This window comes from Camellia sinensis, chromosome 1, assembly GCF_055761805.1.
Source record: "Camellia sinensis isolate YWXY chromosome 1, ASM5576180v1, whole genome shotgun sequence".
NCBI classification, from domain to species: domain Eukaryota; kingdom Viridiplantae; phylum Streptophyta; class Magnoliopsida; order Ericales; family Theaceae; genus Camellia; species Camellia sinensis.
Genome location: NC_138961.1, coordinates 197,691,248 through 197,801,169, shown reverse-complemented (window position 1 = coordinate 197,801,169; position 109,922 = coordinate 197,691,248). Strand labels below are relative to the sequence as shown.

The following is a 109,922-nucleotide window of genomic DNA, read 5'->3' as shown; positions in this document are numbered from 1 at the left end:
TTCAAAGCACTGTCTCCATTTTCATATTTCAACCAGCAAAATTTGAAACAAACCCAACTCTAAATCCAAGTCAAAGCACTAAAATTCTGAATATCAAAAACATATGTGCCGGCAAACCCAAAAATAAAATCTAGTCAAACTTAAATTAAATAAAAACATAGCTTCAAAGCTAAATAAAAACAATTAATTCCCTTTTTCAAGGATTTGCATCTAACGTTGGCGAATATATTGTGCTTGCAATGGAGGCATAATGCTCATATCCATTGACATGATTCTCTCTTCCTCTCTCCTTTCCTCCAATGCAAGCCTTCGTTCCTCTCTCTTTTCCTCATTTTCAATCCTCCATTCCTCTTGAAGATAAGATTTCTCAAATATCTCTATTTTCTTCTCATTTGTTATGTCATTCTTTACCTTTATCTCTTCTAAGAGCTTCACAAAAGGCGACTCTGTAACATTATTTCCAAGATCTTTAGCTTTGTTTTTCTTTGCAGCCTTCCTTCCTATTGGTCTCTCCACAACATCATAGTTATCATTATTCTCTAAGTTTACTGAATCTGGTGTACAAGGGGTTGACGTTGCCGGAGATGCATTTTTTGTGTTTTTTTGCTTCTTTGTTGTTGTATCTTCCATCCACTTTGGTTGGGATCTCAATTCATTCCAACAATGCTCAAAGGGAAAGTTCGAGTGATACAAGTCTTTGTACAATTTTTTCGCATCCTGAATCTGAAAAATAGATTAAAGAATAATCACTATCACGCAATGAATAATATATATTCATTACAGGTACAAAATTAAATTGTAGTAATACCTTGTCTTTTTCAGTCGAACCACTTCGATTTAACCGTTCAACTTGAGCAAAACATCCACAAAATTTATTTGTGGCAAGTTGAATCGTCGACCACCGATTCATTAGAGAAGTTTGAGTTCTTTCAGAATCGAAGGTTTTGTACATGTTGTAGTTCTCCCACACTCTTAACCAATATGCCTTTGACTTTTGCTCATTTTCTCTAATTGGATCTAAGCTAATGTTAAGCCATGAAGATATGAGCATCATGTCTTCCTCTTCGGTGAAATTCCCTTTGCGTTGTGATATCTTTGTAGTTTGAGTAATAATTTCAGGAGAGAATGATAAAGATTGACTCTCTTGTTGAGGAGATTCAATGGTAAAATCATGGTCAACGTCAAACTCGTTCATTAGGTTGCTAAAATACGCATTTCCTTGATATTCCATCTAAATCACAATTGTTCATACCACACAAAAAGAAAATAAAAAAAAAGTATCAATTCATGGCCTAATTCCAAAAATAATGAATTAGGGAATGGTGGACATAATTGGAACAAAGTAATTTAAAATTGGAACAAATCTAATTCATAATGGACATAAACATCTTTGAAAGTAATTTAAAATTGGAACAAATTTGATTCATAATGGACATAATTGAACATCTTTGAAAGTAATTTAAAATTGGACATAATTGGACATTAATGGACAAATCTGATTCATAATGGAACAAAGTAATTTATAATTGGACATAATTGGACATCTTTGAAAGTAATTTAAAAGTTTCCTGATTCACAGATGGAACAAATCTGATTCATAATGCATAGAAAGTAATTTGATCCCATCTAAAATTTCCCTAATGCATGGGAACTAATCTGATTCACAATTATAAAACATAGACAAACTATAATTTCTTCAAACATGCTATCCTATGAAGCACACCAATGTATTTGCATCTATATTGATATATATATATATATATAAACATCTATACTGATACACTTTGAAATCTGTTTTGAATAGTTTTAACATTTTTGACATAGTACACTTTAAGTTATACTTCCACATAATATATGAGATCCCATACATAAGAATGAAGTGATTTTGTATTTGAGATACTGATTGATGATTATTGGAGGTTTAAGGTCTGTATTAATAGGTATATATTTCTACTTGCAAGTTGTGCTGAAATTTTTTAATGACAGATTCTGAGTTTGTGAACTCTGTTCAAGAATAATGTCATGTGATAATGGATGGGTTAGATATGCTTGTAGCTTTGTTTAGATAATCCTTTGTGTATCTTAGTTTCACAATTATGATTCATAGTTCTAATCTGATTCACACTTCTAAAATTAAAATGTGATGCACTAACAAATTGTGATGCACTAACAAATTGTGATGCATTAACAAATTAAAATGTTCTAATTGTTCATTAATTTATAATTCCAAATTTTACAATCTACTAAAACTAATTTCTTACCTTCATATGCAGAAAAGTGTTTAATTTTTTCAAGAAATAATTTCGTTCACAATTCAACTCATGCATCACATGTGCATTTCGAAAATCTACCTCATCCACCTAACCAAACGAAGATCAAGGAAGCATAAAACAAAAAATTTGCCAAGGAAAGACAATAGAAGTGAAAAACAAAAAAACACATAAAAAAAGTCCTACAAAAGAATAAAATCAAGTTTCCATGAACAAAGACAAGTCCTAATATGATAATATTTTGAGAACCTAATTTATGATCGGTCTTTTCTACCTCTGTAACTTTAACCAAACGAAGATTGAGGAAGCATAAAACAAAAAAAATTAAACAAAACAAAACAAAAAAAAACTAAATTTCCATGAACAAGGGCACCAATTTCAGTACACAAACCCAACTTTTGCAAATGGATTGCCCTAAATCATGTATTCCTTTGCAGATAGATGATGGGGAAGAACAGGGAAGTGGAGAAAGAGAAAGAGAAAGAGAGCCTGTAGACGTCCCCGAACGCCCCGGGAGGGTGAGTCCCGTTCTGTTCATTTGTGGGGTCTCTACAGCTCGGACTCTCAAATTGTCACGGTTCTTAATCTAAACCAAAGAGTCCAAATCCGGCAAATCGTTTTGAGAAATAGATTTTTGAAAAGAAGTGCCAAACATGGACTGCTTTGCCAGATACAGAGTCGCCACCTAAATATTTTTTATGGGGGAATTTAGGAAACCCTGACTCGGTGCCGAAGGCCACATGTCTGTCATCACCGGAGTTTCTCGGCTCGGGAGCTAGGGTACGATTGGGGAAGGTCAGCTATGAGCACCCCCTCTCGCCCGATCCGAAGATCGACCTCTACTAACCGTGATATCCGTTTTTAAAGACATTATGTGTTCTTATTCCAATTGTTAGCCTAGAATTACTATGTTATGCGCACAGCAAACAAGTATAGACTAGATTGCCTAATTTGGAAAGAAACATTGCATATCCGTTTGTCTTTAAAAAAAAGTACTTTGGAATTTGCTACTCGCAAGTAGGCTAAAATACGGATTTCAACGAATTTTTCCAACTCAAACAATCCAACCTTCACCCACAGGCATTCAAACAATTTATAACACATAAGCATCTAGCCACATGGTAAGCATGCTATCAGGTTAACATTCACACGCATGCGAGATGTTAAAGCATAAATACTTACATCGTACTCCGTGCCAAAACAATAAACTAGTTAGCAAACATGCGTGATCCTAGTTCATGTGAAGTTGACTAATGCAGCACATGCAAGATGCAATTAGAGTAGGCTCGGTTAACCTAAACATGGCATGTGAAATGCAACCAATTAATGCACGTATTCAATTTGGGATTGAAATACAAATGCAGTTAGAATGATGTACTGAGCCCGGTGCATGCAAAACAAATGTATGGATGCACGCATGCATAGCATAAGGTATGCTAATTTAAACATGCCCTAATCTACCACCATAAGCAGGTAAATAAAAGGGAAGAAAGAAGTGGGGGTTGGAAGACTTTCACACACTCACCCACACTTATTACAGAATTGCCCTCACTCGGAGGGTCCAAATAAATATTACAGTCCGAATAAATAATACTAAATTAATTATTACAAAATTTCTTATCTAATTAATGTAGACGTCCCCCGAACGCCCCGGGAGGGTGAGTCCCGTTCTGTTCATTTGTGGGGTCACTACAGCTCGGACTCTCAAACTGTCACGGTTCTTAATCTGAACCAAAGAGTCCAAATCTGGCAAATCGTTTTGAGAAAACAGATTTTTAAAAGAAGTGCCAAACATGGACTGCTTTGCCAGATACAGAGTCGCCACCTAAATATTTTAAAATGGGAGAATTTAGGAAACCCTGACTCGGTGCCGAAGGCCACATGTCCGTCATCACCAGAGTTGTCTCGGCTCGGGAGCTAGGGTACGATTGGGGAAGGTCAGCTATGAGCACCCCCTCTCGCCCGGTCCGAAGACCGGCCTCTACTAACCGTGATATCCGTTTTTGAAAACATTATGTGTTCTTATCCTGGTTATTAGCCTAGAATTACTATGTTGTGCACACAGCAAACAAGTATAGACCAAATCGCCTAAATTGGAACAAAACATTTCATGCTCGTTTTGAAAATGGTTTGCTACTTGCAAGTAGGCTAAAATGTAGGTTTTGCCACCCTCGAGTGGGCTTTTAGAAAAGATGGTTTTGCCACTATCTAATGGGCTTAAAACTCACAGTTTTAATGAACTATCCCAATTTAAGCAATTCGACCTTCATCCACAGGCATTCAAATAGTTTATCACGTAAGCATCTAGCCACATGGTAAGCATGCTGTCATGATAGCGTTCACACGCATGCGGTATGCTAAAGCAAAAATACTTACATCGTACTCCATGCCAAAACAATAAACTAGTTAGCAAACATGCATGTCCTAGCTCATGTTAATTTGCCTAATGCAACACACACAGGATGCAATCGAAGTAGGCTCGGCTAACCTAAGCATGGCATGTGAAATACGGTCAATTGATGCACGTATTCAATTTGGAATTGAAGTTCGAATGCAGTTAGCATGATGTACCGAGCCCGGTGCATGCAATACGAATGCATGAATGCACACATGCATAGCATGAGGTATGCTAATTCGAAAAATGCCCTAATCTACCATTATAAGCAGGTAAATAAAAGGGAAGAAAGACGTGAGGTTGGAAGACATACACACACTCACGCACACTTATTACATAACCGCCCTCACTCGGAGGGACCAAATAAATATTACAGTCCGAATGATAAGCAAATAAAATTATTACAGAATTTCTAATTTACTTAGCAGAATGAATGTAAACAAAAGGGAAGGTGGCCACAGCCCCCGCCTCGGGATGCGCGAATGATACATACTCGAATCCGTCTTGCCCGGAAAGCCCGCACCATACCATTGCTGCCTCTGTTTTACTGCCTTGCTTTTCTGAAAAATGCCAAAATTCTGGGACAGATTCCTTGCACACTGCAGAATACCACGGGCTGGGGGAAATTCCCACCGGCAGTGTATAATTCCCATCGGCTGCTGATTTAGTCACCGGCTATTCACTAACGGCCGGTCGGCAATGTATTATGCCGGCCGGCAGAAATTTCCTGCAGGAGACAGTTTTGACAGCAACAGAGGACAGACAGCATATGGCATGGGATTTCAAGCACATATATGCATGGACACACTCCCTATCATGTAATGGACTCAATGGAGCATGGCCCTCGACCCTCGGGCCACCAATCACGCATTTCGATACATGATGGCCAAAGAGTCAAGTGTGCATTTCAATGTCAAATGCAATGCACACAAAACATACAAGGGACCCAACCTCAATCATGGTTGGTCAAGAGGCGAGGCAATGCATAACAATGCACATGCGACCTAAGCATGCAAGCAAACATACAAACATGCAATATAACTACATGGCACACACAATGCTAACAACATAACATGCACAACGCATTGAAACATGGCATACACAATGCAAGATGGACTTACACCAATGTGAGTGGACCTCAGCCGCACCCACATCAGTGGCCATCAGATGAAAACAAGACAACTCGAAATGCGTGCACGCGTGCACGCAAATCGAGGACTGACCCTCAGGCACCAAAATGCCACTCTAATGAGACATGGCAAAGACATGGAATATGATATGCAAACATGCAAAAATCAGTAGCAAAATGAGGGGCAAAACAGCCCCGAAACGAGGCGAAATGACACCCGATGCATGGAATTTCTCCCGAAATGCAAAACTAAGTACATGAAATGGCTTACAGCTATACAAAGCATGCATAATTGGTACATGGAACGAAAAGACAGAAGTAAGGCAGCCCCAAAATAAGCATTTTTACAGTTCAAAGCATGGCCAAACAGCAAACACAAATAGGGCAAAACTAGCATGCAAAAATGGCCCTAAGTGTGAGATAATGAAGCAACTCACAGCTGCTGACCCCAAACAGGTTAGGGCCCTTCAACAACATTGAAGAGGGGCCCTAAATATGACATTTTAAAGCACTGTAAAAACCCCAAAAACAAACATAGGTATAGCTAAGCTCTTATGCAAGAATTGGACCGAAAGATGGACAAAGAAGTAAGTGGTAAATACAAAGCCCAAACAGAAAAAGACTGTTCTACAACACTGAAGAGGGGCCAAAAATATGACTACTTACAGTTTATGGAAGCCCCAAAAACAGTATATAAATACACTCAAAATGTCATGCAAGATGAGGCTCAAAAGAGGCTATAACACAAAGTATACAAAATATTCAACAAACAGCCAAAGACCCTTAATGAAACATGACAAGGGGGGAAAAATATGGCTGTTTTTAGTTCGGACCAAAGTCCAAAAACAGCAACATCAGGGGCTGCCAAGGCATGCAAAAATGGGACCAAAAAGAGAATATAAAGGCAAGTATAACATGGAGGTCCCAAATAGTATTGAGCCCTTCTTCAATGTTGAAGAGGGGCTCAAAATAAGTCTATTTTCAGTTTACATCAGGCTCTAAAACAGATCATACATAGGCCAAAAAATACATGCAAGATTATGGCATTTAAGAAGAACAATGAAGCAAGTGCAAGAGGGGGGGGCTCAAACAGTGTTGAGCCCTTAATGAAACATGAAAAATGGCTCAAAATGAGCTTAACTTCAGTTAGGGTCGGAGCCCAAAACAGTAAGAAAATATGGCTAAGAAATGATACAAGAAAAAGCTCAAAAGAGAGGGAATGCTACTCACCCTTGAAGACCAAACTTTGATGGCTTCTTGGCTTGAGTTTGTGGCTCCTTAGGCTTTGAAGAACAGCCTCCAGCTGCTGGAAATGGAAGTGGTGGTGTGGTGCTATGGGGTGTAGTGCAAATGGAGCAAGGATTTTAGGGTTTGGAGGCTTGGATGAGATATATGGAGGATTGTATATAATGCTCCAGCTGGTTTTTTTTCTAACCTAGTATAAGGAAGAGGAGAGCTTCCTTTATAGAGCCAAGAGACTAAAGCTTCTCTTAGAAGCTTCAAACTAAGAGCAAAGATCCTCCATACACGTGTATGGAGGATCCATTATGTGCCCTCCAGCTGGCACAGCTGGCATCCACTCAATCTGTAGAAAACTCCGGAAGGTCGTCGGCCAGCAAAAATGGCCTGTCAGCACAATAAAGTGCCGGTCGGCACAATAAATTGCCGGCCGGATAAATAGATTTCCGATAGATTCTTCCAAGGTCAAAAAATGGCCGGTTGGTGTCCAAATTGAAGCCCCGGAAGTTAGCTTTCCAATGGCGCAAACCTTGCATTAAAATTCCTTCTGTGAAAAAAGTTATGCCCTTTTTCGTGAAGCCGCGCAGATTCGATCCAACCGGGATGATGCCCGACTTCAACTGATCATATCTCCCCCACCCGGACTTGGCTCTAGGAGATTCTTGAGTGCAAAATGAAGCCCCAAAAGTAAGCTTTCCAACGGTGGTAGCCTCATAGCTAAAATCCAAGTATGCAGATTAATAAGCCCGATTCAGCGAGGACTGCTTGACTCCCTTCTACCCGGATTCATGCCCGTCTTCTCCTCCAACTTGGTTTCTTCTCTCTTCCCCTCCTTTCTTCAACTTCGAACCCCTAAGCAAGGTGTTTTGAAAGGTTTTTCAAAGATTTCATCTCTCTTTCATTCATTTCCACTTTGTCTTTGCTCGGTTTATCGAAAAGCGCATTTTTTGACAAAATGCGAGCCTCGGAACAACGTAGAAACTTTATTTCAAAAATGTTTTGAAATAGAGGGTTTTAAGGTCTAAAAACCGTTCAAAATAGCTTTGGTCCAAAATGGGGTGTGAAGTTGGGATTTGACGCTCTCATTGCCGAAGAAATTGAACCTTTGCCCTGCACACCTTTCATCACCAAGTAAACCATCAGTAACGCCCAAGTCTTATGGGCTGTCAAAAATGGGGTGTCTACAATTAACAAATTAAATGCAAAGAGAGGATGGTCGTAGCCCCCGCCTCGGGATGCGTGAATAATGCATGCTCGGATTTATCTTTCCCCAAAAGCCCGGAAACCCATACCATGCCATTGCTGCCTCTGTTAATGCTGCCATGCTCCTCTGAAAATTGCCAAAGTCTCAGGGTATCTTCAATGAGAACTGCATAACACCACCGGCTAAGTGAAATGACCACCGGCCATGGGAAATTTTCATCGGCTGCTTTCAAGTTCATCGGCCTCATATCCTTTGCCGGTCGGCATTCTTTAGTGCCGGTCGGCAGAAACTTCCTGCAGAAGCTGGTTTTTGACAGCAACAAGGACAGACAGTGCATGGCATAGAATTTCAAGCACATGTATGCGCGGGCACACTCCCTATCATGCAAGGGACTCAAGGGAGCATGACCCTCGACCCTCGGGCCATCAATTACGCATGATGGCCTAAGAGGCCAAGTTTTGCAACTTTGATATCAAATGAAATACAAGCACAAAACACATCAAAGGGCCCCAACCCCTATCATGATTGATCAAGAGGCAAGGGATGCATGCTCAATGAAATGCAACCTAGGCGTGGAGGCTAAGTATGCAACATGAACATGCAAATGAGCAATGTATACTAGGCGCGCAACCTAAACATGTAAGTAAACATGGCATGCAACAACATGCGATGATGGACTAAAACTAACATGGATAGCTTGCAAGCATGCCAAAATTGGTGACCATTAGATGAAAATGAGACTCTCGAAACGCGTGCACGCATGCACGCGAACCGAGGACCAAACCTAAGGCATAGTATGAAACTCTAACAAGGCATGGCGAGGCATGAAATATGGCATACAAGCATGTAATTTCAGCACTGAAATGTGGTATAAAACAACCCCGAATCACGGCAAAATAGCACCCGATGCATGAAATGAAACCGAAATGCAAAACTAGGCCCATGCATTGGCCTATAGCTATATAAAACATGCATTATTCGATTATGACATGTGAAGACAGATTCTAGGAAGCCCCAAAACAAGCATTTTTTCAGTTTTAAACAAGGCCAAACAGCAAACACACATAGGGCAAAACTAGCATGCAAAAATGGCCCTAAATGTGAGATAAAGAAGCAACTCACAGCTGCTGACCCCAAACAGATTAGGGCCCTTCAACAATGTTGAAGAGGGGCCCAAAATATGACCTTTTACAGTTGATGGCCAAGCCCAAAACAGTATACAAGTATGCTCAAAATACTATGCAAGATTAAGGCCAAAAAAAGAGCTACAACATAAAGTATACAAAGGGCGTCTCAAACAGCCATGGACCCTTAATGAAACATGAAGAGGGGGTCAAAATAGGGCCATTTTCAGTTCTGACCGAAGTCCAAAAACAGAGACACAATAGGCTAATAAATCATGCAAAAATGGGGACCAAAGAGGGGTATAATGACAAGTGGTACATGGAGGTCCCAAAAAGTGATGAGCCTTTTTTCAATGTTGAAGAAGGGCTCAAAATAAGCCTATCTACAGTTTATATCATGCTCCAAAACAGATCACACATAGGCCAAAAATACTATGCAAGATTATGGCATACAAAGGGGTAATGAAGCAAGTGCAAGATGGGGGTCCCAAACAGGGTAAGACCCTTAATGAAACAGAAAAATGAGCTCAAAAAAATGATATTTCCAGTTATGGTCAGAGCTCAAAACTGCAAGCAAAAAGGGCTAAGAAAACTTGCAAAAATGAGCTAGAAAGAGGGAGAAATCAACTCACCCTTGAAGACCAATCCTTTGCTACCTCTTGGACCAAGAAAAGCTACCTCCTAGCCTCTGAGAAGGCCCTCCAAGCTGCTGGAATGGAGTGGTGGTGTGGTGCTACAGGGTGTAGTGCAAATAGGCCAAGAACAAGGGTCTTTGAACACTCTAACACACCCAAATGTAGAGAGAGGGGGAGATATAGAGAGAGAGGGTGATATATATGTTATATGTATGTATTAGGTCTGATTTTTCTGAACCAAAACAATGGAGGAGGATGGGTTTCTTTTATAGAGCAAGGAAATGGCATAAAGCTTCTCAAAGAAGCTATACAAAAGGGTCAAAGGGACCAAGCTTCTAAGAGAAGCTAATGCAAAGGTGCAAGCTTCTTGAGGAAGCCAAGACAAGGGGTCAAAGCTTTCTCAAGAAGCCTTGAGCAAAGGGTGCAAAAAAAGGGGTCAAAAGGGGTGCAAAGGGTGCAAAACAGCCACACACGTGCATGGGGAGCAGAGTCTGTGCATTCCAGCTGCCACAGCTGGCATCCATTCAATCTGTAGAATACTCCGGAAGGTCATCGGCTAGCAAACTTGGTCGGTCAGCCATCTTTTCTGGCCGGTCGGCCATCTATTTGGTCGGTCGGCCATTTGTTTTGGCCGGTTGGCAGGAAAAATCTGCTCTGCAGGTCCAACTTCAAACGGGCATAACTTCTTCATATGAACTCCTTTTCAGGTCATTCTTGTGTCAAAATTGAAGCCCCGGAAATAAGATTTCCAATGGCACCAGCCTTGCATCAAAATTCCAACTTTGAAAAAAGTTATGCCTTTTTTAGTGAAGGCTGCTCAGTTTCGGTCCAACCGGGATGATGCCCAACTTCAACCAATCATATCTCTGCCCTCCGGTCTCGGATTTAAGAGATTCTTGAATGAAAAATGAAGCCCCGAAAGTCTTCTTTCCAACGGTGGTGGCCTCATACCTTAACTCAAAGTGTATAGACAAATAAGCTTGATTTAGCGAGGACTGCTCGTCCCTCTCTTAGCAATTCTTGCCTATCTTCTTCTCCAACTTGGCTTCTCCCCTCTTCTCCTCTTTTCTTCAACTTCAAACCCCTAAGAAAGGTGTTTTGAAATATTTTTCAAAGATTTCGTCTTTCTTTCATTCATTTCCACTTTATCCTTGCTCGGTTTAGCGAAAAGCACATTTTTTGACCAAATGTGAGCCTCGGAACATCGTAGAAACTTTATTTCAAAAATGTTTTGAAAGAGAGGGTTTTAAGGTCTAAAAACCATTCAAAATAGCTTTGGTCCAAAATGGGGTGTGAAGTTGGGATTTGACCCTCTCATTGCCGAAGAAATTGAACCTTTGCCCTGCACACCTTTCATCATCGAGCAAACCATCAGTAGCGCCCAAGTCTTAAGGGCGGTCAAAAATGGGGTGTCTACAGAGCCATACCTGTGATCATCAATGGGCTGGAACAGAGATGGAACAAGCAGCGATGGAGGCCAACACAATGGCGGGAAGAGTGCTTTGCCTAGCAATGGATGCTGGCTACCTGTGGAGAGCCAAAACGAGAATTGGCAAAATGCCTCCTTAGATGCAGAGCACGTTGGAGCTTCAAAATCCGACTTCAATAGACAAAATGCCTAATTCTCCCCTTTTGGCTCTTGCATTGGAGATGCTCTAAGTTGTCCAAATTATACATAAATTTTAGTGTTTTTTTTAATTCTTTTTGTGTACAGCTAAATTACTAATTTATTAAAATTAGATTCTATTTATATTTTTTTAGAAAATCATTAATAATATCAAAATAAATAAATTATATATTGTCCAAATTGTACATAAATTATATATTCAATATGATTTAATAATCTAAATTACTTTAATATAATGTAATGGCTAATAATTTATGTATATAATTAATATTTTTTATATATCTATATGTATAATTAGGGTTTTGAGTTTCGGATTATTTGATATCTTTGCCTATTGCCCACTAAATTTAATTCAAACTTTTAAATTTTTGTTGAAATTCGTACCAAATTTAAAAATATTTTATCCAAGCTTTAAAAAAATTAGACTAGACTCAGATTACTCGGGTTGAGCTCGCTCAAGTTCCACTTCTAATATTTAGTTAGGGCCCAGTATAATTTTGGATGTGGCAGACTTATTAGGCCCAAAAGTTGATGGATGTTTTACGTAGGCATGGGTCAATAATTCCCCATTAGTCCATGTCGTTGTCTTTGTGTATATGTATAGAGAAAAAAAAATCAAATTTTTTTTTATTAAAATTGCTATATATTATCCTTAGACATCTTACTTTTAGGGCTTGTTTAATTGGGATATGAAAAATAATATAGAATGAGGAGGAAATACGTGCAGCTCATCATATTGGTAATCAAATGTCAAATTATGGGATAAGGATGAAGGGATTGAAGGCAGAAACATGTTGGTTTCATTGGATAATCTAATCCGGTGTTTCTTTTGTTTGGTACTAAATTTTGAATAATTTTAGTATTAGTATACAAGATTAAATATAAAAAAATGAGGTCTGGTGGAGGAAGCTGCCCATTCCCCAGCCGAGGAACCAGGGTCGATTCCTGGGAGGGGCATTTGAGATCACTCCCTGTGAGCAATGCCTTTACTCCCCTCGGTTCCTGGCCTCTGCTGCGGCTTGGGGTTGCCCTCCATTGGTGCCCTGGTGGTGGGTCCCTCACTTGGTGGGGGTTAATTCCTAGCTGGCAACCGGTTACCCCGGGGCTAAGGCCCAACGGGGCTGTGATGACACCACAGAGCCCTTTTTTTCCCGATCAAAAAAAAAATTAATAAAAAAAAAATAAAATAATGAGAGACTTATTTATAAGTCCTTTTTCAGACACTTATGGTAGGTTAAGTCCTGTGTAATTTCTTATAGAGTCTCAAATCCTATTTAGATAGGAATGTATTCCACAAGATCCTACATAAACGTAACGAGATGTGACACTTACATAAACGTAACGTAACGTGACACCTACCTAAACGTAATGTAACGTAACATGACACCTATATAAATGTAACGTGACACCTACATAAACGCACGTTACGTTTCACAAACTTAATGAATTTTTATTTTTTAAAATTTTGAATGTGAAAATGTTGCTGGTTTATGTTGGTGTCACATTACGTTTCATATAAATATGATCTATGGCAACATTCAATTTCCTGAATGTTGCATTAAATCATAGGTGTCACGTTACGTTTGTGTAGGTGCCACGTTACGTTACGTTACGTTTACGTAGATATGATCTATGGCAATATTCAATTTCCTATACATAGGTGTCACATTACGTTTATATAGGTGTCACGTTACGTTGCGTTTATGTAGATATGATCTATGGTAACATGCAATTTCCTATATAAGAATAGGAAATTACATATTACCATAGATCATAGGTGTCACGTTACGTTTATGTAGGTGTCACGTTACGTATAGGTGTCACGTTACGTTTATGTAGGTGCCACGTTATGTTTATGTAAGTGTCACGTTACGTTACGTTATGTTTATATAGATATGATCTATGATAACATTCAATTTCCTATATATGGTTTTACTATTATTTATGATATTAACAACTAATATTGAGAGTAAATGTGTCAACAAACTTCCCACAAAACTTATGGAACATAAGTTTTTTAGTAGGACCATATGTAGCATAAGTCTCCCTAATAAGACTTATAAATAATTTTCCCTTAAATAATATTGTAGATAGTATGGTGTTAGAAGAGTTATGCCTCCTCGGTGTTTTTTTTTTCTTTTTCTTTTTTCATCCAATGATTAAAAAAATTATATATTTTTATTTCAATCTAATAAAATATAATACATCACTCTTTCTATCCAGCTATTTATTCCATCTATAATGTTTTAAGAACACCCGTTAATATTTGTCATCTTTAAACTATGATGAATCCTATATATACATATAATTTTTATTACATGCTTATAAGCATTAAGTAAAATAAAATAGCGATATAAATTTACTTCAAATAGTATTTCTTCTTTTTTATTTTATATTTGAAATATTCTACTAGAATAATGTGATATTTAAAATAAAATATTTGAATATGGGCATTTTTATTTTAAGATAATATATATAAATTTAACTACCTCGTTTTTGTATTACTTATCCCTATCATTTTATAATTTTGTGCCTTATTTATCACTGTCTCTTATATGAGCAATGTTAAAAATCTCAAATAAATTATTAAATATTCTACCAAATATAGATGATGTATGTGGATCCTATGTAATGTAGGTCACACACACCCATGTAAGTATGTAGTAGGATATTTAGTAATTCATTAGGGATCTCTAACATTTTTAAATTATTAACATTTATAAAATTTAGGAATATTTACTAATAAATCTTACCTCACAAACTATTATATCAATCAATCTCAACTTTATACTTTTGTTCTGATAAGTCCTACTGGTGGGGAGATTTGTTCCGTTTTGATCCTTTTTTTTCCATTTTTGGCTTTACTAAGTGAACAATTGTACCCCTTTTATTTATTTATTTATTGGAAACGTGTTTTGCTCACATTTGATAGTTTGAATGGAATGTTCACATATATGTCAGCCATCATGGGTAGGGTTTTGTGTCATCTGAGTTGGGGTGTCTGTGACAGCTGTTTGGCAGATTGATAGAGATCTCATTTCCGTCGTCAGAACATCGTTGTGACGAAGGTATGTTCTATTATGTGTCCAGATATTGTTCAATTACATATTTATGTCACATTGCACTTCGTTAATCTTATTGTTTTGCATCATTGGAGGTTTTGTATGTATTAGTGTGGGGTGGGTCTAAACAATGTCACAAAATGGGTTTTGTATGTATTAGTGTGGGGTGGGTTTGAACAATGTCACAAAATGGGTTGTTCTGTGTTGTATTGGTGGGGTTGTTTTGTGTGCTATTGTGGGTGGTATGGTCTTTATAAGGGGTGTGGTTAGTTTTCAAGGTGGCCTAGGTTGTAGAGGGGAGCCAACGGGATGTCCCAATGACAGAGGGGATATATTTGATGTTTTGGGCATCAATAGCATTGTGTGTGGTGTATGTCATTTTATGTTGTTTTCAGTTTTTGTGGTCCTGATAAAGCACGTCTTGATCTTGTCAGGGTGATAGACACACAAATTATGTTAATTTGTTGTTACGAAAATATGAATGTCATAATTAATTTCCAAGTTCTGTTTTGGTTTCACGATATAGTCAATCGTGCGTGTGGGAAGTTTGCTGGGTTAACACCTTCCGATGTGTGTTTGTTCTTCAAGATGCCAGGTTACAATATTTTCACTTTGCAGAACGATGTCAATGTGGAAAATATGGTATCTCTTACACGGTCTTTCCGTTTGCAATGCGTCGATGTCATCATTTAGTTACATGATTCACCTGATGATGATAATCTTGACAGCCCATTTCACAGTGCACAAATCGTGCCTTGTCACATGGCACAATTATTTGGCGAATCGGCAACAGATGACAAACATGATTTATTGGCAAAATACTGTCCTCATGTTGAAAAAGTGTTTTTGTCCGCTTCATGGGTTAACGACATTCGACATATTAGTCAAAGTTTCGAGGGTGGAGCATTTGAATTTCGTAATATTCTTCGCAAGTATGCAGTTGAGTGTGGTTTTCGCTTTAAATATGTGAAGACTGATTCTGTTCAAATCACAGCTATATGCACGATAAGAGAATCGAAAGGATACATGTGGTCAGTACATGCACGTGCCTTGAATGCCAATGGTTTTTTTTACCTTCGGAGGTGGAATAGCGAGCACATTTGTGGTGTTGCTATGCGGACTCCCAAAAACCCAAGGGCTGGTTCTGACCTAGTTTCTGATGTTATTTCTAAACGGATACGTGACAAACCTCTCACATGGCCTACAGATATTGTGTATAACTAGAAAAAAGATTACGGATTGGAGGTTAGTTACTAGGTTGCATGGCTAGGGGTTGAAAGAGCTCGGGGGAAGATGTTTGGTGCACACTCCATTTCATTTGACCAACTGCGATGATATAGTACTGTAGTCATGGAAAACAACCTAGGGAGCTATATCATCATTGAATATGATGAACAAAACAACTGTTTCATACGTTATTTTATTTCATTCAAAGCATGTATTGAAGGGTTCAACCATTGCTGCCCATTGCTTTTTTTGGACGAGACTTTCGTTGAAGGGAAATTCAAAGGGAACTTGCTCGCTGCTACATCAAAAGATAGCAACCAAGGTATTATTATTTCTTGTTATTCACACATAACATTTATGTAATAAAACAGTAATTATATTGTTACAAGTAATGACACCTTTGTACTGACATTGGCTTCATCATCATACTATTTTTTTATAAATATTTTTCAAACACAACGATTGTTTACTCCATTAATAACAACAAATTGAAAGTTTATTCCCTTTGGCCATTGCAATTGTTGATTCAGAAAACACCACAAACTGGGCTTGGATTTTGGGACATCTTGCAAATGTGGTAAACGGACAGAGGACACTTACGTTTGTCTCGGACCGACATGCAGGCTTACTTGAATCAATACCTATCATATTTCTCATAGCCCATCATGCGTTCTGCTTACAATATCTGCAACGTAACTTGCAAGATAAGTTGCGCTACATTAATAGTTCATATCGAGCTAGGATGTTGACTAAATTTCGTGCTTGTGCTTCTGCACCGACTATGGCTGTATTCAACCACAGTCTGGAAAAGTTCACAAAATGTGGACGTATGGTTGTCCCAGTTTTCTTGAAAGATTTACGCCCTCAATACTGGGCGAATGCTTATTTTTGGTACATATATTTTCACATTTTGTTTTCCATACCCATTGTCTTTCTATTCTGTCTTACATTCTGTGGCATGCGCGCATGTGTTGGCTGTTTGTATTCTAACATATTTCTTACTTATTTCACATCAGTGGTTCACGAGATGGCGAGATGAGTTCGAACGCCATTGAATCATTCAACTCGTAGATATAAGAAGCACGCCACCTACCAATAACTCAAATGATTGACAGTATTTGGGCAAAGATTATGCGCCAGATGTCCAAACGCCGATGTAAAGCACAATCATGGGCTGGTGCTATTTGTCCTAAGATAGAAGCTCAGTTGGTTAAAGCGTACAACAAAGGTAGATCGTGGCTTGTAAGCCAATCCAACAATGAGGTGTACAAGGATCACTCATTCTCATCTGTCATGGTCGACGTTGGCAGGCGTACATGTTCTTGTTTCCAGCGGCAAATCAATGGACTCCCGTGCGCTCACGCAGTTGTCGCAATACGAAACAGTGGCTTAGACGTGTACGAATTAGTTGCTCCGTACTACCATGTGGCTAAGTACTGAAATTCATACGCACACAACATGACCCCATTCCAACTGTCGCTAAACCACCATTTACCGCTGCAGATTTTGTCATACAACTATCCGCTGTCAAACGTCCACCGGGAAGGCCCAAGAAGAAACAGATGCTTTCTAAAAGGGAACAAGTGCAACAAATTCGTTGCTGTCGTTGTCAACGCATGGGTAACCACAACAGGAAGATGTGTAAAGAATCAATTTAGATTCCAACCTACAGTACTGGTTTTATAGTTTTAAATGCAACTGTTCCATTTTTATTACTTAAATAAGTGGCAAAAACGTTCCATTAATAAGTTCAGCTTCCAAGCCACATTTGTCTTATGACATATTTTACCACTTTAACATAGGTGTTACATTTCAATTTTCATCATGCTATTATTATAGCCACTCCGACATACTTGAATGTTTACTTGTACCATGTGATCGTCATGCAGACAACCCTACCGCTATATATTAAGACATAACACACGCAACAGCTATAATACACCATCAACACATGTTGCCAACCATTAATACACTACAATCCATGCAAACGTATAACTAAAATGTGCATACGTTTTTATCATTTTTGAATGTGTTGCAGTTTCCAATCTTCACCAAATTTTAGAAAATTCCATGTACAAAATACGTATACATATACATTATTAGCATTTTATTATTTTCGTTGCACAAATTTTCATTGCCACATGGGCGCCAACGCAACATACTGCGATTCAAAACAAAAGATCACATCATAGTCACATAATGCAGCAGTTTCCATTCCACACTACCAATAACACTACCAATAAAATACATTCAACACTACCGCATTCATATTGCAAAACAAACCTTATTTCCGTTCATATTGTGCGGTCCCCTTTCAAAACCAATTATTCCGCAACACAAATAATTAATATTTTCACACAAAACCAAAACCAGACTTCCAAATTACTAGTTAAAACTAAGCGTCATATGGATAAAAAAAAAAAGAAAAAAAAGAGCATAAACCACATTCATATTCAAACACTGCTGAGTACAAGTTTCGCCCCAACCAATGGTTACAACCAAATATATCTAATCCTTCAACCCTTGTACCGGATCGTTGATGAACGACTTGACCATATTTGCTCGCAACACACTGCAATTAGTCCATTGTAATGAACGACCCACATCGCTACGAAACACGTACGGTCGCATCACAGCACACAATAAATTTTTACGCACAATCAGCCACATATATGAAGATTTCGCTTTTACAATTACGGTTACTTGTCATTCAGTAAATATTTTTCATTTACGTATTCGATTTTTGTTGTGGACAATTCGTTATAGATTCCAACGGGTGCCTGAAATTTTCGTCAATGCTCTGCTCATCTAGGCTGAATTTACGTAACGATTGCTTCATAACATTCAACACGTGTTCTTTCTGCAACACTAAAAAAACAAAACAAAAACCATAAAACTTAAAATCACAATAACACAACCCTCATTCACAGTACCATTAGCCAATCACACAACAAAACAGAACAGCCCACATCTTACCAGCATGACAGCTTGTGTATAGAGCACATCTGTCATATCCCCACATTGCCTCATCGGGTTGAAATGCTTTCAATTCCCATCTTCAGTATCATGCACCACAAGCATCCAATGCGCAAGGTGACACATTGGAAAATGAATGTACCGAAACTCGCTTGCTGCAGACACAATCTTGCGGATGAACAACTCCATCGAACAAACATCATTGTTCTTCACAATGTCCTGTAAATGCATGTCACACTACGCAAGTGTCACCAACACACAACAACAACAACCAACATACAAAACGTAACAACAACTCACCAGGCACACACTACTAAAAAAATAAGACTTGTCTGCCAAATCATCACCTCCATACATCCTCAATTGCTCGATTTTTAGCAACTCCGCATACGCATTGTCACCTACCAAAACCATAACCAATTTCAACACAACATTATTAAAAAAAAAAAAAACCCCTTTGTCATCCAGCAACCAAATACTAAATACTTAACCAAAAGTATATGTATGAAACAAAAAAAATTAAATGAATTATATTTTGAAATCTCATATTGCCACGCATGCAACTTTGCCGGATCAGATTCTTCATATCACTGAAATACACCACTACACCATTCGTAACGTCCTCCCACATCACCGCCCTACACACAATGTCGTTCTCATTTTGTTACAAATTTATAATGAACGCAAACCAACATAAATAAAAATTTACCTACCCATCACCGTGCTTCTAGTACGCTGTGGTAATCCTTGTCTTCTCCTCCATTGTTATCATTTTCCAAACTCCAAATCGGTTCTTAATCTCAAAACCGGACCGTTTTTTCCGAGGTAACATTATTTTATCCATATCAATAACATTCTCATGTATGCCACATTCGCTCTCTTTTACCACACCATCAATATTCACTACTGTTTTCTTAGTACGCCCAACCAACAGTGGGTAATCGAACTTTGTTCTTAATGTTACGGACAAGTGAATTTTTTCCACCTAAACTCGCCACACATTCAACTACATCTGGTAAAGCTTGCACTTCAAAATCCGAAATATTGATAGCGTAGTCACCACGTGTCATTCCTGTCCTGCAGTCCGTCATCTCGTCCACAGGAATGTCACCACTACTACCACTTTGACGCGCTATCGCCTGCAACAACAACACATCACACACCACCAAACCCAACTTCCCTCACACCAATGCGACTACTGTTACCACCATCCGACACGTCACGAAATGCCTGCGTCACAACATGCACCTCCTGGTCTTCAACTTGATCCTCAAGCAATGTAACTCTACTTCTCAATGCCTCATTCTCTTTCTTTAACCTACCTAACTCATCATCTTTCACTTTTAGTACACACTCGAACCCCCCTACTATGTTCACTGCTTGCAACTCCAACTTCTTATTTAACCTAGCCACATTTTCTTCAAGCAACAATACCATATCCTCTTTTTTTTTGTTTTGCAACTGAAGGTCTGCGATTGTACTCATTGCTTCTTTCAATTTACAATTACTCAATCCGTCATGGCCCTATATGCTCGTTGCCACCTCGAGATTCAACATTCCTGCCATGCACCACCTCATTAGTAGCTATAACTTCTACCCTCCTCTCGTCCACCAAATGGTCATCACCATCGGTACATTCCACACTTCTACCAACGACGTTTGCAACAACTTCTTCCACCACCACATCTGCTGCTCCTATAACTTCACGTTCATAATCAAGCGATCTCAAACGGTCAATTTTCACCTGTGCACATTAAAAAATAAACACCATTAATAATCACATATGTCATAACAGCACACATTATTCACCACATCCAATCAGAAAACTTAAAAAAAACCTGAAAATCAATGGGCCCAGCCAAACTCAACACTTTAACTTTTTTTAGCAACACCCCAATATCCGATTTGAGGAATCTAGGGAACATGTTGTCCGTTTGAGGCTTAACTATGTTCGAATGCTCACAAAACCAATACTACATTACCAACATAACGACACACAAACAATTAACCAATTATGCAAACAAATATAATCAAAACAAACATATGAAACCACTATATACATGTCACATTAAGCATACCATTAATGCCACTACGAACCCCGTCACCTTCCCCGAAGTTCGATGAAACTCCTTGATTGAACCAACCAATGTTTTCAGTATTGCCCCAGTCCAATCATATATTCTAACGCTGTTCAGGTTATTTAGGTATCGAACAAAAGCCCAACTTATTGTTTTCCCCGAGTTAGAGAAAAAAAAGCTTGCCACACACATACACAATGCTAACAACTTTGCCGTGTCTTCCTCATCCTGTTTGGTTTGGCCATTGGCAGCATCTAAGAATAATGTTTTTACCAGTTTTGATGTTATGCGCGACGTGTCCCAACACCTACGTTGGATGAAGTTTGACACTGGCCGTTGACCGAGTGACACATCTAAATGTCTCTTACCGCATTGCAATCTGAATATTAACCTAATGTCACTGCTTCCAAGTTTTACGCTCACACCTCCAATGTCGAATGCATTATCCCGCTCATTGTATGCCCTTATAATTTTAGAAATTAGCTCATCACATTTTCTAAACTCGTTGTGGTTCAAATTATTCATGTGTATTGCTTCGATTATAATCCAGAATGGCATCTTTCTTAACTGTTTCATATGTGCCTTCCTCAAATTTGCCGAACTCACAAGCCTAACTATCCCAGCAACATTTGAACGATAATTCAACCTCGTATGTATCGCATGTTGTGGAGCTTTCCCAACCTTACTCACACTTCATTCCACCGCATTGCTCACAACTTTAGACTACTTGAATAGAATGCGCCCCCTCATTTTAACTCCCAGTCTATTGACTTCGAACCACATGCATCCTCGACCCGTCTTTGTTCACATGAATGAGTCCACAGACTATAAGTTCTTTTGCAATCTACAAATCACATTACAAATACAACAACAAACACCAACAAATGAAAAACACACACCATACAACATTACCAGACAATCACAACCCTAACAACAGACTACACACATACACGCCCCTACCATATCACAAAACGTCCACAAACCGCATAGAGCCTACCTACTACCAAATGCATAAAACCAACAACAATAACCTATTCGGCAACACAACCAACATTCCCAATCGCCTTCTTACAAATTCAAACCAACAAACAAATACACAACAAAATCCACTGTCAAACAGCACAACAGACACACACACCTACCCCCACGACCCCTTTACATCCCACCATCTTTACAACACACCAACCAAATTACATTTCCCAATTCGCGCACCAATTCCCTTACAACTTTTCAATTACAACAAATTTGTATTATAACAGAACTGTATTTGATCTTCCTACTCACATTCTACAAATAAATACGACAACCATACAAAACTCGACGTACCACATTACACTGTCACCACACACAAAAAAAAAAACACCTAAATCAAATTCCATTACTCATGCCTCAAACCCAACAATAATGGGTTAACAAAAAAATAACCATCATCAACACACTTATAACCCAACCACAGTGCATCACATAAATACCACAAATACCCTCACAAAAGAACAAAAAAAAACCCCCCACAAACCCAACCCCACAACACAACATACTTTTCTATTAGTGTGGTCCCAACATATATTCCGTCCCACATGCAGTTTATTTGTCACAAAAAAATAGCAAACCCAAAACAACCCACCACTAAAATAATCATCGTCACAGTGACAACCCACACACACCAAAACCACATATGTGTTATACACACACAAACAACCACACATTCAACACACAAAAAAACACAAATAACAATCACCCTCGCATATACACCCCAATACCCCACATCCACAACTAGACAACCCAACAAAATCCACAATACCCACACATTCAAACCCAATAACTATATCAAAAGACACCAAATAACACAATAACACACAACACCTTAACCCTAGCATTTACAAACAACACGACACAAACAGGGGTAACATAAATAAACGACAAATACACACAAACCACATTGTCATTCAAGCAACACAACACCAAATCTATGGAACATACCATTTTCGGCCATTGCTCCAAGCCCACAACCAAGGAAGACGGAATAGGAATAGTAGGGTTTTGTCGTCGTCCACGATTTGCCCTATCACAACTTCGATCGGCCGCAGTACCACACCAACATCCAAGATGATCCACTAAATCTCTACTATTGGTCACCACTTCACCCTCGAATCACACAACGATATTCATGGTCAATCAACAGTTTCAAATTTTTGAGACACAAAATTAGAGTTTCTTACGTTACTCAATCTTCGATTACAATGGGTGTGAGGACGTAGATAACAATTTTAGTTTAACTTAAGCACCTCATTTTAGATTTTATGAATCAACTAAGTGTTCAATTCTCAAATCCGAAAGGAATGAATTTCAATTCCCATTGATTTTCTGCATATTTCTCATTATTTTTTCTCTTCTACCTCTTAAGAAGAAAGTTTCTCTCTAACCTCCTTGGTCCTTCTCCATCCTTCTCTCTTCTGTTCTAGGAACAAATTATCTAAGGCCATGAATTGTTTCATTCGCTTAATTGGCCAAGTTTAACTCAAACTAATCTTGCTTAACCCCTAAGAAACAGAATTTACTGAGTAATATTAAATTAAGGATATTAGTTTGACTCAAGCACCTCATTTTAGGTATTCTAAACTGACTAAGTGTTCAATTCTCAAATCCAAAAAGATGAATTTGAATTCCCTTCGATTTTCTTCCTATTTCTCATTCTTTCCTTTAACTTTCTATTCTAGCTCTCAAGACGAAACTTTCTCTCTAAACTTCTCCATCCTTCCCCCATCCTTCTCTCTTTGCTCAAGGAATTTAGCTTAGGCCACTAATTATTTCATTTGCTTAATTCCCCAAGTTTAACTGAAACTAATATTGCTTAGCCTCTAAGAAACATAATTTATAGAGTAGTTACAGCTTAACGATATTAACTTAAGCACCTCATTTTAGGTTTTCTAAATCAAACTAAGTATTCAATTCTCAAATCCCAACGGATGAATTTGAATTCCCTTCGATTTTCTTCCTATTTATCATTCTTTTCTTTTTCTATTCTAGCTCTCAAGACGAAACTTTCTCTCTAAACTTCTCCGTCCTTCCCCATCCTTCTCTCTTTGTTCTAGGAACTTTAGCTTAGGCTATTAATTGTTTCATTTGCTTAATTGCCCAAGTTTAACTAAAACTAATATCGCTTAGTCTCTAAGAAATAGAAATATCTGAGTAGTTGTAGTTTAAAGATATTAACTTGGGCACCTTATTTTAAGTTTTCTAAATCAACTTAGTGTTCACTTCTTACTCCAAAAGGATAAATTTGAATTCCCCTTGATTTTCTTCCGATTTCTTAATCTTCTTTCTCTTCTAGCTTAGAAGAAGAAAGTTTCTCTCTTACCTTCTCTATCCTTCTCCATCCTTATCTATTTTGTTCTAGGAATGAATTAGCTTAAGCCAATGATTGTTTCATTCACTTAATTGGCCTCGTTTAACTCAAACTAATCTTGTTTAGCCTCTAAGAAAGAGAATTTACTGTGTAATTGTAGCTTAACCTCATTTTAGGTTTCTAAATCAACCAAGTGTTCAATTCCCAAATCCAAAAGGTTGAAATTGAATTCCCTTTGATTTTCTTCCTATTTATCATATTTTTTTTTATTTTTTATTTTTTCTGTTCTTGCTCTGAAGATGAAAGTTTCTCTCTAGCCTACTCCGTCCATCTCCATTCTTCTCTCTTTAGTTCTTGGAACTAACTAGCCTAGGCCACTAATTTTTTCATTAGCTAAATTGGGCCTTTTTTAACTCAAACTAATCATGCTTAGCCTGTAAGAAAGAGAATGCACTGTGTAATTGTAGCTTAACGATATCGGTTTAACCTAAGCACCTCATTTTAGGTTTTCTACATCAATTCAGTGTTCAATTCTCAAATCCGAAAGGTTGAATTTGAATTCCTTTCGATTTTCTCCCAATTTCTCGTTCTTTTTTCTCTTCTAGCTCTCAAGAAGAAAGTTTCTCTCAAACCTTCTATGTCCTTCTCCATCTTTCTCTTTTTTTCTTGGAACTAACTAGCTTAGCCCACTGATTGTTTCATTAGCTAAATTGGCTAAGTTGAACACAAACTAACATTGCTTAGCGTCTGAGAAAGAGAATTTCCTGAGTAATTGTAGCTTAATGATGTTAGTCTAAGTTAAGCACCTCATTAACTAAATCAACTAAGTGTTCAATTCTCAAATCCAAAAGGATGAATTTGAATTCCCTTTGATTTTCTACATATTTCTCATTCTTTTTTCTCTTCTAGGTCTTAAGAAGAAAGTTTCTATCTTACCTTCTCCATTCTTCTCTCTTTTGTTCTAGGAACTAATTAGCTTAGGCCATTGATTGTTTCATTAGCTTAATTGGCCATGTTTAACTCAAACTAATCTTGCTTAGCCTCTAAGAAAGAGAATTTACTGAGTAATTGTAGTTTAACGATATTAGTTTAACTTAAGCACCTCATTTTAGATTTTCTGAATCAACTAAGCGTTCAATTCTCAAATCCAAAAGGAATGAATTTCAATTCCCATTGATTTTCTGCATATTTCTCATTATTTTTTCTCTTCTACCTCTTAAGAAGAAAGTTTATCTCTAACCTTCTCCGTCCTTTTCCATCCTTCTCTCTTCTGTTCTAGGAACAAATTATCTAAGGCCATGAATTGTTTCATTCGCTTAATTGGCCAAGTTTAACTCAAACTAATCTTGCTTAACCTCTAAGAAACAGAATTTACTGAGTAATATTAAATTAACGATATTAGTTTGACTCAAGCACCTCATTTTAGGTATTCTAAACTAACTAAGTGTTCAATTCTCAAATCTAAAAGAATGAATTTGAATTCCTGACTTACATCATTATGCCAATTTTTTGCTATTATGTGACAATGAAAACTCTTCAAAATTGAAGGATCATCTAGCCCTTCAGGAAAAGGTCCAGTAAGATCTTCATTAACTTTTTCAGTTGTATCTGTTGGTCAGTCTTCGTAGTCACCCATATCTGTTGGTTTATCACCCGGATCATTACCTATGTTTGTTGGTTCATCATCTGGATCATCACCCATATCTATTGGTTCAGCACCTAATTCATCACCCATGTCACTGACATTCAATTGATTGCCCCCATCGTTTTCAACCTCAATCATTTTTGCTAGAGCAACACCTATGTCATTCATGTTCTATTCATTAACTCCACTACCTTGATCCTTAGTGTTACGAGTGTGTCGAGGTCTCTTAGCTGCTTTTTGAGAAAGTATAGCATTATGTCTCCTAGACGTTGTTGGGCGATCTCCAGCAGTTTCCACCATAGTTGTCCGCCAAATACAATTAGATGTTAGTCAATGATAATGTAAGCAAATATGTAAGGCAATTTAAGAAAATAGAATAAACCATAAGACAAAGGCTAAAACTAATAAATATAATTCAATTGACTAAGTACTAAATCAACAATATTCTACAAATTAAACAACCAAAATTGTATCCCACATAATACCAAAAGACTTCTACTCTTAATTAGTGTATAGACATTCTATACTCTTATTGGCATTTTTATAATTTATTTTAGAGTTCTTTTATAAGGTGTGGAATTTCAAAATACTTATTTTTCTTTCTCCGCTGGCAGCAGAAAGCAACTGCGTGTTTGGAAGCAATTGTGTGAGTGAAAAGCAGAGGCATGCTTAGCATAGCCATCTACACTGATTCATTTGATTTGGTTCAAGCTTTTTGTAATAGATCCAATGTCAATTGGCAGATAGCTTCCATAGTAAAAGATATTTGGTCAATTACTAGGTCCTTTAACTTTATAAGTGTACTAAAATTGATAGGTCTGTGGTTAAGCCAACGCATATTCTCGCTCATCGTGTAAACAATATTTCATAATTTTATATATGTTTTTGCTTACTTGCTTGTCCTCAGAAAAAAAGAAAAAAGAAAAAAAATTCACTTTGAAATTTCTCAATGTGATAATTTCTCTTAAATTTCTCTTTGATTCCCAACAATAATTAATAAACAAAACCGGTGGATGACAATCAAAGAAACTTCTATAACCCGATGATGAGCACTAGGTTGCGTGCTTTGCACACAGCCGATCTCACCAGTATATTATAATGGAAATCAGAAAAACAAAACACAAACAAAACATGTCCCAGTAATCCAAATGAATTTTATGAAAACAAAAAACAAAAACAGGCCCTAATAATGCAAGAAAGACAAAAGGTTCAGTTTTCACAAATAGTCAACCAAACAAATTTTCTAAAAGACAAAAGATTCTAATATTTTTATTTTATTTTATTTTTAGTTGGTATGTAGACTTCTGTTACATTATAATATTCAAGCAATTCATTAGATTATAATATTTAGACTTCTATTACCTAAAAAAATTGAATTTTATGTGGAATCATGCCATCCATTACATTATAATATTCTTTCACAATTAAGGTTTTGTGTGGTTGTGGTTTTGGTTAGCAAAGGGTTTTTGTTTGTGTAGTCACAGTTAATTGTAGAGAAGAGAGAAGCAAATGATACCTTTGATTCTTAAGAAAAAAAAAGTCTATAGTTTTGTTGTGTGTGGCTCCACCACCAGCTACGTTGTGTGTGGCTTCACCATCAGCAAGAGACTGGTGTTCTTCAACAGCAAGAGACGTTCTCGGGAAAAAAAAAAACGGCAATGAAACAGCAAGATTGGGTCGATGCAGAGAAAACGAAACAAAGGAGACGAACACTCAAGTAACAGGGAAGGAGAGGGTATGAAATATTGGGTGAGTGTGCATTTGATTGTAAAAATATTATGAATATAGATAGATTTGGTAATAAGTGAGGGTGTCCAAAAAAATATTATTAAAATTTAGGATTTCAAGTAGAGATTCAAAAAAATAGGGGATCTAAAGAATTTTGACAGGTACTAATAATAACACTCCTTATCTATCCGTTACATGCATTTTGTTTAACAATAGTGGTATATAAATTAATAGTTTTTTTTTATATTTTAAACCAAACTTATTAGAATAATCTAATAGAAAATACTTTGTAACTTTTAGTTAGTTGATAACATTTCCTTTGTTGGTATAATTTATTTTTACCATCTAAAAAAAAGGTAATTTTTTTTTTAAAGGTACGATTTCTTTGAAATTTTAAGTCTAATACAAAAGTAATGCATGCATGAACTATGTGGCAAAAATTAGACCAATTTTTCAAGTCTAATAACGTAATAATTAATTAAAATATTTAAGATAATATTTTTTTTAGAAAAATTTATCTATAAATTCCATCTTGAGGAATAGTGATCTATTTAGTCTTAAAATTTTTTTTATAGATCAATTAGTCCCATTGATTTTGAAAAGAGAGATTTAATATATTATTTAACAATTAGATTTACAGTTATACTCTTGTTTCTATTATGTTCATTCTCTTTTCTTTTTTTTTTATCTCTTTTTTGCTAGAAAGATAGGTACACAGTATATGAGAATCAAATTTGGGATGAATTTTTATGTAAAAATCTTTTTTACGTGGAAAACATTTCAAAAGGAATATAAAAATGACTTAAAATATGAGATTATTCAAACATTCCAAAAGGATATGAGATTTTTTAAATATTACAAAAAGAGTACAAAAATTACTTGATAAGTTTTAGCCAAATGTATAATTTCAAATTGTAATACTCTAATGTAACACTAAAAATTAAAAATAAAAAGAAAAAAAATCTTAGTGTAATACCATAATGTAACACATAAAAAAATTCCTTAGTATACTTTTTCCAAACATAACACTCTAAAAAAATTTTTAGTATAACGCTGTAATACACACAAAAATTCCTTATTATAACATTCTAGCATAACACACAAAAATTCCTTATTGTAACATTCTAGTATAACACACAAAAAAAACTCTTTAGTATACTTTTTCCAAACATAACACTCTAAAAAAAATTTTAGTATAACGCTCTAATGTAATACACACAAAAATTCCTTATTGTAACATTCTAACATAACACACAAAAAATCCTTATTGTAACATTCTAGCATAACACACAAAAAAAACTCTTTAGGCTTGGTTTGGGAAGTGGGTTGGCTTTTTGGCTTTTTGGCTTTTTTGGCTATTTTAGCCTGGGCTTAAAAGCTTGGTTTGGGAAGAGCTTTTTGGCTTTTTGGCTTTTTTGAGTTTTTTTGTGAGAGAAGAATGTAATGATTATGGGTTGGATGTGATGTTTTGTTTGTTATGGCTAAAATAGCCTATTTTGTTTTTTGTGGCTAAAATAGCCAAAAAAGCCTCCAACCTCACTTGCCAAACAGAGGCTTAGTATATTTTTTCTAAACGTAACACTCTAATATAACACTCCAAAAAAACTCTGTAGTGTAACATTCTAATGTAACACACAATTTCTTAGTGTAACACTCTAATATAACACGAAAAAAAAATTTCTTAGTGTACTTTTCCCAAATGCAACACTTTAATATAATATTCTAAAAAAACTCATGTGTAACATTATAATATAACACAAAAAAACTCATCAGTGTATCATTATAATGTAACACACAAAAAAACTTTTTAGCGTATTTTTTTCAAATGTAACATTTCAATATAACACTCCAAAAAAATTCTTTAACTTAACACTTTAATGTAACATACAAAAAACTCTTTGGTGTATTTTTTTCAAACTTAACTCTCAAATGTAATTAAAAAAAAAAAAACCATAGTATGCTTTTTTTCTAAACGTAACACTTCAGTGTAACACTAAAAAAAAAGTAAGATTCTTCAAATCATTCTAAAATGAGTACAAATATTCCTTAGTAAATTTTGGACAAATGTATAATTTCAAACTGAGTGTTACGTTTGGAAAAAGTATACTAAAGAATTTTTTTAGTGTTTTTGTATGTTACATTGGAGTGTTACATTTGGGATTACATTGATTGAAATGTTACGTTTGAGAATAGTACGCTAAGAATTTTTTTTTTATTGTGTTACGTTGGAACGTTACATTTAGGAAAAACACACCAAAGAATTTTTTTTGAGTGTTATGTTGTTACATTTGAAAAAGTACACTAATGAGTTTTTTAGTGTATTACATTGAATTGTTACGTTATTGAAATGTTACATTAAAGTGTTAGGTTTTTGTTCATAATGTGGGATATGTTCTAGGATAAGGAAAGATCCAAAACTTCTATAGTACAAATTGCCAAAATGTATATTTTTATGTTTTGAGAAATTCTCTTTTATTCTTAAAAAATTAAATTCAAATGTGAAAGTGACTACCCTTTATGTAATTTTCATTTTAATAAGACCTTTGAGTTTATAAAAAAAAAAAAAGAATGACTAAACAGTTCACAAAATCACATTTTAAGATTTATTAATATTTTATTTTTTTTTATTTTTTTTATAATTATCAACTAATCATATTATTTACATATTATTAAATTTAAAAAATAAATTTATTTATACATATATCATTTTGGGAAATTTACCAATAAATCCCATTTCACAAACTATTAAACCAATTAGTCCCAACTTTATTCTTTTGTTCGGATAAGTCCTATCAGTGGGGAAGTTTATTTCTTGTTAATCCTATTTTTCATATTTAGTGTAACTGTGTGGACGATTTTACCCATTATTGTTTTGTTTCCATATACTGTTGGTGCACCCTCACTTCACCATCACTTCACCATCTCAACACTGAACATCATCGCCAAACTCTCTCTCTCTCTCTCCTCCTTTTCCTCTTCATCTTCTTAGGAGTCCCTCTCCTCTGTCCACCGCATCTCCTCTAACGACGGCACTCCTCAGTTCACTGCCTCCTCCTCACCTACTTCAAGATCCACCACCAGAACCATTGCCCCTCTCTCTCTCAGATCGTGAAACCCTAGGCGGCGATCCATCCATCGCACTATTAGGTCCTACTCCGTAACCGCCTCTGTTACTCCTCCTCCCTTGCCGTTGTCGGAGACAAGGATTGGCGATGGAGGAGATGAATCGAGATCGGAACACGAGGTTGTGATCGATTTACGCGCGGATTTGAAGGGAATTTTGAGATTGAATGCTTGTGTGTAGGGTTTTGAATAAGATTGCTTCGTAATGGTGGAGTTTGAAGCGTGTAATCGAGTGTATATAGGTCTGTGTGTATGTATATATATATATATCTATTGTGTGTGTGTGTCTGCCCCTTGTAATGTTTGTGTGTATCTGTGTGTGTGTGTATCTGTGTGTGTGTGTATGTATTTGTGTGTGTATCTGTGTGTGTGTATCTCTGTGTGTGTGTGTATCTGTGTATGTGTGTATCTCTGTGTGTGTGTATCTGTGTGTGTGTATGTATCTGTGTGTGTATCTGTGTATTTGTGAGCAACGGTTAGATGAGGGTAATTACGTCCCTCACAATTAAATGGGACTAAACAGTTTACTAGAATAAAAATGGGACCAATTGGTTCATAAATTTACATTTTAAAATTTATTGGTAAATCTCCCTATCATTTTCCGTGATGGTGACATGGGCTGCCAAAACATAAAGTAATAATAATGATGAAGAAATCAAATAAACAATAATGATGAGGAAGAATGTAAACCACCCTGTTTAATGCAATTACTCATGCAACCCCGCAATAAAAAATTTTTTTAAAAAAAGTATATAAAATGAAACACTCATACATTTTTATTTTTATTTTTATTTTTGAACAAAAATGAAACGCTACATTTAAAAACACTTTTTTTTTTTTTTAATAAAAAACAAACTCTGACTGGCAAATGTTTTCATGAAGGGAAAGTAGCACCCTTTGGCCCGTTTGTTTGGGGTTATAGAGAGGGGATTGAGTTTAGGCCTAGTTTGGGATCTACTATATAATCTATCTTTTTATCTTTTTATCTTTTTTCCATCACATCACCTCTCTACTTTTCTACATATCTTTTCGTAAAAAGACAAAAAGTGCACTTTTTTAGGACACCCCAAACCAACCCTTAGTAGTGAGGAGGGGATTGAGAATATGGTGTTTGTTTTGAGAGATAGGGAGGGAATTAGTAATCCCTTGGTATTAGGAAGAAGGAGAAAGGGAGATTAGTAAAGAGAAGATAGAGATAGTATTAGAAAAATAGTGAGGGAATTAGAAATTTTTTTATTTTTTTTATTTTTTATATATTGGGAATTTTTTTTGAATATAATATTTAATTTTTTATATTATTTATTTATTTTATTATTTTATATAAAAATAATTTAACAATTTCTCACTATTAATCCCCTCAATATAAATTTCCTCCGCTCTATCTTTGAAAACAAACGCATGTGCTTTCAATTTAAGTGGAGTGGGACACCCATTGACGAGGCAGAAACAAATGGCATCAGATCTTTTTTTTGTTTGTTTGTTTCTGTTCGTATATAGAGTATGATTTTATTTTTATATATTTTAATTAATTTAAAATAATAAAATATAATTTTATGCAGAGTTAATATTCTTTTTGAATGTATCTACAGTTCTAAACTAATCAAATTTTATGCTGCGTAACATGTCAACATATTATAGACATTGAGATAGGATTCAATTGTCCTGTAACTATACCTTAGGGTTGGTGAGTGGAACGTCAAGAGTTTAAATTGATAGAGCAGTAACAGACTCTTCAATTGTAATCTAATTATATTAACATAATAATACTATCTTTGACTCAAAAAAATGTGTCAACATCTCTCAGAATCTAAAAACAACGTAGAACAATACACCAAATAGATTAGAAAGTGAGGCATATGATTCTAAAATAAACAGTATATGTTTAACTTGTTAAAATTTGATTCGAAATTAATTTATTAGATAAATGAATTTTTTTAATTCATTAAGTTAGACTCAAAACATACCGTTTGGAAAATTGGCTATTAAAATGAAATGATTATATAATTGATATGATATTTTGTTTTATTAGTTACTTTAGACTATTTTACCTTTTAATACTATTTTAACTCTAAAAATCAAAAAAACTTCTTCCCCAACACCCCCATAAACAAATATATATATATATATATATAAACTTAACTTGGTTTAATTAAGATCCTTTTTAAAATTAACTTTAATGATAATCAAGTCAATTTTAAACCTATTTTGAAAATTGGAAATTAATCGAGCAATCATTTCCTAAAGTACGTGTTTTGTCAATTTAGTCTTTTATGAATAATTTTAAGTACCCACTCTTAATTCTTCCGAATGAGATTTTGTAGTTGTAAATGAATTAAATTTGTGTGATATGAGATTTATATATACAATAAATCTAAATCATAAAATAAATTTTTTGAATAATTTATGTGTTGATAATAGTGAGTTCGCAATATTACTCGTCTTTAATTTGTTATGAAACTTGTTATTTCCCTAGGATACAACTGTTTTCAAACTTTTTAAAATTGTGCCACTCGTTAACAAATTTATTTTTTTCATTAGATCCTTAGACTTCAAAATGTGTGGTCCCCAGCCAGCCAAACCGGGTTCAAAATTAAATTTTTTTACCTGATTAAAAAATTCAACCTTGAATTATTTCATTTCAAATCTATTCATGCAAATTCAGACTTATAATTTGCTTTTAATAAGCATTATGGTTCAAAATTAATTTGCTTACCTGTTATAAAATTCAACTCTAAATTCTTTAATTTTAAATCTACTCATTCAAATTAAGCTTTAAATTCAGACATTAATTTGCTTAGTAGACACTAGTTTATCACCCGTACTATGCACGGAATAATTATAGATATTTATATTTGTTTTAGATTTTTTTTAATAGATAAATTATGCTTTTAAGATTTTTTACAAAAATAATTTAACAATTTTATCTGTAATCATAGTGTATGGAAAAAGTTGAATAAGGTACTGCAGTAACTATACACAGATTATATCTATAATTATTTGTATGAGAAAATTTTAAATGCTGATTAGGAGATTGTATCAATAAATGCAGACATGTGAAAAGACATATGGATTGAAAAAAGTTAATAAATGTTGATCAAGAGATTTTGACCAAATCAATAAATGTTGAGTTTTTTTTTTAATAAAAAATTTAGAAAATTCAGATTGAGATATTAAAACTCCCACAGGTCTTGGGGGTTAAAAACCCTCATTTGCTTAATATACAGTATAGATATAGATAGATAGATATAAATATAGATAATATAATATAGATAGATAGATCTGTTGAAATTTTTTAAGAATTTTGTTTATGCTGGTCTTTAATGCATTAAAGTTTAATTATGGGGAGATTTTGACCAAATCTCTCAAAAGACATGGAGATTGGGAGAAATTAATAAATGCTAAAGTTTTTTTTTAAATTAAAAAATTAGAAAATTAGGATTGAGATATTGGAGCTCCCACAAGCCTTGGAGGTTAAAAATCTCATTTTGCTTAATATATAGTATAGATTACCTGTGAAGGCTAGTTTTAAAAATTCATATCTTGTGTTAGAGTAATGTTTAAATGTTAGGGATCATAAAAAAAATATTATGAAGATAATCATGAAAGATTTTCTACATTTAGATTACACATACAATAAAACATCACACACTAACAAATAATGAAAAATCTTCATGATGCATTTCATATTTTTTTCATGATCCCTAGTATAATTCCTTGTGTTAATTTTCAAACTTAAAAAATGTTTTTGAATGTTTTTTTTTTTTGGGTATTATTTTGTATCTTTAGTAAACTATTTTATTTCAAATCTATTCATGCAAATTGAGCCTTAAATTCAGACTTTAAGAGGCTCACATATAATTTGCTTATGGTTCAAAATTAATTTGCTTACCTGTTATAAAATTCAACTCTAAATTCTTTAATTTTAAATCTACACATTCAAATTGAGTTTTAAATTCAGACTTTAAAAGGCTTATCAATAATTTGCTTAGAGTTCGTTTGGCATTGACTTTTTTAATCAATTTTTTTGTAAAAACCTTTTTAGCTTGGCTTTTTTAGTCTCGTTTGATTTTTATTTTGAGATTTTTTTAACTTTTGTGAAAGAAAAATGTAATGATTATGGGTAAAAAGTAATATTCTGTCTTATTAACTTATATAGCCTATTTTATCTTTTTATACTTTTTTTAGCCCCAATGAGAAAATCAAACAAGGACTTAATAGACATTACCCGTGAAGACTAGTTTTGAAAATTCATATCTTGTGTTAATTTTCAAACTTAAAATTTTTTTTTGAATTTTTTTTTTTTTTGTATTATTTTGCATCTTTAGTAAACTATTTTTATATTGGATAAATTACACCATTAGTCCTATTTTTAAGGTGAAGTTTCACTTTGATTTTCATAATTTTAATTTAAACAATTTGAGTCTCACATTTTTAATTTTAAAATAATTGTGTTATACATGAGAATCTTTTAAATGCACAGAAAAGATTTGTACGTATTACACCATCATAAAAAAAAATGAGATTATTTTATTATTATTTAACTGATTTATAATTTTTCAAAAAAAAAAATACCAGCCCTACATTTTCTTATCAGATATTTTATGTATTAATATTGAGCAGAATATGAGGTGATTTTTTTTTTTTTTTTTTTAAGATGGTGGAAGGTGATTTATACTGCAGAGTTATCCTGAAATGCTCTGCGATCTAGTAGTCGTTTTTTTTTTAATTAAATAGCATTCCATTGTCACAGATTCCTAAGAAAGGAATGCAATTAGGAGAAAAAAATTAAATTCCGAATCCCCAGATCCAAATCTTGCCAACTCAGTTGTTTTTACTGTAATATTACCTATATCAATTAATATATTAATTAGTGTATTAATAAATATTATAATATTATTATTAATCATACTTATCATATAAATTACAAGTATTAAAAATCTCTAAAATCATATTATGTTATTTATTAATACACTAATTAATATATCAATTAATACCTATAGTATTATTGGTTGTTTTATGGGTACATAAAGACTACAACAGATAACATGGCCACTGGAGTTCAAAAAAAAAGATAACAAGACCACCATTAGATAAAACGGCACCGCTTTAGTCTCTTTCTTTCCCATAGACCAAGTATGGGCAAACTAGTAATTCTCGTCTTGTCAATATCACTTTCCAATTTGATGTTTAATAAAAACAGATATTACTTACCAAATTTCACGCTAATAACCAGTTAGAATGGGAAAGATAAACATGAAAAATAGATTGAGATTTTCAAAATTTAAAAAATTAACTTAAATTTAAAAAAGCTCACTAAATATAAAGTTTTTTTTAAAAAAAAGAAAATTAGCCAAGTTAAATTTTTTTTTTATCTTTAGTAAAATTCTTATAATTTGATATTTACAAAATAAAAATAAAATTAGGGTATTTTAGCTTAAAAGGACCTAAAAAGTAAACATTTTAAATATACAAAAAATTAATTTTTTTTGTTGAAAATAGCGAAGATATATTAAAAAAAATGTGTTTGGTAATTTTTTTCATTTCATGACAAAATTTTAAAATTTTAGAGTCTTTTTAGAAGAACTTAAAAAGTAATTTTAAAAAAAGAAAATTAAATAAAGGCAAAGAAGACATGTAAAAAGTTGGCTTAAGAACCTTTTCCAAATGAAACGGCTTCTTATTTATGGGTTTTAGTTCTCATGCTTAATAAAATTAAAATTGATTTCATGTTGGTTTTCATTTTCCTATGAATTTTAATATTTTTAAAATCTAATAAAATTTATTTTTTAAAAAAAAATTATTTTAGGAAATTTTCTCGAAATATTATTGAGTATACATGCTTCAAGATGAGTAAGCCTCCGTTTGGGAAGTGGGTTGGCTTTTTGGCTTTTTGAATTTTTTAGCTATTTTAGCCTGGGCTTAAAAGCTTGGTTTGGGAAGGGCTTTTTGACTTTTTGGCTTTTTTGAGTTTTTTTGTGAGAGAAGAATGTAATGATTATGGATTGGATGTGATGTTTTGTTTGTTATGACTAAAATAGCCTATTTTGTTTTTTGTGTCTAAAATAGTCAAAAAAGCCCAAACCATGACTTCCCAAACGAAGCCTAAGTAATGCTATAAATTCACACTTTTAATCCAAAAATCTATTCACAATGATGTGACAAGAGGGTGGTGCCTTATATTATTAGATGTATAAGATCATCTCCAATAATTATTTAGTTTGTCATCAAATTTGAATTTGGTGAAAAATGACTATTTTTTCTGCTTCAACGATTTCATCAAATAAGTATTAAATTCAGAATTTCACTTTTCTTTCATCAAACTAAGAACTCATGTGACTTTTATCATATCACTGTTCATAGTCGTTTGATTTTCACCATTGGATGTCCTCCCGGATGTCTTTCAGCATGACCAACTCAAGGCAAAAATTTGTGAAAAAATTGCATTGGCCGGTCATCCCCTCGGTCGACCATCTCAAGGCCAAAAAAAAAAAAAAAAAAAAAAAAAAATTACACTGGCCGATCAACTGGCTAGACATCCGCTCAGTCGATTAATGTTTCTGATGAAGCTCCAAAATCCTTTGTTAGAACACTTGATATCAAATGAAATTTTTATTCAAATTTAATTAAAAAATTGATGCACCGTTGGAGATACTCTAACAAATCAAAAGTTGATACATGTCATATCACACCATTATGAGTACAATTGTGATTATTTTATTTTATTTTATTTTTTTGAATCTTAAACATTTTCTGTTTTTAAATTGTTTAAGGTTTTTAATTTTCAAAAACGATAATTCAAACCCAAAAAACAATAATGTGGGTTGTTTTGGGAAGTTGGTAAAAAGCTGGCTTTTGGCTTTTTACCAGGCTTTTTGGCTTTTTTGGAAGTGATTTGGGAAGTTGGTAAAAAGCTGACTTTTTGCTTTTTAGTTTAATATTTATTTATGGTGTCAAATCAAATTAAAATGACCAAAATACCCTTACCCAACATAAGAGAGTTATTTTTTTATTTATTTTTCATAGGCCCTAATTTGTAATTTTAGGGCTGCGTTTTTAGCACTTGCCAAATGGCTTTTTTGGCGTTTTTGGCAGCCACGTTTTTTGACATTTTGTCCAAAAACGTGACTTTTTACCATGTTCCCAAAATGGCACATGTGTGGTTTAGATTCAACATTTATTTATAGCCACTCACACTTAAAGCTCATTTGGAAATTGCAGTGTATTTGATTTGAGTTTTTTGAATTAAGTTTTTTGAAAAATGAGTTTTTTGATTTTTATGTTTTTTTTTTAATTTTTAGTGAATATTTTTAAATTTTTTAATTTTTTTTTTACTTTTTTAGATGCACCTTATTTAGATGTATCTAAAAAGTAAAAAATTTGTGAAAAAATATTTTAAAAAATTAATAAATACATAAAAATACAAAAAATGTACTGAATTCTTATATTTTTTATATTTTTGGTATTTAATGAATTTTTAAAAGATTTTTTTACAATTTTTTTACTTTTTAGGTGTATTTATGTTAGGTGTGTCTAAAAAGTAAACAAATTGCTTAAAATATTAAAAAAATTCAGCAAAAACAAAAAACCTCGGAAAATAAGAAAGTAAAATTAAAAAAAATATATTTCTAGAAAAATAAAATCAAGCAAGCAAGCATGATTTTTTTTTTTTTTTTTTTTTTTTGTCTTTTTAACTATATTAACCACGCCCCAAACAAGGCTTTAAAATGAATCTTATCTCTGTGTCTAAATTATTAATATATAACTCAAATTATTAGTCACACCTCTTTTTCTCCTCTCTGCTATTTATTTTAATAATAATTCTAAATACATAAATGTGTTACACAAAATGAAATACATCTCATATAATATGGGATCTACATATGAGACCCATCATTTTATTTTACCTATAAAAAAAAATATATATATATATATATATATTTTGATAACCAATTGTCCGGGCCATCATTATTTCGGAATGTCGCACCTCGACTAATTTCGGGATCTTGAGCTGATCGGCTAGACAAAGACGCAGTGGCCCACTAATAGCCAGTTAGGATTGAGATTTGAACCTGAGACTTAGAGAGAAGTATACTCCTAGATCTCTGGTTCTTTATCCTCAAACCACCGAGTTATCCTTAGGGGTTTACCTATGAAATAATTATGTACTCTTACCACTCTATGTATTTATTTTGGCCTATTTTAAAAGGTAAGTTTATTTATTTATTAAATAGTGTTTTGAGAAGTAAATAAAATGTCATTTTTTTTTTGATTTTTTTAGTTTTTTTTTAAATATTTAAAAAATAAAGAAGTAATATGATTCAAAAATTTTTTTTAAAAATTAACTTTTAATTTAATTACCAAAATATGCCTTTGTTTCTTACAAAAACATAAAATAAACACAGTAATATTTTCCAGCCGTTTAGCCTTCCTTTCTAATGCGTAACGTATTCCTTGGCAATATCACTAATTGATGGCCCATCACGCATTTGAAACAATTTTACCATTAACAACACCGTCACGCCCGTTGAAACTTGGAGTTACCAAAATACCCTCCCCAACTCCCACCATTTCAAGCTCGCTTTCCGTAAGGCACTCCACTATTTTCAGACTGCTAGTAGTACATATATTAATTAATATATATATTAATATGTATTATATTATTATTATTAATCTCACATATTATATAAATTATAAATATTTAAAATTTTTAAAATTATATTATATCATCTATTAATATTTAATACATTAATTAATATATATAATATTATTTTTTGCGACCAAACAAGACTGCAACATTTGTCCTCCTGCTTTTGCATGGTACGTGTTAAATTACAGAAACACCCTCGGGGGCATTTTGGTCATCCGATTTCTAATATAAAAATGTAGGCTCTCTGCCCAACAACACACCCATTGTCTCTGACTCCACCTCTCTCCAAAGTGTTGCTGTGTTGTTCCTCTCTCCTTCCCCCACCACCAGGACACCACCATATCTCTCTCTATACACTTCTAGAGAGAGAAGGAAAGAGATACATATACATATATAGAGATAGAGAGAGTGGAGTTTCTTCAGGCAAGGCAAAAGTGTAGAGGGGTTTGAAGTTTTCCAAGTACCAGAACAGAAGAAGCGAAGTTTGGTTATGAATGAATGTGACTTTACACCATTTCTACTACTGTACTCTATCTCCCTCTTTCTCTTGATGAAAACTTCAGAGGCTGAGGACATGCGTGTTGATCATCTGTCAAAGTAAGGAAAAAACAAAAACCAAAACACAGAACTTTTTTTTTTCTTTTGTTTTTCTTTTTTGTTGGGGCTATTGAATCCATTGATATATATCTAAAAGAAACAAAACAAAAGCCAGAAAAAAGCACAGCAGATGGGCCTTGGTTGCAAATCTGGGAAAGAGAGAGTTTTTTTTTAGAGAGAGAGAGAGAGAGAGAGAGAGAGAAGGAAAAGAAGAGAGATGGGTTGCTGTTATTCAAGAGTAGAGAGAGAGGAGATGGTTTCAAGATGCAAAGCTAGGAGGAGATACATGAAACAGTTTGTGAAAGCCAGACAAGCCTTCTCTGCTTCACACAGTATGTATATGAGGTCCCTCAAAAATACCGGCTCGGCTCTTCATCAATTCGCCGCCGCCGAATCCAATCACCACCACCATCAGCTCCCTCCTCTCCCCGCTTCACCACTGCCGCCGCCGCAAACCCCCACTCCTCCTCCTCCTCCGCCTCCGCCTCCCCCGATGAGCTCGTTGTCCTACACCTGGACCACCTCAACGACCCCCTCCACCGCCCTGCCGCCGCCACCACCCCCCCCGCAGGCATCGGGTTGGGATTTCTGGGAACCGTTTATGCCGGAGGAGGAATGGGAAGCAGCGACGATGACGACCACCACGTCGGGGTCGGAGGTGGCCGTGACCAACGCCACCACCACCACCACCACCGTTGCGAATGAGGCGCCGTCGGTGGTGAGTGGGTTATCGAAGGAGAGCGAGCTAGCCATTGTGGTATCGAGTAAAGGCAAAGATCTTGTTGAGATCATCAAAGAGCTCGATGAGTATTTCCTCAAAGCGGCTGAGGCTGGTGCCCAACTCTCTTCCCTTTTAGAAGTCCCTACTTATGGTTTTCCTGATCAGAGGTCTCCAGGTAAAAATCATACATATATACATCCAGATTCATGAGCAAGGATCCTCTATTTTTTTCTAAAATTTTCTAGAGTGTTCTAGAAAATTTTAAGAAAATTTCACTCTAGAATCCTTGGTGCAGATTCATACGTATGTATTTATTTTATTTTTATTTTTATTTTTATTTTTATTTTGATTTTTCTGGGTAATGTCATAAATTTCATTGTTCATTATTTTATGTTCGTGTTTGTGGTACATTATTTAGCATTACCATTACCATTACATCCTATAGGAATATAAATTTAATAGAATCTCTTCATCATAGATATGCATTATAAATCTTGAGCATTCCTATTCAAGATATACCCAATTTTCAAGTTATTTGATGTGATTTTTATTTTCGTTTCCAGAAATTAGTCATAGTCACCATGGTCTACCCACAATATCAGTGGGCCCCACCCCTATTTGGTGACGTGGGTCCCACTCTCATTTGGCTAGCTAAGTGATTGAGTTTGAAGTGTAACTAAGCCATCGTTTGAAAAAAAGTTGGTATTTTTGGTTAAAATAATTTTTAAAAAATAAAATAGACTAAAAAGCTAATAAGATAATGTCACATTTAAATTATAATCATCATATTTTTTTCTTATAAAAATAAAAAAGCCCGTCTTGTTTGACTTTTTAGTTCATGTCTAAAATAGTCAAAGTTAAAAAGTCAACTCACATCCAAATGAATCCTAATTAAATTTGAAATTAAATGGTACATTTTATTTTTTAGCTATTTTTTGAGTAACTTTGTTGTTCCCCCCCAAACCGCTTATTTGCTTATATGTGACTGGTTGCAGCAAAGGTTTACGGGTACGGGAAGAACTTGAGTCCATTGATGTGGACATGGGGTTCATGTCAAAAATTGGATGGGTTTGGGAAGTTGTGTGAAGAAGTGAATGTGGGTGGAGAAGGTGGTGGTGGTGATAGCACTACTGGGAGTCACTGTTCTACTGTGGAGAGGCTATATGCTTGGGAGAAGAAATTATATTTGGAGGTCAAGGTATTCCCAATTTCCACACTGTTTATAAATTACTATTATTTTTTCATGTATATAAAATATTTTCACATTTGTGATCTGAGTTTGGCCATTTGGGTTTTCATGGCACAGGATTCTCTGTCCTTAAATTCATATATTTTCTTTGTCTCAAAAATACTTGCAATAGTTGCTTATGTCTTGGAAATGTTTGTATGAAGAGATTTGGGGATCTCTTTGCCTTTTGATGAGTTCACCTTTTTGAACAAATTGCAAGTAGAAAACAAACCATCCATATTTAATTAGAGACATGAATTAATGAGCACATGTAATTGTGCTTTTGTCAGTATCATATTCTAAACACTTTGATTCCTATGCAATTTTTATTACTTTATGGGCTCAATGACGTCATTCTAACTCTGGACTCCTTATTATCATAAGTTATTAGAAAGTGCTTCCTTAATAAATGAAAACTGACCAAGTATCAAACGATTGATAAGACAATAGATTCATTCATATAATTTTTATTTTTTATTTTTTGAAGAATGCGCAAACATTAAAGATGGAGCACGAGAAGAAGACAGAGCAGCTGAGGAAGATGGAACTGAATAGAGCAGAATATGTGAAAATGGAGAAAACAAAGAAAGAGGTAGAGAAATTGGAATCAAGACTGATGGTTGCTTCACAGGCCATTGAGACTACCTCTACTGAAATTATCAAATTGAGGGAATCAGAACTCTATCCTCAACTTGTTGAGCTTGTCAAAGGGTTAGTCCTTTAGTCACTCTAGCTTTTCTCTCTATTGTTTTCTTTTCCGAATTCAGACCCTCTAAAATTGAATTGTGTGTGCAGCATTTTATTTAACTGTGGTTTACATAACTGTTTAAACAATAATTCAGTGCAAGTGTCTATACCTATGTATTTCCTTCTGATTTTTTTTTTTTTTTTTGTTCCTCCATGAAAGTTGAGTATTACGATTCTTGTAGTTGACCCTGCTTGAAGCGGGACATGAAACTTGGTTTAGTCTGGTTTACAAAATTTGAACATTGAGCATGAGCTTATATGCAAGAATGCTATTTACCTACAAAAAATATCGAAAAAAGTGTCCACATATTTCGGATTTTGGTCACTTTTTTGGGTGCATAGAATTGCTGGCCTACATTGTACCAAAAATAACAAAATAATAATATGGTGGGCCTACATACCCTTGAAAATTCATGTGACTCATTGACTCGCATGGCTTAGTTGCCACCCCCACATAATTAATGAAAAAGGAGATCCTTGGGGGGCCATAGGTTGGAGCTCCAGAGAACATGAGCTTCTCACATTGGCTGTTACCACCCCATCACTATTCTTTATTTTTTTAAGTCTCTAGAGTGTGAAGAATCTAAAGTATCAAACACACCTTTACAATATCATGGGACATTAAATTAATTAGGTGCCTTTACAATATTATTATGGGGCAGTAAATTAATTAGGTGTCTCTCTTTGAAAATTGATAGGGTAGGGAATCAAGCATCTAAGTTGATGCCACTTAGAAACGGCCATCATAGGACAGATTTTGGCCAAATTTAGTTAGGCAAAAATTAAAATAAAGTAAAAATGCCCCTCAAGATCTATTTCGTGCCTGGTTTGGAGGTAATTTTAATCCTTTCACACTTTTTTGCTCCACACTTCTGCCTCTAGTTACATAGTTCAATCCCAAAAAAACTACTCAGAATATTTTTATTGGTGTGGATCTTTTTTTTGGACCTTTTTTGCTCTTGAGGGCCACCCCAAATATTTGATTGGAAGACTCTTTTGGTCAACTCTAATATTTTGGGGCAGAAGATATGACAACAGTAGTACACTGCAGAAAATTGTGCTGGGCTGCTTTTGCTTTTTGATGTCATGAAATCATGTCCTTTGTTTGTGTTTGTTGCAAGAATTTTTATTTCAGTTGGTGCAGTACATTAACCAATGACGAGTGGAATCTCTCCTTACAACTAGGAACTTTTTTTTGTGTTTGGATCTTAGATTTGTAAAAAGATTAACGAGGGAGTGTGTTTGGCTGTGTTTTCGATTTCGGTTTTCATTTTTTTGAAAACACAGCTTCTATTTCATTTTGATTTCCTTTTTTTACATTCACAAGTTTTTTCACAAATCCAAAATTAAAACACAGCCTATGTTAGAGTGTATATATATTTATTTATTTACCAACAAAGTGAATAGAAATCTAGGCAAAGTGAAATGAGTTATCATTATGAAAGTGGAATACAAGTGTTGTATCTTATACTCTTTTCTTTTTTTGTCGTTTCCCTTTTGCTGAAGTGAATAGTTTGTTGACATAAAACTACTCAGGACTTGCTGTTATACTAACTAATGAATTACTCATTAGCTAATTCTAATTCCACTGTTGAATCAGAATTATGTCCTCCATATTGACAAAAAAATGATTATGAAATTTGCATGATTGGTGTATTTGTTGTTTTATGTTTTTAAAGCATAAAAATCAGAATGTGATACAGAAAACTAGTTTGGCAAACTGTTTCTAAAAAATGTTGTCGGTTTTAGAAAACACTTTCAAACTATTGATTTTTGAAATCTATCTTCGCATAAAAATAAAACTGATGCGTGTTCTGAACTTTTCATTGTTTTTTGTTTATGAAAACATGAATAATGGAAATGAAAATTTTGTTTCTAATTTTCTGGTTTTACAGATTGATGGGGATGTGGAGAAGCCTATACGAGTGCCACCAGGTCCAGACACACATAGTTAAGCAGCTCAAGTACCTCAACACCATTCCATCAACTGACCCAACGTCTGAAATTCATCGGCAATCGACTCTGCAACTTGAGCTCGAAGTCCATCAATGGCACCTCGCCTTCTGCAACCTCATGAAGTCTCAACGTGACTACATCCAATCTCTCACAGGTTGGCTCCGCCTTAGCCTCTTCCAGTTTGGCACCAACCCGCTTGCCAAGACTCACCAAGATTCCTCAATTTACTCTCTGTGCGAAGAATGGCATCTTGCGGTGGATCGTGTTCCCGACAAAGTGGCTTCCGAAGGGATTAACAGCTTCTTAACTGTAATCCATGCCATCGTCATTCAACAAGCAGGAGAGCAGAAGCAGAAGAAGAGGTCAGAATTGGCGTTTAAAGAGCTCGAGAAGAAAGTGAGTGAGCTTAGATCGCTTGAGTGCAAACACGGTCCGTTCTCAATGGCCGATGGGTCTAGAAACAAGGATCCAGTTGCAGTGAAGAGAGCAAAGGTGGAGACTTTGAGGGCCAAGGCAGAGGAAGAGAAGGCGAAGCATGAAAAGGCGGTGAGCGTGACAAGGGCGATGACAATGAACAATTTGCAGATGGGATTGCCGCATGTGTTTGAGGCAGTGACGGGTTTTGCTAATGTGTGTATACATGCATTTGAGTCTGTATACAATCAGGCCAAAAGTACTGATGAACAGGTCCATGATGTGAAGAGGTTACTACTCCCTTGAGAGATTGGGCAGCTAAATTTTGAAAATACCCGTATGGACAGTTGGGATGTGTGTACAGAGATGTGTGTGGATACACCATTTGGTATGAGCTGTTTGAACCCAGAAAATCTTGAAGCAGCACTGGTTGGTGGTGGTTCAATTGATCTAGTCTGGTACAGTGGTAGTTGCAAATGCTAGATAGGCCTAAGGAAATAGGAGTGTTTTTTTTTTCCCTTTTGGGTATGGGTTTATACTTTTTGCCTTCTTGTTGCCTTTGTGAGAGTGTTTTGAATGTTTTCTTGTTCAGTGAAATTTTATGGGAATGAGTTTTGGAGGTTTAGTGTCTATTTTTATGCAGTTTGCTATTAATATTATCAAGATTTTGTTAGCGTGTAACACATGTTAAGAAAGATTATACATTTTTTATTGCACTCACTTCCATTTATAATCTTTTTAAATTTCTTAAAATGTGTTTTAAGGATTCAAAACCATTGGAATCAGGACCATTGGCTGTCTTCATACTTATCTCCTCAATTATAAAATCGTATAAACCTTTCAGCTACCAAACTATACTCTTCCGTAGATGAAAGTCCTACAATATTATAATTGAGAGATCGAAATGTACAATTTTATATTCATGGCAAGAACTTGTCCACAACTGTATCTTTTTAAGAGGAGAGTAGAAAGGTAATATGGAGCAAAACATATCATTGACAATCTAGGCTAGAAAATATACAAGTTTGTTCCACTGTTCCCCGTTGCCATTCACATAAAATAGACATAATCACTAAACACTTTGGATTTACTTCCTTTGTCAACCTATGAACTAGAGAGAGAAGAACACTTGCTACACAACCAAGTCAATCGCTTGTCGACTTTGAGCGACAAAAATGTTTCCCTTGCTTTAGGATTGTTGAAAAGATCCAGAGCAGCAAAATAAACTCGTTCATCAACACCTTGCATTTCATCCAATACTTTCACACAATCTGTTATTGAAAATCTGTCATTAACTTGCTGTATAGCAGCTGCCCTCAGCTTTGAAGCCGACGCCATCTCCAGTATGGCGTTTGCAATAGCATCATCAACCCCCTTACGCCCTCTCTTGCGACCGACAGTACTACCTGAAGGGGTCATAGATTGAAATTTATCATTCTCATCTTCCATGTCAGCCGCATCCTCTGACGAGGGCTCCTCCTGGAACATGGTCAAGGGTTTTGGACAAGGGATCTCTTGTTCAGCTGACCCATTGTATTCCCCATTTGTACCTGGTTCAGAGAATAATGTGCACAGCTGTCTGTAGATTGGGCAGCCAGCAGTTTTCACAGTCTCAGCGTCAGGATGTTCCTGATTAATACAAACCACAGCGAGTTCGTGATGGATACTTAATAAAGCATATAATCTCCTCCTACCTAGGGGTGTGCAAATAAACCACCAACTGAAGCCAACCTAAATTGACCCATACCAATCCATGCATTTTCAAAAGGTGAGCAAGTTGAGTTGGGAGGGGTAGATGGTAAAAATTGGTGGTGGGTCAGTTGCCCTACAGGTTACAATTTGTCATCCCGCCAACAAACCAATCCAACCTGCCTATATATATAGGCAAATTCCCTTTCACTTGCCCACATACAATGGAATAAATTGTTCTAAATAATAATTCCCTTGTAGTACTAAAGAATCCCTATAGATTCCTTGACAAAGAAAGTTATCCTTACAGCATCCAAAAAAGTCTGCTGCCATATCGTAGGCTAATGAGGTTCCTCTAATTCAGTAATAAACATTAGGTGTAACAATGATACCACGTGACTATATTACCAACCAATGAGCAATCTTAATATGTGGTTGAGAGCACTACCTGGTTGGGTTAGCGGGAGATGAGATGTCCACTTAATCCTATTTGCAGTATTTTTTTGGCCGGTGACACCACATAGGATGGTGTTACTGTTACACTCAATATTTACTTTACTCCTAATTCAGGCAGGTGTAGACTTTGTTTGTAAGTGTTGACGAGAACAGAGGACAGGAACATACCTTAATGAACTTGTCCCAGACTTCATCCTCAGCCATGATGGTGCCTGTGGTTTCATCCCATTTGAAATCACTTTGATCAAGAAGCAACTTTACAATACTATACTGTCTCCTTAATACAGCGTATCGGTTCTTCAGCTGCTCTTTATCCCATTTAAGACCAGTTTTCTTGTGGAAGTCATCACTTGTACACTTCCATGCTTTCTTGCCAAAAGAATGGTTTTGTCTATTCCCCTTGTGAATCTGGTCAACCATCAAGTCCACTAGTATCTTAGTCAGGGGTGCTGTCCACTTGGCCCTTGACTGTTGTTCTGGCTGTTGCCTGGGTGGTGGCCTCCTCGACCGGGTAGACCGGCTAGCCATCTGTGTGTTCACCACAAAAATTGATAAGGAAAGAAATGCAAAACCCATAATAACCATCAAACAAGAAAGAATTTGAAAGGACATAAAAACTGACTAATGAAGAATGAGCAGCGTCACCAAAATTCCAAAATCATTATAATGGCCCCTGACTTAAAAATGTAAATAGTGAGCAGACTTGTGGATATTAAAAAGAAAACAAAGTTCCAATCTAACCTCCCTCAGAGGTCTAAAGAAAAACTTGCTTAAAACATTACTGTAATCACCAAGCAGATTATTCTAACTATATCTGGCTGTTTGTGTTGACATGAGAGTAAGTAAGAATTCAATAGTTCATGAGAAGAGTTGCAGCATATTAAAAGGGAAAATTATCAATTTTATTTGGGATTCTTTAACTCTACTCTTTTTCTCTCTCTCTCTCTCCCCCACCCCCCCCCCCCCCCCCCCTTCCTCTTCCATTAAAATTGTAGTTTGCTATTTCATAAATGTTAACAATTCACAGCCCAAAGGAGCCTCATTAGATCCCCAAAACTCTACTTATCACAACCCTATACCCAAAAAAAAAAAAAAAACTACTTTTGGCCATAATTCAACACCTAAAGTCCTGAAATACTTACTGGTCGGCATCTCTACCAACCCTAGTTCTAAAATTCCGACAACCTCCTTTAAAAGTAGAAAAATCCCATACTCATTCTTTATACCCACCACAAAACTAGCCATTCCGGGTTTTAAAGTGCCTCCTTTTATCAGTTCTCTTGTCACACATAATGATTGATTATCAACACAAGACACAAGTGCATTTTGTACCCCAGAGCAAGGGTGATTTCAAAAGTTATGTTTCATCAACAAAATGTTAGAAACTAGCCCAAGATTGCTTGGAGGGTTTAGATAAAAATAAATATTAACATTCAACAAATAAATAAATAAATAAAAATTCCACAGTAAAAATATATTTGTGATCGAAGCCCTAAAAATTCATGAAACGTTCTGAGAGCCAAACATGAACAATGATTATGAAACCTTATAACAGAATAAAAAACCCTAAACTTGCATAGATCATTATGATCAACAAGAGCATTGGTGTTTGGAATGAATCAAGAAACAATCAAATTACCTCTGAGAGAGAAGCGCTTAACTCTCTGTAGAATCCTGGTCGGTGTCTCCGTAAGCCATTGACAAGATTATTTATGGGAACAGCTTCACTGCTTCTTCTCTCACCCCCAACGTCTCGGCTCCTCCTCTTCTCTTCGTTTCGAGTTTTTTCCATTCAAGACTTCATATTCGCTCACCTGCCCCTAAATTCTACACTAATTTAAACTTCTCATTCCTTAAATTTTATATTTTCGTTTTTTACCCTCTTTTGAAGATTTTGTTTCAAAGACACCCCTGCAAGTGAGGATGTTGGTTAGGCTTCTTTTCAAACATGAGATTTGAACTCTAATCTTTTTAAATCATTCCTTAAAAATTAATTTGATTACATTAGCAATATATTTGTCCAATGACATCTATGATTTCAAAAAAACATTAGTCCATCCTATCTACAAAAAAAAAAAAAAAAAAAAAAAAAATACATTTCTTATTCTTTAAGGCAAATATAATTTAATCATGTAATTATTAATATCTAAACAATTTATTTAGCTAGCCTTACACGAAATTAATTGTTCAGATTACTGAGATTGGCCACGACACTCTTAACTAGACCAGTTAGCCAATTAATATACTTGAAGAAAGCCAAGTCCTGTACTAGGATATGAATAATAATTAGAGCAAACCTTACTTTACCTTCTGAGAGGGTAATTTTTGGTAAAAAATGGGCCGAGCTATGAGATGGGCTTTGTGGCCCAAAGTACCAAAGACATGGTGGAAAGGCCGCAATGTTACTCCGGCCCAGGAAAGGTCGCAATGTTACTCCGGCCCAGGAAAGGCCGCAATGTTACTCCGGCCCAGGAGAGGCAAGGCTACTCCGGCCTAAGAGAGACAAAGTTACTTCGGCACAGTGACTGTAAAAGATACTTCGGTCCGAAGGCAACTTGGAGTTATACCGGTATTGGGGCTAGACCGGCCGAAAGTCGTTGGTTCGGTCTAAGACCGTACCATGGGTTCTACATGGAAAGCTGAGATAAGAAAGGGAAAAAACAAGAACCGAACTAAGGATGAGTTCGGTTTACTCAGTGGCTCTGCATAGCCAAGCTTATTTCGGTCATATAGTAGTTCGGCCAAAGTAAAAACCATCCCACTTGGTTTAAGCAGTGGGGGAGGGTGTAAAAGGATAAGCATTATCCTTAGGAGTATGAATCCTAGGAGGACTCTGTATGGAGGAATAAAAGTCCTACTAGGATTGTGCCACTGGAAACTTATAAAAGCTCACAAACATCACCTTGGAGGAGGTAACAGAACACAATTTTTCTGAGAACATAGAGTTTTGTCTATTTGTCAAGTTTTCTGACTTAGGCATCGGAGAGGTTTCCGGCACACACCCGCCGGCTAGCTCACATTTGTGTTTTCAAGTGACAAAGCGACGTCGTACGGAGGAGCGTGGACTTGGTCAACAGGATTATACGAAGAGAATTATTTCTTTCCCGTACAATTGGCGCCGTCTGTGGGAACAAACAGACAAGAACAAAAACCTCTTGACTAAGCTTCTCATTTTTTCAATCAATGGCACACATTGAAGAACTACCGCAGTCCGCCGTCGACGGGCTAACTCCAGACGGGGGCGCAAGGCGAGAAGGATTACCCTCTGTCCCTCCTATGGCAGATCTGGAGCCCCAACAACATAACTCCAGGAGGAGTGGCAGGGGAAGGCGGAATAACAGCCCTCGTCACTCTCAAAGTCCTGACAGGCAAAGGAGGAGGATTGATCCTCAAGCCCTGGAAGATCGCGTAAAGGAGCAAGATGAACTAATTCGGAAGATGGCGGCGGACATGGAGGCTTTGAAACGCCAGATGAAGACTAAAGATGTGGCGGCAGGAGAGGGGCGCAAGCACAAGACGCCCCCTCGCCACTCAGGGAATCGTAGTAGGAATACTACACCCTCCCAAGGAGAGAGCAGAAGCCTCAGGACAGGCGACACTCATTCCTTATCTTCCAGAACTCGTCACTCCAGGTCTGAGAGGACGAGATCCGAAAGATCATACACTGAAGGAAGCACGTATTGGCCTTCGCACTCACACCAAATCAGATCTAGACAGACAGAGCTGCCCAAGTCATCCGACTTACGAACCGTGCTCGAAGAAAAAGCACGATGCAAGGAGGATACCAGGGCAAGGGATCCACACCGAGTTTCTGCCTTACAGCGGTTGGCTCCTCGGACGCATGGAAGCGTCGAGGTTGGAATGCCAATATCGCGCCCTGCCTACGAACCAACGGACAAAGCCTTAGCAAGACTACAGACTTCGCCGTTTGTTCCAGCAATCGAGAACGCTCCCCTACCATCAGGCTTCCTTCAGCCGAAATTCACTACATATGAAGGGAAGACGGACCCGTACTCACACTTGAGCCACTTCCGCCAAGTCATGGCTGTATACAGACGAAACGAGGCCTTAATGTGCATACTCTTCCCATCAAGTCTTGGCGACCTAGGCTTGACTTGGTTTGAAAAGCTCCCAGAGGGCAGCATAGCCTCCTGGGCTCAACTGGCAGAAGCATTTGTAACAAGGTTTCGAACAAACACTAAAACGCCGGTGGAGATAGACCAGTTACTCTCCATCGACATGGGGGATAAAGAGACCCTTAGATCCTACAACAGTCGCTACTGGGAAACATTCAATCAGATTGGGGACTGCCCCACCAATCTTGCCATTGCGCAGTATAAAAGAGGCCTTCCAATAGGGAACAGTCTAAGGGATTCGATAACCATGACGCCACCCCTCACCATGGAGGCCCTGATGGAAAGAGTGCATCAGCACATCAGGGTAGAAGAGGATGGCGCACGTGCCAAAGCAAAATCTAGTGCAACCGCAGTACCAGAAAAGAAGACCTCAGCAAAGGTCAATGCAGTAGATCGGCAGAATAAAAATGGGCGTGGCAGACGAGATAACGGAGAAGACCCGAACAAAAGATGGTTGAGAATCCGCACTGCCATAACAACGGTGTTCAAAAAACCAATATATCGGATTCTGAGCGAAATAAGAGATGAGCCTTTTGTCAAGTGGCCAGCCAAGCTAGGGGAAGCTCAGAAAGACTATGACGACAGATCACGGTGCACCTTCCACAAAGAAAAGGGACACCGAACTGAGAATTGCACACCGTTAAGACAACACTTGGAAGAGTTGATGGCAGCAGGCCACTTGGACAAATATATTGAAGGAGGGACGCAACCAGCCCTCCAAGATCATAATAACCATCCCAACGGAATGCTAATCGACGCACCGCCTCAAGGTATTATCAATGTCATACATGGAGTTTTTGAACCTGAGCGCGTATGCGAGCTCAAAGGATCAATCAAAAAGGCTGAGCACTTTAGAGAAGTGCTAGGTGCCCAACCTGCCACCAAGAAAGGGAAGACAGAGGCAACAAACGTCATGTCTTTTTCGGATAAAGACCTGGATCGAATATACTGTCCTCACAATGATGCTCTGGTTGTCACTCTCCGAGTCAAAGATTTTGACGTCAAGCGGATTCTGATTAACCAGGGTAGTTTATGTGAGATCATGTACTACGAAACATTCAAACAGTTAAAGCTGCAAGACAAAGACTTGGCGCCTGCAGTTTCTCCCCTAATTGGATTTAACTCTATGCCAGAGTGGCCTGTCGGCAAGATAATATTTCCAGTCAGAGCAGGAAGCGTGACAAAACAAGTGGAGTTCTGGGTATTAAAAGTCCCCTCCACTTACAACATCATCCTGGGCAGAACATGGCTGCATGCCATGCGATCGGTGGCCTCATCCTACCACCAAGTGATGAGGTTCCCAAACGACACTGGTATAATTGAAGAAGTTTATGGAGATCAGATCATGTCGAAGCAATGTTTCGCCACGGTAAATGGCAGCTGCGCTGCCAAAGGATATGTTCATTCGGTGGAAGAACCAGAAAGTAATGAACTATTCGCGGACGTCGGTAAAGAGGCTGATCAGAAAGCGGTGGAGGACTTGGTGGAGGTAAAAATAGATAAGAAGAACCCGGATAAGTTCTTCTTGCTTGGCTCATCGTTGTCCAGCACTGAGAGATTAGAGGTCTTGGAATTCTTGACCTCTAACATCGAAGTGTTTGCCTGGACGCCCTACGACATGCCAGGTATTGATCCAAACTTCATCAGTCACCAACTCAATGTCCACCCATCCGCTAGACCAGTCATTCAACGCACACGCAAATCGGCACTCCACCACGCCGAAATAGTGGCAGAAGAGGTAGGCAACCTGCTGGAGGCAGGAGCAATAAGAGAAGTACACTACCCAAGATGGATCTCCAACACAGTCGTAGTGCCAAAAAAGAATGGTAAATGGCGTGTCTGCGTCGACTACAAAACGGTCAACAAGGCCTGCCCAAAAGATAGCTTTCCTCTACCAAGGATAGATCAACTGGTGGACCTAACGGCAGGGCATAACCGACTTAGCTTTCTGGATGCATATAGAGGCTACCACCAGATCGCCATGCATGAGCCAGACCAGGAGGTCACATCCTTCACAACACCAAGGGGATTATATTGCTACAAGGTCATGCCCTTTGGCCTAAAGAACGCAGGGGCGACATTCCAACGGATGGTCACCAAGATGTTCGAACCATTGTTAGGCAGAACAATGGAGGCTTACATCGACGACATGGTGGTCAAAAGCAAGGATGAGAATGACCATCTTAAAGACATAGGCGAGATGTTCCAGATCCTGAAGAAACACAAGTTGCGCCTCAATGCGTCCAAATGCGCATTCGGAGTTGGATCTGGCAAATTCTTGGGCTTCTTTGTGACCAACCGGGGTATAGAAGCAGACCCATCTCAGATTAAAGCAATCCAGGAACTGGAGAGACCAAAATCAGTCAAAGAAGTGCAGCATCTCACTGGTATGGCGGCTGCGCTCAACCGGTTCATAAGCAGGTCATCAGACAGACTACAACCATTCTTCCAAGCTTTAAAAGCCAAGTTTGAGTGGGATGAAGAATGCGACCAAGCTCTGGAAAGCTTGAAGGAGTACATGTCTTCCCCACCACTACTTGTTACTCCAGTACCTGGTGAAGAACTCTTTTTGTACCTGGCCGTCTCTCAGTACGCAGTTAGCGCAGTGTTGGTTCGTGCAGAAGGAATACAACACTTACCCATCTTTTATGTCAGCAAGACATTGTTGGGAGCCGAAACAAGGTACTTGCCCTTAGAGAAACTAGCATTAGCATTAATGATGGCATCCAGAAAATTGGCACACTACTTTCATGCCCACACCATAGTCGTCCTCATAGCTTTTCCACTAAAAGCTTTGTTTGAAAGGGCGAACTTTTCTGGGCGAATCTTAAAGTGGGCAGTAGAGTTGGGACAATTCGACATCAAGTTCCAACCCAAGACAGCAATAAAAGCCCAATCTTTGGCAGACTTCGTCGCAGAGTTTACTCCTGGAAGTCATCATATCTGCCCAGTCGACCTAACTGACACAACCGAACTAGGGACAGAAGTTGACGCCGGAATAGCGCAACCCCTAGTAGAGGGTAGTCAATCAAGCACCAAGGCAGACCATAATAAGGACAACAAGGAAGAGACAAACAAAGGCTCACCAACAGTTCAATCAGAGGACGTAGGGCAGACAGCCAACATGGACCTTGAAGAAAACACCATCCTTGACCACACAACATCATCTGACCCCTCCACTTGCTGGAAGCTATTCGTTGGAGAGATGTGGAAGCTCTTTGTGGATGGAGCATCCAACCGGCATGGTGCAGGGCTTGGCATAGTCCTCATCTCCCCAGATGGCCTGGTTGTAGAGCAAGCAATCAACCTTGGCTTCCCAGCATCCAACAATGAAGCAGAGTATGAGGCGCTTCTCGCAGGACTCAAGTCAGCTTACTACATGAAGGCCACCGAACTAATGGTGTACAGTGACTCCCTACTGGTAGCAAATCAAATCTCTGGCGACTACGAAGCAAAGGATGATAGAATGGCCAAGTACCAAGAATTAGTCAGAATAGAGATCAAGAAGTTTGATGTAGTAAGGATAGAACAAATTGGCAGGGAGGAAAACAGCCGAGCGGACGAACTAGCAGGCCTTGCCTCAATGGCAGATACATCAAACCCTCATCCATTACTCATCGACTTCTTACCAAGACCAAGCATAGAAGACCCCGAAGCAGAAGAAGTATGTTGAACAGAATTAGGCCCCTCATGGATGGATCCCATCATCCTGTTCCTAAAAGACGGCATCGTACCAGAAGAAAAAAAAGAAGCCAACAGAATAAGGGCAAAGTCACAGCGATTTTGGCTATCTCCATCTTTGGCATTATACAAGAAGTCATTCTCTGGGCCTTACCTCAAGTGCGTTCATCCCAGCAAAGTAGAAGCATTCTTGTTCGAAATACACGAAGGGGTGTGTGGAAGCCATCAAGGAGGAAGGTCACTAGCCTACAGGGCCATTTCGCAAGGTTATTGGTGGCCATACATGCAAGCAGACTCAGAGAAATACGTAAAGAAGTGTGAAAAATGCCAGAAATTCGCACATCAAATACATCAACCAGCCAGAGAACTCCTACCATTGACCAGCCCATGGCCTTTCGCAATATGGGGCTTAGACATAGTAGGACCACTTCCAATAGCATCCAGCGGCAGGAAATTCTTTATCGCAGCAACAGACTACTTCACCAAATGGGTGGAAGCGGAAGCATTGGCATCAATCAAAGAAAAAGATGTGAAGAAATTCATTTGGCAAAATATTATCACTCGGTTTGGCATACCAAAAGCACTGATCTCAGACAATGGTACTCAGTTCGACGGCAGAATCTTCAGAAGCTTTTGTGAAGAGTACAAAATAGAGTTCTACAATTCTACACCAGTATATCCTCAAGCAAATGGCCAAGCAGAAGCAACAAATAAAGTCGTCTTGGATGGACTAAAGAAAAGACTAGAGAAGGCAAAAGGCAAGTGGGCAGACGAACTTCCTTATGTTTTATGGGCATACCGCACCACACCTCGGCGATCGACAGGAGAAACACCATTCTCCTTAGCTTACGGAATGGAAGCAGTAATCCCACTAGAAGTTGGCCTCCCCACAATTCGAAGCGAAAATTTTGATCCAGACTTAAATGGAGAAGTCATAGCTTTAGAACTCGACCTCACAGAAGAAAGAAGAGAAAGAGCACTAGTTCACATCGCCGCATATCAACGAGAGCTAATCAGAAAATACAACAAAAAGGTGCATCCAAGACAATTCAAGATCGGCGATTGGGTACTGCGCAAAGTAATGGGAAACACTTTGATCCCAGGAGATGGAAAGTTAGGGCCAAACTGGGAAGGTCCTTACAAGGTGGTTGGGTTAGCAGGCAAAGGGGCATACCACCTAGAAGACAAGGATGGCAAGGCAATCCCTAGGCCATGGAATACGGCCAATCTCAAGTTATTTTACTTTTAGCTTTTTCAAACATATGTAATTTTTTCTTTCTTCAATAAAACAAACAATTCTTTTCAGCACAAGTTGTTCTTTGTAAAAGTAAAGATTAGGTATATTGCTAGCATTCTATTCTAAGTTGGCTGGATGAAACCAACACCCTTCCTAAGCCCAGGATAAGGATCCAGGCTGCAGGACGTTTGGTCGGAATAACCAAACATTGTTCTAAGTTAGCGGAAAAAACTAACTTAGAGGTTGGCTGGATTAAACCAACACCCTTCCTAAGCCCAGGATAAGGATCCAGGCTGCATGACGTTTTGGTCGGAATAACCAAACATTGTTCTAAGTTAGCTGGAAAAACTAACTTAGAGGTTGGCTGGAATAAACCAACTCTTGTTACTCTTCAGCCGAAGTAAGGGTATGGCTGAAGAGTGGTTGGCTGGAATAAACCAACACTTGTTTCTTTTCAGCCGAAGTAAGGGTATGGCTGAAGAATGGTTGGCTGAATAAACCAACACTTGTTACTCTTCAGCCGAAGTAAGGGCATGGCTAAAGAATGGTTGGCCGGAATAAACCAACACTTGTTACTCTTCAGTCGAAGTAAGGGTATGGCTGAAGAGTGGTTGGCTGGAATAAACCAACACTTGTTTCTTTTCAGCCAACCTAAGGGTATGGCTGAAGAATGGTTGGCTGGAATAAACCAACTCCTGTTGCTCTTCAGCCGAAGTAAGGGTATGGCTGAAGAATGGTTGGCTGGAATAAACCAACACTTATTACTCTTCAGCCGAAGTAAGTGCAAGGCTGAAGAGTGGTTGGCTGGAATAAACCAACTCTTGTTACTCTTCAGCCGAAGTAAGTGCAAGGCTGAAGAGTGGTTGGCTGGAATAAACCAACCTGTTACTCTTCAGCCGAAGTAAGTGCAAGGCTAAAGAGTGGTTGGCTGGAATAAACCAACTCTTGTTACTCTTCAGCCGAAGTAAGTGCAAGGCTGAAGAGTGGTTGGCTGGAATAAACCAACTCTTGTTACTCTTCAGCCGAAGTAAGTGCAAGGCTGAAGAGTGGTTGGCTGGAATAAACCAACCTGTTACTCTTCAGCCGAAGTAAGTGCAAGGCTAAAGAGTGGTTGGCTGGAATAAACCAACTCTTGTTACTCTTCAGCCGAAGTAAGTGCAAGGCTGAAGAGTGGTTGGCTGGAATAAACCAACTTTTGTTACTCTTCAACCAAAGTAAGGGTATGGCTGAAATTGGATTGACTGGATTAAACACTTTGTACTCCTCAGCCGAAGTAAATATATCGGCTAAGGAGTGGTTGGCTTGTAAGCATAGTACAGGCATACATATCAGAACCGGAACAAGAGTTCAACAAAATTTTCATTCATTGAAAAGCAAGTACAAGAGGAACATAGCCCGGTTACAAAGAAAAGGTAACAAAAAAGGAGAAAAAATTAGGAAAAAAGCTCTTCAATTTCGGCGTCAAAAGCCGCATCACCATTAACTTGGAGACCGGTTTCAAGCGGAAGTTCACTCTCGGTGGCCAGGATGGTTTCGGCTGGAACCACGGTATCACTTGGTTGATCAATAGGTGGGTCCTCTACCATGGGCTCCAACCGAAGTGATGGGTCTGCACTAACAACCGGAATGTCTTCAGGAGCAGAGGAGTCATCAGAATCTGAGTCTTCCAGAAACTCTTGTTGCAAGGCATCCGCATACTCCGCAAGGGACTTCGGTATAAAGTAAGTTGGAGGGTCGAAGACCTCGGTCTGTTGATCATGATCGAGCTTCTCAACAGCCGCCCTCCAGCCGCACTTGAAGAACAGCTCCTTGGCAGCGTCGCACTATTTGACATAGGCATCTTCTGCCTTCTTGTAACCCTGCTTGTACCCCTCATTTTCAGCTTCCTCCGCGCTCTTTTTTAGTTGAGTTATTTCGGTGTCTTTTCTCTTCTCAAACTTCACCAACTCCCGCAGATACTTGTCTTTCATAGCGATGGCGGCTTTCTGCTTCTCCGCTTCAGCCGAATTAACCAGATCGGCAAGTCGGCCATTCTCTGCTTGCATCTCGGCCAGTTTCTTTTCAGCTTCTTCTAGCTCGGCCACCTTTGCCTCGGCTTCCGCCATTGCCTGCCTTGTGGTTTTTCTAAGCTCTTGGACCTTCTTGTACGTAATGTTATTTTTTTGTAAGGCCTGACAGAACGAAGACTTTCCTTAAGCCGAAGTAAAAGTTTGAAAATTTAGACAGAAGAAACGGACAGAGCTACTTACCAAAATCATGGACTTCGATGTAGACCGGATTGACTTCATTTCGGTGTTTAATTGCTTTAGGTGGTGCTCCATGTCCTTGGGGAGGCACACACTTTTGGCCAGGTTAAAGGCCAATTGATGATCTTTTTCAGCCACAACCGAATCATAATCTTTGATATCTCGGTCGTTGAAGGTTAGTTTCGGAGCCCAATTGGAAGATTCAGCTCGGTCGGTTTGCTCCGGTTGGAGGATAGGTTGAGGACTTTGGGGGATGGATTCAACCTCATCAACAAGTTGCTGTTCGGTCGATGTAGATCGGGTGCGTTTGGAAGAGCGAGATGAAGAAGGCCGTTGAGAAGGGAGGGCCACAACGGCGGGCTGCGTTTCAATAGTTGGTGGTACTTCGGCCCTGGTTGTGGTGGTTAGAAGGGCCCTAACTCTGCTTTTCTTTGCCATCTCTTCTTCAGCGGTTAATGGGACAAGTCGTATTTCGGGCAAGGTTGGGTCCGGTTCAGGTACTTCTTCAAGAAGGAAATCAGTCACTCGGGCTTTTCGACGATCGCTATATCTGTAGGTCGGCTCAAAGTTTAGAAGTTTAGTCCAACTTCTTTCCTTAATCCGTAGTGCGGCTCGAAGTATGTTCAGATTTGGGTAGCTATAATGGGATGCAAGATGAGCTGAGTCTGCAAAAAAATATATAACTGTTGGATCGGTCATGACGCCTGAAACCGAAGTAAAAGAAAAACATGCCTAAAACCGAAGTAACTTTACCAGGTTCTCCTTTCTTCCAGTTAATACTTCGGCCTGGGATTTGGGCTTGGTGATCCTCAAAATTGCCCGATACCCAGAAGAAGTCATCGTCATTAACATCCTTATCCGGTGTATCTTTTATTATCTTTTCTCTACGTCGGCGTATCCTAAGGTAATAAACCCAGCCATCATCTTTGGAACCTATGGAGTACTGGTGGAAGATTTCGACTAAACCGAGGTTCAGGCCTGTTTGGCGGTTTAGCTCGGCAATACCCATTATTATCCGGTATGTATTGGTGGATAGCTGGGTTGGGCACAGTCTGGTTTGCCTAAGAAATTCACAAATTAAAGGCTGGACCGGGAACCTTAGTCCGGTTTCTATAATGGATAAAATAGTAAAGGGGACGAAGCCTTGGTTATTCCACGGAATGGTTTCCTTCTTGGCTAGGGTAAGGTGTACATCGTCTGGAATACCATAATCCCTTCAGAATTCGGCCATACCACCAGGGGTCTCTACCAAGTACCTATACTTACCCATTTGTAAAATTTACAAATAAGTTATATCGGTGCAAAAATTGTGCCCAGTAGCTCGGTTGAGTGTACGCAGGAGTGCCTGGGTAACCTAAGTCTGCAAAGTAGAAAACAGAGGGGTTAAGCACAGATCATTGGACTGTGCTACAAATTAAAAGCAAGGTAAATGAGCCCTATTTCGGCTGTGTGGGCTGGTTCTGTTTCGGTTCTCCACAATACTCGATAGTTCGGTTTGAACCTATTGTGCGCAAGATCGGTTTTCCTTTAAGGATTTGTTATCTCGGTTTGAACAGTGGGTTTTTTGCTTCGGTTAAGCCACTAGGGGCAGCTTTCTGTGTTTGGTTTAGAAACTAAGAAAGCTGGCTTAGCCCCAAAGGCTTAGCTCGGTTGAAAATCGCGGTTCCTAGCCTGGTTTGTTCAAACTTTGTTCGGTAATTTTATTTCGGCTACAGTGAATCAGGAGTGGGTGATTTGTTAAGACTTCTACAAGTTCTAGTTCGGTTATTGTCTAAAGTGATCTACCAATATTGGACAAACAGTTTCCTAGTTCGGTTGCTATGTGATTTTGGATCTAAGACTAATTTTCTACATAATAGTTCATACACACATGAAGTTCTACTGGTTTTTTCATAAAAATACAGAAGCAAAGCAGAAATGGAAGAGCATGTTCTGCAAAAGTACAGTAAACCAAATGCATAAAACAAATATGAAAGCAAAAAACATGAAAGGAAACAGAATGAGTTTGCTTACCAAGATTGAAGGAAAAGAGGACTGGAGACGAAAACAGCAACGGCAAATAAAAACAAGCTTGGTAGTTGGAAAAGCAGAGGCACGAAGAGAGAAGATGAATAGAATGAGTGAATGATCCAAAACAGGAGGAGTTATTTTGTGAAAAAGGAGAGAGGGGAAAGAAGCGGGAACTGTTCAAAAATTGTGAAACACGAAGACGGCGTTGACAGCTGCCTTCTACGAATAGGAGCGTGCCACGTGTATACGGAAAGCGAAGCGTTACAGTCGTGATTGAAGAGACGTTTTGACCGGACAAAGTGAAGCCCGAAGTAAAATTAGCTCGGCTGGAGAGGCTAAAGGGTTTTTAGCTCGGCTGGAAAGGCTTAATAACTTCAGCTCGATTGGACTGGTAATCTCAATCATGCTGTGCAGATAGAATTAAGGGGCAATTGAGAGGGTAATTTTTGGTAAAAATTGGGCCGAGCTATGAGATGGGCTTTGTGGCCCAAAGTGCCAAAGACTTGGTGGAAAGGCCGCAATGTTACTCCGGCCCAGGAAAGGCCGCAATGTTACTCCGGCCCAGGAGAGGCAAGGCTACTCCGGCCTAAGAGAGACAAAGTTACTTCGGCACAGTGACTGTAAAAGATACTTCGGTCCGAAGGCAACTTGGAGTTATACCGGTATTGGGGCTAGACCGGCCGAAAGTCGTTGGTTCGGTCTAAGACCGTACCATGGGTTCTACATGGAAAGCTGAGATAAGAAAGGGAAAAAACAAGAACCGAACTAAGGATGAGTTCGGTTTACTCAGTGGCTCTGCATAGCCAAGCTTATTTCGGTCATATAGTAGTTCGGCCAAAGTAAAAACCATCCCACTTGGTTTAAGCAGTGGGGGAGGGTGTAAAAGGATAAGCATTATCCTTAGAAGTATGAATCCTAGGAGGACTCTGCATAGAGGAATAAAAGTCCTACTAGGATTGTGCCACTGGAAACTTATAAAAGCTCACAAACATCACCTTGGAGGAGGTAACAGAACACAATTTTTCTGAGAACATAGAGCTTTGTCTATTTGTCAAGTTTTCTGACTTAGGCATCGGAGAGGTTTCCGGCACACACCCGCCGGCTAGCTCACGTTTGTGTTTTCAGGTGACAAAGCGACGTCGTACGGAGGAGCATGGACTTGGTCAACAGGATTATACGAGAAGAATTATTTCTTCCCCGTACTTGAAGAAAGCTAAGTCCTGTACTAGGATATGAATAATAATTAGAGCAAACCTTACTTTACCTTCTATGGTTTAATCCATGTGTGGATTACCCCATTGACTTTCGAATATCACCACATAATCCCCTGTGGTTGATCAAGTAACGTTCACCGTTAGTTTTTCTGTGTATTCTAATCGGCTGTGCAGTGCATGCGAGCGTGGTGCAAGTGGGCATGAACTGATGATGTTCCCTCACAATGAAAAGACCAAAATGCCTTTATCTTCATCATCAATTTCCAAAGAATACCCTCATATTATTTTCTTCATCATCAAATCTGGAAATGTAATGATTTTGATTTTGTTCTAGGGCTGGTATTAAAAAATAAAAATAAAATGATTTTTATTTTGATTTCAAAATCATCACATATCTCCGTTAATGGTTTTGATTTTGATTTTCTTTACCTTCATTATCCTCTCTTGTGATGCTTTTATCTTTATATTCATCAAATAAAGAAATCATAAAATTTAGATCAAAACCCAAACCCCAAATGAGCAATTCAATTTTATTTCAAAACCTAAACTACAATCATAATTCATGAACACCAAAAAATAAAAAGAGCTTTTACTGGGTTTCATCACTTCCTCACCCTCTTTATCTTGTTACTGGGTTTCATCTTCAATTGAAGAAAATGAGAAGTCGACGGCGACGGCGACAACACCGGTGGCGGTGGTGGCGCATGGAAGAAGTAAGTTTGCTGGATCTTCATTGAAATCAAAGAAGATTATATATATACATATATGCATATGAGAGGAGGACCTTTGTTTGATGATTTTGCTCTCTTTATATATATATATATATATATACATATATACATATGAGATAATTTTCCTTCTTTTCTCTATTTCTTCCTTCTTTTTTCTAGATCTTTCTCTATCTTTCTTAGTTTCTCTTTCTTTGCTATCTTTTTATATATATACATATGAGATGATTTTCCTTCTTTTCTCCATTTCTTCCTCTCTTTTTTTCTTCTCTCTTTCTTTGTTTCTTTCTTTGCTCTCTTTTTATATATATATATATATATATACATATGAGATGATTTTCCTTCTTTTCTTCATTTCTTCCTTATTTTTTCCTAGATCTTGCTCTCTCTTTCTTTGTTTCTCTCTCTAGAATGATGATTTTGTGTAAATTGATGTGATGATTTTTAGGAGGACTTTTGTGATCAAAAAGCAGAATGATTTCACTATAAAGGTTATATATACAAGGGTAAATTGGTCTTTTTACGTCTGTCATTAATGGTGTTAATGGTGCACTTTACTCCATCAACCCCAGGGAGGTTATGTGGTAATATTCGAAAGTCAGTGGGTAATCCGCACATGGCCTAAACCATAGGGGGTAAAGTGAAATTTGCCTTAATAAATAAGACCAAGTTATTTTATACTAAAAGCATGAAATAAAAAACCATAATATTTTGCGATACTTTTATTCATGTATTTGCATTTTAAAGTTTTCTAAGGCCTCGTTTGGGAATAGACTGTTTTAATAATTTTTTATTTTTTGACTAAAATATGAGATAAAAAAATTAATATATTTGAAATAACTTTTTAGTTTTTTACGAGAAGACGTACAAAAAAGCAGAAAAAAAAAATTATTTAAACTTTTAGTATAGGTTATAAACTTTTTAATTTTTTAATAACTTTTTGACTTTTAAACTAAAACATGCCCATGCCAAACGAGGCCTAAGCATTGATAATGATGATACTACTTGTCCCAAAGGGACGGGTCGGGTTGATCCATGTCTCTCACACCGTTGTCCAATCGATGGATCCACAGAGAAACCTGCACAAGAAGCCAACGGGAAACGGGAGCCCTCCAGCGAACCCTCCAACAAGCAAGTTAGAAAAGAGAGATTAATGGAATATAGTGATAGGATGATGATAAAGAACTTAACTTTCTTTTTGTCTTAGAAACCTGCTTATATCCTTTGTTCATTGTTTCTTTGTCCACTCCAACCTGTCATGTTGGCCGAAAGTCTATGTTCTAGCCTGCCTTGTTCATAATGAGGCTGTTCAATTCTGATGTGAAGGGGTTATCGCATTAAATGCTGCAGGGAACCTCATTAATGGCTAATGTGTGGTGTAATAACCCTACAGGATCTTTGTCTGCTTGTGTGACTGGTTCTTCTCTTGACAAGTGTTTAAATGTCATTGGTTCTTGGTGCAACGTTAGGCTCTAATAATGTTGGGCTCTAGTGTTTGAATTATGTATTAGGTTTTAAGTGGTGTGCCAAAAACCCCTATGGGCCCACCTATGTTAGTAATCCTCTATTCCCGAGTGCAGCTTCAGTCCAACGAAAGGAATAAGGAAGAAGACGGGGGTTATGGCTGGTTGAGTGAGAGAAGACTGATTGGAAGGAGGGCCGACCGCAAAGGATGACCAAGTGAGAAGGCTGACTGGAAGGTGGGCTGACCGCGAAGGGTGACTGAAAGAGGGGGCCACCGTGAGGTGGGCCGACCGCAAAGGGTGACTGAGAGGGGGGCCAACCGTGAGGTGGGTTGACTGTGAGGGGTGATCGAGAGGAAGGGCCGACCACGAAGTGGGCCGACCGCGAAGGGTGACCGAGAGGAAGGGCCGACCGTGAGGTGGGCCGACCGCGAAGGGTGACCGAGAAGGGGGCTGACCGTAAGGTGGGCCGACCGCGAAGGGTGACCGAGTGATAAGAAGGAATGGCGGCGCGCAGGGATCGAGAAGTGGCAGGACACGTGGTGATGTGAAGTGAAATAGACAGGAAAGGGAAAGAAAGTAGTGGATCATGGTCGTACACGTGGCATAATCCCGTAATAAAGGAGTTGATGCATTAGCAGGAAGCGAAGGGATAGGCTAATAAAGGGTGTTGAAAAGGCGGGGGCAGAAGTTTTCGAAAATTTTCAAACTGGCAAAATTTAATCTCAACCTTTGGAGTATAGGCAAACTGTGGGCATTTGGAGTTATTCGCTTTACTTACCTTATCGCACAAAACCAGCATATCCTAGAGGTGAACTCGTTTGTTTCGTGAGACACGCCTCTACAACACTTTGCGAACTTTTTTGTGCCAGCGTCCGAAGCGATACGCAGTCCGAAGCGATACACAGACACGTTGGAGGAATGGCTCGAGATGGAGTGCCAGCTGTGAGGCTAGACTCATTGGGAGAAGATGACACAGTGGAGTTGGCGAAACAGTACCGAGCAGAATGAAGGGAGGAGAGGAGAGCTGGGCAAGTGGCGCGGGCTCGCCCGACGATGATGATCGTAGCCGCTAGGCCAATTAGCCAAGTGGAGCTGGACCACTGACACAACAAGGCCGATAAGTCTACATTTACGGAGGAAGAGTTGAAGGAGGTATGAAGGAAGTACCAAATTCCAGCGAAGGTCGAGCTGAGGCTGCCCACATCTAAAGAGAGAGTGTCGGACGCACAACCAGCAGAGTTCACGCTGTATGAGGAGGCACTGCAAGATGGCTGAGGTTACCACTCCCCCAAATAGTGGTGGACGTACTTAACAAGCTGGAAGTGGCGCTAGGGCAGCTGATGCCCAATGCAGGGAAGATATTGATGGCTTGCGCAATTTCATAGCCACGGGCGACCAGGGGGGCGGCTATGACGGTGGAGGAATTATTCTCCAGCTACAAGGCCTTCGGTCAACAAGAAACGTGGGTGACTTTGCAGGCAGTGGCGGGCCGGGGTCTGGTGGCAGGCTTGCTATCTTCGGTGAAAGGGTGGAGGCCGAAATGGTTTTATGTATCAGCGAATGGTGGGGGAGGAGTTCGCACAACGTGGAAAGTCCCCACAAAGTTGGTGGAGCCGAGGTTGGATGCGAAGGCTGAGAACAGGGTGAAGAGGGTGAAGGAGTAGAGGGAGAAGGAGGGGGTGAAGTGGGATGACCTGATCCTACCTTCAACCCTATTTTCCCTGAGGCTAGGGCCACAGCCGACGAGCGGTGATCCGGCGAGGGATGAGCTGGAGGCGCGGAGGAAGGCGGAGGAAGCGGAAGAGCGGAGGGTGTTTGCCAAGGCGGAGAAGTATAAGGAGACACAATTGGGGCCTACACCTAAACTGGTGATGAGGGAGCGGGTCCGACCGCGTCCCAAACCGCTGGGAGACAAAGACCTAACGAACTTTGCCCCACTGCCGCCCCCAGTGGACCCGCTGAAGAAGAGGGACAAACAAAAGGTGGAGGCAGTGTTAAAGAAATGAAGAAGAAAAGGGTGGCGGCAGAGGGGAGTAAGCACGCCCTTGTTGCGAAGAAGATAAAGGATGAGAGAGTGGAGGAGGCTCCAAAAAAGTAGATTGCCCAAGTGGCGAAAGAAGACATGGGCGCGAGTGGCCAAATGCTGAAAGAAGACATGGGCGCGAGTGGCCAAACGGTGGTAGCAGTGGGGTCTGTGGTAGAAGTGTCGCCCAGTCCTGGTGAAGGGAAGTCTGGGGTTAGCAGATCGAAGGCGAGTGTCGCGTTGAAGACCGCCATGTATCATGCGCACGCTCTAGCAGGCCGCTCGGCAGAAGAATGGAGGAAAGCCAGGGTCGCAGCCGATCGCCTTGTTGGGGTGGTGGAGGATACAGCCGTGCAGTCGATGGTGCGGTTGACGAAGGCCGACCTTCTGAGAGGGTTTTGCTCAGCCCGGATGGAGGCAACGACCCTGGTGACTGCCCTGATGAACAAAGCAGCGTACTTGAAGATGGAGGTAGAACCACTGAAGGCCCAACTGGAAAGGGCGAAGATGCAGCTGCAGAACCTAAGGGTTGAGACAACGGTATCGCTAGAGTTCGAGTTGGCAGGCGAGAAGAGGAAGCTAGAGCATGTCTAACAAGCCTGCACCACCGCCAATGAGAGGTGGGAGGAGGCCCTGACCAACAACGAAGAACTGCGAGACCAGCCGATCAAAGATAAAAAAGAGGCAGATGGTCGGATCGCAGAGTTAGAGAAGGCCTTGGCAGAGGAGAGGGCCAAATTGGCATCTGAAAGGGTGGCGTACCCCGACTTATATATGGAGACCATAGAGAAGTTCAAGGGGTCCGCCAACTTCTAGATGGCCAGTGACGCCATTGTCGCCAGTGGCTTGGCGAAGGAGGAAGATGAGGGGGCTGGGCCATCAGGAGCGGCCACTGGAGGTAGAAGTGAAGAGGAAGTGATCCAAAGCTTCCAGCAGTCTGACTTCTACAAGCACGAGATGAGCCAGTTCTGGGACAGCGGTTGGATGACTTTTAAGTATAAGGTGCAAGAGTTGTTCCCGGATGTGGACTTCAGCTTCGTGAAGGTAGGAAAAGATGACGTCGCGCAGACCCCCCTAGATGAGGGGGTTGAAGAGGAAGATCTCGCGTCGAGCGAGGAAGATTAACTATATAAAACTATTTGTTTTTGTATTTGTTGTTTTGTTTTGTTTTTTTTTTTTTTTTTTTTTTTTTTTTTTTTGTAATAGAAATAGTTTTTGTAATAAATTTGTGTAAAAAATGCAAGTTTGTTAATAAAACAGCAAGTTTTCTTATGTATTGTTGTTGTCGTTACTGCTCTAATTGGTAAATTTGGGATGATAAAAATAGCTGAGCGGAATTCAATCAAAAAGTAGGTGTAAAAATGAAACTTGTGCGTGAATTATGAAACTTGTAAGTAAATTGTTATATAAAAATGGTCAAAACGGGTAATCAGGCTGACTTGCATGGATGACTAGTGAAAATGTTAAAAATGGGCAAACCATGATGTAATATGAAATTTCGTAACAGCTGAGTAATATGAAATTTCGTAAGTTAACCATGATGTAAAAATAGGCAAACAGGCTAACTTGTAGGACTAGTGAAAATGGATGGTCATGAACTTGGATTTTAACTAAGTATGGCAATAGCTGAGACTAGCTTTGATTCAGACCGGCCGAGTGCTTCATGTGAGTTCTGACGAAGACTTTGAGGGCTCTGTCGCGCTGAGGCTTAAGTTAACTCGGTCTAGCTGAGCTCTTCGTGCTCAGTCTGGCTAAGGCTTTAGTTAACTCAGTCTGGCTGAGCTCTTCGTGCTCAGTCTGGCCGAGACTTTTAGTTAACTTAGTCTGGCTGAGCTCTTCGTGCTCAGTCTGGCTGAGCTCTTTATGCTCAGTCTGGCTAAGGCTTTAGTTGACTCAGTCTGGCTAAGCTCTTCGTGCTCAATCTGGTTGAGGCTTTAATTAACTCAGTCTGGTTGAGCTCTTCGTGTTCAGTCTGGCTAAGGCTTTAGTTAATAAGTTGTTATTGAGACACGACGCAAATAATGGAGATATAAAGTCATTGTCATTTAAGGCACAACCTGTTGATCACAAGTTTACATCAATAGAATGGTACAAAAAGGAACATACAACAATGGAATGGTACAAAAACAGGAGACACCATTTCACTGGAAATAACGCTTCAAGTGTTCGGCGTTCCATGGATGGGGGAAGTCTCTGTCTTCCATGTCTTTTAGTCGGTAAGTGCCTGGGCGAGGTCTGGCCTTAACAACGTAAGGTCCTTCCCATTTGGCTGCTAGCTTGCCCTTGGCGGGATTTTTGGTGGTAAGATTTGCTTCGTGCAAGACTAGGTCCCCCACTGCGAACTCTCTTGGTCGAACTTTGCAGTTGTAGTGTGTTCTCATTTTCTACTGATATGAGGCCCGTCTGATAGCAGTGGTCTCTCGGAGCTCTTCAATCAGGTCCAAGTCAACCCGACGCAATTCTTCGATTAGTTCTGGATCCGGGTGCAAAACCCTCGGGGTCGGGAGGCCGATTTCCACTAGGATGACCGCCTCAGCGCTGTATGTTAAGCGGAAAGGGGTCTCCCCAGTAGGGGTTCGGGCAGTAGTTCAATAAGCCCATAGTACATTTGGTAGTTCCTCAGCCCACAGTCTCTTAGCGGCTTCCAACTTAGTTTTGATGATCTTCAGGAGAGAGCGATTGGTGACTTCGACTTGCCCATTGGCTTGGGGATGACCTGGGGAAGAGAAACATGGCTTAATGTGGAGCTCGGCACAGAATTTCCTGAATTTGGCATTATCGAATTGTTTGCTGTTGTCTGAGACGATGGTTTGAGAGATTCCAAATCGGCATACGATCGACTGCCAGATGCATCTGGTTGTGTTCCGTTCAATAATTGTGGCGAGGGGTTCAGCTTCCACCCATTTGGTGAAGTATTCAATGGCAACTACAATAAATTTGGTTTGGCCCCTACTGGTGGGCAATGGACCAACTAAGTTGATGCTCCACTTGGCGAATAGGTAGGGACTGCAGAGTGTAATCAGTTCTGTAGGTGGAGCATGTGAGATGTTGGCAAAGCACTAGCATTTATCACACTTAAGCACAAATTCAGTGACATCTTGGTTGAGAGTATGCCAGAAGTAGCCAGTGCGAAGGATTTTATGGGCCAGTGACCTGGCACCCAAATGATTACCACATACGCCCTCGTGGACTTCCCTTATCACATAGGTCGCTTAAGCAGGACTGAGACATTTGAGGTATGGGCATAAAAATTCACGTTTATACGGCAGGCCGCTAATAAGGATGTAATTGGACGACCGGACTCTGACTTTGGTGGCCTGCTGTTTATCGTCTAGCAACTCCCCACTTGTCAAAAACAGAAGGATGTCTGCAACCCATGGGATAAGTTCGTTTTGGAGGAAGTGAACCTCCTGCTAGATTGGCGAAGTAGCTGGGTAGGCCAGGTATTCAAGACGGACGCCGTGGCTGAGGTCTGACTGGTCGGCCAAGGCTAATTGGGCCATTTCATCTATCTTGGAGTTTTATGACCGAGGGATGTGTTTGATATGGAAAGTATTGAAAAGCCGAACAAGAGGGAATGCAATATCCCTATAGGCTCGTATCGTGTCTTCCTTCGCGTCGAATTCCCCCGTTAATCTGCCCAACGATCAATTGGGAGTCACTGAACACTTGGATATGGCTTACACCAATGTCTCTAGCTAGGCAAAAATCTGCTATCAATGCCTCATATTCGGCTTCATTATTGTTGGCGTCGAACAGGAAACGGAGGGCACACTTGAAATAACCGCCGTCAGGAGCGGTGAGGATGAGACCAGCCCCACTACCTTCTTTGCGGGATGATCCATCGACATTGAGGGTCCAGGAGTGGGGATCTTCTGGTTCAGTGTTGAATTGCCTTGGCGGAGGGGGCGTGGTTGGAGTGGGATTGGTGAATTCCAAGATGAAATCAGCGACAGCCAGTCCTTTAATAGCTATTCGAGGTCAGTAAGAGATTTCAAATTGGCTAAGCTCGACAGACCATTACATAAGTCTGCCGGACAGCTCTGGTTGTTGCATTACCTTCTTCAAAGGTTGATCAGTGAGAACCACTATAGAGTGAGCTTGGAAATAAGGTCGAAGTCGTCTTGAGGCTATGACCAAGACGAGGGTCATTTTTTCCAGTAGAGGGTAGTTTTGTTCTGCCCCCCTGAGAGCTCGGCTAATGTAATAAACCGGAAGCTGGACTGAGTTATTCTCCTTGATAAGGGTTGTACTGACTGCGGTGTTTGATACGGCTAAGTAGAGAAAGAGGCTCTCGCCAGAGAGCGCCTGAGAGAGTAAGGGGGGTTGGCCATGCACTTTTTCAATTGTTGAAAGGCCTCTTCGGATTCAATGGTCCACTCAAAGGCCTGTCGAAGGACTTTGAAAAAGGGAGGCCACTTGTCTGTTGCGCGGGAAATAAAACAGTTGAGGGCAGTGACTCTGCCGGTAAACCGTTGAACCTTTTTGACTGTCCTGGGAGACTGTATTTCTATCAGGGCCTTGATCTTTTCGGGGTTGGCCTCGATGCCCTGCTGACTGACCATAAAACCCAGGAATTTCCCAGATCCTACGTCGAAGGCGCACTTCTTCGGATTCAGTTTCATTTGATACTTGCGTCGGGTTTCGAAGGTCTCTCGCAGGTCTGTCAGATGATCAGAGAAGAGTTTGCTCTTGACAAGCATGTCATCGACGTAGACTTCCATGTTCTGACCTATCTGATGGTGAAAGACGGCATTGACCAACCGTTAGTAAGTTCATCCGGCATTTTTCAACCCGAATGGCATAACATTATAGTGGTAAGTTCCTCTATCTGTGATGAAGGAGGCGTGTTCCTGGTTAGCTGAGTGCATCAGAATTTGATTGTAGCCAGAGAAGGCATCCATGAAACTGAGCATCTGATGTCCGGCAGTGGCATCGACAAACATATCTATGCGAGGGAGAGGATAACTATCTTTGAGGCGAGCTCGATTAAGGTCGGAGTAGTCGACGTAGAGTCGCCATTTACCATTGTTTTTACGGACCAGGACCACATTTGACAGCCATCTGGGGTAGTCTATGTTCTTAACGAACCGTGCTTCTAGTAGTTTGTCTACCTCAGAAGCAATAAGGGCATTGTGTTCCGGCGAAAGACACACTGCTTCTGGCGGAAGGGTCGGAAGTGGGGCTCGATGCTGAGACGATGAGTGATAAAGGAGGAATCGATACCTGACATGTCGGAATGGGTCCAGGCAAATACATCATTGTGCTCGGTCAGGAGGGCTGTAAGGTCGGCCTTGGCTTGGGAGGATAATTGGCTGCCGATCTTGGCTGTTTTTGCTAGGTTGGCAAGGTTGATGGGGACTTGAACAAGTTCTTCCACTGGTTCCCTCTAACTAACTTGTCTTCGTCTTTGATGTCGAGTCCTTCGATGATCATGGCTTCCTTCAGCTTGACCTTTTTGAGTTTCTGGCCACCGTCTACTCTCTCCTTACGGTGCCAACCCCGAGGTTGATAGGAAATTTCACGGCCACATGGTATGTGGATGTGACAGCTTAAAAAGCGTTAAGGGCTGTGCGGCTGAGGATGATGTTATAAGTGTTACCCAAAAAGCAACCTAAGAGGGGGGTAAATTAGGTTTCTACAAATTAAAATTAATAATACCCCCAATAAAATTAACAACTAGTACAATAAATTATTAACAAGTACAATGATGAACTTAGCAGTAAATGATCAAGCAAAATAACAATAAAGTATAACTAACATACAAGGTAAATCAAATGATTAGTACATGAATATTAGATAGATATAGTAATAGTAGGAAAGTAAAGAGATTAGGGAAGATGAGACAAACAGATTTATAGTGGTTCGGCTTCAACCAAGCCTACATCCACTCCTCATGCTTCACTTGAGATTTTTCACTATCTTCTAACTTCACAGGGTGCTAGCAACCTTTTCACAGATGGAGCAATCCTCTATAGATTTTACACAGACTTTCTAAGTCAAGAACATTGAGTGTACTACACTCTTAAAAGGTTGAAAAGAATGTGTTTTTGCTTTCACAGAAAGCTATAATAATTATCTCTCAAAGATAGATATAAAAATGAAGCTCTGGTTTTTCTGTAAACCTCACACAGGAAAGATGAGATTAATGTTATAAGGCTTAGTGTATAATTTCTGAGAGAGGATGTAAACAAAAATTGAAGAACACTTCTTAAAAAAAATTTCAAAGAATAGATGTGAGTAATTATAGATCAAAGAATATTTTCTAGTTTTTTAAGTAACTTGTTTACATTAAAGGCTTTGGTATATATAATGAAATTTATAGCCATTTATAGCCGTTGTATTCATTTGAATTTATAGCTGTTTATAGCCGTTGTATTCATTTGAATTTATAGCCGTTGTACTTCCATCATTACTAATTTGAATATCTTCCACTCTATCATTACAAATTTGAATATCTTTCACTTGAACCTTTTGAACTGTTGTTGTGCTGAGCTGTTTGAAACTCTGTTTTGGGCTGTTTGAACTCCTGATTTAATCAAATATTAAATACATTCTAACAACATTTAGGATAAAGGTTTAGGTGAGAAATAATGGAACAAAATAAATTTTGATTCTATTTTTCTTTTTCAAATAAATTAAAATATAATCATCAAAATAAATTTTGGATTCTATTTTTCTCTTTCAAATAAATTAAAACATAATTAAATAAATCATCAAAATAAATAAGTCTAACAATAAGGAGAGGGACAGTCGACGACAAGGAAAGTGAGTAACTTGGTGGTCTGCCGTAGATACTCTCCGATGGTGATGGGAAGATCGATGGAGCCTATAGAGGTCACCCGATCCCCCGTGAAGCCGACTAGTGGGGTTTGGAGAGGGGACAATCTTTCTTTCTCGACCTTGAGCTGGCGATAGGCGTTCAGGAAGATGATATTTGAAAAGCTGCCGTTGTCGACAAGCACTCGTCTGACTTTGTAATTGGACAGGAGAGCATATATGACGATGGGGTCGTCGTGAGGATAACAGATGCTTGAGCAATCGGCCTCCGTAAAGGTGATGGGCTTCATCCACTGTTTGGGGTGTTTTAAGGGGCGATCCAATGTCACAACTTCTTTGTGGGAGCCCTGCCTAATTTTTCTAAGTTCGGCTCGCTGGGTCGAACGGGATGGTCCTCCGCTCACAAGTTCGCCGGCAATGACTCTAATCTCTCCAACCGGGGGAGTAGGGTTGCCTTGTGCTCGGGGTTGTGGCGGGGGCCGATCATTGCCTTGGTTAGGTTGTGCTGGTTGTCGGGGAGGGGTGTGTCGGCGGTTGCCCCTAGTAGGTTTGGTCCTTGGCCGTTACTGGGGACGGGCTACCGTGAATCGACTGAGGCACCCCTGGCGTATCAAGCTCTCTACCTGGTCTTTAAGGTTAACACATTCCTCGGTATTGTGGCCGTGGTCCTAATAGAAATGACAATATTTAGATTGGTCTCGCCGGTTGGAAGGAGACCATGAGGGTTATGGCCATTTCAAGTTGTAATCTCGTTGGATCTGGTTCAAGACTTGTTCCATGGGGGAATTGAGAGGTGTGTACCATTCAAACCAACTGTAGACACCCCATTTTTGACCGTCCTCAAGACTTGGACGTCACCATTGGAACATTCGGTGATCCTCTTTGTTTGTGTTTCGTCTTGAGTTCCCGAAAGTCTCGGCTACGCGCCTTGCCTCAGGATCTCCGAACTCGACTATTTAGTGTCTGGTTTTACACCAAACACTTGTGTTTTGCCTTGGAGGGGCAGGGAATACCTTGTGAGGCATCCCCACACATCACCGGCCATGGCCAGAGGCCACCGACTGGTGTTTTGTTGCCATCGGCAATGTATATTGCCGGTCGGCACTCCATTTTGTCAAAATGGCAATTTTGAGCAGCCGACTACTGTTCATCTGCTTTTGCAGATATTTTAATACAGTTGTCTTGCATTTGGCTCCCCTCCATACACGTGTATGGATGGATCTCTCTCTTTAGAAGCTTGTCTTGTAAGCTTTACAAGACAAAAAGCTCTATAAAGAGAGGTCTTCTCTCTTGTTGAAAGGGTTAGACATTTTAGACAGTCATTTTAGGGTTTGAGTTCTAGGGTTAGGTTTTGTCTATATCCTAGCTCTATATCTCTCTTCCTCTTGTGTTTAGTGTGTGTGTTTAGGCTCACTATTGCACACAAACACATAGTGTTACACCTTTTCTTGGTTCTGAAGGACCAGAGGTCTGTTCTTGGAGTTTTGGGGCTGGTTTAAGCTCAAGGAAGCAGTTGGTCCACCATTTGTGAAGAAGGTCTTCAAGGGTAAGAAGTTTGTCCCTTTATTCCCCATTTTTGCATTGTATTTTTACCTACCTTGCAACTGTTTTTCGGCTTTGCATATAACACATAAAAGTTCTGTTTTTAGGCCCTCTAAATAGTTTGTTTAGAGTGTTTTGTGGTTTGAGGTTGTTTGACCCCTCTTAAGCCTTGTAAGGCTCCATTTTGTGCCATTTTGTGTGAGCTCCGAGACCTTGGTGTTTGGGCCTCCTCACCACTGAAATCTTGAGGGATTTCAGAGGTGAGGATGGTGCCTTGAGGTCCCAAGAAGGAGAGGGCCACCCCCTCTCCTTGTTGTCCTTGAAAAGGACCATTTTTGGCCTCTTGAGGGAGCACCTAGCTTAGGCTCTTGTTGACCATGCCTTAGCTGATTTTTGTGCTTATTATGTCATAATATGCCTCTGTTTTTAGTTGGTTTTGGTACACCATGCTTGCTTAGCATACATGCCTTGTAATGACACTTTGTTGCCTTAACATGCCTTAGGTTGTAAACCATTGTTCTAGCATGTTTTAGGCTTGGCTTTGTGAAGTTTTTGTGCTTATTTTGCTATGTCTGAGGTCTGCCCTTAGTTGTTTGGGTCGACTTTGGCATGCTTAATATAGCCCCTTTGCATTTTTGGTTTGTTGGCCTTAAGTGTGTGAATGTATAGCATACATCCTTGCCTTAATTTAGTGGGTTGGGACCATTTGCCATGTTATTTTAGTCCCTTTAACATTCTTGTATGCTTGCCTTGGATGCCTCTTTGAAGCTTGAAAGCTTGTCTTGCATGCTCCATGTTTTGGTCATTGTGCATGCTTTTGAATTTGAGCCACTTAGATGCCATCTAGGTGTCCCTTGGGTGTTGTTTAGGTTCGCATTAGACCTATTTTAAGTCCTCTTAGCCTTGTGAGGCTTGGTTGACTTAGTCTTGGTTTAAGCCTCTTGGCTTGTCTTGGGTTTTTGGCTTTGTTTGCATGTCTTGTTTACCTTGTTTAATTGGCTTAGCACCTTTTGTAACATGATTTTCAATGCTTACCTTGCATGCCATTAGTCCATGTTATGCCTCTTTCAAGTGTGCTTGAGAGTTGGCCTTTTGTGCTTGAGTATTAGCCCTTTAACATGTGCATGCGTGTATGTGTGTTTAGTCCTCATTTCATAGCACTTATAGCCACTGTTTTGGGCCTAATTAGAGCTGCCTAAATCATGCTTAAGTCCATCCTTTGCTTGCTTGCATGCTTATCTTGCATGTTTGTTTGCATGCTTGCATGTACATCTTGCATTCCCATGTTGCATCCTTAGCTTGCATGCCTAGGTTGCATTGCATCTAGCATGCATGTCTTGTTCCTTGATCTAGTGATAAGAATTGGGCTTTGGTTTGTTGGTTTGCATTGCATTTGACATCAAAATGTGCACACTTGGTCCCTTGGGCCATCACGTATGGAAATGCGCAATTGATGGTCCGAGAACCAAGGAGCATGTCCCTTTGACTCACTCACATGATAAGGGACATGATTGGTGCACATATGGCTTGAATTACATTGCCATGCAAATTTCTGTCCTCTGCTGCTGTCAAACAAGTTCTGCAGGAACTTCTTGCCGATCGACTGCATAGAGTGCCGACCGGCAATAAATCGGTGGCCGATGGATTCATTGTGTGCCGATAGACACCAAATCACAACCGGTGATGATTCCCTCTAGCCGGTGGCACTCCTCAACATCCAGTAAGCACATCCTGAGACTTTGGCAGTCTTCAGAGGAGTATAGCAGGGAAAACAGAGGCAGCTTGCGCATAGCAGTGTACTTCCGAGCAGAACCGAGCATGCATTGCATTGGGCTCTCTTCCCGAGGCGGTTTATCTGTTTTCCCTAGATTAGTTAATTTGCTTAGCTAATTAGATGGCCTGTAATATTTAATTAGCTTGTAGGTTAATCATCTGTAATATTTATTTGGTCCCTCCGGGCAAGGGCGAATATGTAATAAGTGTGGGTGCGTGTGTGTGCATGTCTTCCAATCCCCACTTCTTTCTTCCCTTTTATTTACCTGCTTATGAAGATAGATTAGGGCATGTTTAAATTAGCATACCTTATGCTATGCATGCGTGCATTCATACATTTGTCTTGCATGCACCGGGCTCGGCGCATCATGCTAACTGCATTGGTATTTCAAATCTAACTTGAATACATGCTACTTGTGCATTTTCACATGTCATTCATAGAATAGTCGAGCCTACTCTAGTGACATTCCGTATGCGTTGCATTAGACATTTAAACATGGACTTGGATCATGCATTGATTGCTAACGAGTTCTTTGTTTTGGCACGGAGTACGATGTAAGTATTTATGCTTTAGCATCCTTGCATGTGTGTGGGTGTTGCCATGATAGCATGATTACCATGAGGCTAACTGCCTATGTGATATAACTGCTTGAATGCCTGTAGGTGAAGGTTGGATTGTCTGAGTTGGAATAGCTCATTGAAATCAGTGTTTTAGCCTACTTGCGAGTAGCAAATTCCAAAACATTTTTTTTCAAAACAAATCGGATATGCAATGCTTATTCCCAAATTAGGCAATCTAGTCTATACTTGTTTGCCGTGCGCATAACATAGTAATTCTAGGCTAATAACCGGAATAAGAACACATAACGTTTTCAAAAACGGATATCATGGTTAGTAGAGGCAGATCTTCAGATCGGGCGAGAGGGGGGTGCTCATAGCTGACCTTCCCCAATCGTACCCAAGTTCCCGAGCCGAGGCAACTTTGGTGATGACGGACACGTGGCCTTTGGCACCGAGTCAGGGTTTCCTAAATTCTCCAAAATAAAATATTTAGGTGGCGACTCTGTATCTAGAAAAGCAGTCCATGTTTGGCACTTCTTTTCAAAAATCTATTTCTCAAAACGATTTGCCGGATTTGGACTCTTTGGTTCAGATTAAGAACCGTGACATAAATCGAGTCCGAACTGTAGTGAGGCCCACAGGCGCATCTACACCAACTAGGCGGTCGAGTAGGTGCCGATCGGTCGGCTTGAGCAGTTCAGTTGGTATACTGAAGTGTTTGTTGAGTGTATTGGGTGGTTCTGGTTTCAGATTCCTTTCTCTTCTCTCTGAGGATTGGGTTTTTGGTTGTGAAATCTTGGCTGGCGGCCGAAAAATCTTCGGTGTTCATGTATTTTTGGGCTTTAGAAAGGAGGGTTGCCATGGAGGTTGGAGGGTTTTTGGAGAGGGAGAAAAGGAAGTCAGATGACCGTAAACCAGCCATGAAAGCCGTGAGAATAACCTTGTCGTCATTTTCCGCCACCTGTAAGGCTTCGGTGTTGAAACAGGTGACGAAGCTACATAGCGACTCCCCCTCCGTCTAACGAATGTTAAGGTGTTGGGTCGCCGGACGCCGCTAGCGCTAGGCACCAATGAAATGGCTAAGAAAGGAATTGCTTAGGTGCTGGAAAGTAAAGACAGAGTCCGTCGGCAGCTGACTAAACCACAGTCGAGCCGACCCCTTAAACGTTATGGGAAAAGCCCGATACATGATCTCATCATGGAATGCATGGAGGACCATTAGGGTCCTGTAAGTCTCCAAGTGGACGACTGGGTCCGTTGTGCCGTTGAAAGAGTCGATCGAAGGCATTTTGAACTTAGGAGGTAGAGGTTTGTCTCTGATGGAGGCGACAAACGGTGAGTTGGCTGTTATGGATGGTTTATTCTGCATGACTCCTTGAAGCTGGAGTTTTATGGCTCGAAGTTCCACATCCCATATGGGAACGTTGTCACCACCAGAATGCAATGGAGGCTGAACACTACTGGCCTCTCCCTCGGGAGGCAGGTGTTTGGGCTGATGGATGTAGACCCTGAGGTGGCGGGTTCATGTCTTAGGGAGGGGGTCGCAAACCCTCCAAGTTGGAGGGGTGGGCTTGTTGGAAGGCATGGCTCGGGGTTCGTTCTCGGTTAGGTGGGATATCTTGTGGTGGTGGAGGAGGCACGGGAAGGTCTCGCTGAAGCAAAACATTGATCAAAGCTTGGTTTTGTTCGGTTAGGCGGTTGATGCTGTTAGTGAGTTCGGTGAAATACTGAGGTGGGTTGTTTGGGTTAGGAAGGTCAGCAACGTTGTGTTGAGAAGCCATGGATCTCGTTGTGACCATTCACCTTGGTGGGTGGTAGGGAGGGATTATTGGGAATGGGCCTCTGGCAACAATGAGTACAATTGTCACACGGAGTGAAAAGTTCCCACAGACGGCGCCAACTGATGATACTACTTGTCCCAGAGGGACGGGTCGGGCTAATCCACGTCTCCCACACCGTTGTCTGATGGCTGGATCCACAGAGAAATCTGCACAAGAGTCCAACGAGGAACAGGAGTCCCCCAGCAAACCCTCCGACGAGCAAGTTAGAAAAGAGAGATAAATGGAATATAGAGATAGGATGATGATAAAGAACTTAACCTTCTCTTTATCTTAGAAACCTTTTTATATCCTTTGTTCATCATTTTTTTGTCCACTCCGACCTGTCATGTTGGCTGAAAGTCTATGTTCAAGCCTGCCTTATTCATGGTGAGGCTATTCTGTTCCGACGTGAAGGGGTTATCGCATTAAATGCTGCAAGGAACCTCATTAATGGCTGATGTGTGGTTTAATAACTCTGTAGGATCTTTGTTTGCTTATGTGGCTGTTCTTCTCTTGACAAGTGTTTAGATGTCATTAGTTCTTGGTGCAACGTTGGGCTTCAATAATGTTGGGCTTTAGTGTTTAAATCATGTATTGGGTTTTAAGTAGTGGGCCAAAAACCCCTATAGGCCCACCTATGTTAGATAATATTTACCATATTTGTTAATGTTATAGATTTCTCCAATTTATTCAAATCGACATTTGATATTTTTGCCATAAATCTGTCAATATATCCATCTTTGTAGGTTTGCAATATATTCTTGTCACCAATGCTTGGCTAAAAGTACCCTGCTTAGGTTATTTTACATGGTAACTATCTCACTGATAAATTTTCTTAGCCAAAAATTACAAAATCATAGACTTAAACCACCGAAGCAAGTAATAATATTCTGCCAAAAATGAGCAAAACTTTTTGGAAATCATAAATCATATAGCAATATATTTAACTAAATTTAGACTTCCTAAAATATGCCAGTCCAGACAAAAAGAACACACTATTTTACAAGGCCCAGAACTGAAGAAAGCAACTATAAATTTTAAATTTGAGAATGGCATTGCACTTGGACATTCCAAAAAAATATGGAATTGAAAGCCATAACGTCTGACAACCATTTTACTAGCCAAAAAACAAAATCACCATTTTACAAAATTTACATATGAGAAATCCAGATCTCATCCCAAATTTCCTAGATCATTTGCTAGGACTCACCAATCTTCTATTTCATCATCGGTAGTTTCATTAACTTTGTTGTCCAAGCTAGTGCCATCAAAGCTGTCATCATTCAACATGTTATCCTTTGTTGATGCAAGTTGAGCCTCTCGACCTTCAGATTTTCTAAATCCAAGCCATTTAAGGACGGGTTTAAACTCGGTAGCAACAACCGACAAGTCAGATAAGCTCAGGCCATCATAAGCAACACATCTTTGGCTTACCATATTCAACTGAAATTAAATTAGGTAAAACCATATGTAAGGAAACCGACATGACAAAAGAAAGTAACCAGAATGGCCACTTCGATTCAGTTTGCAACCCACTAGGTAAACTATAAAGCCAGATCATGATGCGTTTTGTCATAATTGCTGAGCCCTTAGCAAGGACCAGATTAATTTATTTTTCTTTTCTTTTTTTCTTTGTTTTTTGAGGGGGAAAAAGTTGTGAAAATAGGAAAAACTTGACAATTCTATGATGATAAAGTATGTCTGTATTAGTAATTGCAAGAACAGCAGATAAGAAACTCCAACAAGCATATATCCAAACTAACCTTATTGTGCCGTAATGATTGCTCAACCTGCCAGAGCCTTGGACGTCGAATTGCATGCCACCTGCATGGTCACAAGAATTCATGTTATTCTCAACTTATAGAAATCATTGTTGGAACTTGATAATAATAATATTAATCCATACAAAAATACCTGGAAGGTGATGGATGAAAATTTCCAAATAGCACACCTCGCACAGAAACTGAAGCAGCAGAAGATTGTACAATATTCTCTGCCTCATAATTTCTGCTTCGCATTCCACTTAGTGAAGCAAGAAGGAAATCAGCATCACTCAAGTATGAAGTCACAACCCATGCATCATCCATAGCTTCCTCACTCAGGAAATCTAGAACTGCAAGAAAAGTTGAACATAAACAACCACAAAAGTTACCATAGATTTTGTTGCTTATCATGCAAAAATCCTACAATCAAATTAGTTAAGATTGTAATTCTTTTTTCTTTTATGTTTTTGAACTATTTTTTCCCATTAGTCTTTTACTTCTCATTTCCTATTCCCAGATCTATTTCCAATAGCTGAAATATGATTTTGATCTGGTAGCATGAAGACTCTTTAAGAACTAGAAATATATGAGGATTCCATTTCAACCTTGGCAGTCACAAAACAATCGATCAGCAACACATTCACACAGCGAGCGAGTTCATCAATGTTCCCATTAACTTTTTGGGCTTCCAGCCGGATTCACTCTATGCATTTTACATCTAAAACTCATCAGACTCAGTCCAACACAACAATGTATACTTGGGACACATCGAAGACTAGGGGGAAAATTCTAACAATTTACTACTGCTATTATTCATAATGCTTTGGGTTAATTTTTTTAAAAAAAACCCAAGGTTTTACGCATTTTTCACTTTAAACCCCAGTGTTTCAATTTTGACAAATTAAACATTGGAGCTCCATCCGTGTTTTAATTTGCCCTCTCCGTCCATCTCCGTCTGTGTAAGGTAACAGAGGAAGTTTAAAGTGAAAAACACTGGGGTTTAAAATGAAAATTGCGTGAAATCTTGGGATTTTTCGTGTAATTAACCATTTTTTTAAATAAAAATCACCAAAAACAAAAAAGGGTTAATTACAAAATAAATCTCAAGGTTTCACGTGTTTTTCTTTTTAAACCCCTTCTATTACCTTAGACAAACAGAGACGGATGGATGGGGCAAATTGAAACACGGATGGAACTTCAGGATTTAATTTGTTAAAATTGAAACACTGGGTTTAAAATGAAAAATGTGTGAAACCATAGGAGTTTTTTTTGTAATTAACCCTAATACTTTTTAAAAAGGTTCTACCATATTACTAAGAATAATGCTGCAGCAATGTCATCATTTTATTGAAGATAATGTGAAACACAAGTTCAACCCAAATCTATGAACCTGTCCTAAATGGAGGTGCTTTCACTATTTTGCTAAGGAAACCCAACAATCAGAGGCCTCATCTGAAAGTTTAAATGAATTGACATATTTTTTGATCACTTCAACAATATCGGATCATATTAAAATCAAGTTGACCCTCTGACTACCAGCAATGATAACAAAAACACACACGAAAAGGCACTTGGAATTAAAAAAAAAAATTTTTTTACCATTTTCATGTAGAAAATCAGCGACAGGCCTTGCTTGCCCATGTGATTTACAAAGAACTTTTTCTGGAGCATCCATTTTCAATGGAAGTCTAGCAAATCTCTCCTTCAAAAGAAATGCATTGTGGTCTACAACAGAATAGAATGAGCTTAGGAAAGAGATTAAAGCAAGAGTAAATACCAAAAATTCAATAAAGAACAAGAACTGTATATCTAAAACTGTCTCATGGCAATAAACTTGGTCTTTCTATATAAGCATGAGGAAGGGGCATATAAATTTGTTAGAGTGGACCTTTATCATAGATTCAAATATCAATCAATTCACCACAACTGCAATATATGTAAGCATCATTGTCATTTGATTTTCTAACCTTCATTAAAAAGTGGGGCAAATTACACCAATAGTTCCTATAATTTGCCCCTTTGTGTCAATTTGGTTCCCGTAGTTTCAATTGCATCAATTTTGCCTTTAATTTTTCACAATGTGCTAATTTGATCCAATCCAGTTGATTAAGGCTTAATAAGAGATTGGTCAAAAATCAAGGGAAAAATAGTCCATTCACCATTTTTCTCTTTCCCATTCATCTTCCCCACACCACCACTTCCCTCCACCACGTACCACCCCCCACCTCGACCACTGGCAAAATACACCCCCACCACCATCAAACCCACCATCCCCCTCAGCCATACCATCTCAAACTCTATGCCATCAGTAAAATCCAGCAGCACCACATAGAACTACCAGAAAATTATAGTTAGATCTGATCAAATCCTCTACTCTCAAGCGATGGACATGTACCCCCCAAGTGTTGGAAGCATGTCTGGCTCTAACAAAATTTAGAAAAAAAAATAGGACACATTTAAATGTGTTAGACGAATGTTAGTGTCCAACACGTACACACCACCTTAGAATTGTCCATGTTTCTTAGGTTCTATATATATATTAAAAAAAACTTTTAACAGATCCGGTTAAGTTTTCAACACCCTGTAGTGGTACCAGCACCACTGGGTAGTAGAATACATATTCAAATGTCCTAAAACAGGAATGACTAAGTCCCTCATCATTGATTTTTTTATTTTTTTTATCACCTACAATCTACAAATATAAATTCTGCCAGAACTTACCCAATGAAATTGAACTTTCTGTCTCTCTTTTGTTATGAAGAAATTTTCCCAGGGCATGAAAGAGGGAAAGAGTTTCATCTCTACCTAATGGTAAAGAAAATCCATCATCTAAACGATTGATCTCATCCGATCTTTCTTTCAAATAAGTGGGAGTACCACTGGAAAATGTTAAAGAACGCCTCAGGTGCGGTTTCACGCAGAAGTACTGTAAAGATGTAATCGCATGTCTGATATCACCTCCACTCGCTCTTGCTATTAGATCTACCTGTTCAGTATCCACATTACAGTGCTCTTCTCTGCATAATCTAGAAAGCGTCTTCTTAATGGAATTTACTGTAATAGGATTGAAAGCCACCTGAAAGATTCCCAGAAGAAATTTGAAACTAGCATTCAGTAAACCAAACATATCAACTTCAAACCAAGGAGATTAAAAATCGCAACCTTACAAGCACCAGCTCTCTGAAGAGACAACTGAAGCTCTTCCCAGTTCCGTGGGCTGTGGTCTGAAGAGTCATCCTTACCACATTCGGTGATCAATATAACTGTTGGAATTAGAGCAGATTGCACGAGGAGATGCAAACACCTGTTTAGTCTTTCATAAGCAACTTTCCCATTTGCCAGGGGAAGATCATCAATTAAGAGTATGTTTGATGTTTGTGATCCTCCATTGAAGGACGAGGGAATTAATCCATACTTCCTTATCCTCTCAACAAAATTTTCAAACTCATCCAACTTCGATGTGTAGTGCATCCCTAATTGATTATTTAATGTCAAAACAGGCATACAATGAAAAAAAATTAAATAATGAAGTATAAGTCATCTACAGCAATTAATAAGCAGGACAAGGTTATTCCGATTTCTAACCCATAATCTGAAAAGGAAGTCAACTAATAGAACTTTGCCAGCATGTTTTAACAGTGGATACCAGAAGAGATTACAATCTATTAGGATAACTCTCACTATGTTAAAGATTTTTCACAACCTTATTTCTCTAAGTTAGTAAGTTGTAACTGCTTATCCTTGAAGGTCCACCATGCAGACATGCAAAAAAAGGATAATTTACTTTGTAGTATGAATATTCAATAATGACGGCAAAACAGTTGAGAGATGAAAACCAGAACTGAGATAATTCTTGCCATCAAATGGAATGTAGCTTTGCTGCCAATCCATTGTTTGATGAATGGCACTGAGGTATTCCAAATTGAGCAGAATAAAAAGCCAGATCCAAGAGGAGATATAGGTCAGCCTATTCAGATCAAAATGGACTGACTTGACATCCAAAAATAAAAAAGTAAGAAAGGATTAGAAAACCCCTTCAATAACTTTCCATCATAAATTGACACATAAAAAGGATCAAATACCATAAATTCAGTGATTCAACCAAGAACAATCAACTTTTCAACATTGGTGTATCTTAACCCTTCCACTTTGTTCCCCTTCTCAGCTGAGGACCGATCTGAGTATGTGTGTGTGCACAAATGTGAGCAGGGTAGGAGTAGGGTGGTAAGCAACCTGACCTACACATACATGCAACACAACCCATTTTATGAAATTGTGCTCACTTAAGGCCCCTCTGGTTTTTCAAAAAATGTGAATTGGGCCATGCCAGAATTGGTTAACTTATAAATCAGATAACAAGATATGTTTGGCTATAAAAACAAAACAACTCAAGAATCTATAAATTCATTTCTTTATAAAAAATTAAATTTATTTATTTTTTCAAAACATGAAATTACCTAATCTAAAATTAGGGAATTCAATATCTATTCTACCAAACTCATACACAAATTTTAAATTAGCTAATTATGAAATAATGAATTTTGATAATTTGATTTGCGCAACCAAACGGGCCCCTTGGGTTATGATAGAAGTGGGAACCAATATTTGTTATTTCCTGCTGCAAGCCAACAAAAAAAAAATAAAAGTTCTTGATGTACCTGAATTGGAGTTATGCAAATGTTCCTGCCAAATTGTTGGAATGGGTGTCTCCCATTCACATACTGTGGCTCCAAGATGAGATGCAATCACATGGACAGTCGCCTACAAGATGATAAAGCATCCAATAATCATTAGTAATGTGGAGCTCCCACGTCCTGCAATCCATGATTCAAAAAAAAAAAAAAAAAAAAGCCTATAGATACTATATAAGATGAAAGCCTAAACATATGGAAGAATAATAATGACAACATACAGATTTTCCGACTCCAGCTTGTCCAGTGATGAGAAGGACATTATTACAAAATTCCTCCTACAATAAATTAAGAAACAAGTTGAGTATCCACAATGAAAATAAAACACGTACAGTAAATAACTAATGCATATAGCACACATACAGGACCTTATGTGCACTTCCATATTACAATTTTACACTTCACAGTACAAATTCTCAGCATTATAGTTGTAACTGAGAAATGTTGATCATGATTCATATCACACATTAATTTATATTGCAGAAGAAAATTGAAAGAGTGAGAAAGACCTAAAAATTAACCACTAATATTTTCAAGCGCCATATTCATAAAAGAGACGGAGAAAGCCATCCCATTTTCCCCCATTTTTTGGACAAGTGAGCTTACCTCTCTCTCTCTCTCTCTCTCTCTCTCTCTCTCATGAACACATGAGACTTTAAGCCCCTGACTTAAAGGTTAAAAATTCATCTAAGTACAGTGCACCAGGGCTTATAATGCCAATGGTCATCACATTCACTCTGTTTCGTTTTGAATTTTCAAATACAGCCTTTTGTTTTTTGTATTTTTGTGTCTTTTAGAAAACTTTTTTTATATTTAAATCATTTTTTTTTTAATTTTTAGCCGCACCTAACTTAAATACACCTCAAAAGTAAAATATTTGTGTAAAATCTTTCTAAAAAAATCACTAAATACAAAAAATTAAGGCCAAGTTTGGGAAGACTAAATAAGTGCACTTTTTGTCTTTTTAGACTAAAAAGTTGAGGTTGAAAATATGAATGTTTGGGTTAACTTTTTGACTTTTTATGGAAAAATGTGTAATAAAAAATTGTAAAAATTAGTTTGTAGGGGAAAATTAGAATTGAGAATTGTGCAGCCGTAATTATTGACTTTTGGTGAATAGTAATGACTTTTTAACTTTTTGAGTAACTTTTTGGCTTTTTGACTTTTTTTAAACTACCCAAACTTGGCCTAAGTCAATGGGCCAAAACATTAGAAGGCTGCAACATGGATACTTTAAAAAAATATTAGAGGACAAAGCTGTGTGAGCAGCAGAAAATATCTTGTGTTAAAATCTACCTACTCCACTAAACCTTCACCCACTTAAACCTACTCCACTAAACCTAACCCACTACACCACTACCACCTCACCTACTCCACTAAACCTAACCCACTACACCACTACCACCTCCACTTCACCTACTCCTTACCTACTACACACTCACCCTCTTCTATATATAGGAATCATGAATCATTGTAATGTACATCAATATATATCAATCAATAATACATACAATTTATTCTCTCCTTTCTCTATATCAATATATTTTTTACATGGTATCAGAGCAGGTTTAGAACCTAGTATTTTTCGCTTCACCGGCGGGCGGCAACCTCACCTTAGCCGTCCGCCGGACCTCAATCTATTCCGCTTATTTTCTACACATACCTTCCACTCTCCACAGCCGTAACTCTGCAAGAAGAGATCTCTAAGCTCTCTCTCCTTTCTCTCGAGAGCTTGTTTTTACCGCTGCTGTACATTGGATTGATGCAAGAACACTATGTCAGGCAAGGAGGAAGATGTCAAAGAGCATGAAGGTGTGGATGAAGATGTCCCAGAGGACTCTGAAAAGGCCATGCCATCACCCCAACAGGAGGAGGAAGCTGTTAAGAGCAAGTATGGGCCCAAGAAACCACCACTTATTTGTAAGGACCATGAACGTGCTTACTTTGACTCTGCTGATTGGGCTCTGGGGAAGCAAGGTGGAGAGAAGCCCAAAAGACCACTCAAGGCACTTCAACCTAAACTGCAGCCAACACAACAGCAAACCCGATACCGGAAATCGCCTTGTGGTCCGTCAGATGGTGAAGGAGAGAACACTCCATCAGAGGATGCAGCTGCAAATGAATGAGAGGCCACTGTTGGTCTTTTGATGTTGTGAGAACTAGTGGTTCGTATTCTAATATCTGAATAGGCGACCACTAAATTTCTGCACTCTCTTTCCACGCAGTTCCCAAACACATCCACTACCTCACCTTTATTTCCATTATTATAAATGACACCCACCAATTTGTCAACTTTCCCACCATTTCGTATGATGACAGGAGGAGACAGCACATGGAGGGGACACACACAGCAGCACATAGTCCAAACCCATTTTCTTTTCTTCTTTTCTTTCTTTATTTATTTCTTTCTTTTCATTCCTTTATTACATCTATACCCATATCCATCATCACCCTCTTTCTTTATTTATTTCTTTTAATCACCTTTTGCACTCCACTTTCCTTTTATTTATTTTATTTTATCTTCCTTTTTCCGTAATCAAAAAAAAAAAAAAAAAAACATCCACCCACATGGCATGTCCCTCAACCTTTTGACAAGTTATTTTTCTTTTTCTTCTTATCCCCGTATTTATCATTTTCGTTTTTTCCTATATATATATATTAACAAAAAAAAAACAAAAAAACAAAAAAAAACAAAAAAAACCAACAATACAGATTTGCACAACAACTTTGTTTTATTTATATTAGGGATCAACCCCGATCACAATTTTACACCAAAAAAAAAAAAAAACCAACAACAACAACAACAAACCAAAACACAACACCAAGACGGCCACCCACCGACCTCACTTCTTCGCCTATTCCGCCGGTCTTTTCTTCTTGCCTCCGTCCTGGGCGGCCCTTGACGGTGTTGCCTCCGTGTTTCCCACTCCACTGGGCACGATCACTATTCCCTGCTCCTCCACTGCAGCATATGGCGGACCTCCGAATCGGAACATCACGGTGGCCTTCCGCTTCAGCTCCTTGTTTTCTGCCTTCAGCACACTTATCTCTGCTCGCACATCCTTATACATGCGTTGGAGAAGAGCCAGCTGGGAGTTTAACTGTTGCACCTCATTTGTCCTGCTCTGCAGCCGGTGCGACAAGTTTGTGACCGCAGTCATGGTTTCCACACATGACTTCAGAGTATACTGATTGGCCTCAATATCAGTTTGCACCGCCATTTTATGCTCCACCGACCGCATCGGAAAGTTCAACGGAGCAAACACAGAGGTGTTTGGTTGAGGTTCACTGGCCACCGCACCAGTTCTCTCTCTTGTTGACTCATTGAGGTCGGGAAAGAGAGTGAGTAGACCACGGGATGAAGAGGCCATATTCTGGGTAGCTGAACGGGAAGAAGAGGCCATGTTTTTTGGGTTGCTAAGTGTTTCCGATAAGGGTTGGATACAGAGTATTTACAGATTGTTTCAGAATAACAAGTTCAGAGGTTTCAGTCTGGTTTGGTTTCCTCCGCCTCCGCATTGGTTTATATTGACACAGACGATGCGGCCGACATGCCGCTCTGTCGCTCACGTGCCTCGCCGCGTCTCCGGCTCACCTTTTGATGGCTCGACGCTTTCTGTCGGGTACGACTTTTGATGAAGTGGGCGCGCCTTTTGAGGGCGCAACTTTTGATGGCACGCCTTTTTATGGATTGGGCACGCCTTTTGATGGCACGCCTTTTGAAAGATTGGGCACACCTTTTGAGGGTGCGACTCCTTTATGGGTCCGACAAGACTCTGTAAACTGTCCCGACATTGATTCCGGTTAGCTCCTTCATGGGTCCGACAAGACTCAGTAAACTGTCCCGACATTGATTCCGGTTAGCTCCTTCATGGGTCCGACAAGACTCTGTAAACTGTCCCGACATTGATTCCGGTTAGTTTCTACAAGGGTCCAGCAAGACTCCGTAAACTGTCACAACATTGTCTGCTACAACGGTCCGACATGACCCCATAAACTGTCTTCTACATCGGTCTGACACCGCCATCCAGTGTCCTCTACACCGTTATGACACCACCATACAGTGTCCTCTACAACGTTATGACACCCCCATACAGTGTCCTCTACAACGTTATGACACCACCATCCAGTGTCTTCACCAATGGTCTGACACGACCATACAGTGTCTCCTATCCTCTTTTATTTTTATGTATTTTCTTGTTTTGTTACTCTCTCCAAACTCAAGTTGGTTAGTTCCTATCCCCCTTGAGTTTGCGGGGGCTGTTAAAATCTACCTACTCCACTAAACCTTCACCCACTTAAACCTACTCCACTAAACCTAACCCACTACACCACTACCACCTCACCTACTCCACTAAACCTAACCCACTACACCACTACCACCTCCACTTCACCTACTCCTTACCTACTACACACTCACCCTCTTCTATATATAGGAATCATGAATCATTGTAATGTACATCAATATATATCAATCAATAATACATACAATTTATTCTCTCCTTTCTCTATATCAATATATTTTTTACATCTTGAAACCACCACCACCTCTCCCCAACATGGATCCTCATAATCAAAATTTAAATTATTCAAAGTAATAGAAGGCTGCAACATGGATCCTTCCCACCACTTTAAAAAGTGATAGAAGTTCACAACATTGCAAATATTTTGAAACTAGTACCAAAACGCAAAGTGCTTATACTAGCATAGTTATACAATCACAAAGACTTCCAAAAAGCTACGCCTAAACAATGTCACAAAAAACAAAAACAGACAGAAGGCCAGAGTTTCATACGTACACTTAAGCCGGAATAAAATTTCAAATATCAATTGTTCGGGTGGATGGATTCAACAAAAAAATTATAATGACAACTAGTATTGCATTAGGAAAAATTGACATAGCATTTGTAATTAACAAAACTACCTTTTGCTTTCTCAATTTTTCCTCAAACCACAGTTTAACTTCTTCAACCTGCACACACAAGGACAGTATAATATCACTCAATAATTTATAACTGTGAATTTAAGCACGCTAACATTACCTTCTTTTTGTGCACAGCAAGCTCTTCCAAGGAACGGGGCTTATATTTATCGACCCATAGGTCCTTCCTATTGCTCCTTGCAGAACCTGATTCCAATTTTAACATCAACTCAGCACTGGAGTGGCCAAATATAAAAAAAATAATACCAGAAGAATGAAGATAGCCAATAGTCAAAATAACAAATTAAGTGAAGAGAAAAAAATATTTGGAAATTAAGGATATAGTAAGGTTCTACACATACCATGTAAACCAACTAAATTTGGAACAAGAATTAGAACATCTTATTACACCACCAGCTACTAGTGAATAGAATCTAAAACTTGATTTAAACTATTGAAATAGACATAAATCTAGATCACACTTTATACTGCTTAGATTTTCACCCTATAAAACATTAAGCACTTGGATCATAATTTCCTTCCAACTATTCTTCAAATCATATTCGCTATCATTTCTCAGGCTCAAAAACCATAACTATAGTACAGAAACAGTGAGATAGATGCAGATTTCAGATTTTCTTGATTCTCAAGGAGCTACAAGCTAGACAATGATACTTTCCTTACAAACCAAAATTAGGACAAAAATAATAAACTAACAAAACTGATACTTCTCAAATTTCCGCAAGAGCTTCAGAAATCAGAGTGTAAATCAAGCCATCCACCATCCACAAACTAACCTTCCACTGCATTTTCAAATTTCCATAAAAGCCTTAGAAATCAGGGTGTAAATCAAGCCATCCATCATCACAAACTAACCCCTTCCATTGCATCTTTTCAAATTTCCACAAAAGTCTTAACCTTCCATTGCATTAGGTTGAGCTTCAACAAGCCTATATATGTGTAAAACATCCACGCTTACAAAAATAAAAAATAAAAAGTGAAAAATAAAAGACCTTTGAGTTCAAAAGCACGATAACCACTCAATGTGGCAATCTTAAAAATATTTTTTTATTTCAATGAACATATCCAAATAAGTATCTAAGGCCTTAAACAGTAATTAACCCTTTCACATTAATGTCCACACGTATTTGTATTACGGACAAATATCTGGTGTTTTTAACATCCGTCTTTGAAATAAAACAATTAAGAGTTGTGCTGTACATGAATAAATAATGTAACTGTATAAGACGCAACATTAGATGTAAATAACAAATACCATTTAAAGATTATCATTAATAATAACAAAAACATAGGAATGGAGACACACAAAAAAAATAAAAAATTACAGAAGGTTTAAGCCCCTATTGTGCAGAGAATCAAGAAAGGAGTGACAAATGAGAAAAGAAGAAAATAACAGTCTCCGAAAAGATGCAAATCATATTAAACACAAAAACTATAATGAAAGCATACCAGTAGATATCTTGAAACCACTGAACCCATCATCAAAATCCTCACAGAACAGTTTGATCTGCATGAGACAAATGCCAAAAATGAAAAAATAACAAAACAGAGATCGATAGAGTCCTGTAGGATTGTTGATACGATATGTCAAGATTTTGAAAAGAAAAAATGAACCTTAATTGCAGTGTCATCGTAGACAGTGCAGCATCACACAAACACATCCCTAATAGAAGAGCTAAATTTCTCCCTTTTTTCAGTTTCAAAACACAAGCCATGAATTGGATGTAATTATTCCTCTATTTTAATCAGTTTTCTTATCACCCAAACAGTAGGCAAGTGATTCATACAGTTCATAATCTACTGTCATTTATGATGCTGGACTCACATTTTGATAAACTTACTCAAAAAGTAAGTAAAATTCAAAATCGTGACTTTGAATTGGTTTTAAGCTAATACAGCCTGAACTTCCAATACCAATACCAGAGCATAGATTCCATGTTGCCAAACGCATCCAAAAGTTTCAGACTGTTGGAAATAGAACCTTAAAACTGAAGAATATGAGATAATTGAAGTATACCTCATCAAATCCATTCGATTCTCTAGACGATATGGCATAAGAATCCGAGAGGCGAGTCTTCTTGGACCTTCTACTACTTGCTCGAGGAACTGAGGAAGCTCTTGATTTGGGCTTCGAATGGCTCAAATTCGAACCCAACGACAAGTTTTTATCGTCGTCGTCGTCTGATGAAGACACAACAATGGCGTTCCTCTTCCCCATCACCGCCGATGCAAAACTCTAGTTACAGGGGTTCGGCTCTTCCATAGTCCGAAAATGAACCCTAGCCGAATGAAACCCCAACTGAACAAAAGCAACGAAGTGAGAACTCGTTGAACAATCGCAGAGAGAGAGTTTATGATTCACAAGTGATGGTGTGATGCTCTTATTAACGAGAATCGATTAGTGTATAGAGATTGAAGAAGAGATGTGGATGATGGATGTATCTACAAAAATGTATTCTATATATAGAGGGGGCACTTGTGGGTTCGAAAAAACGCGGGTGTTCTTGTGGGGGCGAGAATAGCGTAGGTTAGAAGCTGGTGACGAGGATAATCTTACGGTGGACTGGCGCATCAGCGAATTTTTACTTTTTTTTTTTCTTTTTTCTTTTTTTTAAGAGTAATTGACCCCTAGCAGACCAGTTTATTTATATTTTACCTTAAAATATTATTAAAAAATTCATTTCTTATTTTAAGTATTATTTTTTCATTTATTTCCTCCAACTGGCTCCCTATTCTTTCTATATTTTATTAACAAACTCCCTATTTTTTCTTTATTTTATTAAAATATAGTTTTTAATTATAAATTTAAAAAAAATCAAAATCGTAAATGTGTACTGCAGTCCCTAAGCAAAGCAAAAGAAAAAAAATATAAAGGAGCTACAGTGACTCCCTAAAAATATGGAGGCACTGTAGCAAAAACTAATTTAGGGGATCATTTAGGGAGCTAATGCAAGTGTATAGGGCGTAAGGATCCTCTAGAGTTAATCCCGTAGAGTGATCTCCTAAAATGCTTAAACCGACAGCTGAGAATAAAATCACCAAAACGACGTTGTTTTGGTGAGTATTTTGAAATAAATAAATAAATAAAATTCAAATTCAGGGATTTCAAAATTCCTCCTATATGGCTGAAGAACTATACAGACGGCGGGAAGAAGCAAAAAAAGAACGAGAGAGCGACGAAGAGTTAGAGAGGCCGCTACTTCCTGCATCCCGTCGCCCCACCGTGGCCGTCGCCCCACTGTCGCCACCGTCCTGCTGTCGCCACTGTCCTGCCGCCGCCGTGGCCGTGGTCCTTGCTCCAACCGATTGAAGAAAATATAGGTGATTATATTATATATATATATTATACAGCCTTGAATAATAGATATATATTGTTGAATCTTGCTGAAATATAGAATTTTCAACCACACAAATTTTTTTTGCCTCATTTGTGTTTTGCTAAATATTGCTCAATCCCTGTGATAATATATATATATACACATTATACATATATTAAAGTTTATGTTTTGTTGGGAAAAGATGAATTTTTTAATGAAATTTTATAGTTGGAAACACTGTCAACATGGTCAGATGATTGTCAAATAAAATGTAATTTGAATCAAGAGTAAGATTAACAAGTTTTGAAACTGGAATGAATTCCCTTGACTGTATTCTGGGTCATTGATTTTTAGGTACTGACTTACCTTCTTTTAGTTCATCTCCTCAGGTTTAGAAATCCTGGGTGTGACATAATATAATATAATTAACAATGCAAAAATAGCATATGCTACTAAAAGGACTATCAGTTACAGAAAAGGATAACAACTAGTTTGACCCTCCTGAAATAAATTTTATTACTGGAACTCTAACCACAAAGATAGCATATTGCACTTGGCATTTGGATGTTGTTAATTTCTTTTTTTTTTTGCCTTGATTATCTAATTTCTGTTATTCGTTGATTATCTTATTTAATTTGTATTATTTTGCAAACATAATTTACAGTTTTTATGCTAATATTGAGCACTTCTTTATTTTTTAAGTGATTTGGCACATTGATATGGAACCTAACAATTATGAGAATGACAGGGGTGAGTGTGATTGGAAGCCTAGAGTTCGCATGACATTTGATACAGAACAAGAAGCATATGATTTCTATAATACTTATGGAGGAATGTTGGGCTTTAGTATTAGAAGGGGTTATGTAAACAAGAGTAAAGAGGGGCAAATCACTTCAAGGCAATTTGTTTTGTAATAAGGAGGGATTTCGGGTTGTCGACAAGCAAGATCCATTAACAAAAAATTCTAGGCAGGAAGTGAGGACTGGTTGTCAAGCCCGACTTGTCATTAAGTGGGATAGGAATATTCAGAAATTTTTTGTTAGTGATTTTGTTGAACAACATAATCATATCTTTGTACCAGCAGAATGTACACATATGTTACCATTCCAAAGGAAGAGATCTGCATCACAGGCAACCGAAATAGATTTAGCCGAAAAATCTAGAATCCGTCTTAATGCTGCATTTGAGCTCATGGGTAATGAAGTTGGTGGAAGGGAGTCGCTTGGGTTCATAAAACTGGACCAAAAAAATTATTTGAGAACGAAGAGGCAAAACAGTTTAGCATATGGGGAGACAGGTAACATTTTGCAATATTTTCGTGACAAATCATTGGAGAATCCATCTTTTTTTTACTTGGTCCAATTAGATAACGAGGAGCAGATTACAAACATATTTTGGGCAATTTGGTGATGTTGTGACTTTCGACACTACTTACAAGTTAAATAGTGCGCATAGACCATTTGTGTCTTTTGTTGGATTTAACCATCATAGGGAAACTGTGATATTTGGTGCAACTTTGATGTATGATGAGACCGCCGATTTTTTTGTATGGCTTTTTAGAAGATTCTTGGAGGCAATGTCAAGTAAGGCTCCAAAAACAATTTTTACAGATCGGGATGCTGCAATGGCTAAGGCCATACCTATTATCATGCCTAACACAACCCACGGCCTTTGCACTTGGCATTTGATGCAAAATGCATTAAGGCATGCAAATTCTATCTTCAAGGATAAGGGGATGAAGAGTGTTTTATCCATGTTTATGTACGACATTGAGGATGAGGATGATGAAGAGTTTACATTAAAATGGGAGGAAATGCTTGACAAGTATGAAGTAAGAGATATTCATTGGTTGAAGTTAACATTTGAGGTCAAGGAAAAATGGGGTTGGCTATGTGTTATAAATGCATGGGGTGCGGACATGAGTAGCACCCAACTTAGTGAATCCTTTAATGCTTTCTTGAAGGATTTCATTCAGTCTGATCATAACTTAATGCAATTTTTCACGCATTTTGATCGAGTTCTTTTTGAGAAGAGGTACAAAGAGTTACAAGCCGAATATGCTCTATGCCAAAAGTTGCCAAGGGTGAATATTAAAGTGAAGATTATGGAGCAAGCTGCAGATGTTTACACAAATAAAATTTTTGAAGAATTTCAGGATGAGTATGTCAAGTCCCTTGAAGTAAACATTGAAGAAATTGAAAATGATGGTGAGAGTACCGTTTATATGGTTCTTGATAGTGATGGTATAAAGGTGAGGAAAGTGAGGTAGGAGTGTGATGATTCAGTCACTTGCAATTGTAAGAAGTTTGAAATGAAGGGCATTTTGTGTAGTCATTTTTTGAAGATCCTTAGAGAAAGACTCAAATTCAAAGAGATTCTTTCACAATATATTCTGAAGAGATGGACTAAAAAAGCAAGATTTGAAAATGTGAAAGATAAGTGTGGGCATGATATTCAGGTTGATGTAAGATTGCATCAAACTTCACGCTATAGGTCATTGATGGCAATATTCAGAGCAGTAGCGTTTAGAGCTTCTGAAAGTGAGGAAACATATAATTTGACGGTAGAGAAAGCGGATGAATTAATTGCAAACATTGAAACCATGTTAAGCGCAAAATTCAATATGCCTTGTTCAGATACTATTCAACAAGAAAGCCCCACCGGCACATGCCCCGAAAGCTTTGAAGTGGATGGTGTAGCAGATAAAAATGTAGTTCAAGCAAAAGGACTCAAGAGAAGAGTGTGCACTAGCAAGGGACGAAGGCGGACAAAAGGTGGTTTGGAGCTTGCGTTGGCAAAGAAAAATAAAACAAGTTTACATAATGTTTCTCAAACTTCCATGTCTGTTACTCCTCAAACTCCTCCCTTACTTTCGGCAAGTGCTCCTGAAGCACCTCCCTTATTTCCTCAGTCGGCTCCTTTATTTTCAAGTGCTCCTCAACTTCCTCCATTCTCGCCGAGTGTTCCTCAAGTTAGAGCTTCTTAGTCTCAATTTATGTATCCCATCTATGATGTAAGTTAGTTTAATAGAAGTTTTAGTAGGGATTTGTAGGTGACTATTATCATTTTAAATTGATATGTGTTTGTTATTGTTGCAGCCAAGTTTTCTTCATCACAATATGCATTTTTCAATGCCATCGATGTATTCCGTCTATGGAACCTATCAAGCATTGCTTAACAATGCAAGTCGTTATTGTTGGAAATGGTAGAAAAATTCTGGGTAAAACCAGAATTTTTTCTCAAGTTTGGTCTATTTTTTAGGTCGGCCCCGAGTGTCGATTTACTTGGGTCAAAGTGGTAACGCGTTCTATGCCGCGTTGTGATTCACGTGGTATATTTGGTTGCTCAAAACCATCACCGAGTGAATGGGAAATTGAAGTCAAAGTGTGCTCCATGGAAATGGAGTTTTGGTGGAAATTCCTTAAGGTTGTAAATTGGCTTGTCCTACATTGATTTGGTGGGAAGTTTTGAAAGGCTTTATAAGGCTTGGATTAGATACTTGGGGTGTGCCCCAAGGGGTACCCAAGTGTTTTAGAGGGAGAGGTTATGGGCAAAATGGGCTAGACCCATTGGACCCAAAAATCACCACACACACGCGGGCGCGCCGCCGTCCGTTCGGTCGGGCGGCCTGGGCTGGGCCTGGGCTTGGGCGCGGGTGCGTGGTGTGTGGTTGGGCTTCTAATCTTTTTGGGCCAAAAACATTTGAATTTAATTTTATTTTTTGGTAAAATAAAATTCAGAATTCAAATTAAACTGTTTTGGATTTATTGTTCATACTTGTTCAATTCAAAACCAAGAGCCACCTTTACATCTATAAATAGACTGGCCTCCCATTTGGATTTCACTCGAATTTTCGTACTCCATCCTCTGCTTTAAATCTCTGCATTTTGCAGCATTTTATTTCTGAAAGAAAGAGTGTAAACACTTTGTGTGTTCAATGAACGATTAAATTGTAGTGCTGCTTTTATTCGTTGATAAGATCATTTTATCCTGGGAGATAGACGTCCAAATTCTGAAAGCACCGTGGAGAGGACGAATCTGTCTTAAGGACACAGTGTTAAACACTGGACTTGATCAGAAAAGTTATTCAAATAAATTAACCAAGTAAGTTGTTTAATTTTATTCTGTTTTTTTATTTATTTAATCAGATTTTATTTTTGTTTTTGTAACAAGATAAAATCTGTGGTTTTATTTATTTATTTTTATTTCGAGTTTGATTTTTGTAATCAAACAAGTTCTCTCATTTTCTTTATTTCTTGTTGTTGTTTTGTACACAATAGAATTTAACTTAATTAAATACAGTGAAGATTGTCCTACAGTTATCACTCACAAGCCTCAAATAGTCCCGCATGTAGTGAAGTAATTTATTTTTCACCTTTCCTCTTTTATTTTGTCATTCATTCATTTAAAGTTTCATTTTATTTTATGGTTCCTTTGATGTAATATTATTTTATTTTTTTTGTAGGTACTATATGGTCATGGTCGTGGTCGTGGTCATGAGCATGTGGATCACACGCCAATATCATAGCGTTGTTTTTTTTTTATTGGATATGTAATATTGAAAACCTTTCATGAAATGTTATTGAAATTTTTGTGAATTTTTTGTTGGATATGTAATATTGAAAACCTTTCATGAAACTGTTCCTGAAAATTTGCTGATACCATCCCTGAAATGTTGCTGAAATTTGGGTTCAATTGTTGCTGAAATAATGTTGAACAGTTGATGAAATGTTGCTGAAATTTTGATGAAATTTTCCTTAATTTTTCCTGAAATTTCTGTTCAAATGTTGCTAAAATTGTTGCTGAAAATTTGCTGAAACTTTGGTTGAAATCTTGCTGAAATTTGGGTTCAAATGTTGCTTGAATAATGCTAAAATGTTGCTGAACAGTTGATGAAATGTTGCTGAAATTTTGCTGAAATGTTGTCAATTTTTGCTAAAATTTTTGTTCAAATGTTGCTAAAATTGTTGCTGAAAATTTGCTGAAATAGGGTTAAAATGTTGCTGAAATTGTTGCTGAAAATTTGCTAAAATATAGTTAAAATGTTGCTGAAATATAGTTAAAATGTTGCTCATTTTTTGTTCAAGTTACAGTATCTGTTTGCAGAATTTTTTGTAGAATTTTGATAAAATGTTGCAAGGGAAACCGTATCATTACAAGGGAAACTTGCAAAATGAGAATCACATTGCAGGTACTCTGATAAATGCCCAAGCAGATAGTTTGTTTTAAAGTTTTCTGCACCCTCTGGCTCAAGACAAACCATTTCATACAAAGGGTTGAATATAGAATTCACGTGAGTAGTACCATCATCTGTGACTCCTTCAATAGTGTGTTTCATGCCTGAAAACATCTCAGCATACAGAATAACACTAGCCACAAAGTTGACCATGTTTTCTTCCTGAACAACCTGAAGGAAACGGGTAACTACAAACAGAGAATTGAGGAAAGAAATCCATGTGCCTTGAAAAAGGAAATGAAAATATTAAATACTATTTCATGTCTATAAATATTAATTCCATGTTTGAGTTCAGAAATCACTGGAGCAATAAGCTTATGGATCAATCATGGACTAGGATTTCCCAGCACCAGTTGGGGAAATCTTACAACCAAATTACTGGACTGTCATTTATTTCCACCAAAATGAATTCATAGTTTTAATAAGGTTGAAACCTTTTGGGAGAAAAGAGAGAACAGTGTAAATAGTGAGGGGATGAGAAAAGATGGTAAACACAGGACAAAATTTCTGAGATATATGTCCAGGGAGAAGATCATTTTAGGCTACCTTTAGCTGAATGTTGCCATAACTTGCTACTAAACAAATTACAAAGCAAACACAAACATTACAACAATCAACATTACATCAACATTACAACAACATTACAACAATCAACATTAATACTTAATATTTAGTCCACAACAACATTACACAATCTTATACTTCAAGTCAACATTACAACAACATTACAACAATCAACATTACACAACCAAAATTATCACATTGTGCATTTCAAGTCTACATTTTTACACTTAGGCCTCGTTTGGGAACCCTCCATTTTAGCCAAAAAGTCAAAAAGTTACTAAATTAGCCAAAAAACCAATAACTCATACCAAAAAGTCAAAGATTCTATTTTCTCTCTACTTTTTGCACATCTTTTCGTAAAAAGTTAAAAAATCATCCCAAACATACTAGTTTTTTTTAGCTCATATTTTAGCCAAATAGCAAAAAAGTTACTAAATTAGCCTGTTCTCAAACGAGACCTTAATATTTAGTTGACAAAAGAAGTTCAAATCCAAACTTAATTTACACTTAATATTTAAACAAGAAAAGAAGAAGTCCAAATCCTATTAATACTATTACAATGGCGTGGTGCAACTTTTCTCGAAGTTGTCTAATTTCTACAACCATTTGTTTCCTTTCCTTCCTAAACTCTGTAACCATCTCTTTCAGCTCATCATTGGATACAATTAGTTCGTTGACTAAAGGCTTGATATTACAATTTTCGTCGCTTTCCTTCCTTACCATCTTTAACCATTCACGCTGCTTTTGTAAAGGCATCCACCACTCAAAGAAGCCGCATCCATTGCTTTTGTAAGGGCAAACAAAGTATACCATCCCTGGATTTTCCTGTGACTCTGAAATCCTGAATGCTGCTCTTACCCCGTAACGACATTTTCGATTTCTAAACTGAATTTCAGTAGTGTCACTCATAGATGCATTTGATGTTGACATTTTTTAACTTGAAATAACAACATATTATAAATATGAGATCAAATTAGCCTTCGCCACCAATGTTTCTTTCAAGTAATTCTTTCATATACTTATATAATGCAAACTAATATGTTTTCTCTACTTTATTCTATGTTAAATGAACTCTAGTGCTCAAGTCAGATATTATATCTTGTCTAGGTGTCCAGTTCACGAGGACAGGGACACAACCAAATTGTCACCATGCCCAATTTATCTTTGCTGCTAACAAACAGCAATGAAGTTTCCATCAAAACTGGCATCCAAGACATGAATACTTCAACTCATTTTGATATAGTCATGTAATGAAAGAAAAAATAAGTAAGGAATTCAATGGAACTTCAAATTTAATAAGGTACATACTTCTTTGCACATTTGTCAGACAGTTCTGTTCATAAAGTCTTTGATACATATACCCACATGTGACTTACTGAAATTATAGATAACTACTAACACATGTCCCATTTCCGTACCCTTGCCAAACATGTCCACAAACATGGAGGATGTATGTTTGTCTTTCTTTAAGAGCCATACTTTTCGTCATGTTATTAATTATGCTTGTTTAATGCTTCACTTTAATAGGATATTGTATTTTCTCAAAATAAAATTATTTACTATCTATTTTGAAAATGTGGAAAAAAAATGTGTATTTCACATTCCTCTGTATTCCAAACTGAGTATGGAAGATGTGTATTTCATATATCATTCTAAAGGGCAAGATGTGTATTTCATATATCATTCTGAGTATGGAAGAAACTATATCATTCTCTTACATACTGTTATCTAAAGGAAGAGTATGGAAGAAACTATACTGAGCATTTATGCATAGACATTAATCAATGCCAAAGAAAACAAACTTAATTACATATATCATTCTCTTACATTCCTCTGTATTCCAAACTGAAAATGCCCATTTTATGATCAACTAGAGAAATACTATATTTAAATTACACACAGATGCCCATGTTTGGAATTTAAATACTACATTTTTGTGTGTAATATAATTTAAATTACACACAGATTAAATGCCCATTTTAATGCCCATTCCAAACTGAAAATGCCCATTTTAGGCCCATTAAACACAGATGCATATGTATATATATATAAATATATTCATAAATTTCTTTGATGATTCCAATCATCTACAGTTCGGCTCCTCTAAGCATAGATTTGAAATAAATCATGTAAAAAGTCTCAAATCAAAACCGTAAGAACATATTTTTTGATTTTTTCCCTAATTTTTGGAATAAAAGCCCTAATATTTGAAGTTTGGAGGATGAACGAACCTGTGGTTTTTTTCTTCTAATCTGTTGGAGTATGGCAACCCAGCGGTGTGGCAGCGGCAGCGGCAGTGGTAGCGGCGACGGTGGCGCGTCGGACGTGGGAAACTCTTCGCCCTTCTCTCTCTCTCTCTCTCTAATTTCAAATTTGCATTTCCAGGAACCTTCGATGTTTTGAAATCCCTGAATCTGAAATTTTTATTTATTTTATTTTTTTTCAAAATACTCACCAAAACAACGTCGTTTTGGTGAGTTTTATTCTCAGTCGTCGGATTACGAACTTTAGGAGATCACTCTAGGGGATTAACTCTAGAGGATCGTTACGCGTATATAGAGAGCCACTTACCCCTTCAAATAGGTAAGGAGGAGCTTTAGGGCATCTGGTGGGGATGCTCTAAGTTCCATTAGACGGACTTGCGGTATAATCAGTGTGTTTTGGAAAGTAGGTAAAAAGTTAATTTTTTTGACTTTTTTAGTGATTGTTTTGGCCAAAAAAATTTAAATTTTTAGGTGGCTTTTTTGTAGTTTTTTTGAAAGAACTTGGTAAAAATTCAAAAAATTAGTTTTTTTACCAAGTTCCCAAAAGAGCACTGGCTTATGGGAAATTCTATTTCCACACATTTGATTAGCTCAGTATACATATTTTCTCTAAATTTTTTTATTACATTTCTATCCTTCAATCAAATTACCAACACACCCTCCATTTCTCTCTCTCTCCCTCACTCCGGCCTCAAATCCACCCCTTTCACTCCCTCCTCCCATCCCATTCGCTCCCCAACCACCTCACGACAGCGCCTCAACTCCCTCCGCCCCGTCCGTACCTCCGCCGCCGTCGAAACTCTTCCCAAAACTGACACTGTCCTCGTCAAGAAATTGATCAACACAATCCGTTTCCTCACAATCGACGCTGTCGATAAGGCCAGTTCGGGTCACCCGGGTCTTTCCATGGGTTGTGCTCCGATGGGTCATATACTACACGATGAGTTAATGAAGTATAATCCGAAGAATCCTTACTGGTTCAATCGCGATCGCTTTGTTCTCTCCGTTGGACATGGTTGTATGCTTTAGTACGCTTTGCTTCACCTCGCTGGTTATGACAGTGTCAAGGTCTGTTTCTCTGCTTAATCTTCACTGGTTTGCTTTGGATGTAAGTATTCTTGTTGAGAATCATATGAGTAAATGGTTTGGTTGAATCGAATTATGATCTGGGTATTTTTATTGAAAAAGAAAATTCACATTTCAAGCCTGTAATTGTTACATTAGTCTCTAATTGTATACAATATTTATTTGTTGGAGAAGATGAGGGTAATTTAGTATTATCTGAAAATTATTGATATGTATTGAGATAAAATTAAATGTTTTAATTTGTGTAGGGTATGAACTGAGTAAATGGTGTATACTAAGATAAGTAATGATGTGTAAATAGAATTATCCCTGGCTCACATTTATTTTAATAAATTTATAGGTTCTATTGTATTCAATTTGATATATTTGCCCTCATTTAGGTTGTACGATTTAGGGGTTGTTTGGGATGTTCTAAATAAATGTATTTTTTGACTTTTTATGAAATATGAGTTGGGTTTGAAGTGATGTGGTAAAGAAGTGATGTGACTTAAATAAGATGATGCGACTTTAAATAGAATAGTGACTTTTTGAATTTTTTAGGGGATGCCAAACCTAGCCTTAGTTGATTGTGTCTGCGTATATTGAGTGGTTTGTTCATGTGTCACATTAAGAAAAAATACACCCAATGCTTTTTATGTTCATCCATATCGACGTGTTGTCCATATTAGAATCTTTTTCAAATAGTGTGAACCCCAAATTAGTGAGATGTAATTTCCTTGTGTTTGAGTGGTATTTTCGTGTATCACATTAGGAAAAGCTCACCTAAGGGTTTTTATGTTCTTCCACATCCATTTGCCAGCCACATTCAAATATTTCCCAAATTGTGTGAACCCCAAATTAGTGGAACACAATCTTCTCGCGTAAGGGTTTTGTAATCATCCGTATAGATTTAGTCATCCCCAATTTGAATCTTGCACTCTCTATGTGAGACCCCCCAAATGTGGAACACAATCTCCACATTGGATTTTTGGTTGCATTTGTTTAAGGGTTTTTGAATTTTGCGTGAATCTTGTTCAAAATCTTTAGTTCCCACATTGTCCAAACGTAGATTGCTTACAAGGAAATGAAATCAATCCATTCCACAATCTGTAATTAGGATTTGACAGAACCGTTTGGGTTGATACGTTAAGTCATTGATGAACGTGGATTGGACCATATGTCATCGGTGGGTTTGGTGTTTACAACTATCATTCGCACTTCGACAATCATGAATCGCAAACATAAGTTGCCTTTTCCCATCCAGTAATTCGTCTGTGCTGTTTGTAGGTGGTTAACAAGATAGCATGAATTTCATTAGTTAGGTAGCCACATGTTGATGTTAATGTTTCAACGACAACGACAATGACATTGTAATTTTGTAATTTTTTTTTTGGGACATGTTTTGTTACATTTTTCAACCATTTGGATAAAAAATTAGCCATTTGGTTACATTTTTTTTTTCACAAATTGTTTCATACTGTATACCATGAAGAACTCCAACCGCCACCGTGAAGAACTCCAGCCGCCAAACCCTCTCTTCATACCACCAAACACAACGTTTACAAGACAATCCACACCCAGAAAATGATGAACATTTGCACCCAAAAATCCACTTTTCAATGCCCACAAATCCTACAACCCTACAATGATTCTGTCCACATTTCCAAAAAGTTCACAACGTAATCAACAGATAATAGAATCCCCTCACACCACCCCACAGAGGGTATAAATGTAACAAAGACGATCTAATGGATTATATTATCAAAAAAATAGGACTTAGTAGTGTATTAAAAAAAAAAGGGACTCTTGAGATCAACTTCCTCCAAATGGGATTTTTCAATAATTTTTCCTTTTTTTAATTAATGCATTTGAAAATTTATTTATTTTTGTTAGTGAAATATATTAATATAGCATTTAATGTTTTTTTAGCTCATGGCAAATGGTTTGGCAATTTTTTTGGCTTTTTAAACAAAAATTGGCTTTTTTTAAAATGAATTTACAATATTTGGAGTTGATTTTTTTAGTGACTTTTTAGTTAATGAATTTGAAATATGCTAATTTTTTTTTTAAAGCTTATAACAAACGGCTTGGTAGCTTTTGATTTTTTAACTTTTTTAACAAAAAATAATTTTTTAGTTTGTTTTCGAATACTAGCTTATAATTTATTTTTATGATATATTATCGTAATATTTGATGAGTATAGTCAAATATAGACTGACCCAATTGGCCCAATCCCACTAGAGTCTAGTCCAAATATACTAGCCTAACCTCATTTATTTCCTTAATCAGTTAAGCAAACCAAATAGCCAAGTCAGGCAGCGATGACCAACGCAACTACGATCACGTGGAATAAGCCAAAAAGGAGACACGGGGCTAACCATGATCGTTCTTTGTACCGAGTAGGACACACTCACGCAAAGGATGTGCCATGTTGCCTATTTGCCCTCTCCTGCCACCTGAACCACTGACATAACAAAAAGGATGTAAACTTGTAGATATACTATTATACACGCTCCAACGGAAGTACGCTACGTGGTGACCTATGAGGGGAGAGTAATAGACTTTAGGAGCTCGTATCTCTTTGACATATATATAACAAAAGTACACACTTTAGGTATCTATCTCATTCTCGCATCTTACATTCATCCATTAGAGTTCTAGTTTGTCGGAAGGGCCATTGAAAAAGATACTCATCAGTGAGTTATTAAAGGTTTGTTTATAGGTGTGGGAGCCGAGTGAAAATAACCTTAAATTGATAAACATAGTACATTCAAGTCCGTCTTTGATGGGCCAAATGCAGCCAAAGCCCACTGGACTCAAAGTCATTGCTGAATAGATATAAGAAACAAGATGAAAAGCGTGCTGAGTTAAGGGTACCTGGGCCACACATCTCAGATGAGTCCATTAGATAAGTCTACACAACCCCGTTAGATGAACCCAGACTATCTATTTCTAAAGAATATAGGAGGGGGATGGGCCCTGACAAAGGGATAATGATGGCCTATGCTACAGGAGAAAAAGGTCAGGAATAAGAACTCTATAAAAGGAGGAAGAGGTTGAAGAGAAAGGTATGTTCCACAAAACTTGCACTTAAAGAAACAAAGCACTCTTCTTCATACAAAAGCTAACTTGCTCGTCAGAATGCTAATTCTGGCACCACTTATTAGAGTTGTTTTTCTATTTCAGGTGACATCTCAAGAATCTTTCGAGTGCTTGTTTGGATTGAAAGAGTATTCCAAAACCACCTCCTCACAGCAAGCCATGTGTAGAAGATTTGAAATTTAGTCAACCAGCTCCACCCAATCTTGGATCTAGTCTCCCTATTGTAGGGCCATCGTACACTGAATGTCATTAATATTAGTAACAAACATTAGGAATGGCAACAGGCTAGGCCGGGTCCGGGGATTAAACTCCCCGTCCCGGATCCCCAAAGGCAAAAAAATTGCCGTCCCCGCTCCCGATCCTTGGCTGGGACCCCATCACCCCCTAACGGGGATCGGGTTTCTCTAATCCCGAAAAATCTCCGACCTTTTTTTTTTCAACACAAAAAAAAAAACCAAAAAAAATAAAATTAATCTGTTTTCACAATAATCATCAACTTAAAAAAAAAAAAAAACTGAAATTGTTCATTACACACACACACACACACATATATGCATGTATCTATCATCATCATCAACAACAACAACACTCATCATCAACAACTTTAAAAAAAAAAAAAAGATATGAAATTGTTCATTACACACACACATTTATATGTATCTATCTATCATCATCATCAACAACAACAATCATCATCAACAACTTAAAAAAAAAAAAAAGATCTGAAATTGTTCATTACACACACACACATATTTATATGTATCTATCATTATCATCATTACACATATATAAATCTGAGTTGTTTTCACAAATATATGTATCTATCAAGCCGTACGTTGTCATTTGGATCAAATCGAAATCCAAATCATCCACTAAAGCTGCGGTGGAGGCCAGACAGAAATGGTGCTGCGATGGAGGAGGCGATGAGTGATGTCGAAATCTACGACGGAGGACGGGAAGAGATAGTGCCGCAGCCACTTTTTTGGTGGATGTGAGAGTGAGGTGGTGGCGTTGAGAAGTCGAAGAGGAAGCCATGGCGGCGGAGGCGGTGGTGGTGAAGGATTGGCAGATCTATTCAGATTTGTTTTGAATGATAATGATGACGATAAGAGGTGAGAAAATGAGAGAAAGAAATCTGAGTGAATGAGTGCGTCTGAAACAGAGAGAAGTGAGTGAGATGAGGAGGGTTTGGTTTATATATATAGAGGGGTAGAATAGTAATTTCAGTTCGGGGACAAACGCGGATTGGGATTGGGACGGGGACAGGGACAGGGACGGGGATGGGCCAAGTACGGGACTGGAACACTTATCCCCGTCCCTGGCCCGAAAGTGATCAGGAATTGATTTTTGAATACCATCCCAGCCCTGTTAGGGATATTTTTCGGGAAAAAACCGCTCAAATCAGGGTCGGGGGATCAGGTCCCCGTCAGACTGGGTTCAAATTACCATCCCTAACAAACATAATGTTAATTTTTTTGTAATCCTTAATTGAAAATAATAAATGCAAACTTTTTCCACAAAATAAATTTAATAAACTAATGTATTTTAAATCAAAACATTTATTAAAGTGGAATTCAATTTGATGTCTTTAATTTAAAGAAACTAAACCTTATTACTCATTTATTTATTTGATTGACTAATTCAAGATGTAAAATTATCTTAAGTAAAAAATATTATATTGAACCTAAAATCTTAAATCTTATTTTACATGTCTTTTGATTTAATTAAATATTTAATATATCAATCACCACGTGTCTTCATGAGAAAAATAACATAAAAATGATATGGTATGAGGGTTAATGTAACAACCTGACCTCTAATTAACATGCAATCCATGATTAAGAATGCTTAATAAGTAATTAAAGTGAAATTTTGCATTCATTATGTGTGTTATGTGTTATATGAGTTTATATCTGTTCTGTGTAGGAATATCTGTCTCTAATTTTGTTTTATTCTGTAAATTGAAGACCATATCGACATCTGATCATGAAATTGACTTGGTTTTTGTGTTAATTGGAATTTTTAGAATTTTATGGTAGGTTTAAATAAAATTCAGTCCAGAACGATTAAATTAGATTAATTAAGGCCATTTTGATTAGCTTAAGCTAAATGAATTAAAGACCACTAAGCAAGCTTATATAAGGCCAATACACCTCTTAAACTCACTTCTTCATCACTTAATTTGCACTCTTGAGCTCAAAATCGTGAGAGAAAGAGAAAAAGAAAGAGAGGGAGAGAGAAGGAGCTTGAATCCAAAACTAGGAGGAGAGGAATTGCTTAACAATTGAAGAAAATTAGAGGAATTGCCCAAGAACTTGCTAGGATACAAGAGATTGAAGAGTCTAGGTAAGAAATTCAACCCTCATTTTGAGACATCAAGCTAACTTACATGGGTATTCCAAGGAATTTAATGGTTACTTACATAAATTGGACCTTAGAAGTAGAATTAAGGATCAACACATGCATGCATGCATGCATAGTTCATGAAATTGAGTTTGAATTCTATCGCATACCTCACGTGCATGGAGTTATTTGTACTACATTTTGAGAGTTCAACATGGTTTTACATTCAAACACCTTAATTGTCCATGTTTTGGAAGCTAAAGTTCAAGTTCCTACATCCATGTTTTACAACTTGAAGGTGAATCTGGAAATTCCAAAATTCGACCCCTCTGCTTGAGCGACAGATCCTGCGCTCGAGCAACCACTCTGTGACCTTTCACCTCCGCTCGAGTAACCAAAGGTTAGCTCGAGCGTAAAATGCATGCTCCCAGGAGTTTACATGTTTTGCAGACTGCTCGAGCGACAAGAGTTGCGCTCAAGCGAGGACATGAGTCTCACACTCGAGCGAGCGTTGAGTGGAAAAATCGAGCAACCAGTACTTTTTCAGAGTTTACAGACCGCTCGAGCAAGGGAAGTTGCGCTCGAGCGGCCCTTCACATGTTTGTATGTTCGCTCAAGCGAGGGAAATTGCGTTCGAGCATGACCCCTATTTTCAACAAGTTTTGTTAAGTGTTTTCAAGTGCATTTTGGCATCCTCATTGCATCCTAGGCATTCCTAGGCCAAGATTAAGACACAATAATGAGAGTAAAGGCTAGAAACACACTAAAAATGAAATGAAATAAGTTATGTACAATCCAAGCTTGTGTTTCAGTATATGTATCTGTTATGTTGGTGTAGGTCACGCGTCGTGAGCTGTTGATCCATTGGTTTGCTATCAAGTTATTTGTGAGTAATAACTTAGTAAAGCTATGTTTGATATGAAATACTTTCTAAAAATTATGGTATGATATAACGGAATGATAGAAAAGAATATGATGTGATTATATGAATGATGATCCACTCCTGTGAAATGTAATTATGGTATCCTTAGCAGAGGCCCTCGCCCAGGGGACATAATACTGTAGCTTATAGTCATGAGGCTCTCGCCCGAGGGAGACAATACTGTGGCCTAGGCCCTCTCCCGGGGAAAATAATGCCATGGCACAGGCCCCCACTCAAGGAAACAATACCGTGACATATATAAGATATGTTACCTAGTACTAGAAGTTCTAACGTGGAACTTAATATGCTTGACCGAAGAGATATGTTTAATGCTAACGAATACACCACTCATGATACAAATATGTTTATGTTTCTATTCAATAAGTGATTTGAAAGTTATATCTGTGACGGACATCATTCATTTAAACCCTGCACTCTATTATTATTCATTGGGCTCCCACTCACTATTTGTATTATGTATATAGGTGACCAGGCACTAGGCTCAGAGTTGAGGACCTGGCGTTTTAGTTTTGTCAGCCAACCGTTGTGCCTCCGAGGAGGTTCCTTTTTGTAAGCGAGTCAAGTCTATATGGCTTATGTTAAAGACTTTGTCTTCTTTTGAGTATAGAACAAGTCTTGTTCATCTGTACACTGGGTTAAGCCCCACTTTTGTTTTGTCTGTATATGAAAGTGATGCTCGACTAACGTAAATATAAATGATGTCACATGTATGTTATTAAAGTTTTAAATTTCTGTCCCATATACGTCAACACAGCTCTATGGACTATGTTATTTTGTATATTTGCTTTTGTAGCCCCTAATTATAGGTCATTTTGTTAAGAGGCCTTCGGTAATCCTAGGATTACTGGCCGGTTACGACGCTAAACCTATAGGGGCAAGTTTGGGTCGTTACAGAGTGGTATCAGAGCACGCATCTTACAACACACATAAGTCGATATGAGCTATAGGATGTCCTAGAAAAGAAGTAGGGACATTCATGTGCATGTGTGAGTGTGCGAGTTTATTACTGTGACAATTGGATCTGAACATGAATTCAACTTGACCTCCTATAAATGAAACAAATGAACTGAAATTGAATATTCTGAATGTTATGGAAGGGTTTACTCGCCTGTGTTTATTATTGTTGTGTTTACCTATAGCACATGGAAAATACAAGAAGTAATGATGCCACTGAATCCCCTAAGGCCCGAATGAGCTGCATAGAACAAATGT

At 38.2% G+C, this 109,922-nt stretch overlaps 5 protein-coding genes and 1 long non-coding RNA gene across 6 annotated transcripts; 3 read left to right on the top strand and 3 right to left on the bottom strand.

The window, feature by feature from the left end:
• Nucleotides 1-16,035: 16,035 nt before the first annotated feature.
• Nucleotides 16,036-16,983, top strand: LOC145822113 (uncharacterized). The gene is made up of 3 exons (XM_082918710.1): nt 16,036-16,234; nt 16,443-16,803; nt 16,929-16,983. Exons 1-3 carry the CDS (start codon nt 16,036-16,038, stop codon nt 16,981-16,983), a joined length of 615 nt encoding a protein of 204 aa, XP_082774836.1.
• Nucleotides 16,984-39,713: 22,730 nt separating this feature from the next.
• Nucleotides 39,714-45,838, top strand: LOC114301729 (pyridoxal-phosphate-dependent serine hydroxymethyltransferase, putative (DUF632)). Its single transcript, XM_028246687.2, has 4 exons — nt 39,714-40,948; nt 41,769-41,971; nt 42,489-42,712; nt 44,644-45,838. The coding sequence occupies exons 1-4, from the start codon at nt 40,270-40,272 to the stop codon at nt 45,422-45,424; spliced, it is 1,887 nt and encodes a 628-aa protein (XP_028102488.2). The 5' UTR covers nt 39,714-40,269; the 3' UTR covers nt 45,425-45,838.
• Nucleotides 45,839-46,083: 245 nt separating this feature from the next.
• On the bottom strand, nt 46,084-49,174 carry LOC114301730 (L10-interacting MYB domain-containing protein). The gene is made up of 3 exons (XM_028246689.2): nt 48,903-49,174; nt 47,432-47,791; nt 46,084-46,747 (listed from the first exon to the last, which is right to left on the bottom strand). The coding sequence occupies exons 1-3, from the start codon at nt 49,053-49,055 to the stop codon at nt 46,223-46,225; spliced, it is 1,038 nt and encodes a 345-aa protein (XP_028102490.2). The 5' UTR covers nt 49,056-49,174; the 3' UTR covers nt 46,084-46,222.
• A 30,322-nt stretch (nt 49,175-79,496) lies between these two features.
• Nucleotides 79,497-92,401, bottom strand: ATRAD17 (RADIATION SENSITIVE 17). The gene is made up of 12 exons (XM_028246691.2): nt 91,894-92,401; nt 91,326-91,383; nt 89,977-90,062; nt 89,859-89,906; nt 85,156-85,212; nt 84,902-85,004; nt 83,406-83,716; nt 82,965-83,319; nt 81,843-81,968; nt 80,395-80,593; nt 80,244-80,304; nt 79,497-79,923 (listed from the first exon to the last, which is right to left on the bottom strand). The coding sequence occupies exons 1-12, from the start codon at nt 92,092-92,094 to the stop codon at nt 79,687-79,689; spliced, it is 1,842 nt and encodes a 613-aa protein (XP_028102492.2). The 5' UTR covers nt 92,095-92,401; the 3' UTR covers nt 79,497-79,686.
• LOC145801216 (uncharacterized) lies at nt 89,112-89,372 on the bottom strand. The gene is made up of 2 exons (XR_014342333.1): nt 89,253-89,372; nt 89,112-89,222 (listed from the first exon to the last, which is right to left on the bottom strand). It is a non-coding gene; the product is annotated as an uncharacterized LOC145801216 (long non-coding RNA).
• A 1,511-nt stretch (nt 92,402-93,912) lies between the features above and the next one.
• On the top strand, nt 93,913-97,721 carry LOC114301738 (protein FAR-RED IMPAIRED RESPONSE 1-like). The gene is made up of 5 exons (XM_082918704.1): nt 93,913-94,066; nt 94,278-94,396; nt 94,560-95,444; nt 95,538-96,164; nt 97,659-97,721. Exons 1-5 carry the CDS (start codon nt 93,913-93,915, stop codon nt 97,719-97,721), a joined length of 1,848 nt encoding a protein of 615 aa, XP_082774830.1.
• Nucleotides 97,722-109,922: the final 12,201 nt, after the last annotated feature.

What these genes read in the sequence shown, in the direction of transcription:
- LOC145822113 (XM_082918710.1), top strand. Translation starts at nt 16,036, where the DNA reads ATGGAAAACAACCTAGGGAGCTATATCATCATTGAATATGATGAACAA. An exon ending in ATCAAAAGATAGCAACCAAG is followed by an intron (nt 16,235 to 16,442) that starts GTATTATTATTT and finishes TTGTTGATTCAG; the next exon opens with AAAACACCACAAACTGGGCT. An exon ending in TGGGCGAATGCTTATTTTTG is followed by an intron (nt 16,804 to 16,928) that starts GTACATATATTT and finishes ATTTCACATCAG; the next exon opens with TGGTTCACGAGATGGCGAGA.
- LOC114301729 (XM_028246687.2), top strand. Translation starts at nt 40,270, where the DNA reads ATGGGTTGCTGTTATTCAAGAGTAGAGAGAGAGGAGATGGTTTCAAGA. An exon ending in AATTATATTTGGAGGTCAAG is followed by an intron (nt 41,972 to 42,488) that starts GTATTCCCAATT and finishes TATTTTTTGAAG; the next exon opens with AATGCGCAAACATTAAAGAT. An exon ending in CTTGTTGAGCTTGTCAAAGG is followed by an intron (nt 42,713 to 44,643) that starts GTTAGTCCTTTA and finishes CTGGTTTTACAG; the next exon opens with ATTGATGGGGATGTGGAGAA.
- LOC114301730 (XM_028246689.2), bottom strand. Translation starts at nt 49,055, where the DNA reads ATGGAAAAAACTCGAAACGAAGAGAAGAGGAGGAGCCGAGACGTTGGG. An exon ending in TAAGCGCTTCTCTCTCAGAG is followed by an intron (nt 47,792 to 48,902) that starts GTAATTTGATTG and finishes GTGAACACACAG; the next exon opens with ATGGCTAGCCGGTCTACCCG. An exon ending in TCTGGGACAAGTTCATTAAG is followed by an intron (nt 46,748 to 47,431) that starts GTATGTTCCTGT and finishes TGTATTAATCAG; the next exon opens with GAACATCCTGACGCTGAGAC.
- ATRAD17 (XM_028246691.2), bottom strand. Translation starts at nt 92,094, where the DNA reads ATGGGGAAGAGGAACGCCATTGTTGTGTCTTCATCAGACGACGACGAC. An exon ending in AATCGAATGGATTTGATGAG is followed by an intron (nt 91,384 to 91,893) that starts GTATACTTCAAT and finishes TGTCTCATGCAG; the next exon opens with ATCAAACTGTTCTGTGAGGA. An exon ending in TGATTTTCTACATGAAAATG is followed by an intron (nt 80,594 to 81,842) that starts GTAAAAAAATTT and finishes CTTTTCTTGCAG; the next exon opens with TTCTAGATTTCCTGAGTGAG.
- LOC114301738 (XM_082918704.1), top strand. Translation starts at nt 93,913, where the DNA reads ATGGAACCTAACAATTATGAGAATGACAGGGGTGAGTGTGATTGGAAG. An exon ending in TTGAGCTCATGGGTAATGAA is followed by an intron (nt 94,397 to 94,559) that starts GTTGGTGGAAGG and finishes TGGTCCAATTAG; the next exon opens with ATAACGAGGAGCAGATTACA. An exon ending in TCTCGCCGAGTGTTCCTCAA is followed by an intron (nt 96,165 to 97,658) that starts GTTAGAGCTTCT and finishes TTTTTTTTGTAG; the next exon opens with GTACTATATGGTCATGGTCG.